The sequence below is a fragment of the Gopherus evgoodei genome, unplaced genomic scaffold, assembly GCF_007399415.2.
Source record: "Gopherus evgoodei ecotype Sinaloan lineage unplaced genomic scaffold, rGopEvg1_v1.p scaffold_41_arrow_ctg1, whole genome shotgun sequence".
Classification (NCBI taxonomy): domain Eukaryota; kingdom Metazoa; phylum Chordata; order Testudines; family Testudinidae; genus Gopherus; species Gopherus evgoodei.
The window spans coordinates 627,671-750,067 of NW_022060062.1; the positions used below are offsets into that span (position 1 = coordinate 627,671).

The 122,397-nt window shown below is 49.8% G+C and overlaps 3 protein-coding genes, 3 non-coding genes and 2 pseudogenes across 6 annotated transcripts in view; 4 read left to right on the forward strand and 4 right to left on the reverse strand.

The window, feature by feature from the left end:
* Nucleotides 1-922, forward strand: part of LOC115642536 — an 18,996-nt gene extending 18,074 nt beyond the window's left edge. Inside the window, 3 exon segments of the mRNA XM_030546162.1 lie at nt 693-780; nt 782-819; nt 822-922. Coding sequence (XP_030402022.1) covers nt 693-780; nt 782-819; nt 822-922 — 227 coding nt within the window.
* Nucleotides 923-21,666: 20,744 nt separating this feature from the next.
* LOC115642552 (gastrula zinc finger protein XlCGF7.1-like) lies at nt 21,667-28,488 on the forward strand. Its single transcript, XM_030546174.1, has 4 exons — nt 21,667-21,694; nt 26,836-26,948; nt 27,313-27,662; nt 27,747-28,488. Exons 3-4 carry the CDS (start codon nt 27,423-27,425, stop codon nt 28,203-28,205), a joined length of 699 nt encoding a protein of 232 aa, XP_030402034.1. The 5' UTR covers nt 21,667-21,694; nt 26,836-26,948; nt 27,313-27,422; the 3' UTR covers nt 28,206-28,488.
* A 2,571-nt stretch (nt 28,489-31,059) lies between these two features.
* On the reverse strand, nt 31,060-44,217 carry LOC115642537 (annotated as a pseudogene).
* A 16,552-nt stretch (nt 44,218-60,769) lies between these two features.
* LOC115642567 lies at nt 60,770-60,957 on the reverse strand. The gene has a single exon (XR_003998208.1). It is a non-coding gene; the product is annotated as a U2 spliceosomal RNA (small nuclear RNA).
* Nucleotides 60,958-69,799: 8,842 nt separating this feature from the next.
* TRNAS-UGA lies at nt 69,800-69,881 on the reverse strand. Its single transcript has one exon. It is a non-coding gene; the product is annotated as a tRNA-Ser (tRNA).
* A 12,208-nt stretch (nt 69,882-82,089) lies between these two features.
* LOC115642538 (bone morphogenetic protein receptor type-1B-like) lies at nt 82,090-107,555 on the reverse strand. Its single transcript, XM_030546163.1, is given in 13 exon segments — nt 82,090-82,215; nt 85,222-85,352; nt 87,005-87,180; nt 88,181-88,478; nt 90,058-90,250; nt 90,584-90,586; nt 90,842-90,963; nt 90,966-90,976; nt 91,776-91,872; nt 96,995-97,103; nt 98,663-98,765; nt 106,201-106,297; nt 107,543-107,555. Coding segments are annotated over 13 exon segments (1,479 nt in total).
* Nucleotides 107,556-118,905: 11,350 nt separating this feature from the next.
* LOC115642566 lies at nt 118,906-119,085 on the forward strand (annotated as a pseudogene).
* Nucleotides 119,086-121,297: 2,212 nt separating this feature from the next.
* LOC115642562 lies at nt 121,298-121,491 on the forward strand. The gene has a single exon (XR_003998205.1). It is a non-coding gene; the product is annotated as a U2 spliceosomal RNA (small nuclear RNA).
* Nucleotides 121,492-122,397: the final 906 nt, after the last annotated feature.

The window sequence follows — 122,397 nt, forward strand, 5'->3', positions numbered from 1 at the left end:
AGCTTGCTGGGAACCCTAAAGATTTCATAGTGGATACTAGCCAAGTCCAATGCATCCAGGGTGTAATTCAGTTTGTTCTGTGATTGAAGGCCGAAAGGTGGACATACACACTGAGTGAGGCATTGGCTTTCTCCGTCCAGTGAAGCTCCCATTACGTTTTTTAAACCAAGCAGGAAGGGTGGGTATAGGACTTGCAGGTTTGGGATTAAATCTCCTCTAGGGTGTGCAAGAATTTCTGTGTTGTGAATGGGATGAACTCAATGAATGACAAATAAGCTTATGCTCAAATAAATTTGTTAGGTGCCACAAGTCCTCCTGTTCTTTTTGTGGATACAGACTAACACGGCTGCTGCTCTGAAACGTGATTGTCACACTATCTTGAAGGAAAGGAAATTGTTAGTACAAAGTTCTCTTTTTTCTTTGATTTGTACGTCAGCACCATTTGTTACCAAGAACCCGTGTTCTGGAATCTGAATTTATCTCATAACTTAGGTGCATTGGAAAGCCTAGAATATAACTAAAGAAATATTGGAAATATGGTTCTTTAATACCAGGGTGCAGTCTTTCCTGTGGGATTTCATTACTGTAATACATAGTGCTGGCTGAATTCAAGAGATTTTTGTCTAATTGATGGATGTCATGGTTGTATATTACTTCTGTTGTGATGTGGTTGCATATTCTTGTCGTTTTAGATGTTCTTGCTCTGGTAGCTGCCATTAAAGGGTTAGCTGTTTCCATACGCAAGGCTCGAATTGCTTTATGGTGTGCCCTGCAGATGACTACCGAAAACCTCCTTAAGCACAGCAGTGAAACAGAAGGAGGGTTGAAAGGAAACAGCACACAAGAAAAAAATAGTGCAGATCCTGAAGACCGGGGAAGCAAAAAAGAAAAACATGAGAAACCAACGCAGATTTCTGAATAACTGCAGGGAAGAAAAAAAGAAAGAAAGTGAATTGACTTGTGCTATGGAGAACTTTTTTGCTAGGTCATCAGAAAAAATAAGAATAACCAGCGGATCAGTGCTGCAATTTTATTATTGTGATTCTGGTGTTGACAAATATTTATTGTAATAATGTTATTGCAGTTTTAATATTGCTGGTATTACAGAGTCTTCTGTGTAAGAGAGAGATTTTATTAATCAGGGGAACTGGGCAATAGATGACCATTTTCTCAACCACTTAGCCAAAGCTCTGTATCAGCTGTGACTCAAGCCATGAGCTGAGAAACCAGTGAGTGGCAAGGCTCATTTTGATTTTTTTCTTCATTTTCAGAAACATTCCATATTTATTTTAATGTTTTGATTAAACGTTCATTTAAAATTCTGTTTTAATAAGATACAGTTGTATCTTTTGCCAAATCTTCCTAGTAATCAGATTTAATGATTTACTCAGGAACTATGTATATTATATATAAATATATACAGAGTATATGGGGGATTTTTGAGGAGTAGGGATGTTTGCAAGATATTTACACAAAGCTAACTATACTAGGTTACCAAAACCCTTTAACTGATTTGTTTTAGCATGAGAAAATTTCATATGTTTAATTGCTATTACTAGTCTTGATTCTGTTGCTTAGACAATCAGAACGGTTACGTATCAATGTGACTGTAGAGTGAGAATTAGAAAAGGATGGACAATTCATACTTTGATCTTATCATCCTACTTATGAATATTTTAATGCTTTATCAATCGTGTCTTAATGTTAGATTGTCTTTCACAATGTACTAATTACCAAGTATGTTCTTAGGTGTTAGTATATTGATTGGTTTTGGAGAGCAGTTCTTGTTTTAAAAAAAAAGAATTATGTGAGGACAGGAAAAAAACATTTAAAGACTTAAAATGAAGATTCTTCTGTTTCATAATATTATGATGTTGAATTTGACACTTTCTTGATAAATATATAATTCTCTTTGCATATACATGTGCTTGCTAAATATTCCAAACAGTCTGTAATTTTGGACCTGTGAATGTTTCTAGAACATCTGTAGTCTTATAGTTCTATTAGTACCAATACAGTATCAATGGTAGTACTATTGTTAATGAGGTGATGAGTCAATCATTTTGTAGAATGAAAAATCACTAATGCCTCATTTTGATCCACTGATTAAACAGAGGAATTATTAGAAGACAGAATCTTGTTAAATTATGCTCCACTTTTTCTAAAGAAAATTTAATCATTAATGGATGGTTTCAGTGGACATTTTAAAGTCTTAGTCTAAAACTAAAAATTGGTACCGAAGAGAATTAGTTTAGTGCTACCTGAGTGCATTTTTTGTGTGTATGTGTGTGTGTGCACAATCTGTTTGCACTAATATCTGAAGGTCAAATGTGTTTTTGTGAAACTATAGTCGGTGGTTTGAAAATGTTTCAGAGTTCACAGTATTTGAGTTGTTGATAGAATTTTAAGTTTTTGAGTTATGATTCTATGTTAACAGGAAATAGAATTTGAAACTCTTGATTTGCATTTTTGTTTACAAAATAATTGGAGTCTTGCAGGATTGTTTTGTAGTATTGGATGTATTGGGCATTGTAGCGGGGTAACCACCCGCTCTGGCCCTGGAGGCTTGGAAAAGCGCTGCAGAGGGCTGGGGCTGAGCAAGGTAAAACCCCAGCTGAGTGGGGGAAGGGGCTGCAGCTGGGGCCACCCCCCAAACTAAGCAACTGGGCCTTATAAGGAGGCCAGGGCAGCCAGCGGGAGCAGCCTCTCTCTGACTGGAGAGGGAGACAGGCCTGGCTGCTGGGGAACTCACCCAGAGGACCTAGAGGGAGGCTGGGCTAGAGAAAGGCCTTAGGAGCTGGGAAGCCCTAGGCCAGTAACTCCTCAGGCTGCAGGGCCTAGTTTTAGGCCCACCTAGGTATTGGGCTTGCCGAGGGGCAGCCAGAGGGAAGGCAGCCAGTCCAGACCCTTTGTTGCCTGTGATGATTGGCTGGTACACTGCAGTCTGCCCCAGGGCACGGGGGCTAAACAGAGACTGGCAGTAGCCATGACTGAGGCGACATGGGGACAGGGAGTGGGGGTTCCCCTGGTATGGGGAAACCCAGTAAGACTGTGGGGTACTGCAGGAGGCAGAGAGTAGTTATTAATGGCTCCCAATCCTGCTGGAAAGGTATAACAAGTGGGATTCTGCAGGGGTCTGTTTTGGGACCGGCTCTGTTCAATATCTTCATCAATGATTTAGATGTTGGCATAGAAAGTACGCTTATTAAGTTTGCAGATGATACCAAACTGGGAGGGATAGCAACTGCTTTGGAGGACAGGGTCAAAATTCAAAATGATCTGGACAAATTGGAGAAATGGTCTGAGATAAACAGGATGAAGTTCAATAAAGATAAATGCAAAGTGCTCCACTTAGGAAGGAACGATCAGTTTGACACATACAGAATGGGAAGAGACTGTCTAGGAAGGAGTATGGCAGAAAAAGATCTAGGGGTCATAGTAGACCACAAGCTTAATATGAGTCAACAGTGTGATACTGTTGCAAAAAAAGCAAACGTGATTCTGGGATGCATTAACAGGTATGTTGTAAACAAGATATGAGAAGTCATTCTTTCACTTTACTCTGCGCTGGTTAGGCCTCAACTGGAGTATTGTGTCCAGTTCTGGGCAGCGCATTTCAAGAAAGATGTGGAGAAATTGGAGAGGGTCCAGAGAAGAGCAACAAGAATGATTAAAGGTCTTGAGAATATGACCTATGAAGGAAGGCTGAAGGAATTGGGTTTGTTTAGTTTGGAAAAGAGAAGACTGAGAGGGGACATGATAGCAGTTTTCAGGTATCTAAAAGGGTGTCATCAGGAGGAGGGAGAAAACTTGTTCACCTTAGCCTCCAATGATAGAAAAAGAAGCAATGGGCTTAAACTGCTGCAAGGGAGATTTAGGTTGGACATTAGGAAAAAGTTTCTAATTGTCAAGATAGTTAAACACTGGAATAGATTGCCTAGGGAAGTTGTGGAATCTCCATCTCTGGAGATATTTAAGAGTAGGTTAGATAAATGTCTGTTAGGGATGGTCTAGATATTATTTGGTCGTGCCGTGAGGGTAGGGGACTGGACTCGATGACCTCTCGAGGTCCCTTCCAGTCCTAGAGTCTATGAGTCTATGAGAACCCTGAGATAAGGGCATCGGGGTCTTGGGAGGGACATGGGGGCCAACGGCAAGAGGATCACTGGCCTCCAGAGGGCGCTCCTGGGTCCAAGAGCTAATTCCCGAGGACGAACAGCAGGAGGCACCGCAGGGGTGAGTATGAGCTGTGCTGCAGGCGTATTAGGTCCTTATTGTTTTGTTTGTATGTAAGTTATTGTGAAGGAATGTGATCTTAATCAGTTCATAATGTAGTTAATGTGCCTTGCAAGGTCTTATTTTTCAAAAATGGTAGGTAACTATGTATGCTCACTTAAGCTTTCGGTTGCAATTTAATAATACATTTAAAGGGTTTAATGTAGCTGCATTTGACTATAGCTACTGTAGCATATGGTATTAGTGTTTCTCTTGCATAATATTTGATGGTCCAGTTATGGACTCTCTAACGTGTAAGGCACCGTAGCTGTTGAGAGTTGCCCCAAGTCAAATGTATTAATGACTGAGTTTAGTTGTGTTGCCCACAAATGCAACATGGCCACATTGAATTCTTTTTGACTTGATCTGCCTGTATTCTTAAAATGTGAACTATCTTAGTATGGGAAGTTTTCTGCCCAGTTCTTGAAATACTTTAACAATTAGCATCATTGACATGTAAAAACAAGACTTCAGGTCTGTTTCTCTTTTGTTCCACACGCTTCCATATTTCAGGGGGAAAGTCCAGTCTTTTCGAAGCTGACCAGTTTGAATTTGGATTTACAGTAGCTTTATGCAGCCATACAGTGTCCCTCATTGACTACTGTTTGACTTGATAATGAAAAGCAATTTCCATAAATATTCCATTCAGTCCTTCACACCTTCAGTGTAATTTCCTTTCTGCTTTGTTAGGGCCTAATCCTAGTCTCATTTAATTGACTTCAGGGGAAGCAGACCTGGGATATTAGGTAGCCGTCTGGATTAAAGTGGATAGTGGTTTATGAGTTTTTCAGTTTGTGAAGCAAACAAACAATATATGGTGTATACATATACTATACATGCTAACCTTACACAGATACGAGATACCACTCACTCTGCCCTAAGGGCTTGAAAGCTGGAAGCCAGGGCTGCCCTGTGGACTGTAGCTGCACCAGAGCTGGGGCCCCCCATTCTGTTGAGAGGCTGGATGTTCGTGACTGGGGGAGGCAAGAGGGATCCTCACTGTGCTGCTACCAGGACAATTAAACCTTTTCCTTCTCTAGGAGGCAGAATACATCCCTCTTCTCCAGCCAGCTGAGCTCTCACCTTCCCCTCCCTCCCATAGGGTCAGCAGAAAAACCAAGGACTTCTGAGTGATGTCCAGTGCTTGGGTCCTAGACACCAGAAGTGACAGCCGGATCCCTCCCCCGGCCCAGGACAGTTTGTGTTAAAAGGTCCCATCATTGCAGTGGACGCAGGCCAAGGATAGTAGTTGGCTCAGTCCGGTGACCTAATGGATGAGGCCACACCACACACACCCACCCCAGGGCAGTCCCATCTGAGAGCCTGAGAACCAGGATCCATGGAGCGACATTTCCCCTCCTGCCCCGACAGGTGGGCTCTGCAGATGATGGTGGAGGGCAGCGGGAGGGAAGGTTGCACTAGTGCTGCCTGGGCTGTATCTGCACCAAGGATAAATGGAGGGGGTCACGCAGCCTGTGCCTGACACTCCACAGTGCTACAATCACTGCGAGGACAAGTCAAATGCTGCACCAAGGCTGGTGAGTTCCCTGTGAATTCCCATGTGAGCACACACTGCCACTGTCCTCCACACATGGTGCACGTGCACACACACACACACAGTGCCACTGTCCTCCACACACACTGTGCACACACACACACTGCCACTGTCCTCTACACACTGCGTGTGAGCACACACGCAGTGCCACTGTCCTCCACACACACCACACACACACAAACACACCGTGCATGCTGTGCACACATAGACTGCAACGAGAGACACAAACTGCAAACTGTGGAGACGGCCGGTTTGTTTCCAGGTTGCTTTTATTTCCACAGCTACTGACGTGTGATGTCTCTGCTTTCCGTGGGCAGAAACGCAGTGGAGGAGAATCTCACATCCCTGAGCTGCCAGGTGACAGTAGCAGGGAAAATGCAGAGCACTGAAATCTTACAACACTCAGCAATCATTTCCCACTGTAGGTTAAGGTGTCCAGGAGGACCCAAGGGAAGGGATTAGGGGGAGAGGAGGGTGGGGTTACCAAGGCACACTATGGGAATGGGGGATTTAGAGACCCTGAGAGGACGGGTGGGTGTGGGTTGCAGGCCCCCACAGTGGCTGAAAAGGGGAACCCAGCAGGTTGGGGGGTAGCAGAGATTGGAGATGAGGAAGCTCACACCCTAGGGATGGACTGGGGCAGGGGGGTGCTGGGAAAGTGGGGCCCAGCAATGGAGAAATGGGCTGGAGGTAATTGGTAGAGGGAGGAGATCAGGGCAGGGCGCTAAGGATGGGGGAGGGGTGCTGAGGATGGGGTGGGAGGAGGAGGAGGTCGGAGGTGGGGTGCTGAGAATGGGAGGAAAGAAGGAGTTCAGGGGAGGGGAGCTGAGGGGGAGGTTGAGAGCGGGGCACTGAGGCCGGGGGTGGAAGGAGGTGGGGGCAGGGCACTGAGGGTGTGGGGGCAGGACGAGGAGGTGGGGACAGGGCACTGGGGATGGGGGAGAGGAAGGAGGATGTTGGGGATGGGGCAATGAGGCTGTTGGAGAGGAGGATGTTGGGGACAGGGCACTGAGGGTGTTGGGGAGAATGGGGTGGGAGGAGGAGGAGGTCAGGGGTGGGGAGCTGAGGGTGTGGGGGAGGAGGAGGAGGTTGGGGGCTGGGCACTGAAGGTGTTGGGGAGGAGGAGGAGGTGGGGACGGGGCGCTGAGGAAGTTGTGGGAGGAGTTGGGGCAGGGCCCTGAGGGTGTGGGAGGAGGAGGAGATCGGGGCGCAGCGCTGAGGATGGGGGAGGAGGAGGAGGTCGGGGGTTGGGCACTGAGGAAGTTGTGGGAGGAGTTGGGGTGGGGCCCTGAGGGTGTGGGAGGAGGAGGAGATCGGGGCGCAGCGCTGAGGATGGGGGAGGAGGAAGAGGTGGGGGCTGGGCACTGAGGGTGGGGCAGGAGGAGGAGATGGGGACAGGGCACTGAGGATGGGGGGAGGAAGGAGGTTGGGCGCGGGGCACTGAGGTTGTGGGAGGAGGAGGAGGTCGGGGCTCAGCGCTGAGGAGGGGGGAGGAGGAGGTAGTAGTGGGTGGGGCACTGAGGGTGTGGGGGAGGAGGAGGAGGTCAGGGCGCAGCACTGAGGATGGAGGAGGAGCTGGGGGCGGGGCAGTGGAGCAGCAGTGCCACCCGCTGGCCCGTCAGGGTAAGGCACAGAGCGTGTCCGCCTGGAGAGGCAGTGACACCTGGTGGCCAGTCAGGGTAAGGCACAGAGCGTATCCGTCTGGAGAGGCAGTGACACGCGGTGACCAGTCAGGGTAAGGCACAGAGCGTGTCCGCCTGGAGAGGCAGTGACACCTGGTGGCTGGTCAGGGTAAGGCACAGAGCGTGTCTGCCTGGAGAGGCAGTGACACCTGGTGGCCAATCAGGGTAAGGCACAGAGCGTATCCGTCTGGAGAGGCAGTGACACCTGGTGGCCAGCCAGGGTAAGGCGCAGAGCGTGTCCGCCTGGAGCGGCAGTGACACCTGGTGGCCAGTCAGGGTAAGGCACAGAGCGTGTCCGCCTGGAGAGGCAGTTCCACCCGCTGGCCGGTCAGGGTAAGGCACAGAGCGTATCCGCCTGGAGATGCAGTGACACCTGGTGGCCAGTCAGGGTAATACACAAAGGGTGTTTCCCAGAGAGAAGTGACAAGCTGTAGTCAGCAGGGGCAGCACCAGCCTCTTCCCCGGGCGGTGGGAGGGGGGGCTGAGGTGGAGTAGACTGAAGAGTGTGGCAGCTGCGCCCCCCGTGTCATCATGAGTTCTGCCACTCTCTGTGGCCCAGCCCCTGCAGCTTCTCAGTGAAGGGTAAGCCCTGCCCCTCTCCTCTGAGGCCCCGCCCCCTGCCCAGGCCACAAGCCGGAGCCGAGAACAGGGGGGGTGCTGCGCTGGCTGGTACCGTGGTGCGGGCAGCCACAGCACTGCCCCGTCTTGTCGTCCTGCTGCTTGGGGCTGTGACTGCTCCTCAGCTTCCAGCTGCTGCCCTTCGACTGCTCACCGGCTGTAAGAGCTGCCTGGGTGGGGGGCTGGGCCGGGTCCCAGTGCCAGCAGAGTCCCCGGGCAACAGCAGCCACGGGCACAAGGGGCTCCCCCAAGCTTGCTAGGCCCCGGTTAGATGCAGGGGGGGTCTCTGCAGGGGGAGGGGATGAGCGGGTGGGGGGTCTGAGGGGTGCTGGCTGGGGGGTTTCTGTGGGGGAGGAGCACTGGTTGGGGGGGTCTGAGGGGCGCTGGTTGGGGAGGTCTCTGCAGGGGAGAGGGGCACTGTCTGGGGGGTCTGAGAGGTGCTGGCTGGGAGGGTTTCTTCGGGGGGAGGGGATGAGCAGGGGGGGTCTGATGTGCTGGATGGGGGGGTCTCTGCGGGGGGAGGGGATTAGCAGTGGGGAAGGGCCCCCAGCTGGGGGGGTCTCTGCACGGAGAGGGGCACTGGCTGGGGGGGTCTGAGGGGCGCTGGCTGGGGGGATTCTGTGGGGGGAGGGGATGAGCGGGGGCTTCTGAGGGGTGCTGGCTGGGGGGTTTCTGTGGGGGGGGAGCACTGGTTGGGGGTCTGAGGGGCACTGTCGGGGGGGTCTCTGCAGGGGGAGGGAATGAGTGGGGGGTTCTGAGGGGTGCTGGCTGGGGGGTTTCTGTGGGGGGAGGAGCACTGGTTGGGGGGGTCTGAGGGGCACTGGCTGGGGGTGGTCTCTGTGGGGGAGAGGGGCACTGGCTGGGGGGGTCTGAGAGGTGCTGGTTGGGGGGTCTCTGCGGGGGGAGGGGATAAGCAGGGGGTGGGCCCCCAGCTGGGGGGGCAGTCTATGCATGGAGAGGGGCGCTGGCTGGGGGGGTCTGAGGGGCGCTGGCTGGGGGGGGTCTCTGCAAGGAGAAGATATGAGTGGGAGGTCTGAGGGGCGCTGGCTGGGGGGGTGTCTCTGCTTGGGGAGGGGATTGGGGTGGGGTCTGAGGAGCATTGGTGGGGAGGGTCTCTGTGGGGAGAGAGGATGAGCGGGGGGGTCTGAGGGGCACTGACTGGGGGGGGTCTCTGCAGCAGGAGGGGATGAGCGGGGCAGGGGCGCTTGATGGAGGGTCTCGGAGGGAGGGGATGAGCGGGGGAAGGGGAGCTGGCTGGGGGGGTCTCTGCTGGGGGAGGGGATGAGCGGAAGGTCTGAGAGGCACTGGCTGGGAGGTCTCTGCGGGGGAAGGGGATGAGCGGTGGGGGAGGGGCCCCGGCTGGGGGGGTCTCTGCGGGGGGAGGCGATGAGCGGGGGGGGTCTGAGGGGCACTGGCTGGGGGGGTCTCTGCTGCAGGAGGGGAGGAGCATGGGAAGGGGAGCTGGCTGCGGGGAGGGGATGAGCGGGGGTTCTGAGAGGTGCTGGCTGGGGGGATCTGTGGAGGGAGAGGATGGGTGGGGAGTCTGAGGCACGCTGGCTGGGGGTGGTCTCTGTAGGGGAAGGGTATGAGTGCGGGGGACTGAGAGGCACTGGCTGAGGGATCTCTGTGGGGGAGAGGATGAGCAGGGGAGGAGGGGCCCCAGTTGGGGGCTCTCTGCGGGGGAGGGGATGAGCGGGAGGAGTCTGAGAGGCCCTGGCTGGGGGGTCTCTGCGGCACAAGGGGATGAGCGGGAGAGGGGAGCTGGCGGGGGAGGTCTCTGCTAGTGGGAGGAGATGAGCAGGGGGGACTGAGAGGCGCTGGCTGGGGGGGTCTCTGTGGGGGGAGGGGATGAGCGGGGGGACTGAGAAGCGCTGGATGGGGATCTCTGCGGGGGGGGGAAGGGATGAGTGGGGGGACAGAGAGACACTGGCTGGGGGAGTCTCTGGGGGGGAAGGGATGAGCGGGGGGACTGAGAGGCGCTGGATGGGGGTCTCTGCGGGGGGAGGGGATGCGTGGGGGGACAGAGAGACACTGGCTGGGGGGGTCTCTGTGGGGGGAGGGGATGAGCGGGGGGACTGAGAGGCGCTGGCTGGGGGGGGTCTCTGTGGGGGGAGGGGATGAGCGGGGGGACTGAGAGGCGCTGGATGGGGGTCTCTGTGGGGGGAGGGGATGAGTGGGGGGACTGAGAGACACTGGCTGGGGGGGTCTCTGCGGGGGAGGGGATGAGCAGGGGAGGAGGGGCCCCAGTTGGGGGCTCTCTGTGGGGGAGGGGATGAGCGGAGGGGTTCTGAAGGGCACTGGCTGGGAGATCTCTGCAGCACAAGGGGATGAGCGGGGGAGGTCTCTGCTAGTGGGAGGAGATGAGCAGGGGGGACTGAGAGGCGCTGGCTGGGAGGGTTCTGTGGGGGGAGGGGATGAGTGTGGGGATCTGAGAGGTACTGGGTGGGGGGGTCTCTTCAGGGGAGGGGATGAGTGGGGGGTCTGAGAGGCGCTGGCTGGGGGGCCTGTGTCGGGGGAAGGGATGAGTGGGGGTTCTGAGAGGTGCTGGCTGGGGGGGGTCTCTGCGGGGGGAGGGGATGAGCGGAGGGACTGAGAGGTGCTGGCTGGGAGTCTCTCCGGGGGGGATTGGGCTGAGCCACGGGGTCTGGGACGGGTAGACCCATTAACCCCCCCCATCCCATGCCCGGCCCAGGCCCTGCTCCCTCTGGAGCAGCCCTGTGGCTGCCCCGGGTTCCCCATCCACTGCTGAGCTGCAGCCTCCAGGTACCGGAGCGAGCCCCAGGGGCTGGGCCGGGGCTGGACTGTGACTCTGCCCCAGTGTCCAGGGGTGGGGGGCCCCGGCATCTCGCAGCACCGGGGTCTGCTGCTTGGGGCTGAGCCATGGGGTGCTCGGAGCTGCTGCCCCAGCCAGAGCCCAGCACCCCTGTGCCTGGCCAGGCTCTGCTCTGGGGCCCCAAGGGGGGACTGGCCCCACTGGGGTCCCAGCATGTGGCTGGGCGGGAGCTGTTGGGGGGGCAGTGAGACTGGGCGGTGGAGTCCCAGTGGGGGGAGACCTGGGCAAACATGTGGATGGAAGAGCCGGTGACCCTCCAAGGAGCGGCGAGAGAAGGAGGGGGCATTGAGATCCCCTCAGACTTACTGCTGCCCCCTCCCATGGGGACCCCATGCAGAGTGATTCCCCCTTTCCTCTCAAATGCCTGAGAAGGTGTCTGTTCTCCTCCCCGATTGTGCCCCATTTCCCTCCACTTCGCCAATGGCCAGTTCAAATGTCAGGTTTGGGGTGTCCCTCCTCCCTGCCCCCACTTTTCCCTGCAGTGATTTGTCCTTGTTTAGAGGGAAATCGTTCCCCTGGTGATTTGTGAACTGGGCAGAGGCTGGGGGAGCCCTGAGACAGGGATACACTGAGCTGGGCTGGGGAGGACCTCTCTCTGCTGGCAACAGGGCATGGAAAGGGAAGGGCAAGCATCCCCCATGGAAACTGGGCAGCCCCAGGTTTCCCAGCGCCAGCTACTTCCCCGCCCTCCCGCTCCCTCCCCACCACCTGCTAGTCACATTCCCAGACCCGACTGCCAGCCCCTCCCCACTGCCAGTGACCTGACTCCAGCCCCCTCCTTTCCCCTGAGAAAGCCACCTCACCCTAGCTCCTTGCCTGCCAGTGGATGTGCGGCGAGGAGAATCCACCCCATTCTGTTGGTGTTTGAATATCACTGTATAATCCCCCCAAATTTCCCCTCCTTTCCCTTGGACTGTTGAATGGTGATAGAAAGTCTCCCCAGATGTTGGTGCTTCTCTCTTGTATTGGCAAATATTTAGTTTGTGCCCCATTTTCTCCTCAGTTCTGAAATTCTGATATCAAATTCTTGAAAGGCTTCCTGCCTTTCTCTCCAGGTGTGTGACTGAGATCAGGGCTCTTATCGTCCTTAGCGTGGCCCAGGCCTTGCCTGAGATCAGGTCCCTCAGTGTGCCGGGCACTGCACAAACCCTGACCGAGTTTGGGGCACTCGTTGTGCCAGGGACTGCACAGACCCCTACAAAGAGTAGCGACCTTGTTGTGGCGGGTGCTGCAGTGACCCTGACTGAGCCTGGGCTGCTGTTGTGCCAGGCTGTGCATCAACATGAAGGGAAACCAGGCTCCCATTGTGCCAGGCGCTGCAGGCACAGCAAACAAAATCAGGGACCTTGTTGTTCCTGGAGCTGCAGGGTGCCGTGGAGACCCCAAGCGAGACCGGGGCCCCGTTCCGCTGGGGACCGCGGAGACCCCGAGCGAGACCGGGGCCCCGTTCTTCCGGGGACCGCGGAGACCCCGAGCGAGACCGGGGCCCCGTTCCGCCGGGTGCTGCGGAGACCCCGAGCGAGACCGGGGCCCCGTTCCGCCGGGTGCTGCGGAGACCCCGAGCGAGACCGGGGCCCCGTTCCGCCGGGTGCCGCGGAGACCCCAAGTGAGACCGGGGCCCCGTTCCACCGGGCGCTGCGGAGACCCCGAGCGAGACCGGGGCCCCGTTCTGCCGGGCGCCGCGGAGACCCAGAGTAAGATCTGGGCCCCGTTCCGCCGGGCGCCGCGGAGACCCAGAGTGAGATCTGGGCCCCATTCCGCCGGGTGCCGTGGAGACCCCGAGTGAGATCTGGGCCCCGTTCCGCCGGGTGCTGTGGAGACCCCAAGTGAGATCTGGGCCCCATTCCGCCGGGCGCCGCGGAGACCCAGAGTGAGATCTGGGCCCTTGTTGTGCCAGGTCAGACTGAGACCTAGACTGAGCTCATGGCTCCCTTGTGCGGGGCATCGCATGACTGCAGCCCAGATTGCTGCCTCCATTGTGCTGGGCACCTCAGAAACTCCGACTAAGATCTGTGTCCCCATTGGGCCTGGCACAGATCATGCCCTACCACTGTACTGGGCACTGCACAGGCCCTGACAGAGATCCTGGCCCCTCATTTTGCCAGATGCTGTAGGGATCCCAAACAGAATCAGGGATCCTGTAATGCCGGGAGTTGCAGAGCCCCCAACTGAGACCAGGCCCCTGTTGTGCAGGGCTCTGCCCAGACTCTGACCAAGATCAGGGTCCCCATTGTGACAGTGCTGCACAGAAACCCCAGGTATGTTTGCACTGCCATTAAACCCCCCCAGCGGGCCCACGGCATCTGCCTCAGGCTCCCAGTGCTCAGGCGAAGGGGCTGGTTAATTGCAGTGTAGATGTCTGGGCTTGGGTTGGAGCCAGGCTGTAGGACCCTGCGAGGTGGGAGGGTGCCAGACCTTGGGCTGCACCCCCAGCCGGAACATCAACACCACAATTAAACAGCCCCACAGCCTGAGCCGTGTGAGCCCAAGTCAGCGGGCACGGGCCAGCCGCCGGGGTCTGACTGCAGTGTCGACATGCCCACAGGGACAGAGAGGCCTTGCCACAAAAAGCTCAAAGGCTAAATAGGCCAATGGTGGGAGGCGACTCTCCATTTTACAGATGGGGAAACTGAAGCTCTGAGAGCTGAAGTAATTTGCTCAAGTTTGCGTGGAGAATTTGGGGAAAAACTAGGAACTGAACCCAGCTTGTTTGAATTCTTGCCTCTCCCCTTAACCTCAAGCCCAGCGTGTGTGTGTACAGCGTTGTTTTGGTCTGTGTTTGCCTTGCATTGGCTTCCAAGAAAGGCTGTGGCATTTCCTTCACTGGAGTTTTCTAAGCCCAGGGTAGAGATACACCAGTCTGGGAATGTCTAGGGATACTTGGTCCTGCCTCAGCACAGGAGGCTGGAGTAGATGCCCCCTCAACATCCCTTCCAGGCCTACACTGAAATCATTCTCTTTCCTGCTGTAGTGTTCTGTGCTGAGCTGTTTTGTACGGTGCCGTTTGGAACTGGGATCGCCCCATGCTGTGCTGCAGAGTTTTAAGGTGCATCGTTTTGCCTCAGCTTGTTTGGTGTCTGTTGTGTTGGTTTGAGTTGTGCTCTTTTGCATTGTGTACTTTTGTCCTAGGGTGTGTTAGTTTGCATTGTGTTGTTTTCTTCTCCTTTGTATGGTGTCATTTTATGCTGTGGAGTGTCGTTTTTTGGTTTCTGTTGTTGTTTTTCTGAATTACCTGACAATATGTTGTGGTAGGGCTTTTTTCTGTACGTTGTGTTTTTATACATATTGTGACAGGGTCAGGCCAGATGGCTACAGGAGGGTGATAGAAAGCAGATATATTAGCCCCAGGTGAAGTTGGTCCCCTTTCCCTGAGTGACGTAACAGGGAAAGTTCCAGAACAATCAGGAGCCTTCTGGAAACAATTAAGGCAGACAGGCTGTGACGTTATTGATATAATCTGGGACCATATAGAACATGGTTGCAACCGAGGTCCTATAGTGGCACCAAATCTTATGTAAAGGGGGTCATATAAGATGTCTAAGACCGGGTTATGGGTTGCTGGTTATGATGCTGCTGTCTACATTGTGACAAAGTTCCTCCTCTACTCCGGTGGGTCCTGCGCTTATTTGCAGATTTGCTCACCTTAGTGATCTTCCCCACAATCTGGGTCAACTCCTCCTGTGTCTGATCGGGAATTGGGCGGTTTGGGGGGAACCTGGGCCCACCCTCTACTCCAAGTTCCAGCCCAGGGCCCTGTGGATTACAGCTGTCTGTAGTGCCTCCTGTAACAGCTGCATGACAGCTACAACTCCCTGGCCTACTTCCCCATGGCCTCCTCCAAACACCTTCTTTCTCCTCACCACAGGACCTTCCCCCTGCTGTCTGGTAACGCTTGTACTCCTTAGTCCTCCAGCTGCGCAGCCTCTCACTCTCAGCTCCTTGTGCCTCTTGCTCCCAGCTCCTCACATGCACTTCCTCTCCTCTGGCTCCTCCCTGACTGGAGTGAGCTCCTTTTTAAACCCAGGTGCCCTGATTAGCCTGCCTTGACTGGCTGCAGGTGTGCTAATCAGCCTGTCTGCCTTAATAGGTTCTATCTAGCAGGTTCCTGATTACTCTAGTGCAGCCCCTGCTCTGGTCACTCAGGGAACAGAAAACTACTCATCCAGTGACTAGTATATTTGCCCTCTACCAGACTTCTGTACTGTACTGGTCTGGGTCTGTCACATATCCCTCCCCCCTGCTCAACACCAAGGGGTTGGGCAGCTTGGGAAGCCAGACAGTGCACACGTGACAAGCCATTGACATTGCCGTGACAGTTCCCTGCTCTGTGTTGCACATGAAACTGGAAAGGTTGGAGGGATAAGAACCACCTGGTCACCCTTGTGTTCTTCTCCTTGTTCCGCTGCATCCATTGAAGAGGGGCATGGTCGGTCACGAGGACAAATCTGCCCCTGAACAAGTAGCGCAATGCTTCCATGGCCCATTTTACGGCGAGGCACTCCCTCTCCACCACTGCATATTTTTGTTCCCTCGGAAGGAGTTTCCTACTGAGGTAGAGAATTGGGAGTTCCTCCTCCCCGACCATCTGTGATAGAACGGCCCCCAACCCTACTTCCGATGCATCTGTCTGCAGGATAAATTCCTTGGTGAAATCAGGGACTATCAGTACAGGGTTACTGCAGAGGGCAGTCCGTAGGTCTGTGAATGCTTCCTCTGCTGCATCAGACCATCTCACGAGATCAGGTCTTCGGGCTTTCACTAGGTCTGTCAGGGGGCTTGCCCTTGTGACAAAATGGGGGGATAAATCATCGGTAATACCCCACCACACCTAGGAATGCCAGGACTTGTTTCTTGCGACACGGTCGGGGCCAGAAACTTGCTTTCTGTCATGGGTACCAACACCATCATCCGATCCTCTGGTTGGAACTGTTGGACTTTTGCCTGGCGATTGTAATGGGTTCTCTGGGCCTCCTGTGCCTTTTCCAAATGTTCCTGTACAATAGGGGTGACCCGGGCTATCCGTTCTTGCATCTGTATTACATGTTCTATTATATTTCTCCCCTCATTGGATTCCTCTTCCCAGATCTCTTTGGCAATGTCTAGTATGCCATGGGGGTGATGCCCGTGTAATAATTCGAAGGGGGAAAACCCAGTTGAGGCCTGAGGTATCTCCCGGATAGCGAACATAAGATAGGATAGCAGGGTGTCACAGTCCTTCCTGTCCCGACTTACCACCTTCTTTATCATAGCCTTGAGGGTTTGGTTAAACCTTTCTACCAATCCATCAGTCTGTGGATGGTAGACTGAAGTTCTCAGGGTATGTATATGGAGCAGCGTACAGAGGTCCTTCATTAGCTTTGACATAAATGGGGTTCCTTGGTCTGTTAATGTCTCCTTTGGTAGCCCCACTTGGGCAAAGATCCCCGCCAACTCTTTGGCTATCATTTTAGAGGCTGTGTTCCACAGGGGGATGGCTTCTAGGTAGCGAGTAGCATAGTGCAAAACAACAAGTATATATTGGTGGCCCCAAGCCGTCTTCTCCAGTGGTCCCACTAGGTCCATGGCTATTCGCTCAAAGGGGACCTCTGTGATGGGAAGGAGTACTAAAGGTGCCCTCAGGTGGGGACAGGGACTGTGCAGTTGACACTCTGGGCAGGACGCACAGTACCTCCGCACTTCATGTATTCCGGGCCAGAAGAACCATCGTAGGACTCGTGCCAGGGTCTTCTCTACCCCCAAGTGCCCCCCAAAAAGATGACTATTAGCAAGACTTCACACAGCATTCTAGTGTTTTTGAGGTACTAGGATCTGCTGTACCTTCTGCCCCTGTACTGGTGCAACCTGGTATAAGAGATTCTTCTTCATTATGAAGTAGGGTCCTGATCCCTGGGTTTTCCCTTCCATTGGGACCCCATCTATTTCAATCACCTCCTTCCTAATGTTGTTGTACCTTGGGTCTTTGGTCTGGTCCCGTCCAAAATTTCCTCTCTTGGGGCTAATCTTCCCAAGATCTAGGGGCCCCATCTCTGTTGCCTCTACTGGTTCAGAAGCGTTAGGGTAGGGGTCAGATTCGGGTGCTTCTCTCTCCTGGGTGGCCTCTTTTTCAGTTGCTTTCGTCCACCTACCTATGAGAGCGACCCTCTGGCTTTGAGTCAGTATTCAGGTTCCCAAGGCTTTAGCTGCCCTCCTTTCCCTTTTTGACTTTCTAACCTGTCTGGAAATGGTAAATAATTCTGGGGATATTTCAGAGAAGACGGGGTTCTCCCCTCAGCCTTCTTTTGGTTAGGCTAAACAAGCCAAGCTCTTTGAGTCTCCTCTCATATGGCAGATTTTCCATTCCTCAGTTCCTCCTAGAAGCCCTTCTCTGCACCTCTTCCACTTTGAATTCATCCTTCTTAAATGTGGGAGACCAGAATGGCCCATGGTATTTCAGATGAGGTCTCATCAGTGCCTTGTATAGCAGTACTAACCCTTCCATGGGTATACCTGAACTATCTTGCCTGACGCATCCTAGGACTGCATTAACCTATTTCACGGCTGCATCACACTGGGGGTCCAGGGCTCTGATAGTTTGGGATGTTCCTTTTCCCATAGTCAGTTCTTTCCCTTTATTGTTTTACCCCTACCTGTGCCCAATGTCACCCTCTTCTTAACTTCTTTGGTTATTTCAGCTCCTATCTCAGGAAGGGGAAGGAGGAGATCACCCGGTGCTGTACCTGAGCCGAAAACTATTCCCCTGGGAGTGAAATTATGCCGTGGTTGAAAAGAAAACCCTCGCGGTGAAATGGGCCTGCAAAGGCCTCCGGTTCTTCCTCCTGGGCACCCCATTCACACTCGTCACGGACCATGCCCCCCACCAGTGGCTAATGCGCATGAAGGATAACAATGCCCGCATCATGCACTGGTACTTGGCCTTGCAGCCCTATGCATTTACCATCCAGCATCAGGCTGGCAAGGACCATGCCAACACAGACTTCCTATCCCGCCTCGAGGAGATGGAAAAGCCTGGCCCCGACAGGCAGGAGCCAGACTTGAGGGGGGGGCATGTAGCGAGGTGGTGTGGCTCCCCTCCTCCTCAGGGAGGGTCAAGCCCCGTCAGACACCTAAGTGGGCGGGGCCACACAGCAGTGATCCCGCCCCTCAGAGGGTTAGGAGGCAACCTGGAAGTATAAAAGCCTGCCGTCAGCACTCAGTTGGAGCCCAGACGCCGTCAGGAGCAGACCTGCCAGAGGGTGCTCATGACTGGGAAGTTGCTGAGGCCCAAGGCCGTTGCCCTGACTGGCCAGAGCTTCCCCGCGCCCGCTACGATGAGGAGCTGCCGGAGCTTCCCCGCGCCCGCTACAACGAGGAGCTGCCGGAGCCGCCCCGTCCCTGCTGTTACCCCGATGAACCCCCAGAGCAGGCCTGGCCGGACTTCCCAGAGGTACTGCCGGATCTACCGCCCAGCCCTAGCCAGGAGGGGCCCATGCTACTAGACTTCCTGTGGGCTGACGCCACAGATCAGGTAGACACAGAGTGGGAGACTGGAAGTAGCCTGGGGGCAGCCGACTCCAGTCAAGCTGCAAGTATACCTGAACCCATGTCAGTGTGTTGCGGTCAGGAACCCCACTGACCATTAGCGGTGATAGCCACTACTAGGGCCCCGGGCTGGAACGCAGTGGAGTGGGTGGGCCTGCGTTCCCCCTGCCACCCGTACCTGGGTGGCAGAATCCCCCTCTCCCCGGCCTAAGGAGGCCATCAAGCCTGAACTATTGGCTGCTCGACCCTGAGCCACGAGGGTTTGAGCCTTTTGTAACTGTGTGTTTGGTGCCCCGTCCGAACCAAGGGCTGGGCCCCCTTTAACTTTGCCACGGCTCGGTCCTGCCCCAAAGGGCCCAAGCTGCATGAACTATTGACTGCTCGACCCTGAGCCACGAGGGTCTGAGCCTGTTGTAACTGTGTGTTTGGTGCCCCGTCCGAACCAAGGGCTGGGCCCCCTTTAACTGTGCCACTGCTCGGTCCTGCCCCAAGGAGCCCGAGCTGCATGAACTATTGACTGCTTGACCCTGAGCCACGAGGGTTGAAGCCTTTATAACTTGGTGTTTGTTGCCCCGCCCTATAGCAGAAGGCTGGGGCCCTGAGCGATTGTGCGGCGTCGCTCAGCCCTGAAGAAAGGGGCTGATGTAGATGATGTGTATCGAGGCCGGTGTGGCTCCCCTCCTCCTCAGGGAGGGTCGAGCCCCGGCTTTGCGCCTTTACAAGGTGCATAAAGCAATGTCAGAGAGGCAAAAATGATTTTAGGGTGAAAGGGCTTGTCAGGTGTTTGCTCCCTAGGGACCATGTCACTGCCCAGGGCTTGCAGTCTTTCAGGAGTGGTGCGCTGGGTTGTATTTAGGAATCTCAAAAGAAAAGGCTAAGATGGCTGGTTCACAATATCCAGTGAAATCTTGCAAACAATTATACAAATAGACTCTGATGCTATTTAAACAACATGGTATTAATACTGATTCAAAACTGAAATTAAAATTATGAGATTAAACATGTGAGAAATGAACTGACACCTAATTTCCATTTCTTAATGCCTGACATTTTGACACTTGCTCCTGCCATCTTGTTTTTAAAGTGATGCACAGCACAGTCACGTTAATTCATGAAAGCACACCAAATACTGACTGCTTTGTGTTGCAGAAGCATCTGATTAAGCAGCTAATTAAAACTGTAAGTAGAAATGCATCAACACAGCTTAGCTCCAGTGCATTTAAATGTGAATGAAAAGTTTCTAAATTAAATACATGGCAGGATGGTAAACGGGGATATTAACCAGAAGTGCCTCTACCCCGTCCTGTTCACTTCTTGTTCCAACCCCCCATGAGTTCTGGCCTCTTGGTCAACTCAGCTCCCAGTCCCACATCAGCTGTGCCCTCTCCCAACCTAACCCATTTCTACTGCAGTTCTTCATCTCCCTCGTCCAGGCAGGGGTTGGAGCTGCAGCCCCTAAGGCACCTGCGTTAATCACTGCCTCACTTACGGGGGCTATTGAGATTTCAGGAAATGATTATCAGAGTTACTGACTCTGGGAGGCGGGAGAGAGGAGAGGCTGAGCATGAGTTTGCTCCTCACACTCCGTAGGGCCGTTTTCAACCCTGTAGCCTCCATGTTACCTCATCCTTTACCCTGACCCATGGGTCTCTGCTCATGTGTCAGTGTCACCTTCTGATCAGAATGCCACTGCCCGCAGCAGAGCTCCCAGACAGGAGCTACATCACGATGGGGTTACAGTACTGAGAGTAAAATACACCACAGGGAGGGTGGAATTAACCTCAAAGGATGCAGTACAGTCCAGGAAATGAAAGAATTCAGGTATTTACTTACTTAAAAGTACGCTTGAAAGGATTGGCTTTTTATTAATAAATTGCAGTAAATGTTGATTTCACTGTATACACACACACACACACACACACACACACACACACACACACAGAGATGAAAACCTATTTTGGTAAAATACAGAAATGCTTCTGGAGAAAGTCAAGTTTGATTTAAGGATATTTACACTGTATATTTTGCATGTGACATTGACAATTTGTGTTTGAACAGTTATAAAAATTTGGCATTGGGAATCTCATTTACTGTCATTAAATAATTGTTGTCTGACCACCCCCATAACTTCCCACAGCTCTGAACACTGAAACTGTAAACATTGAAAAAAAGACTTAAAATAAATATACCTTCTATTGAAAGTAAAAAAAAGAAATTGACAAAATGAATATTGTCAAACCCACTTAACAGCAATCGAAATATGCCAGGGGATGGAAGTTCACAGCTAAGGCCCCCAACCTTAACTCTGCCCTGTGGTGGCACCATGCAATCGTCATAGGGCTATCAATAAGGCATTTTAGTGTATAAAGTCCCAGATTAGATTATACCAATTTGTAAAGACACATGAGCTCTCTCCTTCAGGGTGGGACCTGCACTGGGTTGTTTCTTTTATTAATAATTCCCAGAAGTCAATAGATAAATACAGGCGAGTCTCATCTTACTCTGGGGTTACATTCCGCTGTCAGCGCGTAAAGCGAAAATTGCATATAATCAAAATTACATTGAGTGTAATGGTGGGCGCAATCGCCTGCACTAAGGGACAGTATTTAAATTATTTTGTTCTCTATTTTTGCCAACTTTGCAAAGCTGAGTTCACTCGTTAAATGCACGTAACATGAGACTCGCCTGTAATAGTTTATCAGTTATGAAGTGGCCATTTTGGATGTCTGAGGCATGTCTGTTATTTTGCACTAGAGGCCAGGTCCTTGGAGAGACGGAATCTTGGTTTCATTTTAACTTGTCCATGCTCAGAAGCTTCCGGAGTTTGGTTCAAAGTATTTCCATGTTTCCCTGACCTGTTCTTAAAAGTGCTGCTATAGAAAGTGGGGACGGGCAGGAACTCACGGCAGGATCAGTAGCTGAGTCCCGTAGATATTTATAGCTCATGGGAAGGAGGATGGGGATTGGTGGGTGTCTGGGGATTTAATAATAATCACAAATATCATCGTTCTTAATGAATTTTCATCTTCTAATTCCCGTAACCCACTAATTATCCCTGGCTGCCCCTTAGCTTGTGGAATGGACAAAAGCCCCGTCTGAATTCTCACACATTGCCCTTCTCGTCCTGGAGGCTGCAGGATAACATCCACATTTCTCTCCAGATCAACCCATCCTCCCAGGGGGAAGGAAATGGCTTCAATGGAGCTGGCTCAGGTAAGAGATTACTAGGGAGCTGGTGGTGAGTTCTGCTTGGAGGGAAAGGAGCAGTAAATGCACAGGAGGGTAGGAGCTGCTGGAGCTGGTGGGAGGCAGGAACTATCTAGGGTGGAGAAAGGGAGGGGACCGGATGTGACAAACCTGCTGAGACTTGGTTAATGTAGAATGTGATGGGTTGTCACCCCAGGGTGCAGTCTGGGGGGCTTCTGGGAACTGCTGTGCCCGCTAACCCTCAAGCTGGACTGGCCCTTCTCACACTGCTTTGCTGGAGATTCAGCCAGCCTCTCCAGGCTCTGTTCTCACTCAACACAACAGCAGGTGGCACCATACACCCAACTAAGCTACCTGAGTGCTTTACCTAAGTCACACAAAGACAGAGAGAAGACAACAGCCAATTTCCCAGCTCCCCAACCTTGCAAACCTGCTGTAATATAAATCCAGAATTATACCATCTTATACTGCACAAGGGTCTGTATAAAGTAAGCTCATTAACACAGTTCACCTTCCCCTCAATATGGGACAGATAATGCACAACCAACTTGTGCTAACCAAGCTGAGATTTTCTCTGGACACTTCACTCAAAATACACGGGTTAAGATAAAGCATAAAACAAATTTATTAACTACAGAAAGACAGATTTTAAGTGATTTTAACTGATAACAAACAGATCAAAGCAGATTACTTAGCAAATAACCAAAAACTCAAATTAAGCCTAACAAACTAGATGGATAGAATCTGAATGAGCAATTTCTCACCCTGACTGATGATACAAACACCAAGTTTCCATACACAGGCTAGAAATCCCTTTACCCTGGGACCAGCACTTCCCCCAGTTCAAACTTTGTTCCTCAGGTGTTTCCAGTTCTCTTGTGTGGGGAATGAGGCCAAGAGATGATGTCACACCCCACCTTATGTAGCTTTTCCATATGGCAGGAACCCTTTGTTCCAAACTCACTTCCCAGTCCAGTGTATGGAAAAATACAGGTACCAAAATGGAGTTCAGTGTCATGTGGTCTGGTCACCATAGTATAGTAAAGAGAGTCTTGCACTGTGTCTGCATACTTATAAGTTATGGATACCATTGGAAACAGAGATTGAGGGGTAAGGGAGCCTATCAGAATAAGGCCTCCTTCAGTTGACACTGTCTCAGTGACCTGACAAAATGGTAACTAAGAGAGATATTTTATACATTTCCTTATGGTAATAGGATGGCTATATACTACATCTGCTCCTTTACTCTGATTACAGTAATGTCAATAGCTGCCCCAACCCATATGTGGCCTTTGGGAAGTCCATAATTAAGCATCAAGCATTAATACTCATGATTTACATCACTTACTTATTAATAATTCTAATACATGAATGCGGCCCAACTGCTGAGATACTGCATAGCAACCTAACTGCTAAAGCCCACCCCTGCTTTCAGAATCCTGTGGGTATTGCACCTGTTGGTGATTACGTGTTAGTTTTTCAAAATGTAGGGTCAATATATCTCACCTGGGATTCTCTCCTTATCCTGAGGCCTGTTCAGGTAAATCCCAGACTTCAGCAGAATCACTCCCACAAAGCCCCAACTTAATATAAGGTCCTTGCCTTTAGCAAGCTCAGGATCTCTTTACTTTACCGCAGCCAGCTGACCTATGCTGCACAACTCCACCTGCGTGAATAATTTAGCCGGAGCAAACATAACTTAGGTTGAGTTACTGCCGGGTGTGCACTGGGGGGGGTCGATGGGAGCACATCGGGGTAGAGTCAGGTAGAGTACAGGGGTTGACTGGAGAGCCATCTGCAGTCAATCTGCAGTTGATTTGGCGGGTCTTAACTAGACCCACAAAATTGACCATCAGTGGCTCAATCTCAGAGCGTCGATCCTGGCTATAGTGTAGACGTGCTCTTAAGAGCCCATTTATCTATTGTCGGAGATAAACTCAGTTCTCACTCTTTGGATGGGTGCAGCAAAGCCAGATGCTTTATTTATTCTCAAGCAATTGCAGAGAGGGAGGGAGTGTGCTAGGACACAGGGTTTCCCCAGTCCTAGGCAGGTCTCTCTCCCAGTAAACAATTCCAGCAGCATTTATACTTTTTGCTACATACAATAATAAGCAGCAGCTGAATTTTGTTTATACATAGGCCATCTTGATATCTTATTTCTCTCACTTCTATTTAGACGCCAATCTACATTCCTCATTATCGACACAAGGTCACAACAACTTCTCCCACAGTTCTTTCCCACTCACCTCACACAATCCTTGCTTCTACAAATCTCGCGTTAGTAGGGTTACAGCTAGCCTGACTCTAACAGAAACTGTCATGCATAAAAATCCCCTACAAATCCCTGTCAGTCCTTTCTCTGCTTCCACACCATGTTCACCTCTCCTTGCCCCTCCATGCATGTTCCAAGCTAATATGTAATTTTCTGATGACATTTTATCTCTAGCAAATATAAAATTGCCCACAAGACTTGAGACTAGGTCAAAGATCATAAAATCAGGTTGCGGTCAATAGGAGTGAGAGTTTGGAGAGACTCTTGGTCCCCCGCTCCCCATGTGCAGCAGTCACAAGCTGTCTTCCCTCCAGGCTCCTTGATCTTCAAGCCTGTCCCTCCTGAGGTTATGTGGCCCAGTTCTTGTTTCTTACATTCCCCTTGTCCAGAACGATTAAAGGCTGTTGCTCCTGAATTTTTGTGTTTAATTCCCCAGCCTTCTCCACACACTGGGGGAGTTTAATTCTCCCTCCCATTACACCTGAATCACTAGATTTCCTAATTCCCCAGAATGTGCTTTTCTGATATCACAGCTCTGGGATAGCTAAGCCTCTGACCTGCCTCCATGGTGTACTCAAGGAATGCCTTTCAGGTATCAGGCCTCTAGACAGCACCTCTCTATGGGTAGGGACCCACATGCCCCTCCTTTTTGACCAGGTTTGAGGATTGCAGCTTCTCCTACACTGCGTTCACTGGACTAACCTCCAGTTCCCGTGCTTTACTTACTCTCCAAGGGCTGTGAGCAGTGCGTGTGTGCGGCTGAGATGGGAATTTTGGTGATACTTGTATGATGTTAATACACACCTCGGTTTCCCTCTCTGATTGGTGTTGCTATGATTAGAAAGAGCAGGAGACATGAGGTGTTTTGTCATGTAGCTGTCATGGGGTGATACGAATGAGTTATTAAGGACTGGCTGGGGCCAATCTACATCAATGGAATACCTGACAGAGATAAGAGAATAATTGTCACCTGTCCACAGGAGGCTCTCCCCTAGCTGAGTGAAGCATTTATGGACTGATTATGGTTTTGGGAGCAGGAAGAACTGGGCTCGCAGACGCAGGGAGCTCTATTGGAGAGAAGACAAGTGGACAGGTACAGTGAACGGAAACCAACCTCTTTTCTACAGCAGCTTGGCTCAAGGGCATTGGCCAGTGTGGACTATAATCTCTTCTTTGCTTCTCTGTGCTAATCTAAGGGCTTTCCATTGTGTGTTTCGGTTGACTAATAAACCCTGCTCTGTTTTAAAAGTCTGCCCAGTGTCACAGCACAAACTTGCTCTGTGCATTGAATGACAAACAGTCTCTGAACAGGAGTGTTTTTCAGCTGGGCATGCTGGCAGAACTCACAGGTTGAAATAGCGGTGTTGAAGCCAGAGCCTCAGTCGTAGGTGTTGAAGCTACATGGCCTATCCTTGTGGAAGACTGGGACCCCTTGAGGGTGTAGTGCCCTCAGGGCATTGCCCAGATCCTGTGGATCCATGACAGTGTTATTCTGCCTTATGGGGAAAAGATATAAAGCAAGAAAAGCATGAGAATGCATATTTACCATCAGTCCTCTTGGGAATCCCGCATCATTTCCAAAGTGTATTAAGAACCTTCTTTAAAAGCTTACATCTGGGTTATCAGGTCATGTCATTTTCTAGCCCCAAAAGACCCCCCTCAGTCAGCTCAAACTCAGCTGTTTCTCCCCAAAAAGTCTCTGTCTTCTTCAGTCTCCTGAAAGAGGTAAAATCAGTCACTGCTCCATTCTGTGTGGGGCAAAGCTTCAGAAGATGGAGTTCTGCATAACCAGCCTTGAGATCCAGCCTTAGTGACACCAGATTGCACAGGAAACCCATCCCTTAGCCTCCCTGGTATCATCTGGCCCATCTCAGTCTGTGAAGTATTCATGCTTTCAAGGGCTGGCTCAAAGATACAGATAACAGACATAACTAGGGCCAGTGTTTGCTGGCAACGAAAACAGTCATTCCCAAGCATGAGCAATATATAATCCTTTACAGCCCGAAAGTGCATTGGGGGGAGGGGACAGGAGCCAGCTGTGTGGGGGAGGTGGGGTCCAGACACTAGGCATTGAGAGCCTAGAGCCGGCGGTGTGCTGGGGAGACAGCACATCAACCAGCTGTGTGCAGAGATGAGCAGGGGAGAGGTCCTATTGATGCAGTCGAGAGCAAGTGCAAGCGCCATCTGCTCTGCAGCACAATGAGGGAGCCCAGCGTCCCAAAGGAAGCTCCACCATGTTTCTTCTGAGCCCAGGCTTGTATGCGGAGGGATGAAATTGGCAGCAAGTCTCAAAAGCAGCCAGCCCCCAGCCTCTGCCCTGTGTCTCCAGGCAGAAATCTGGGGTTTGTGACCCTGCATCCCCACCCACCCTCTGTTCAGCTATTCTGGATATGAAGGGTGATTCCAGAAATGAAGAGTAATTTCAGGGGAAAATGCAGTAATAGCAGCAATTTCCAGAAAACACTGGCCCTAGTCATAACATTAAATACAATAGGCTCAAGATCTATACCTGCATTCATCAGATCTGTCGCTCTGCCTTCACATAGTTCATTCTGCTGGTGGGTTCCACCTTTTCCCTCTTCTGTGTCTGTCTTGTCTATTTAGACTGTAAATTCTTCAGGGCATGGGCCATCTACTGTTCTGGGTTTGTACTATACCTAGCACAACAGGGGCCCACGGTTCTTTGGCTCTTAGGCACTAAGGTCATTAATATGATTTATAATAGTCATAACTCTCCTGCCACTATGAGCAAAGGAAGCCGGCCTTGGAATGTTACATCTTAAAAATGAACTGGGGTTAAAACCATGCAATATTCCTTGCTACAAGTATCTCACAAATTCCAAAAGGACCTTCCTTGTTTTCTTTGCCTTCCCAGGATTTCCAATTTCCAAACCTGATGTGATCTCGCAGCTGGAATGAGGGGAACAGCCGTGGGTCTCAGACCTCTATGGCTCCGAAAAAAAGTGCTCCCGAGAACTGTCTGCACAGGTGAGGAATTGGCTAAACCATCTCAAAAACTGTCCATGAATACAGGAAATCTTTGAGATGCCCTACAAAGACTCTCCAAGTTGTGAGCTCTCCAAGTTCAGGATTGTTCCCTGCAGATGTGCAATCATTAGGCAGATGTCATTCATGACTTCCCACCTGTCCTGACGGACGGTTGGCAGCATGTCCCTCCCCAATCTCATTTTCCCTTGAGATTTCTGGTGAGATGCACACCCATCTCTCTCCCCTCTGGGGAAGGGTCTGGGGAAAATTGGCTCCTGATGAGTTTGATCTCTCCTGTACATATTTTGGTTTGTTCATCCTTTTTCCATTCCTCTCTCTGAAATTTCTTTTCTCTCTGGTGCAGGGAGTGACCTATGTCTGGATTCTCTCTGTCTCCCATCAGGTGATGGGATGGTGAGTGAGAACGAGGAGACACCCCAGTAGGAAGATGTTGAACAAGTAGAACCACATGGGATGTTATCAGGAAGTGCCAAAGGGTATGTTTCTGGGAGTTGTGCACTCCCAGAAAAAGCAAAAGCCTGTGAGACTAAGCACAGGCCAGAGGAAAACTTCAGTAGCCACTCAGACCTTATTACCCGTGAGAGCATCAACTTGAAAGAGAGACACTACACATGCCATGAGTGTGGGAAACGCTTCAGTGGGAGCTCAGACCTTCTCACACATCAGAGAATCCACAGGGGAGAGACACCCTACATGTGCTCTGAGTGTGAGAACAGCTTCAATCGGAGCTGATACCTTATCAGACATAGGAGCATCCACACAGGAGAGAGACCCTACACATGCTCCGAGTGTGGGAAACACTTCAGTTATAGCTCAGCCCTCATCACACATCAGAGAATTCACACGGGTGACAAACCGTTGGAGTGTGGGAAACGCTTCATGGATCGTTCAGCCCTCATCACACATAAGATAATCCACACAGGAGAGAGACCCTACATGTGCTCCGAGTGCGGGACAAGCTTCAATAAGAGCTCAAATCTTATCACACATAGGAGAATCCCCACAGGTGAAAAACTATATGGATGCTCTGACTGTGGAAAACACTTCATTGATCATTCAACCCTCATCTCACATCAGATAATCCACACAGGAGAGACGCCCTTCACATGCTCTGAGTGTGGGAAATGCTCCATTCATCGTTCAGCCCTCATCTCACATCAGCGCTCTTCCCTGATTCTTCTGAATGCTGCCCCAGAGGGGCGTTTTCTTCTTTCACTCATGACTGCTGTTCTGTGACAGCTAGAGCAGCTCCCAACACTCAATTGAAGTGGACAAATAAGCAGACTGGTAGCAGAGTCTGTGTGAGGGAAGATCTCAGCGTTTTAAGGGTCTAACTGGCTCCTATGATGTCAGTTGATTGCCTCAAGTGTTCTCTTCAAGTGGGTTCAGAAAAGCAGCAGGAAAGAGGAAGCTCCCTGAGAAGCTGATGTGAATCAGTCCAGGTTCCTGGGGGTGTTTGAGAGGTACATAAGAGGCTCCTCCTCCTCTCTCTCCCTGCAGCTCCTGCTGCTTTCTGTTATTCCCTCTCACCTTTTCTCCTGCCAGTCTATTATGTCTCTTGTGCCCTCCTTCCTCCAGCACAGCACTCCACCTTCTCTGTGCATCTCGAGCAGAGAGAATACATTATGTACCAGACACAATTTTCTATGCTCTGGGTCTTAGTGGCGCCTCCGCACAGTCTGGCACCTGAGGCGGCCACTTCTGTTCACCTCATAGTGAGGCCAGCCCTGTCCTGTGGATACAGAGAACCTAACTCCCATTGAGGTCAGCCAGGGAGGCTGGATGTGCACATTGCAGGAAATAGACTGTCAGGGCAGCATAATTCACTGAAAAACCGTGTCTTGCTAATTGCAACCCAGGCTCTCACTGTGTGGCTCTTTGTCCTGCCTCTGTTGCCTAGAGCCTGAGCAGAGCTTTCTGAGACAGCTGCTGCTGCTGCTGCTCTTGCCAGCCATCGAAGCGCATTTCCCATCGTTGCTCTTCTGGCTACAGATGCTCGACTGCAGCAGCTCTGCGGAGATGCCAGCCTCGCTCTTTAATGTCCATTCTCCCCGTGCTTGCATGGCACTTCATGGAGCATTGAGTAGCCTCAGGAAAACATCCCAGTTGTGGACACAGGCACCAGCAACCGCTTTCCCAAGTGAAAGTCCCCTTCGCAATCCAGGGAGCCTTAGCCTGAGTTGTCTGGAGCACAGGGTTTGGCCCATGGTGACTGCAGACACTGCCCCTGCTGCACAGCTGCATGGTGACGCCTGGGACCCCTCTAGTCCGTCAGAACTCGGCTCTCCCGCATTCTGCTGAGCGGCGGAGATCTGTGGGAACAGAAAACCTTTGTTAGAGATGGAAACTCTCCTCACAGGAACACTCTGTCAGTGGCTGCCAGATGCCTTTCCTGGGAAACCCAAATGCGCAGCCCTTCGGGTTCCCACAGCAGAGATCTCTGCTCATTCACTGGTCACCCGTGGCTGAAGTCTCTGACGAGTGAATGTTGAGGGGACTCTGCAGACAGTCCCTTCTCCAGCACCCATAATGAGAGGAGGTTTGGCCTTGTGATGTGAGGCCAGGGTCTGAGAATCAGGGCTCCTGTGTTCTGTGACTCTGGAAGGGTGCACGCTCTAGTGGGTGGAGCTGGATTGGTTGACACTGAGGGAGCGCAGCTGGTGCTGAAGGACCCTGTTTCAATCCCGCCCAATTCCTGTGGGGTCTACATGCGGCCATGACTTTACTTACCTATCAGTGAAGGTTGTTCAGACTATTCCTGGACACGTCTTACATCTGCTTCTGGCCATCCCTGAGATGTAGGTCCTTCATCTACACAAGGACATGGCACATCAAGGTCAATCCAGCAACTCCCATCTGGTCTTCACCTCCTAATGGATGGTGAGTCTGAGCCTGACCACAGAAAGGGTGGATTTACTGAGCAGACTAGTTTGAAGGGAAGAACAGATTTCTTCCCTGCTCTACAGAGATTCCCATAGGAAAAGTATCTGATGGTGAGGTTGGGGGCAATGGAAGCCTTGTTTCGGACCCATCATGCATATTCCCAAAAGAGTGTGTGCTGGACGGTGTCAAGTTGTACAACAGGATACCTACCCATCGAGTACTGCGCTCTGCATCAGTACACGTACCAGGAGTGCTCATGCACACCACCGACACAAGGAGCCAAGTGTGCATGCACACAAGCACGTAGTAATTGCAGCAGCTGTGTGCCAATAGGACTTGAGTCAACATACATTTGTGATGTAGGCATGACCTTAAGCTTACCAGAACCCCTATTAGCAGATGCTAATCAAGGCTCTTTGATTGTTTTTAAATAGGATTTCTCTCTAATGTTTTTTTATCTGAAGAATAATGTAGGCTTGCTTCTAAAGACCCGTGTAGTCACATATGTGTGGCAACTATTCTGGTATCAGCCTCTCAAGAGGAAGCAAGTAGGTCTGTTTAAGCAGACTGTCTTGGCTAGGGAATACACAATGAAGGCAGGAAACTGTACAACCTGGAAATACCCCAGTCAGAAGGGTGAGACACACGCATCTCCACCTGAGGGAGGAACAGGTGGGCAACTGGAAGCCTGAAGGCAGGCACCCTTGCTGAGATGCAGATGCAGTCACCCTGAACTGTGACAGAAAACTGAAGAGAGAAAACTCCTGTACTGAGCAGTCTAGGAAGATGGGAGAGTCATCTTTGCTTACTTTTAATTTACAGTTTGGGTGATGGGAGTGAGAAACTATATGGCAGAAGTGTCCTGTAGGAAGGAGGAAGTAAAAGGGATTTTATCTAAAATCCTGAGAAATACATGGGCAGTAAAATGCTACCCTTCCATTTAAAGAGGAGGGCCAGATGCCTGCTCAGGGAAGTTTTATGGGTAACCCCAGCAGCTACCAGTCAAACAAGGCTCAACTGCAACTTGAGTGAAGTTTTGGAGTGAGATTTAAGTTCTCTGCACACTGCTCAACAGAATTGTGACAAACAGGGGCTGCATCAGTTTAAGAGAAGGAAATAACTGGAGAAACCCAAATCCCGAACTTTAGACCTTCCAGCACTGTAACAGTTAAATAGTTACTGTATCACATAGGCAAGTGGATACTATTTAGGTGGCATCACTGCGGATGGTGTTAAATGGAGAAATGGCATTCATGTAGGGGAAGCAGAAGTGGGTGGCATCTTGGACAGCAGTGACCATACGATGGTTGAGTTCAGAATCCTGAGGAAAAGGAAGGAAGGAGAGCAGCAGAATATGGACCCTGGACTTCGGAAAAGCAGATTTTTACTCCCTCAGGGAACAGATGGGCAGGATCACCTGGGAAGCTAATATGAGGGGCAAAGGAGTCCAGGAGAGCTGGCTGTATTTTAAAGAAGCCTTATTGAGGTTGCAGGATCAAACCATCCTGATGTGCAGAAAGAATAGCAAATATGGCAGGCGACCAGCTTGGCTTAACAGAGAAAACTTCAGTAAGCTTAACACAAAATGGAAGCTTACATGAAGTGGAAACCTGGACAGATGACTAGAGAGGAATATAAAAATATAGCTCGAGCATGCAGGGGTGTAATCAGAAAGGGCAAAGCCCAATTGGAGTTGCAGTTGGCAGGGGTTGTGAAGGGTAACAAGAAGGGTTTCTACAGGTATGTTAGCAACAAGAAGGTCGGCGAAAGTGTGGGCCCCTTACTGAATGGGGGAGGCAACCTAGTGACCGATGATGTAGAAAAAGCTGAAGTACTCGATGCTTTTTTTGCCTCTGTCTTCACAGACAAGGTCAGGTCCCAGACTCCTGCATTGGACAGCACAGTATGCGGAGGAGGTGAGCAGCCCTCAGTGGTGAAAGAACAGGTTAAGGACTATTTAGAAAAACTGGACATGCCACAGTATTCTTGCCAGCAAGTTAAAGAAGTATGTATTGGATGAATGGACTATAAGGTGGATAGAAAGCTGGCTAGATCGGGCTCAATCGGTAGTGATCAACGGCTCCATGTCTAGTTGGCAGCTGGCAGCAAGCGGAGTGCCCTGGGGGTTGGTCCTGGGGCCGGTTTTGTTCAACATCTTTATTAATGATCTGGATGATGGGATGGATTGCCCCCTCTGCAAGTTTGCAGATAACACTAAGGGAGGGGAGAGGTAGATATGCTGGAGGGTAGGGATAGAGTCCTGAGTGACTTAGACAAATTAAAGGATTGGGCTAAAAGAAATCTGAGGAGGTTCAACAAGGACAAGTGCAAAGTACTGCACTTAGCAAAGAGGAATCCCATGCACTGCTACAAGCTGAGGAGTGACAGCGGCAGTTCTGCAGAAAAGGACCTGGGGATTACAGTGGATGAGAAGCTGGATATGAGTCAACAGTGTGCCCTTGTTGCCAAGAAGGCTAACAGCATATTGGGCTGCATTAGTAGGATCATTGCCAGCAGATCGAGGGAAGTGATTGTTCCCCTCTGTTTGGCACTGGTGAGGCACATATGGAGTACAGTAGAGCTGGGGACGAGAATGGCGATTCAGTTTCACAGAGAATTTAGAAATGTGTGGTTTTCTTTTTGAATTGGAATAAAGTCAGACTTTAAAATCTTAAAATCCTACATGAAATGGTATTATCGTTCTCCATCCAGCTCTCCCCCCTACCCAGTATTGCCAAATCTTGCAATTTTCTCATTAATCTTGCAATATTTGGGGGGGGGGGAGTTGAGGCCTCATGTGATTACATGAGACTATCAGAAAGCAAGTTTCTCGCCTTCCTGACTGCAGTCAAAAAACCTGAAAATGTGATGTAGCAGCACAGAAACCAATGAATAAAAACAGCCCAAAATATATGGGGTTAAAAAAAATCTCATGATTTTAGCCAAACTCATGATTTGTTTGGTGGGGGGGATCTGATTTTTGACACCTTGGGTTTGGCAACAATGCATGCAAACACAATTCAGCTCAAGTGACTGATAAGTCTCCAATTTAGCACTGGATAAGGAAAATGACAGCATGAAGTTAGGAATTGTTTTCTGTTCTATTCTGTGCAATAAAACCTGTCACTGACTTACGCAAAACATAGCCCTTTAAAACTGGTTATACGAGTCAGGATTCACACAGCTCACCTACGTATAAAACAGGTTTTGACCCTAGGGTTGAGGGGAAATTCTCTCTTTAGAGAAGAGAGAAAAAGTGAAGTCTTAACTCCTTAGCCAGCCTACTTGCCTCAGTCACAGAACACAGGAAGAGCCAGGCAGGAGCCTTCTACAGCCCTTACCCATGAAAGGTTGACTGGATCTGCACATTTCTTTAATATTCTGTAATGTGTAGAACTGTAGCCTACAGTGATTTCATCTTATACCTTAGTTACTATTAGTTATCACAAAACAACCATACGATTTATAGTCTCTGCTAGTCCCCCCTACAGCCAGCAGTGGCTCCAGGCACCAGCGCAGCAAGCGCGTGCCTGGGGCGCCAAGCCGTGGGGGTGGCCCTGCTAGTCCCTGCAAGGGTGGTAGGCAGGCTGCCCTTGGCGGCACTACTGCGGTAGGTCCACCAGTCCCGCGGATTTGGCGGCAATTCGGCAGCGGGTACGCCAAAGCTGTGGGACAGATAGACCTCCCGCAGGCAAAGGCGACAAAACACCACGGCAAGATTTGCTGCATCACGCATCTCTCCCTGATAGATTGTGTTGTGCTGTGAAGTACATGTCCTACTTTGTTTACTTCACTTTATCTGCTCATGTCACAATAGGATAAATGGGCTAGTGTCAGAACTCTGATTTACGCTGGCCTAGCTTGCATGGTAAAGATGAAAGTGCTTCTTCACAGGCACAACTGCCTTCAGGGAGGAGACCTGGCAATTCAATATGGGGCACCTGAGCAGCTCTGCAGAGCACTGCTTCAGGCCACTAGCTCAGCCCCGTTTTCTTTTTAACCCCTGGTTCATAAGGTGACAGAAATAATCCTTAGTGACACTGCAAATACATGGCCTATAACTATGCTAACTGCTGTTCACGTTCTTCCCAGGGATTGATTAAATTAATGGAATGTAAAGGCCCACTCTGAACCTTTGCTGAAAACTCCACCCAATTTTTTAAAGTTCAAGTTTAACTTATTCTTTAAAAAACTATTTTATTTTAGCCTCTCAGTGTCCTGGTTTCAGCCCACGTGGAAGATGATGATATTCGGGAAAGCTGCAAGAAAATTGGCTGTTATCACTCTTTCCCCAAACATACCATGAATCTTATAAGGAAGCCTGCTCTCTTGATTTGTCCAGTCTAATTTCCGTAGCAAAAGAGATGCATGTAAGTATCCATTCCAAAGTGAGAACCTAAGAACAGCCAAAGGTCCATCTAGCCCAGTATCCTGTCTTCCAACAGTGGCAAGTACCAGGTGCTTCAGAGGGAATGAACAGAGCAGGGAATCATCTAGTGATCCACCCCCTGAGGCCCATTCCCAGCTTCTGGCAAACAGGCCAGGGACGCCAACCCTGCCCATCTTGGCTAATGGCCATTTATGGACCTGTCATCCGTGAACTTATCTAGTTCCTTCTTGAACCCAGTTATAGTCTTGGCCTTCACAACATCCTCTGGCAAAGAGTTCCACAGGTTGACTGTATGTTGTGTGAAGAAATACTTCCTTTGGTTTGTTTTAAATCTGCTGCTTATTAATTTCATTTGGTGACCCCCTAGCTCTTGTGTTATGAGAAGGAGTAAATTCCACACATTTCATGATTTTATAGACTTCTATAATATCCTCCCCGCCTTAGTGACCTCTTTTCCAAGCTGAAAAGTCTGTTTTATTAAACTCTCCCCATACAGAAGCTATTCCATACCCCCATGTCAAACCCTACTGAGATTTAAAAAATGGGGCAGAAAGAGAAGCTGAGTGGGAGGGAGCAGAATCTAGTGTACTTGGCTGGCATAAGGACACCAGGAATCAATTAGGGTGAGGTGAGCTGAGCCAGGTAAAGGGCCAACATCTCAATGGCTTATTTGAGAGCAAAAAAGGCTAATTTCCCCAGGCTGCTCAGAAGGTTGGGGCCAAGCAAGAGGCAGAGGCAGTGAAAGGGTCTTGGGGAAATTTCTCCTGATTTAGTGCCCACTGCTAGCCATGAACAAGATACGGCAGCCAGTGGCTGGAAATCAATTCCACCAAGGCTCCCCCATTTCTCATTTCTACCTTCTTGTTCAGAATGATACATATTGGTTCAAAGGTGGTCTCCCCAGCAGTCACGTCAATGGGATCTTCCAGTTTGAAGGATCCTTTAGAATCTCGTTTGGGCCTCAGGATGGTCCTAGGAGTGAAGACCAGACATGCACATTAGCCTAGTCCAATGCTGCCCTATCAATCGATCTTATTCAGGAAACAGACTTATGAATCCTAGTTTTTGACCTGCCCTTGCTGTCAACAGCAACTCTAGAGAAAGCGGCATGGGCACTAGAAGGCACATGTCACAAAGCAACTGGTTCTTCAAAGTGACGAGGGATCAAAGATCAGCTTAAACAAACCTGCTCTACTAACTTTCGCTTAAGAGTAACAAGGTTCATGACCAACTTCTGCTGGTGAGAGAAAAGAGCAGCTCTGTATAGCTCAAAAGCTTGTCTCTCCACCACCAGCAGTTGGTCTAATACAATACAGTGACCCTGAGACCCAATACAGCTACACCCCTGCATACACCTTAAGAGTAAGCAGTTGCACCGTGTAGCAATGCGGCGCCTCCTGCTGGTCTCTTTTGGGAATTAGCTCTCCAGCCATTGGAGCACCCTCTGTAGTTCTGTATCCCGCTGCCCGGACACAGTGCCCTGTTATCTGGGGCGCTTCCCCCTGGCAATAACCCCTCACTCTTCGGATCTCCCCTCTCCGGGGAACCCCCACCCACTATCCCCTCTTGCCTCAGTATACAGCTACTGCCAGTCATTGTCAGGCCCTCACGCCCTGGGGCAGACTGCAGTATCAGCCACTCAGCACTGGCAAGGTTGGGTTTGGACCTGCTGCCTTGGCCTACCCCTGGGCTGCCCTCTGCAACCCCCAGGACCTGTTGGCCTTATGCTAGGCTGCAGCCTGGGGCTTTCCAGGCTGGAGCTCCCCAGCTCCTCAGCCTTTCCCCAGTCCTGCTCCACTCAGGTACCCTGCCTCAAGCTCCCCACAGCCAGGCCCTTCTCCCTCTACAAACAGACAGAGACTGCTGAGCTCCTGGCTCATTGCCTCTTATATAGGGCCAGCTGAGGCCTGATTGGCAAATGGCCCAGCTGCAGCTGCTTCCAGCCTAGTAGCCACTTTCCCTGCCACAGCCCTCTCCCAGGGCTGTTTGAAGCCCTTCAGAGCACGAGCAGGGTGACCACTCTACTACACACAGGAACAGGAAAAAGAGGATCATTTCTCTGAAATAATACCTCCTCTTCGCATGAAATGGTACAGTCCAACCGTTTGTCAATGGGTACAGTGAATAGTTTTCAAAGAAAGTTAATACTGATATGATGCATAATAAAACTATTTTCTCATCTCTTTTATAGCAGAGGCTAAATTTGTTAGTCTCGCTCTCATCCCTACGTACATCAGGATCCTGTGAACAGCAGCAAAGTAGGTAGTTAAAAATCAAAGCCACTGACATTATGTACTTCCCTCCTCCCCCTTTTCACCCCCCCCATGAGTTCGAAATTCTTTGTATCAACTCAATCTAAAATCAGCTAATTTTGCTTTCTAGGTTACCAGAGTGGGAGGTTTGGAGCAGAGGCCTCCCAGTAACAGACTGCTAGTCAAACTCAGTTGCAAAAAAGGCAGATAAGGCTGCTATTTGGAATCAGAAATGATCAGGATGGTCTGTGAGGCAGTTAAAACCAGCTAAGTTCCTCTTCGGATGTTTTTAAAAAGCGATGAATAAATGGAGTGCAGTACGTTTTTTGCAGTTTGGACCAGAGGCACATGTTCATGTCAGCTACCAGGAAGAAGGGGCTGCCATTACCTATCCTCTGAGAAGCATCTGCCAGGTTGCAGCAAGTTAGCCCAAAAGGCTGGAGACCAGTAGGAAGACTCCCACATTCATATACTTTAACCCTGCAGGCTGGCAAAGCAGATGGAACTACTAACATGGCAAGATGCACCAGGGCGACTATACTCAGTGACATTTACCATCGTTTCTAACACAGGGATAGACCTTATGTTGCCAAGTTGGGTGCATAGGCACCACTAGTTTGTGGAGGCCCATGTTCGTCTTTCTGAATTAGATTATACGGAAGTTATTGGGTAGATGTTGGATGCATCCAGCGTCAAGGTCCGAGCACCAAATGCAGTAGTACTCACCAGCAGATACATTTTGTTGCATCACAGTGACAGCTTGCAGTACAGCCTCACTTCTGCTTCCTGCAGCCACACTGCCTGTTTCCACATCGGCCGTGGCAGGAACGCTTTTAAGAGAAGAGAGTTCAAGGTAATAACAGTCCTGCTGCTGCTGGGCTGTACCCAGAGAGCCACAGCAGTCAGAGGCTCCTTAGCAGTGCTAGGACTGGACACCATATTGCATACATTGCCATGCCCCTCACTTCACTGCCACTCTAGCCCCAAAAAGAGATGCAAGTGATCATGTGACCCACTGAGCCATCTCCTGGGGTAGATGTTCATTCCCAATATTGGTGTTTCAGCACCATCACAATAACTTTCATCACTTCGCCAGGTCAAATTCAAGCTTGAGACCTCTCCATGTCCCTATTACACATGCCAGCAACAGCCAGTCTCACTCACAGATCTCCGTGCATGAAGCTAGAGTTTCTCCCAGATAAAGCTAATGCACAGCCCAGTTCAGAGGTAGAAGGGCTTTGTGGCACAGTCTGAAATTCTAAGTGTGAAGCACAATCAGCCATTCTCATCCCTGCAATGGAGGTTCTGAAACGGCTCAGTTTTTAAATAAGATTTGAGCCCAGCAGTTCAGAATTACAAACTCCCTTTGATGCTAAGCAGCGGATGCCCCCACCCTTCAGATCAGCTGAGGAGCCTGCATGGAGCTTGCATATATCTCAGAATATAGATTTTACACGAGTGTACCTGTAAAATAGATTTGAGGGAGAAGGCAGTCAGCCCTCATAGGGCTTTGGGGAAATGCAAGCTTAGAATGGCTCATTGGTTCTTACTGACTTAAGTCTTCGGCACATGCAAGCCTCGTCCACACTGACTCTCCCTCAAAAATCTTAGTGGAGAGCAGGCGCCTGAACAAGGTGTCACTACAGGAACCAGCAAGGAAGGGGAAGTTCCCACAAAGTTTAATGCATCTCTCCACCTCCCAAACGCCATTCCTTAGCTGTGTGCATGTCTTTCATTGGTTATCCATCACTGCTCGTGGAGAAAGCTGCATGGTACCAGTGTCATCAATATTTTTGTCTCTTTATCATCTCCCACTCATCTTCCATTCTGTCCCCCTTTCCCATTCTCTGGGGAGTGCTTAGTGTTCCAAACCCATCTTCTCCCCACTGGGTCAGCAGCCCTGTACACACAGAAGCCGACCACTCAGCTTCTTTTGCATCACACCACAGCTGGGATCATCTGCAGGGGGACTTTGCGATCCTAGCCAGTTTCTCTCTGGAACAGCCACATGCACGAGCAGAACGGTTCAGAGAGTTACAAGCGTGTTTGATGCGCAGGAAGTAGAGCTGCCCTGGAGCACTTCCTACTTCTGCCGCTATCTAAAGCGTTCAGGTGGGTGGCAGACAAACCATCCATCCAAAGTACGACTGGCCACAGCTAAATGCCCTCTGGTGCTGCTAGGCTAAGTGGCTTTTGCTTCAGAAAGCCACTGCAAACCCCCCAGTTCAGCTGTGTTTCATTCTGCATGTGCCAGGCAGCATCATGCCACATGGAAGTGGTCCCTAGTCAGAGCTAGTAACCCAAGTTGGAGGTAGAGAAAGGCACCTGGATCATACCCGACAGGCTTTTCTTGAATCCTTCGGCTGCTTTTATTGGCACCCACTCTGCATCTTCCATCTCCCCTCCAGTCTCCCCAGATTCAGACATTTCTGGGGTCTGTGCATGGGGTTTTGCAGTTGTCTGATGGCGAATCTTTGGCTACAGATGGAAATGAGATGGTTTGAGACCACCTAAGGAATGTGTCAGACTTGGGACTACTCCCAAGTCCTGGCAGCATATCACACCCAGCTTATCTGAACAGCCAGAGAACTGCAGGACCAGGGAGATGCCAAGTCATCAGGTTGGCAGGAATTTTTAACCATTCAAAGCAGCAGCTGGTTTAGCTTGTTATCTTTAAACAGTTTGCAGAACTTTGCACTATCCCATGCTACACAACTACGGCAAGTGATCCTAAATCACCACATTATTCCTTCCAATAGCTAGTGGTTAGCATACTGGCAGGCCATAGGTTAGACTTGAGTTCTGGTTTCTTGTTCCCTGGCTCAGCAAATGCTGGCAGAGCTGCAGATGAAGCAGCCTGCTTGAGTGGGTGGGGATAAGGCAAACTGTACCAACATACAAGGTGTGACAGCTTCTTTTAGACAGAAGAGGAGCAACACTACCAACCAGTTCCCAAAGGATTTTAGTTCTTTGTTAAAGAGGAGGATGGGGGGAATCCTTGGCGCCTGCCTAGGGCAGATGATGCATCTACCCCAGTCTTCAGAACAAAGCAGCTCAATAAAGCAACTCAGGTGTAAGAGGGAAGTTTGAAAATTTTGTTAGCCAGTACCTTTATCCACACAGAGCCCTATCAGCCACAGAGAAGTGTGGCAATGAGCGCATGCAGTTGTTTATCTTGGGTGGAATATAATCAAAGGGAGAATCTGGGGACTAAGTGGGCATTTGCTGAATGTGTTGGAGCTTCTATCTGCTGGCAATTTGGTGGAGTATTAATTTCTGTTAGAAAAGAAGATGAATTTCATTGCATCGTAAGTAGCCAAACCTAACAAACCCTACGACCAATAAGCCGCCAGGTGGCTGTGCGCACACCCTTCCCTACCTGTTTGAGGGACTCATTCTCCTGGAGAAGCTTGTGGTTCTTCTCACAAAGTTCCCTCATTTTCTCAAGCTCTTCATCCTGTTCACAAGAAAGAATGAAATCTGTAGGATATTTAGGGTCTGATAGGTAGAAACTGCTTCCAAAGTGCTGCCAACAGATTGTTCAAGTCAGGAGGAGATCTTGTGCAATGCCTAGGAGTGCTCTGCACCTCCACATCCACAGAGGTAGCCTCTCCACCATTCTCCAACAGGAGACTAGACCTTCAGTTTTGAGGTCAGGAGGAATACAAGCCACACTGTTAATTAAGTTCCTCTGTCCCGCCAAACAGGCCAACAGTTTCCTCTTCTCATGTTACAATCTCCCAACTTTTAACACCTTCCTTGCCCTTTAGGGACAATCTCGGAGCTAGGCTAGGAAAGCTCTGCTTCAGTAGCTTGGCCAACTCTCTCTTTCCCTAGCAATTTGCAATACTAATCTACCTGGAACTCAAGCCACTCAAGTAGCAGTTGCTTGTTCTCGGTGAAAGAATCCTCCAGCTTCTCCTCTGCTGCTTCTTTCTGCTGCAGTTGGCTAAGCAGGTACCGAACCTACAGGCAAATTAACAGAGCGTAGGTGAAAAGGCTGCAGACAGTGACAAAACATGCTTTTAGGGGATAAACCCCTACGGCATGCCTGGCAGTCTTGACATTCTCATTGGGCCTGGAGGTTTGGGGGCAGGTGAAGAGATGGGGTAGTGAGCAATCTCTAGTAGGCAGACACGTTGTAGAGACAAGTAAGCTAGTTCTTTGCCATCCACAGCATGAGAGTAGTCTGGGCCCACTTGAAAACACCACCTTGTGTTCAGCTGCAGCAGTTTGTGCCTTTGAATGGAGCTGAATAAAATGGGTCTGTTTTTACTTCAGCAAGACCATTTAGCACCACTAAAACGTTAGCAATGGAGGTCAGAAGAGAGATGGGGGAGACGTCCTAGGGGATAATTACATCAGGTCTCCTGCCAGGGAACAATGAAGCCTCATGAAAATAGGTTGCGTTTGTTTTTGTTTAAGACACATTGCAAATTGATTTTCATGTAACCCTTTTTCTCTTGGCTCTAGGATCATGCCCTTAAGTCTTCTTCATGGGCAGACCTCTAGGGACCTTTCTGCAGAGCAGCTCCAATGCATTTGTTTAACCCCAGGGAAGCCATGCAGTGGTAATCCTGGTGCTCCTCCACCCCTGGCTTTTACCTTTTCCTGAGCTTGCTGATCCTGCATCACCAACTGACTTTAGAGCTCAGCATCTCTCTCTGCAACCTGGTTTCGCTCTTCAAGCAACAGTTTCTGCACATCTGCACAGCTAGCTTTGCTCTGTGCCTGGCTGCTGTGAAGTTTGCTTTCCTCCACTTTGGAGGAAACCAGCTGGAAGACATCAGTGAGGCAACTACTGGGGAGAATGGGTGCCACTCTCCTCAGCCTAGGAGTGGGGCTGGATATCAGCAACAAGCGTGCTGGAGTCAAATTTAAAGCTAGACACCCTTGAAAGCCATTATCAGGTACAGTCCCCCACACTTTACTGTGGAAGCAGACAGAACAGGCAGCACTGACAACAGTTACTAGAATGACTCCATCATTGGCTATTACCTTTGTTTCTGCATTTTGGCATGTCACTGTCTCCCCCAGTCTTCAGATCTCTCCTGACCCCACCTACCTCATTTGTCTCCAGTCTTCTTGGACTTGACATCTACTTCTAACCTGCCTGCAGTTTGTAACTCTCTCCTTGATCCTCTACAAGTCTGGTTTCCTCCTCCTCCACTCCATTTATGCTTCCTTCATGAGTGACCTTTTCTTGGCTGGAGGGATATTTGGGGGAGGGGGTTGGAAGCATTGGGGGGGAAGGGGGGTATCTGGGGGCAGGGTAGAAGGTGATGGGAGGCAGTAGGGGACAGGGGGCATTTGGGGGCAGGGGTACAAGGGGGTGGAGGCACTTGGGGGGCCGGGGGGTGTTTGGGGGCAGGGGTTGGAAGCACTGGGATTCTGGGGGTATTTGGGGGTGAGGGTAGAAGGGGGTGGGAGGCAATGGGGGCCCAGGAGTATTTGGGGAGGTAAAAGGGTGGTGGGAGGCATTGGGGGCTGGAGGGATATTTGGGGGCAGGGGTTGGAGGCATTGGGGGGGCGGAGGTAAAAGGCAGGTGGGGGCACTTGGTGGTCGGGCGTATTTGGGGAGGTAAAAGGGGGGTGGGAGGCATTGGGGGCCGGAGAGATATTTGGGGGCAGGAGTAAAAGGCGGGTGGGGGTACTTGGGGGTCGGGGGTGTTTGGGGAGGTAAAAGGGGGGTGGGAGGCATTGGGGGCCGGAGGGATATTTAGGGGCAGGGGTTGGAGGCAATGGGGGGGCAGGGGTTGGAGGCGTGGCGGGGCACTTGGAGGCCCGGGGGTATTTGGGGAGGTAAAAGGGGGGTGGGAGGCATTGGGGGCCAGAGAGATATTTGGGGATGGGGATAAAAGGCGGATGGGGGCACTTGGGGAGGTAAAAGGGGGTGGGAGGCATTGGGGGCTAGAGGGATATTTGGGGGCAGGGGCTGGAGGCAATGGGGGGGGCGGGGGTAAAAGGCAGGTGGGGGCACTTGGGGGTCAGGGGTGTTTGGGGAGGTAAAAGGGGGGGTGGGAGGCATTGGGGGCTAGAGGGATATTTGGGGGCAGGGGTTGGAGGCAATGGGGGGCAGAGGTAAAAGGCAGGTGGGGGCACTTGGGGGTCAGGGGTTTTTGGGGAGGTAAAAGGGGAGGTGGGAGGCATTGGGGGCCGGAGGGATATTTGGGGGCGGGGGTTGGAGGCAATGGGGGGGGGCGGGGGTAAAAGGCGGGTGGGGGCACTTGGGGGCCGGGGGTATTTGGGGAGGTAAAAGGAGGGCGGGAGGCATTGGGGGCCAGAGGGATATTTGGGGGCGGGGGTAAAAGGCGGGTGGGGTCACTTGGGGGGCGGTGGTATTTGGGGAGGTAAAAGGCGGGTGGGAGGCATTGGGGGCCGGAGGGATGGTTGGAGGCTTTTGGGGGCAGCTGAGTTTACCCGCTCGCGCTCCAGGCCGCACCACGAGCTGCTCAGCACCCACCTCCCGAGCGCCTCGCGGCCACGTGACGCCCCTGGAACACCAGCCGCTCCCGACACAGCCAATGGGCAGCGGAGACAGAGCCCTGGTCAATCGGAGCGCGAGCGCAAAGCTCTGGCCCCTCCCCCACTGCAAACCCCGAGCAGCCGCGCGCGCTCTCACCCGCCTCCTCCCTCCCGTTACTCCGCCCCCAGCCTCGCGCCCTCCTCGTGGGGCGGTGCCAGGGGACCAGGGGGCGGAGCCCCAGCAGCCAGGGGGGGCGGTGTCAGGCAGCCCTGGTCCCGCTGCTCTCCGGGCCCCTCCAGCGGAGGGATCCCGCCTCCCCTGCCCCAGCCCGTCAGGAGCCGGCCTTGGTGGCTGCACATTGCACTGACGCTGCCCCGGTGCCCCCCCCAGCCCCAAGAGGGGCCGGTAGCACCGGGAGAGCCCTGGGGCCGGCGTGGGATGAGCCTGCCCTTTCCCAGCAGTGGGAGATGGGCTGGGTTCCCACCCCGCCCTCAGCTGGCTTCACCATCCAGCTCCGGGCTGCCATGGTAGAGGTGGGGAAACTGAGGCAGGGAGGCACGCTTTGCCCAAGGGCACCCAGCAGGCCAGCCACAGAGCTGAGCCCAGGGCTCCCGAGTCCTACGAGGATGCAGCTTTGGAATCAACGTGGGCACCTGGCCCGTCTGTCACCGGCACAAAGCGCGTGTGCTCGGCGCTGGGTGAATCCCTTGTGGTTTGATGGGGGCCGGGGTCCATTGCAAAGCTTGGCCTGAGCATGCGCAGTTCTGACAGCACTGCCTGCTGTCACGCATGGTGGGGGAGTCTGGCTCTGCACCCCTCTTCCTGGGACTCACAGTGACTCTCAGCCAGCCGGAAGAACAGAAGATTTATTGGACAAGAAGAATGCAGGTTACAGCAGCGCTTGGAGGCACAACCAGGACCCCCCCAATCAAGTCCTTCTGGGGGTTCAGGGTGTTCAGATCCCAGCTTAGGATTCCCTGAATTCCAACCACCCAGCACAAAACCGAAACTAAAATTAACTCCCCTCCAGCCGGTCCCTTCCTTTGTCCCTCCTTTGTCCGGCTTCCCGGGCAAAAGGCGCTGACACCCCTCCCTCCCTACCTGGCTCAGGTTATAGGCCTAGGTCCTGTCTCTCACCTAAAGTCCACCCCAGTCTCCCATCCCCCATACAGACAGTCCCTACTCCATCACACCTGCCCCAGCCGGGCTCACCTGCGTGAGCAGCTTCCTCCTGCCCTCTGGGGACCCAGCAGCCATGGGGCAGGGGCTGACCCGGAAGAGGTTTTTGCAATCCCTGTTCTGCACCCCAAGGAGCTCAACCCCTCTGCCACATAGGTAGGAACTCTAGAGCCGGGCTGTAGCATTGGGGGGGGGTCACAACAGCTCTCCATTATTCTCCACCCACAAGGAACTGAAGCCCAGGTGCTATTTCTATAGCCTAGTGCCTGTGTGGGACGGAGCTGCGGCTTCTCTAAAGAAGTCAAGTCAGAGCCATTTAATAGTTGTGCTGGGATTCCTGTGAGGCCTGGGCCTCTCCCTGCTTCCCCGTTTCCATTGGCCCGCTGGCTCCTCTATGGGTTGCTTCATTTTTTTCCAGACCTCTCTGCTGTTCCTTTAATCACTGGAGCAGGTACATACAAATCTGCCTAAGTACTCAGGGGCTAGTACACTGGAAAATGCCACCATTCAAAAGGGGTTACGCTTTTCCAAGGGGGTTTTACTGCTCCCACAGGGCCGGCTTTAGGCCAATTTGGCCGATTCCGGGGAATCGGGCCCCGCGCCTAAGAGGGCCCCGCCCCTTAGGCACCTTTTAAATTTTTTTTTCACTTACCCTGGTCCCCGGCTGCGGTCTGCTCCGGGGCCTTCCATGGTCCCGCTCCATTGAGCGAAACACCGGCGGGAGTGCGGCACGGCCCCGCTCTCCCAGCTAGAGCTCCAGCCGAGGCGGTGGGGCTTGCTGCGCTCCGGCCGGGGCTCCAGCCGGGAGAGCAGGACAGTGGAGCTTGCCGTGCTCTGGCCGGGGCTCCAGCCGGGAGAGCAGGGCAGCGGGGCTTTGCCGCTCTCCGGCTGGGAGAGCGAGGCCGTGGGGCTTGCCACGCTCCGGCCGGAGTGAGGCTAGCTCCGCTCTCCAGTCTGGAGCTCCAGACAGAGCGTGGCAAGCCCCGCGACCCTGGCTGGAGCTCTGGGCCCTTTAAATAGCCCCCAGAGCCCTGGGGCAATGAGGGGCTCCGGGGGCTATTTAAAGAGGCCCAGGGCTCCAGCTGCCTTTTCCACCCCGGTCCTTTAAATAGCCGCCGGAGCCCCGCCTCCCCCATGCATTCCCCAGCGCTCCCGCCGCTATTTAAAAGGTCCGGGGCGGGGTAGAAGGGAGTTTGGGGGCTATTTAAAGGGCTGGGGTTCCTGCTGCCCCCCCCCGACCTGCCCACACTAGTTCATCCCCCCCTGCCTGCAGCCAGCTCTGCACCCCTTGCCCACAGCCAACCCCTGCCAAACTCCCTGTCCTGTCTCCTGCCACACACCCCTGCAGTCCTGCCCAAAGCCAGCCAGCCCCCCACACACTGCTGCCCGCACCAGCCCTGCACACCCTGCCCAGCCTGCACCCCCTGCCCTGTCTCCAGTCAACCCCTGCTGCACCCCACTCCCTGAAGCCAGCCAGTCCCGCACTCCTCTGTCTTCAGCCCTGCAAACCCCTGCTGCACCCCCCTGCAGCCCTGCCTGAAGCTAGCCCGCCCCACACCCCCTGTCTCCAACCAGCCCCACACCCCTTGCCCTGCCTGCAATCAGACCCTACCTCCACTCAGCCCCTGCCCTGCCTCCAGCCAGCCCCATGTCCACTGCTGCCATGCAGTTTCCAGGGCAGTAACCCTGCACACCTGCTTCAATGAGGGGGGCAGGGAGCAGCTGGGACCAACACATGTGCACACCCCCAGGGAGTGGCGGGGGATCCACACATGTGAAACGGCGGTCATTAATAGCCAATCAACAGCATATATGATGCAAGGTATATAATATATAATTTTATTATTCATATAGTTATGGAAAGTAAATAATACATGACAGAAATGAAAGGCTTTTTTTTCCACTTTTTTTTAAGTCATCCCTGCCAGGGCCCCACCGAAAATGTTCAAATTGGGCCCCGCAGTTCTTAAAGCCGGCCCTGTGCTCCCAAGCTCTCTGCTGCTACTTCCCTTCTGCTGGGGCCTCTCCCCACTATTCTTTTAAACTCCTCTTCTTTAGATACTCCCTGAGCGTTGGTTCATTCTCTGCTTGATTTGGCTTCCTGCTTTCTCCTGCTCTGCAGTTGTCTTCCCAGATGCCTGACTCTTCAATTTTTGTTTCTTCATTTTGTACATATTTTGATTAGCACAGTAACAAATGCAGACTTAAGTAGCCTACAATGTTATCCTAATAAAATAATACCAACGGGATCGTATAACGCCACGTTAATTGCAAATAAAACAGATGATTATTACATGCATACATTCACACAGGTTCTGCAATGATCAGTTATAGTTACCAGCCTTCAGTTGCTCGTGCCAAGTCACTGGCCAGGTGCCCTGGACATGAGATTGGAGCCAAGCTGTTGTTAGATGCGCAGCTGATGCTCCTGGAGGGTGGTTGCAGAACCAGACTCAAAGATCACAGTCCCCTGGTCCTGTTCTTATAGGTCTTTGCCTCGATGTATGTCGATGGAAGTTGCTTCATCATGCTGAATTTGGGATTGGGATAACATTCCTCAGGTTGATCAGCAGATGGTACATTCATGATGGGCATAAGTTATCTTCCAGTCTTCTCTCTCTCCTTGATGCACTTCGGTGGGTTCTGGCCTGCTCGACGGGGGTCAGCCGGTTGTCTCTGCCCAGGGCCGGCTCTAGGTATTTTGCTGTCCCAAGTAAAAAAATGTTGGCTGCCCGCTCCAGCCCTGAACTCCCCTCCTGCCCACCAGTGCCCCCCAACACCCCCTGCTGCCCCAGCACTGGGCTTCCACCCAAACGCGAGATCCGCTACCTGCACACGGCAACAGAGCCCTGGCCCAGCTGCGACTCTGTCCCCATGCGGGTGGAGCTGCTGGGTGGCGTGGAGCGGGAGTACTTCCAGGTGGCGGTGCTGTTGCGGGGTGGCGTGGAGAACACGGCCCCCTCCCTGGGCTTTGCGGTGCTGCTGGCAGCCAAGATGGATCAGTTCGTGCTGACCGCCCTCACCCCCAACATGCTGGCAGCCGAGGACCTGGAGAGCCCCCCGGACCTGCTGCTTTTCAGCCTCACAGTGCCCCGGCCCAGCCGTGGAGAGCAGGAAGGCGAGGATCTCCGGCTGCGGGGCTACCTGCTCAGCACCGATGAGCCCAGCCGGCCGCTCACCTCTCTCACACACTCCGGGAGCTCCTCTCGCTGCTGCCACAGCCCAGGCTTGGCTCCAGGGGACCCCGCTTCCCTCCCTCCCCGGCTCCTCACACACACCCTGGGCCGGGCCACCCAGAGGATTCAGGGGGCCTGGGGCAAAGCAATTTTGGGGGCCCCTTCCATAAAAAAAGTTGCAATACTATAGTAACATGTATTTGGAAATGTAAAAATTAACTAGGGAAATACATTCAAAAATTAACTTATAATAATTTGAAAATACACAAAATACATTATTTAAAAACATTAAATGCTTTACTGGTATGTATACATTTGCAATTACATAATGGGCTGTTGCTGGGTGATGGTGATGGTTGGTGCCAATGGCCTGTCGCTGCTTGGGGGTAGTTGCTGTTACCCAAGGTTGGGTGGGGAGCTGGGCTCTGGGTTGGGGGGTGCCCGGCTCAAAAGGGCTGGGCTCAGGGCTGTGGGGGTGGTGGGGTTGGGAGGTGCCTGGTTCAGAGGGGCTGGGTTCAGAGCTGGTGGTCATGGGTGTGGGGGGTATGGGGTTGGGGGGGTATCCAGCTCAGAGGGGCTGGGCTCGGAGCTGGGGGTTGGGGGGATGGGGATGGGGTCGGGGGGGTGCCTGGCTCAGAGGGACTGGGCTCGGAGCTGGGGGTCAGGGCTGGAGGAGGATGGGGATGGGTTCGGGGGGTGGCTGGATCAGAGGTGCTGGGCTCGGAGGGGATGGGGGGATGGGGGGATGGGGTCGAGGGTGGATGGCTCAGAGGGGCTAGGCTAGGAGCTGTAAGTCAGGGGGTGTCTGGCTCAGAGGGGCTGGGCTTGGAGTGGCGGGTCAGGGGTTGGGGGTCAGGCGTCGGGGGGCAGACAGCTCAGGAGGGCTGCGCTAGGAGCTGGGTTTCAAGAAGTGTCTCGCTCAGAGGGGCTGGGCTTGGAGCTGTAGGTAAGGGGATGTCTGGGTCAGAGGGGCTGGGCACAGAGCTGGGAGTCAGGGGTAAAGGGCAGACGGCTCAGGGGGGCTGGGCTCGGAGCTGGAGGTCAGGAGGTGTCTGGCTCAGAGAGGCTGGGCTCAGAGCTGGGGATCAGGGCTGAGGGGATGGGGTTGGGGTGTTGCACGGCTCAGAGAAGCTGGGCTCAGAGCTAGGGGTCAGGGCTGAGGGGGATGGGTTCAGGGGGACCCAGCTCAGAGCTGCTGTGCTCGGAGCTGGGGGCCAGGGCTCGGGGGGATGCAGATGGAGTCAGGGGTCGCTGGCTCAGAGTGGCTGGGCTCAGAGCTGGAGGTCAGGGCTGGGGGGGATGGGGATGAGTTCGGGGGGGTTCTGGCTCAGAAGAGTTGAGCTTGGAGCTGGGGGTCGGGGGGTGCCCGACTCAGAGGGGCTGGGGGGGATGGGGTTGGGGGGCGGGGGATGGGGTTGGGGGGCGGACGGTTCAGAGGGGCTGGGCTTGGAACTGGGGGGTCAGGGATGGGGGGGATGGGGTTGTCACAGAGTCACCTGGCTATGCTCTGGAACTGCTCCCCACCAAGCCAGGCAGGACTTTGGGGAGCCTCCTCTCCCTTGGAGCAGACTTGTTCAGGGCAAGAAGCTCACATGGCTTCACCTCCTGGGTCTCTTTGGAGCATTCAGCATCCTCTGCACCTCCGGGTGCTTCCCACAGCGAGCCCACCCAGGCGGAGTCCTGAGGAAGCCACAGGGTCCTGCATCCCCACTTTGCAGTCAGACGTGACTCAGCCAGCCAGGAAAACAGAGGTTTATTCGATGACAGGAACAGGGTCTAAAACAGAGCTTGTAGATACAGCGAACCGGATCCCTCGGCTGGGTCCATTCTGGGGGGCAGTGAGCCAGACCCCCACCTCTGCACTTCACTCCCTGTTTCCAGCCAGCTCCAGACTAACCACCCCCTCCAGCCCCTCCTCTCTGCTCAGCCCCTTTCTCGGGCCAGGAGGTCACCTGATCTCTTTGTCTCCAACACCTTCAGCTGGCACCTTTGCAGGGGAGGGGCCCAGGCCATCAGTTGCTAGCAGACAGAGGGTCAGGCATTTAGGGGCACTGGCCCTTTGCTCTGCCAGATACTTAAGAACTGCCTAGGGGACACTGAGCCACCAACACTGTATTGAGAGAAAATATTAAGAACATTTCTATTTCATCACAGGGGTTGGGGGGATGCCTGGCTCAGAGGGGCTGGGCTCAGAGCTGGGGGTCAGGGCTATGGGGGATGGGGTCGAGGGGGTGTCCAGCTCAGAGAGGCTGGGCTCAGAGCTGGGGGACAGGAGGTGCTCAGATCAGAGGGGCTGGGCTCAGAGATGGGGGTCAGGGCTGGGGGAGGATGGGGATGGCTTCGGGGGGTGGCTGGCTCAGAGGGGCTGGGCTCAGAGCTGGGGGTCAGGGGTCGGGGGAATGGGGATGGGGTCTGCCCAGCTCAGAAGGGCTGGGCTCGGAGCCAGGAGCGGTGCCAGGGTTTTTGGCATCCTAGGTGGGGGTCCTGCCACGCTCCTGGTCTTTGGGGCACTTCAACGGCAGGTCCTGGAGCGAGTGCAGGACCCACTGCAGAATTGCTGCCACCGACCCAGAGCACAGAAGGACCGCCGCCACCGAATTGCCACCACTGGCAGCAAAATGCCGCCCTCCCAAATCCTGGTGCCCTAGGCGACCACATAGGTCATCTAAATGGAAGCACCAGCCCTGCTTGGAGCTGGCAGTCAGGGCTGGGGGGATGGGGTCATGGGGTGTCTGGCTCAGAGGCGCTGGGCTCAAGGGTCATGGGGATGGGATCAGGGAGGTGGCTGACTCAGAGGGGCTGGGCTCGGAGCTGGAGGTCTGGGCTGGTGGGGATGGGGATGTGGTCAGGGGGTTGGCTGGCTCAGAGGGGCTGGGCTCGGAACTTGGGTCAGAGGTCAGGGGGATGGGGATGGTGTCGGGGGGTGCCCGGCTCAGAGGGGCTGGACTCCGAACTGGAGTCAGATGTCAGGGGGATGGGGATGGCGTCAGGGGGTGGCCAGTTCAAAAGGGCTGTGCTCGGAGCTGGGGGTCAGGGCTGGGGGGGGATGGGGTGAGGGGGGTGCCCAGCTCAGAGGGTCTGGGCTCGGAGCTGGGGGTCAGGGGGTTTCAGGCTCGGAGGTGCTGGGCTCAGAGCTGAGGGTCAGGGGGCGGGGGGATGGGGATGGGGTCGGGGGGTGCCCAGCTCAGAGGGTCTAGGCTCGGAGCTGGGAGTCAGGGGGTGTCTGGCTCAGAGGTGCTGGGCTCGGAGCTGTGGGTCATGGGGATGGGGATGGGGTCGGGGGGTGCCTGGCTCAGAGAGACTGGGCTCAGAGCTGGGGGTCAGGGTTGTGGGGAAAGGGGTTGGGGCTGGGGGGTACCTGGCTCAGAGGGGTTGGGCTCAGAGCTGGGAGTCAGGGCTGTGAGGGATGAGGATGGGTTCGGAGGGTGCCCGGCTCAGAGGGGCTAGGCTCAGAGTTGGGGGTCAGGGCTGTGGGGAAAGGGGTTGGGGCTGGGAGGCACCCAGCTCAGGCGGGCTGGGCTCAGAATTGGGGGTCTGGGCTGTGGGGGATGGGGTTGGGGGAATGTCCGGTTCAGAGGGGCTGGGCTCAGAGCTGGGGGTCAGGGCTGTGGGGAAAGGGGTTGGAGCTGGGGGGTGCCCGGCTCAGAGGGGTTGGGCTCTGAGCTTGGGGTCAAAGCTGTGGGGGATGGGGTTGGGGGGTACCCGGCTCAGAGGGGCTAGGCTCAGAGCTGGGGGTCAGGGCTGTGGGGGATGAGTTCAGTGGGTGCCCAGCTCAGAGGGGCTGGGCTCAGAGCTGGAGGTCAGGGCTGTGGGGGATGGGGTCGGGGGGTGGCCAGCTTAGAAGGGCTGTGCTCGGAGCTGGGGGTCAGGGCTGGGGGGGATCGGGTCAGGGGGTGCCCGGCTCAGAGGTTCTGGGCTCAGAGCTGGGGGTCAGGGGGTGCCCGGCTCAGAGGCTCTGGGCTCAGAGCTGGGGGTCAGGGGGTGCCTGGCTAGGAGGGGCTTGGCTCGGAACTGGGGGTCAGGGGTCATGGGGATGGGGATGGGGTTGGTGAGTGTCCGGCTCAGAGGGGCTCAGCTCGGAGCTGGGGGTCAGGGGTTGGGTGGATGAGGATGGGGTTGGTGGGTGTCCAGCTCAGAGGGGCTCAGCTTGGAGCTGGGGGTCAGGGGTTGGTCAGATGAGGATGGGGTTGGTGGGTGCCCAGCTCAGAGGGGCTATGCTCAGAGCTGGGGGTCAGGGCTGTGGGGGATGAGGTCATGTAGAACTGAATGCAAAGGGGGAGCAAGCATAGACTCCACAGTTATTATAAAATCTGGTGTGCACATCACCAGCTTTAGTAAGCCTGGCACTATAGGAACCACATAATCTCTGAAGGAAATAGGAGTTTAGGTTTGGACATTGGTTGTAAACTTGCTCTACCAGGAGTTGAAAAGGGAAAATTGCTATTTGTAAGTCACTCCTTTAGGAATTGGAGGTTATAGTGTTTTGATATTTATCAGTTCGGTTTCTTGTGCTGTAGTTGGTTATGACACACTTGTTAGGGAAAATGTTTAAGAAGACACAGTCTAAAGACATCTTTAGAGAGAAACAGGGAACGCTGTCTTTTGTACAAGAACCCACACCCTTTAAAGAAGTACTACAGAGGTTTGGATACAGCCCGTGAACTGACGGGGGGCTGGGAAATGTGTGGACTATTTCAGATTTGGAGGATAGGCTGGCGCGGTTATAATCCTGTACAAGCCCATTCGGCCTAAAAGGGATTCTGCAGCAATCTGGCTTTTGTGGGACGCATGCAGGGATTTAAACTCCCGCTTGGCATCCTGCCAGGAGGAGAATACCTCCCTGCACGAAAAACTCACTCATATGGAAAAAGAGGGAGAAAAATGGAAAGTGATAGCGATTGGGGTGCAAAGCCAGTTAGACCCTCTCTGGGAGGCAATCAGGGAGGGCAAAGAAAGAGAGAAGAGGCTAGAGGAACAGGTCGAGGAAAAGGCAAAAACAGAAAAAGAAAATCAAGTATTGCAGGGCATGGTAAAGAGGTTAACCATAGAACAAAGTAAAACTCTCCCCGCTAATCACAGCCAATGCGAGTCCCTTATCCAGCACCTTAAACAAAGGCTTGGATTCGCAAACCGCCAGATAGCAGCAGTGACAGCAGGAGAGTGGGACTTTGATCCCCAGAGGGACGTCCCTGACTGGAAAGATGCCCCGAGGGAATCTAGCGAGGGCTGGGAAAGAGAGATCCAGAGCAGCAATCCTGAGCCCCAGGGGCCGGTTGCAGCCGTTAACAGAATTACTGTAACAAGAACAGACACAGCTGCAGGGACTAGCACAGCTACTACAACCGTCCCCGTATCAGATGGCAAAAATGCTTGGACCCCTTAACTTGGAAAATTTCTCAAAATGGGCTCTGCGTGTGCTGCAATTGGCAAGCAGAAAAGATTTAACAGTCTCTGAGCTTAAACGCCTCATGGCTACCTGTGCAGCACCCGAATTACAGGGAGTCACTGATCGAGTGATGAGAGACCATGTGGAACAGGCCAGCCGATACTATTCCCAGAACTGCTAGGGAGCTCATTTCTGATACTCTGCTGCCATCTAGCGATGTGAGTGATCATGGCAGCAAACTCCGGGAAAAACGGAACGGCAGGAGCTGATTAGCGTGGCACATCACTTCATCCATGAGGGGACAGAAGGGACTTTAAGAAGGCTAAGGCAGGTAGCAGACTGGCAAGGGATGGAGGATGATGGAAAATCATGGGTGCAAAATTGTGCACGCTGTGCAAAGTCAAAGCTCGTCTCCCTCACTGGCAACCAATGATGCACCATTGACGGTTGGGACCATGGCACAGAATACAGATGGATTTTATTGATAAGTTGCCTAGAAGTAAAGAAGGATTCCAATATTTGTTGGTTATTATAGATTCATTTTCAGGATGGGTGGGAGCATTCCCCACTAGGGATAACAGTGCTAGGACTGCAGCTAAAACTCTTCACCAAAGTGGTGTGCAGATATGGAACCCCTGAGGTTATAGACTCAGATAATGGAAGTACATTTGTGGGGCAAATTTTCACAATGATGTTACAAGTCCTAGGGATCACCCAGAAATTCCACATCCTATACCGACCCCAGTCCTCTGGCCAGGTGGAAAGGATGAAATGCACTATTAAAGAGGCACTGCGAAAAGTAATAAACCATACTGGTAAGGACTGGCCTGAGAAACTACCTCTAATCTTAGCTGCCATTCGCAGTAGTGACAGGCTGAGAACTAAGATCCAGCCACATCAAATTCTTTTTGGACAACCAATGAAGTTAATGATTGATCCTGAACATTTTACTACACGCCCAGAGGATCATCCTACAGCCCCCCAGAATGATTATTTCCAATGGCTAAAACAATTACAAGAGGATAAAACCACATTACAGTACAGGATCAATCAAGCTATTGAGCACATGAATGAAAAAATGCAAAAACAAAGAACCAATGAACCCACTTTATGGGAAGTTGGAGATCGGGTAATGTATTTAAAATTGGGTAAGAAGGATCACACCTTAGAATCTAAATGGGTAGGTCCTTATTGCATAGTGACCGTCTCAGCCCTCTGGTACCGCATTGAGAAAGATGGGAAACTTAAATAGGTACATGTATCCCAGATCAAGCTGTTTTCTTAATAGCATGTGCTTCATCCCTTGTGGGTATCACTGTCACCTACTCAGCCTATAATAGATCACAATCATCATCGTCACCCCGTCCTCCCTGGATACCATACATTCCCACCCTTTAAACCAGGACCCCGAGAGACTCGGACTATAACAGTATGGGTGAAAGAAACCAAATTAGTAGGAAGTACAACAGTACTGTTTTTAAATGGTCCACAACCCATAAAAGTACCCTGTCCTCATTTGCTTAAGATGCAGCCTCCCATAGAGGCACAAGTGGTGCCGTTAATTGTAACCTTACACCTTTCAATAAACTGGACCAGGAATAATTTAACTCTAACTCGGCCAGAACACCATAGCTCCCCTCTATTTGAAGCATGGTTCGAATCCTTACAACCAGAATATCCCTTCCCTAGTCAGCGATGAGGGATAACAGATACCTTGTTAGGAGGTATAGAAGCAGGGACCGGAATTCTAAATTCGGTAGATCTAGAAGCACTGAAAAATAAGGCCAGTATGGTAGAAACATTGCATCATGCTATTGTATAGGGGCAAGAGCACCAGATCGCTGAATTGGTGCAAACTGGGGTAGACACAATGATCTTGCAATGGCAGATGTGGGAACATGTTAACCGGGCATTCTGGGCTCAATATGCCACCACGAGGGACATAACAAACAAAACAGCGTTAGCTTTGTGTGTTCCGAACAACAAATATTAGCTATTATGCTGACAGAGAGGGAAATGGACTGGGTACGAGCTAAAGATATGACAGTCTTAACTCCTCTGCTGACAAAACATAAAAATAACCTTTTCCTTCCTTATGTTTCTGGATGGTACAAGGCCCTGGAATCAAAGGTATACACATCGACTCTCATGGGGCACATCACTATACAAGTAATATGGGTCCAACCCCACAAATATAAAGTTACTCTGTGGCCCTTCATAGCCCTCCCAGTTCTCCAGGGCAAACATCCTTGGGCCCCTTGATTGGTGGGAACATATTTGAATGAACAAGGGGAAATCATAGACCATCGCTTGTGTTCCAGGTGGACTGCACAACAATGGGTATGTCCTACCTTACCAAAATTAGAAGAGCCCTGCTCCTTACAACATAAAAGTTTGGCAACTTGTTACTGGAATGAACTAGATAACAGTACCACAAAAGTGTATTTTGATAGGAAAAGTTGTGTCTATTGGATTAGAGAAGCTTGTATGGCAAGACAAATACATCTCAGAACAGCCAGTAGAACAGTGTATGTGTAATATAACTATGTTAAAAACTCCCACCCTAACCTATTACTTCCCCACTCATGAGGATAAAAGAACTAACACACTGGATACCAGTAATATTCTAGACTTTAACTTCACTTTGGGGGTCAATTGGACAAATCTGTACAAACTAATGCAGGAAAATAAACAAATTAGCCAACTGACTGAAACCACACGGACACAGGTTCAGACATGCAGTTTGGCTATTTTACATCAGGGATCAGAAATATTAAGAGTATCTGCACAAGCAGAACAAATCATGACGCACCATTGGTATGATATTTTAAAGGGATGGTCCCCCTCTTGGTCTTCAACTTTAACAATTATGTTACACTCAATTGTTGTTTTCTTTATTGTGATAAGTTTAATGTTAATTATAATGTGTGGCAGGTGCTGCTGGATGAAAAGGCTGTATTTTAAGCTAAAACCACAAGCTCAAATTGTTCCCCAATATATAGCCTTAAAACAATTACATATAGTGTGACCCATTCAATACCCCTGGATTGAAGGGTCAAAAGCGGGACAATCTAGAACTGATGTAAATGAAATTGTTTTTAGTTATTCACTGTATCATTGTAACTTCTGTTCACCATTTCATTACACTTGCCATTTTGCCTACATTGTAACTTCTGGGCACTATTGTAATTCAAAACCCATTTTAAAATGCTTACTCCATTTTGTGGAAGGCTTGTGCTGCAGCCTTCATTTTTGCGAGCCATGCTGTAATTTTATTAGTTTAGTTTAGATGTGTGAATGAGGTATGTATGGATGATAGAATTAACCTCCAGCGCCAGCCCGTCTTGATGAGATAAAGTTCAAATACCAATGGCTGAAGACCTAGACAATAGCCCTAAACAAAGTAAGAAGCATGCACCCTAAAAAGGAAAGGACAAAAGAAACAACAGAAGGAAGATCAAAGCCAGGTTCAAGGATGAAAGTCACGCCTGCAATTGATGGGTGATCAATCACCAAACCCAGAGGCAGCGTGACACAGCAAGACCTATAGACTTTGAATCCAGACTAAAAGCCTATAAAAAGAAGGGTGAGATGAGAGACTTTGGGTAACGTTCTGCTATCAACATCGAGGGGCATCGGTGTGCGCCCAACAGAGACCTGGCTTCTCCTCATGCTCGGCTTTCCTTGCCAGTTAGCTGCCATGAGCTACGATCCCTCAGCTGTGAACTCAAGCCATGAACTCAAGCTACAATCGGGACTGGTAACTATCCAGCAGCTGCAGAACATTTGGTGTGTGTGTGTGTGTGTGTGTGTGTGTGTGTGTGTGTGTGTGTGTGTGTGTGTGTGTGTGTGTGTGTGTGTGTGTGTGTATTAAAGTATTTGCTAGTAGTTATAGATCACAATAAATGTGGCATCTTTGTCTTGACCCCTAAAACGATCCTATGTAGTTTTGTCTGTACAACATATGTGCAGAATGTTTAAATCAGATTGGAATTTGAGTTATGTTCCTTTGCTCTGAAATAAAAAATCCCCTGATGGATGTGTCTTGTCCAAATGATTTGCCAATGCAAAGGTGAGAATATATGCCAAAAGCTATGATAGCCTTGCTGTAAACTCCAATTCATTACAGTGGAATTCATCTCCTATATTGAAAAAATGTTACTGAGTGAGCGCTAAAGGCTTGTGCTCTATGTTCTTCCTCCCCTGCCCCAGAAGCTTATTCTCTGTTCTTTGTACCAAGGGCTCAGAAAATGGATGTTTAACAGCAAAAATGATCCTACTGAAGTTTTGCATCAAAACTTATCCCTTGTGATCTCAGCTGTATAATGAGAGGAAGAAAGTTCAAAACTGAAAAAATACAAACTGCATTAGAACTGACAGAAGTGACTGAGTGTAGGCTGCCACTCAGCCCTGAATGACCTATTTATATATTCCAGTAGTGTCCACAGGCCCCAGCTGAATGTGGAACCCCATTGTGCTAGGTACTGGACATACACATAGTTAAGACAGAGTCTCTGACCTTGAACTTACAGTTTAAATAGACAAGACAAACGCAGGGTACAAGGGGACAGTGGCAGAGTGAGGGGAAAGTGACTTACCCAAGGCCCCACAGCAGAACAGTGCTAGAACCGAGCTTTCATGGCTCCCAGGCCCGTGCCTCTCCATGCTGCCTCAGAGCTTCTCCGTCCTCTGCAAGGACCTGCGGACAGTACAGGAGGTTTGATATCACGTTTGATGTCGGCAGCCAGGCACAAGAAGATGCCCAAGAACTAAGGGCATGTCTACACTCGCCATTTAAAGTGGAAAAAGTCCTGTTTCTGTGCAAAAGCAGTGGGAGCATCTACACTTGCCAATGACTTTTTGCGGTGAAACTCCAGAAGTTTCACCGCAAAGCGAAAGCCACCTCGCTGAGGGACATCCAACTCTGACCGGTGATGCTTTTGTGGTGATGTGCACGTGAAGACACCTTCTTCCTGTTTACAGAGCTTTAGCTTCCAGAGGTGACCACTCTGCCCAGCAGCTCTGCTCCTCTGACATCAGGTAAACAGACACCTGCCCTTCCCTCTGTGAAGACCTGGGAACTTTGAAAGAACCCTGTATTCTTGGCAAGTGCTCACTTATCTGCAGCAAAGGAGCCCCTGCTTGGAGCAACGCTGAGCTACTGGAGCTAATGAGTGTTTGGGGAGAGGAGGCTGTGCAGGGACCTAGAATGTCCAGAGATCACCACTACCCCCTTCCCACAAGGCCCATGGTGAAAATGGAGAGAGTTGTACTGTGGGAGAGTTCCCCTCAGGGCCACGGAAGTGCTGCAAATGTAAACACTCTCTGTGGCCTGTGGAAGTGAGGACACAAACCAGTGCTTTTCTTTCATGGGTCACTCTCACTCATTGAAACTGAACTCTGCAAGAGCAGACATCGCTCAAGTGTCACCCTGAATTTCCTAGCTTTCATCTGTTTCAGTCAACCCCTTGAATGGGATGTTGGCTGAGTGAATTTACATTTAAATGCAAACTACCTTGGTCCCAGTGTGAATGCAAAATCAGCTTTTATAGTGACAGCTGTCAAGATTCCTTCCACACTCTGAACTCTAGGGTACAGCTGTGGGGATTGCATGAGAACCTCTAAGCTTAATTACCAGCTTAGATCTGGTTTTGCTGCCACCACTCAAATTATTTATGAGTCATTTGGAAACTCTGTCTACCTTCCCCCCAGACTATCTCCCTCCCAGTAGCCTTGAGAGACTTCTCCAAACAAGTTCCTGGTGAACACCGATCCAAACCCCTGGATCTTAAAACAAGGAGACATTAACCATTCCCCCTCCTTTTCCCCCACCAATTCCTGGTGAGTGCAGATCCAACCCCCTTGGATTTTAAAACAAGGAAAAATTAATTAGGTTTTTAAAAAATAAGGCTTTGAATTAAAGAAAGGTAAAAATCATCTCTGTAAAATCAGGATGGAAAATAACTTTACAGGGTAATCAGATTCATAGAGCCCAGAAGAACCCCCTCCAGCCTTAAGTTCAAAGTTACAGCAAACAGAGATAAATCTTCTTTGCAAAAGGCACATTTACAAGTTGAGGAAACAAAGATAAAACTAAGCCGCCTTGCCTGACTGTTACTTACAAGTTTGAAATATGAGAGACTGGTTCAGAAAGATTTGGAGAGCATGGATTGATGTCTGGTCCCTCTTAGCCCCAAGAGCGAACCACCCCAAAAACAAAGAGCACAAACAAAAGCCTTCCACCCCACCAAGATTTGAAAGTATCTTGTGCCCTTATTGGTCCATTGGGTCAGGTGTCAGCCAGGTTACCTGAACTTCTTAACCTTTTACAGATAAAAGGATTTTGGTGCCTCTGGCCAGGAGGGATTTTATAGTATTTTACACAGGAGGGCTGTTACCCTTCCCTTTATAGTTAAGCCAACACCACAAGAGCTTTAGCTCACAGTGGCACCTGGGACCTTGTGGGGGTCCACACACTGTGGGATTTGACAGCCTAAAGGAGAATGGAGGAATGTTTGGAGAGCTGCAGGGGGACATGAGTCAGCCCCCCCCAGGGGGCAGGGAGGGAATGCAATGTTGAAAAAAGTGGGGCCCACGATGATAGGAGGCATACCAGCATTGCTAGTGTTCCACTGAACTCAAAGCCATAAAAGGGGCTAATCCTGCAGGTGCTCAGTGCATCTCCCCTCCACTCCTTGCACTTAAACGGTGCCTAGCCATTGTATTAGCCCTCTGCAACAGGGGTGAATTTCCCTCTACAGCAGCTGCCAACGCGTGCCAGCATTAGCAGCATGACAGAGCAACACCTCGACCATGACCACAGGTTTCTCCGGCACATCACCTTGTCAGGTTGCAACAGAGTGGTAGCTGTGATGGTTTTTGACTCCCCTTTTCAATGGCTGGCCTTGAGCTGCAGCCCCCACTTTTTTTCGCAGTCAGACGTGACTCTCGGCCAACCAGTAAAACAGAGGTTTATTAGATGACAGGGACACAGTCTAAAATAGAGTTTGTGGGTACAGAGAACGGGACCCCACAGCCAGGCCCATTCTGGGGCCCAGCGAGCCAGATCCCCATGTCTGGTACCCTCACTTCCTGTCCCCAGCAAGCTCCAAACTGAAACCCCCTCCAGCCCCTCCTTTCTGGCCTTTGTCTCTGTCCTGGGCCAGGAGGTCATCTGATCTCTTTGCTCATCTTTAGCCATCTCCTTGCAAGGGGCGAAGGACCCGGACCATTTGTTGCTAGGAGACAGATTGTTGGCCATTTATGCACACTGGAGACTTAAGAAATGTATAGGGGAAACTGAGGCACCCACACAGTATTCAGAGGAAACATTAAGAACGGTCCCACTTCATCATAGACAGACCAGTGAATAAAGAACTCAGGTCTGGGATAACAGAAGCTGCAGGTTGGGGGTGTGGGGCACTGGCAGAGCAGTGAATGGGGAGCTCAGGGTTCAGATCACGGAGGCTGTGGGGTCAGGAGAGAGGGGCACCAGCAGAGCAGTGACTGGCTAACTCAGGGTTCGGGTCATGGGGGCTGTGGGCTGGGAGTGAGGGGTACTGGCAGAGTGGTGACTTGGGAGTTCAGAGTAGGGCAAACAGGGGCTGCAGGTTGGGAGTGAGGAGCACCAGCAGAGCAGTGGCTAGGAAGCTTGGGGCTGGGAAAACAGGGGCTGCTGGACAGGACAGCCAGTTTTTGTGCACAGTGTTCAGAGCTGCTCTGTATCTGCCCTTTCTCTGCACCATCCCTGCTCCTAGAGTGCACCTGGCCCTGGACTGAACTGTGGTGGGTTTTTTGGTATAAAAGCACACCTGTACCACAGAAGAACTCTGTGCAGCTCCAGTTTATCTTCTGTACATCCCTGTTCCCAGTCCAAACACTGTCCTTGGACATTCCCAACGTGGGCAGACAAGGGGGATGAGGGAATCTCTTTCATTGGACAAAGTTAAGTGGTGAGAGAGAGAAATTTTCAAGCCCCACAGAGACCTACAAGTAATTCAGTTCTGTGCAGCTCTAAAGCTTCTCTCCCACCTACTTTTTCTGTTTTTGAACCAGTCTGCTTTCCCCAGGAAGATTCACCACACCCAAAGATACTGCAATACCAGGATGATGCACAGAGTGGATAGAGAAAGCCCCTAATCCATCTCCCCACTCCACAGATCTATTTGATATAAGGCTTTCAATGGGAACATACCAGATATCAAACTAATACAAAAAGATTTAAAAGTTTATTAGAGAATATTTAAATAAAGATGATACAGAGAGTTTGAAGCGTCAGTTATTGGTCATCGGGGGTAACATACAGAGTATAGGGGGACGCTGGTATTTGGATATTGGTTAGCACATAATATATACAGTCTGCAATGTCCCCAGTGTGGGGTGTACGGTGGGTGGGATCAAGGTACAGTAAGGAAGCAGTGAGGGTACATCGCTCATACAGTGGGTTACATTCAGTCATGGGTATAAGTGGGCTGGGTAATGGGGACAGGATGACCCTCACAGGGTGGAATCCAGTACGGTGGGTTCAGGGCTCAGGGGATATAGTTCAATGGGGGGGGTTATAGGTCTCCTCCCCCCTGTGGGTGCACGAAGCCACGCCGGCTCACTCCTGGTAATGGTGGTCACCGGTGATGTGCTCCTTGTAAATGTCCCTAGACCATCGAATAGTGTCCGAGACCATCAAACATCTCATGAGCCGCGCATAGTGACAGCCCACCCCACAGGCCCTAAGTACACGTTCATTACAGGGGTCCCAGGCACCCAGCGCCCCGACGATCAAGGTGTTGGTGTAAACCTTGTAGCCCTTTGTCCACAGAGTGTCAGCCAAGGGGGTGTATTTTTCGAGTTTATGGGCTCGGGCTTCCCGGAAGGCCGGGGTCCTGTTCTTGAAAGGGATCGTCACGTCGACGAGGATGATCTTTTTCCGCTCCTCATCCGTGATGACGATGTCCAGGCGCAGCCAGCTGTTGGTATCGGGGATGGTGCGGTTGACTGCGATCTCACCCAGGTGTGGGGTGATGGCCTTCACCAGTCGGTCTTGGACGGCGTTGTGGCACAGCTGCCAGGCTCTGGCGTGGGGCTTGCAGCTGCACAGGATGTGGGGCAAGGTCTTCATGGCGTACCTGCACTTCCTGCAGTGCTTGTCACGGTTCCTGTGGTGGATGGCTCCATTGAGCGGGACGCTGTTCAGTTGGGCGCGGTGTATGAACCGCCAGTCAGCGAAACGGGTGAAGCTGCCCACGGGGAGAAAGTGGTTGCTGGAGTCCCACTTGCTGGTCACCTCGAAGGCCTTGCCCTGGTCGGGTTTTCTCCTCAGGGTGTCCATGTACAGCACGCGGACGGCGGCCTTCAGTGACCTCTCCAGGACGCCTCTGGCTCCAGGGCTGACAATGGTGTTGCCCTCCATCTCGATCCGGCACCAGGACTCCCAGCTCCTGTCGCTCCTCGCTCCATACCCAGAGACAGCCCAGTCGCTTTCCCAGCCACCGCATGGCATTGCAGGCGCGGGACCACAGCGAGGCAATGTTGCCCCCGTCCCAGGCGAATTCGCCATCCAGGGAGCCGCTCAGGAAAGTGGCTACATCTGCGCTGGAGGGAGGCCTGCCAATTCGCTTCTCGATGACAGTGCGTAGGGCGGCCGCTGCGACGTTCTTTACCATGGCATCCAGGCACGTCAGGAGGCAGAAGGCATGCATGACGACCGTGATGTTCCAGAGGTCACCCATGCGGGGGATGTTGGCACCACCGTGTCTGTGGGCAATGTATATGAGCTTGTTGCTGGCTCTCTGGGGCAGGGACAGCCACTTTTTGACCTGCTGCTGGATGGTGTTGTCTGCCTTGTTGAGGGGTACCTTTGCCATGGCGGAAACTCTCAAGATGAAGGCTATGCGGGGGATCAAGAAAGTGTTGAGGGCGTTAATCTTCTGCCAACGTGCTGAAGATGTGGTGGTGGGGGATGGACCTGGAAGCGTTGGACAGGTCAAGCCACGCTATCGCGGACTGCTTCCGCGCCCTCTTGGTCATCTGGAGGACGGTCTGGAGCAGGAAGTTGTGCTCGTAGAACCCCTCTGACGGCATGAAGCCCTTCTGGGCCGGGCTGATGGCTCCCCCAGCCTTTGCCCACTCCGTGATCCTGGCTGCCAGGCAGCTGGCGTACAGTTTGTACATCGTGGAACAGAGGGAGACGGGTCTCCAGTTGCTGGGGTTGTCTCGCTAGCTCTTTTTGTGGATCAGGACAGTCATGGCCTTCTTCCAGGAGGTGGGAGACCTGCCAAAGCGCCGGCATAAGTTACAGATGCCAGAGAGCACAAGGCAGCCAGGGTCTCGCTTTCTGAGCAGGCTGTAGGGGATGCCGTCCTTTCCGGGTGCAGTCTTCTTTGTTCTGGAAAGCCTGGCTATCACCTCTTTGGGCGTGAAGTCGGCCTCTAGGTCGCCTGTATTGGTGACATGGGGAAGGGGGCGGAGGCAGTCCGGGCGCTTCACGTCGTTCCTGGGCATGCTGCCAAACACTCGAAGAAAGTAGCTGTAGAGGCGCTAGGGTGGGATCATGCAGTAGGATGGGGGGCCATCGAGGACATCTCTTACAGCCTTGAGGCGGTTCGTTCTGTACAGCTTCTGGATCTTGGAGGCTGCTGCCGGGTTGTAGCGATGGTTGGTGTTCCTTCTTCCAGTTCCTCTGGAGGTGGTGGCATGATTCAGGACGGGCTGTCTGAAGGCAGGCCGGGTAGTCACTTGGTTTGATGCCCTCTTTGAAGCAGCCTCTGTAGATAGCTCGCGGGTGAGCCTGTTGATGAGCGAGTCAAAGTCCTCAAAGGAAGCTGCCGCTTGGAGCTCCTCAATCCAGGTGGCCTGCCAAGGTGTGGCTGGCCTATCCGGCTGCTGTTCCTCGGGTTCTTTGACCGGTGTGGGCAGTGGGTTTGCCGTGTGATCAACAGGTTGTCTCACTTGCGGCTCAGGGGACCTTTCGGCTGGTTCCTGAGGCAGAGTCACCGGTAGGGTAGCACCATTGTTGGTTGTTGGTGGGACTTGGTTTGGGTTGGTGGGTGTGGAGGTGACGCCTGGTCTTTCGTGCATGGTTGTCATCTGGTGGGTACCTGTAGGAGCACGTGACCTTCTGGTGGTGGGGATCAGCCTGGCGTCTTTTGGGGCTGTGTCGGTCCGTCCGATGATGGGGGACTGGTGGTGCGGTCTGGTCGTGGCGGTGGATCCTGAGACAGTAGCAGTGTGTGGAGTGGTCTAGGGAGTGGTTCCTGCTCCCCCAGCGGGTGTGGTTCGTAGTGCGGGTGGGGGAGTTGCGTTGGCTCCCCTTGTGGCTGGTGTTCGTGGGGTGGTCCGAGGGCCAGCGGCAAATTTTCGGGCAGCCATGTGTGGTGGAGCACTGACCCTTCTTGAGATGGGGTCATGCTGGTTGGGCCTTGAGGAAGCACTGAGACGCCTCAGCTCGGATAGCTTCCGAGCGACCTGCGAGGCTGTGACAGGACCCCTGCTGGAAGGGGATTGGCTGGCGTCTCCTTCTGCAGCAGGCTTCGTCCTGGCAGCGGGGCCCTGGTTCACTAGCTCAGGGACTGGGGTAGGTTTCTGGGCAGCGGCTGGTGGGGTCGTACTGTTCCCTTGCAGGGTAGGAGCAGCGGGCCAGGACATAGGATGGTGGAGGGTCGGAGCCGGAGCTGCTGTTGTGTGGACTTTCTTGCAGCTGGCCTGGTGCTCCTTGCAACTCTTCTGGGACTCGAAGGGCAGGCTGCAGAGGGCACAGCTGAAGGCGGTGGACTTGTTGTGGCACCTTCTCAGATGCGTGGTGACCCCTCCGAGGAGAGGGAAGTGTCGGGGCTGCCAACAGATGGGACAGATGAGTGCATCCACGGCAAGGGGGTACTTAAAGTAGACAGTGTCTGAGGCTGAGTAGTCATCTCGTGGGGTGTCCCGCTGGAGGTCAGCGGGGTTGCCCCTCGGTGGCGGGGGCTGTTGGAGTGCAGAAGGTGTGTCCGGTGACTGCAGGAGAACGGCAGAGCCATCTCGAATCAGCTGGAGCTGCTGGAGTGCTGCGAGCATGTCCGGTGACTGCGGAAGAACGGGAGAGCCATCTTATAGTGGCTGGAGCTGTGGGAGCACAGGGGGTGTGTCCGGTGACTACATGAGGACAGGAGAGCCATCTTGTAGTGGCTGGAGCTGTTGGAGCGCAGGGGGGGGGGGGTGTCCAGCGACCACAGGAGGACAAGAGAGACATCTCTTGGCAGCTGGAGCATCTGGTGATCGGCGGGCAGGTCTCCCGTGAACTGAAGCAGCTTGTCCACAGGGGGGCAGTCTCTCAGTGGCTGCAGTTGCTGGTGGGTGGTGGGGGACCCCCCTGTGGCTGAAGTGTAGGGGAGCTCGGTGCCTGGGGCAGCTCCTGTCTGGTGAGGCTGACTCTTGGCGGCTGCAGCCACTGGGGGGCGACGGGGGAGTCCCTCTGCAGCCGGGGTGTAGCAGGGGCATTTCTCTGCCTCTGGGATGGCTGGCACGTGGCGGGGCAGTCCCCCGGTGCTGGGTCTCGCCTCCTGAAGTGCATTAAGGAGCTCCCCAGGCTCCGCGAGCAGCGGCGGCTGGGGCATGGGGTTCGCGTCCCCCGGCGGCCCGAGCAGCCAGGGCACCCCTCGGAGCTCCCCCAGACGCTCCAACAGCGGCAGCGGAGGAGTCCCCCGGCAGCCCGAGCAGCGGCGGCGGAGACATGCTGCAGGGCCTCCCGGGCCCCTCGGGCAGCGGCACCCAGGGTGCGGGGTAAGGATCCCCCGGCAGCCCGAGCAGCGGCAGCTGGAGCATGCCACGGGGCTCGCCAGGCTGCCCGGGCAGCGGCAACCGGGGCGCAGGGCAGGGGTCTCCCGGCGACGCCGGCAGCAACTGCCAGAGCACATGGCGGGGCCCCCCAGGCCATGCGAACAGCTGGGCCGCGGGGCAGGGATCACCCAGCAGCTCAGACCACACCGGCCCGAGTGGATGGCGAGGCTCCCCAGGCCGAACAACCTGCCAGGGCGTGGAGCAGGGATCCCCGGGCGACTAGGGCAGCAGCGGCCGGAGCACGCGGCAGGGCTCGCCAGGGAGCACGCGGCAGCGGCATGGGACAGGGATCTCCCGCAGGTATGGGTGATAGTAGCAGGGCCGCGGGGGGGTCCCCCGTGGGAGCAGGTGTTGGGGCTCAGTGGGGCACTCATCCATCGCCAAGAGAAGCAGCTGGGCAGCGGGGCTTCTTTCAGGCAGCTGGGACGCTGAGGAACAAGTTTCAGGCTGCATCAGCGGCTGGGCAGCTGTAGGTCTCTCCGGCTGTAGGGCCGTGGGTGCGTCGTCGTTCTGTGGCTGCTGGTGGTCGGGAGGCGATTCCTCCCGCGGGAGGAGCGTGGTGGTGCAGGCTCGTTGTAACTGCTGGCCATCGGGGAGGTTCCTTCGGTGCCGGGAGCCCGGTGGAACAGACTCCCGGTGGCTGTAGCTGCGGGCGAGCAGCTTGGGGTTCCTCAGGGCTGGAGCACTGCAGGGCCGTCTTCCATTGGCTGGAGAGCGGGGCGCAAGCCCTTCTCCGTGGTAATGTTCTGGCAGGCTGGTCTCGTGGTGTGGGAGCCACGTGTAGCGGCATCTCGGGGGAGATCCTTCTTGGTCTTCTTCTGCCCCCTGGATTTACCAGCCTGCCGTATCCGTGGGACCACAAGGGCAGCACTTGGGAGCCTCTGGCGAGTAACCACCGGGATCCTGTGTCGGGCGGTACGGTGTACCGGGGAAGAGATCGGTGCCTTGGCCTGCGTTTTAGGAGCAACAGGGTGCAACCCTGACCACCATTACACTTTTTTACGAGTAGTAAGTACAGTGTATATAAGTGTAGCAAATAGGGTTAAATCGAGATTTAAAAGTTTATTAGAGAATATTTAAATAAAGATGATACAGAGAGTTTGAAGCGTCTGTTATTGGTCATCGGGGCTAACATACAGAGTATAGGGGGACGCTGGTATTTGGATATTGGTTAGCACATAATATATACAGTCTGTAATGTCCTCAATGCGGGATGTACGGTGAGTGGGATCAAGGTAAAGTAAGGTAAGGGGCCGGGTAATGGGGACAGAATGACCCTCACATGGTGGAATCCAATTCAGTGGGTTCAGGGCTCAGGGGTTATAGTTCGGTAGGGGGGGGTTATAGGTCTCCCCCCCATGGGTGAACAAAGCCACGCCGGCTCACTTCTGGGATTGGCGGTGGCTTTGTGGTACTCGTCCCTTTACAGTATGAGGGAGGCTGTCATACTGTAAAGGGAAGAGTAACACCCTCCTGTGTACAATACTATAAAATCCCTCCTGGCCAGAGACATCAAAAACCTTTTACCTGTAAAGGGTTAAGGAGCTCAGGTAAACTGGCTGACACCTGACCCAAAGGACCAATAAGGGGACAAGATACTTTCAAATCTTATGGGGGGGAGGCTTTTGTGTGTGTGTGGGGGGGGGGGTGTTCGCTCTTGGGACTAAAAGGGACCGGACATCAATGCATGCTCTCCAAATCTTTCTGAACCAGTCTCTCATATTTCATAGTATAATTCCCAAATCTGGACCTTAGCGTCCAAAATAGGGGTACTAGCATGAATTCTCCTAAGCTTAATTACCAGCTTAGATCTGATAGGCTGCCACCAATCAGGATTCTGAGTACCTGATAAACTCTGGTCTCCCCAAACCTTCCCTGGGGACCCCAAGACCCAAATTCCTTGAGTCTCACAACAAAGGTAAATAAACCATTCCCTCCCCACTCTTTACCTCCTCCCAGATCTTTCCCGCCCTGGGTACACTAGGAGATCACCGTGATTCAATTCCTTGAATCACCACACAGAGAGGAATGATACCTTACCCCAGAGGCAATCCAGATTCAAGCTCCGTGAATCTAAAACAAAGGGATTCCACCCTTCCCCCCCCTTCTCTTTCCCTGTTAAGTACAGACTCAATTCCCTAGAGCCTCAACAAGGGGGAAAAAATCAGGCAGGTCTTAAAAGCAAAACTTTTAATAAAAATAAAGGAAAAATAAATGGTCTATCTCTGCAATTTAGATGGTAAAAAGTACAGGGTTTTTCAGCTTATAGACAATAAAAAGAAAGCTTTCTCCAGCAGAAATACAATTTAAAATAGTTTCACCCAAATACACATTAAAACTCTACCAGCCAGATACACAGTTGCAAATACAGAAAAACAATGAAAAAGACTAAACTGTATTTCTACTTTTGTACTTACAAAATTGGAACAGGAGATTAGAGAGCCTGTAGGTACGTGTGGTCAATCTCAGAGCCTAGAGAGAACAAAGCAAAACCCAAAAACTACAAACAAAGGCTTCCCTCCACCTAGATTTGAAAGTATCTTGTTTCCTGATTGGTCCTCTGGTCAGGTGTTTGGGTCCCTGTTTGTTAACCCTTTACAGGTAAAAGAGACATTAACCTTAACTATCTGTTTATGACAGGGGGAGGCTTTTGTGTGTGTGGGGGGGGGTGGGGGTGTTCGCTCTTGGGACTAAAAGGGACAGGACATCAATCCATGCTCTCCAAATGTTTCTGAACCAGTCTCGCACATTTCAAACTTGTAAGTAACAGCCAGGCAAGGCATATTAGTTTATCTTTGTTTTCTCAACTTGTGAACATTCCTTTGCTAGAGGGAAGTTTATTTCTGTTTTGTTGTAACTTTGAACCTAAGGCTAGAGGGGGTTCCTCTGGACTCTTTGAATCGGATTACCCTGTAAAGTTATTTTCCATCCTGATTTCACAGAGATGATTTTTACATTTTCTTTCTTATAAAGTTCTTTTAAGAACCTGACTGATTTTTCCACTGTCCAAAGACTCAGAGGTTTGGGTCTTTGTTCATTTTTGTAACCAATTTGTGAGAATATTATTATCTAGCCTCCCCAGGAAAGGGGGTGTAAGGGTTTGGGGGGATATTTTGGGGGAAGAGGCACTCCAAGTGGTTCTTTCCATGTTTCTTGTTAAATCACTTGGTGGTTTTAGCATACCAGGTTTTGACCTAAGCTGGTAGAAATAGGCTTGGGGGCTTTCATGTGGGTCCCCACATCAGTACCCTCGAGTTCAGAGTGGGGAAGGAACCCTGACAGCGGATGAGACTCTCTGGGCGCAAGAAGTAGAGTTCCCAGCAAGATTTGAGACTTAATTCTATGGAGCCAAGTGCAGGACTTTGACAGGGAGGCTCAGGTATGGAGAACTGGGGGGCAGCAGATGGAGTGGCTGTCTAGGTGCAGAGATTTAGTGACCCTGAGGTGCAGGAGGGAGGAAGAGGACAAGGAATTGGCAGTGGCCGTGGAGAAGAAGAGGAGGGGTGGAGCCTCTCAGCAAGCCTGGCTAGCTCAGTCAGGAGAGCATCAGGCTCTTAATGGGAGGGGCCAGGGTTTGAGCTGCTGTCCAGGGACTCAGCTTTTCAGTTGCCTTGTGTGCCAGGAGCCAAATGACTCCTGGTGGTGCCTAGAGCCACTTGTGGGCCAGGGAGGCTGAGCCCTGTGGCACCTGCTTTGTGCAGGGCTTCTGGTTGCTCAGACACAGGGAAGGCTTCTGCACTGCGGCGCTGACTTTCCGAGTTCCCGGGGGTTGCTTGGCCCCTGCTCCACCTCAGGCCCTGCCCCCAAACCTCCACCCTGTCCAGTCTCTTCCCCACACCCTATTTCTTCATCTCCCCATGCCTTTCACACACCTGCTCACTGGCAGGCAGGAGGCGGTGCAGGGGAAGAGGAGGAGCTTGTCAGCCAAGCCTGCTAGCAGGTGGCAGGTGCAGGGGCAGAGCTGGCTGCCAGGCACCTGTTTTTTTTTTCCTGTTGGTTCTGCAGCCTCATAGCACCCATGGAGTCGCTGAGTCGGCTCCTTTAACACACTAGAGAGAGGAGCAGAACCAGGGCTATGGCTAATCTGTGGGGCGCTAGGTGAGCAGCAGAGGCTTCAGGGACTGAGAGTTTCCCTGACACTTCAGGGACACAGTGTGAGGTGGTGTCCCAGGCATCTCTAGGAAAGGAGCAGAGCAGGATTTGCTTGGGGTGGGGAGAGATTTGAGAGTGTCTCAGGGGGCTGTACAGAGGTATTGCCTGGGTGAGGGACTGGCTAAAACACAGACCTCGTTGTGAGCAGGATTTGAACCTGCAGAAAGGAACCTTATTGGATTTCAAGTCCAACACCTTAACCACTTGGTCATCACAGCTCTAAGCACAATAATGCTTCAGTACCACAGAAACTGGTAAAGAATCCAATGTCCAGGCGTGACGTCATCTGAAATCCAGATTTCCCACAGCAAACCTGGCTCCCAAAGCATCTGGGGGATTTGGGGTTTGTTCTCTTTGCCTAGCCATGTGCCATCGCACAGACAGCACTTTGAAAAGTCTCCCCTCCAACAGAGCGGGAATGGGAAATGATTCTGAACTGAAAGCTTGATGTGAATGAGGATGTTGGGACCACCGGGCCAGGGACTGGCCTTTGCTAGAGAAACCAGTGACACACAGAGCCAGGGTAAGGAAAACGTTTCCTGGAGTCAATAGGTGGAATAGCAGAAGTATTGTGCAGAGAAATGTCTCACGAGAGGAGTCAGCGCATTGGTGGTTTGGTAGCAGAATTCACAGATACAATGTGGAAAGTCTGTGGGTCGTGAATGAAGGGCACTGGCAGGAGGGTGACAGGGGAGCTCAGGGCTGGGATTTCAGGTGCTTCAGGTCAGGAATGAGGGGCCCTAGCAGAGCAGTGATGGGGGAGCTCAGGACTGGTTTAATAGAGGCTTCGGATTGGGAGTGAGGGGAACCAGCAGAGCGGTGAGTGAGGACCCTCCGGCTGGGATAACAGGGGCTGCGGGTCGGGAGTGAGGGGCACTGGCAGAGCGGTGAAGCAGGAACCCAGCACTGGGATAACAGGGGCTGTGGGTTGGGAGTGAGGGGCACCAGCCGAGCAGTGATTGGGAAGCTCAGGGGTGGGATAGTAGGGGCTGTGGGTCAGGAGTGAGGGGCACCGGCAGTGCAGTGAGTGGGGAGCTCATCAGGGAACCCAGGGGGCTGCGAGTCAGGAGTGAGGGGCACCAGCAGAGCAGTGAGTCTGGAGGTCAGGACTGGGATAGCAGGGGCTGCGGGTTGGGAGTGAGGGTCACCAGCAGAGAGGTGACTGGGAAGCCCAGGGATGGGATAGCAGGAGCTGTGGGGTGGGAGTGGGGGGCAGTGGCAGAGCAGTGAGTGGGGAGGTCAGCAAGGATCCCAGGAGGCTGTGGGTCAGGAGTGAGGGGCACCAGCAGACCTCAGAGTCTGGAGGTCAGGACTGGGATAGCAGGGGCTGTGGGTTGGGAGTGAGGGTCACCAGCAGAGAAGTGACTGGGAAGCCCAGGGGTGGGATAGCAGGGTCTGTGGGGTGGGAGTAAGGGGCAGTGGCAGAGCAGTGAGTGGGGAGCCCAAGGCTGGGAATCAGGGGTTGCGGGTCGGGAGTGAGGTGCACCGGCAGTGCAGTGACTGGGGAGCTCAGCAGGGAGCCCAGGGGGCAGCGGGTTGGGAGTGAGGGCACCACTAGAGCTGGGGGGGGACCCAGGAGGCAGCGGTTCGGGAGTGTTGGGCACCAGCACAGCTGTGAGTCTGGAGGTCATGACTGGGATAGCAGGGGCTGCGGGTCGGGAGTGAGGGGCACCGGAAGTGCAGTGACTGGGGAGCTCAGCAGGGAGCCCAAGAGGCTGTGGGTTGGGAGTGAGGGGCACCAGCAGAGCAGTGACTGGGAAGACGAGGTGTGGGACAGCAGGGGCTGTGGGGTGGGAGTAAGGGGTAGTGGCAGAGCAGTGAGTGGGGAGTCCAAGGCTGGGAATCAGGGGTTGCGGGTCGGGAGGGACACCTGCAGTGCAGTGACTGGGGAGCTCACGAGGAGCCCAGGGAGCAGTCGGTTGGGAGTGAGGGGCACCACTAGAGCTGAGGGGGACCCAGGGGGCTGCAGTTTGGGAGTGTGGGGCAGCAGCACAGCTGTGAGTCTGGAGGTCAAGACTGGGATAGCAGGGGCTGTGGGTCGGGAGTGATGGGCACCAGCGGAGCAGTGACTGGAAAGCCCAGGGCTAGGACAGCAGGGGCTGCGGGTCAGAAGTGAGTGGCACCAGCAGAGAGGTGACTGGGAAGCCCAGGGGTGGGATAGAAGGGGCTGAGGTGTGGGAGTGAGGGGCAGTGGCAGAGCAGTAGGTGGGGAGCCCAAGGCTGGGAATCAGGGGTTGCGGGTTGGGAGTGAGGGGCACCTGCAGTGCAGTGAGTGGGGAGCTCAGCGGGGAGCCCAGGGGGCAGTGGGTTGGGAGTGAGGGGCACCACTAGACCTGTGAGGGACCCAGGGAGCTGCGGTTCCGGAGTGTGGGGCACCAGCACAGCTGTGAGTCTGGAGGTCAGGACTGGGATAGCAGGGGCTGTGGGTCAGGAGTGAGGGGCAGCAGCAGAGCAGGGACTGGGAAGCCCAGGGGTGGGATAGCAGGGGCTGTGGGGCGGGAGTAAGGGGCAGTGGCGGAGCAGTGAGTGGGGAGCCCAAGGCTGGGAATCAGGGGTTGTGGGTCGGGAGGGGCACCTGCAGTGCAGTGACTGGAGAGCTCAGCGGGGAGCCCAGGGGGCAGCGGGTTGGGAATGTGGGGCACCAGCAGAGCTGTATGTCTGGAGGTCAGGACTGGGATAGCAGGGGCTGCGGGTCGGGAGTGAGGGGCACCAGCAGAGCAGTGACTGGGAAGCCCAGGGGTGGGATAGCAGAGGCTGTGGGGTGGGTGTGAGAGGCAGTGGCAGAGCAGTGAGTGGGGAGCCTAGGACTGGGAATCAGGAGTTGTGGGTCAGGAGTGAGGGGCACCAGCAGAGCAGTGACTGGAAAGCTCAGGGGTGGGATAGCAAGAGCTGTGGGTCAGGAGTGAGGGGCACCAGCAGAGCAGTGACTGGGTAGCCCAGGAGTGGGATAGCAGGGGCTGTTGGGCGGGAGTAAGGGGGCAGTGTCAGAGCAGTGAGTGGGGAGCCCAAGGCTGGGAATCAGGAGTTGCGGGTCGGGAGGGGCACCGGCAGTGCAGTGACTGGGGAGCTCAGCGGGGAACCCAGGGGGCAGTGGGTTGGAAGTGAGGGGCACCACTAGAGCTGGGGGGGACCCAAGGGGCTGCAGTTCGGGAGTGAAGGGCACCAGCACAGCAGTGACTGGGAAGCCTAGGGGTGGGATAGCAGGGGCTGTGGGGTGGGAGTGAGGGGCAGTGGCACAGCAGTGAGTGGGGAGCTCAGTGGGGAGCCCAGGGGGCTGCGGGTCGGGAGTGAGGGGCACAAGCAGAGCTGTGAGTCTGGAGGTCAGAACTGGGATAGCAGGGGCTGCGCGTCGGGAGTGAGGGGCACCAGCAGAACTGTGAGTCTGGAAATCAGGACTGGGATAGCAGGGGCTGCGGGTAGGGAGTGAGGGACACCAGCAGAGCTGTGAGTCTGGAGATCAGGACTGGGATAGCAGGGGCTGCGGGTCGGGAGTGAGGGGCACCGGCAGTGCAGTGAGTGGGGTGCCCAGGACTGGGAATCAGGAGTTGTGGGTCAGGAGTGAGAGGCACCAGCAGAGTGGTGACTGGGGAGTCCAAGAATGGGATAGAAAGGGCTGCAGGTCAGGAGTGAGGGGCACTGGCAGAGCTGCAACTAGGTACCTCAGGGCAGGGACAGCAGGGGCTGCGGGTCGGGAGTGAGGGGCACTGGCAGATCAATGACTGGGGAGCTGTGAGGAAGTGGGAATGTTGCTGTATTATGGTAATTCTGAGTGAGGAATACTGACCTGGGAAGGTGGCAGGGGAGTTTCGCTGGGACTGGCTGTACTGGGGAAGGGAGGGCATCTGAGCATGTAACCTGAGACCCCAGGCAGGGGGTTGGAGGGGATTTTGGGGGGCCTGCCCTGGGGAAGGGAGGACATCTGAGACCCTAGGCGGAGGGTTGGAGGGGATTTTGGGGGGGCCTGAACTGGGGAAGGGAGGACATCTGAGCATGTAACCTGAGACCCCAGGCGGAGGGTTGGAGGGGAGTTTGGGGGGCCTGTCCTGGGGAAGGGAGGACACCTGAGCATGTAACCTGAGACCCCAGGTGGAGGGTTGGAGGGGAGTTTGGGGGGCCTGCCCTGGGGAAGGGAGTACACCTGAGCATGTAATCTGAGACCCCAGGCGGAGGGTTGGAGGGGAGTTTGGAGTGCCTGCACTGGGGAAGGGAGGACATCTGAGCATGTAACCTGAGACTCCAGGCTGGGGGTTGGAGGGGAGTTTGAGTGGCCTGCATTTGGGAAGGGAGGACACCTGAGCATGTAACCTGAGACCCCAGGCGGGGGGTTGGAGGGGAATTTGGGGTGTGTGTCATAAACAGATAGTTAAGGGTTAATAGAACAGGAGTACTTCATGTCTGTTTTGCCTGTAAAGGGTTAACAAGTTCAGTAAGCCTGGCTGTCACCTGACCAGAGGACCAATCAGGGGGCAGGATACTTTCAAATCTTGATGGAGGGAAGTTTTTGTGTGTGCTGTTAGTGTTTGATGGTTGTTTACTCTAGGGGCTCAGAGGGACCAGATGTGCAACCGGGTTTCTCTCCAATCTCTCCAATACAGGCTCTTATATGTTCAGAATAGTGAGTTCTAGGTAGATAAGGCGGATTAGGCCTATGTTTGTTTCCTTTATTGCAACTGTGTATTTTGCTGGAAGGATTGTATCTGTTTGCTGCAACTTGTATTTGTGCTGGGGGGAGGATTCTCTCTGGTATCTATAAGCTGAAAGTCCCTGTAACATTTTCCATCTTGATTTTACAGAGATAATTTTTACTTTTTTTTCTTTCTTGAATTGAAAGCTTTTCCTTTTTAAGAACCTGAATGTTTTTTTTATTCTTGTGTGAGACCCAGGGGACAGGGTCTGGACTCATCAGGGAATTGGTGGGAGGAAGGAGAGAAGGGGGGAGGAAAAGCCCAATTTCTCTCTGTGTTAAAATCACTGTCTCTCTCTCAGGGAGAGTCTGGGAGAGGGAGAGAAGGTGGGGGAAGATGAATTTCCTCTCTGTTTTAAGATTCAAGGAGTTTGAATCACAGTGATCTCCCAGTGTAACCCAGGGAGGGGAAAATGGGAGTAAGAAAGGGGGGGGGATGGTTTATTTCCCTTTGTTGTGAGACCCAAGGGGTTTTGGGTCTTGGGGGCCCCAGGGAAGGGCTTCGGGGCCAGAAAGTGTCCCAAAACACTATATTTTTGGGTGATGGCAGCTCTACCATTTCTAAGCTAGTAATTAAGCTTAGAGGGGTTCATGCAGGAAGCCCATCTTTTGGACGCTAAGGTTCAGAGTGGGGAATCATACCTTGACAGGCATGCATTGGGGAAGGGAGGACACCAGGAGGGGGTTTGGAGGCCAGGTAACACCTCTGCCCGGGACACTTGACAAAGGACACAAAGGTTGGGGGAGGAGCCAGGGGGAGGCTGGAGGAGAAGCTGGAGGGAGTTTCTGTTTGGAGCTGACTGGGAAATGGAGAGCGGCCCCGACGGGGCCTGGGCTCCCCAATGGGGCTGTGACCTCCCTGCGTCCCCAGATGGACTGAACTAAAGGGGGTCCTGTTATCTGTACCGGCAAGACCTGTTTTGGACTGTGTTCCTGTCATCTAAATAAACCTTCTGTGTCACTGGCTGGCTGAGAGTCCCGATGAATCGCAGGAAGCCGGGGGTGCTGGACCCTGACTCCCCTACACTCCGTGACAAGCCGTGTCCTTACAAACCCGGATGTGCTGTTCCTTTGGGAGAGTGCTGAGCGGCACAGGCTGGGCAGTGCACTGGGCGTGGGGACCTTGCGCTTGTAACTAGAGGCTGGGGGCATCAGAGAGCGGCTCCATAGCCAGATTCCCTCATGCTAAGAGCAGTGAGGTGCCCCTAGGACCCCACAGAGAGGGGGAGGAGGAAAAGAGAGAGAGATGGGATTGCAGAGTGTGTGTGTGTGAGAGAAAGAGCGAGAGAAAGAGATGGGCTTACAGAGTGTGTGTGTGTGTGAGAGAGAGAGAGAGAGAGAGCGACAGAGAGAGATGGGGTTACAGTGTGTGTGTGTGTGAGAGAGAGAGAGAGAGAGAGAGAGAGAGAGAGAGAGAGAGATGGGGTTATAGTGTGTTTGTGTGTGTGTGTGTGAGAGAGAGAGAGATGGGGTTATAGTGTGTGTGTGTGCATGAGGGAGGGAGATGGGGTTACAGTGTGTGTGCGTGTGTGTGTGTGTGTGAGAGAGAGAGAGAGATGGGGTTATAGTGTGTTTGTGTGTGTGTGTGAGAGAGAGAGAGATGGGGTTATAGTGTGTTTGTGTGTGTGTGTGAGAGAGAGAGAGAGAGAGAGAGAGAGGGAGGGAGATGGGGTTACAGTGTGTGTGTGTGTACGTGCGCGCGTGCAGGTACTAGTCCCTGGTGGAACTCAATGACCCTGCTCTCGATGGGTAGCACAACACTCTCCCATTTGTCTCCAGTGAGTGTGGGCTGTGTACACATGCAGCGGCGTGGGTGGGGGGTGGTAATCAGTGTGAGTGGCTCAGTTATTGCTGTGCCCCAGCTGCTGGCGTGTGCCTATTTCTCAGCTTTTTGGTGGGTTTTGGTTTTGGCTCTGGGTCTGTGCAGGGCTTGGCCCAGCTCGGTGACCAGGTGCCTCAAGCGATAACAGCCATTACGGGAGCCTGGCCTGTGCGGTCTCAGGGGTGGGGGAAAGCAGCAGCCTCACCGGGAACCGAGGTGCTGGCACAGGGAAGCAGCGAGCAGGGGCGAGGAACAAGCCGGCTGCTCCCCGTCGTGCAGGGAGCACGTGGGGAAAGTGAGTTGGCCTGGTGGTGGTGGTGCAGACAGGCCCCCAGCAAGGGCAGACCGGCTAAACAGGGCCCATGAAGCCGGGCCCCGGGTCCCCTTCCAGACCGCCAGGCCCTGGTAATTTGTACGTGATCCCACCTCCCTCATCGGCCCCGGGTGCAGACACACTGTGCACGGGAATAAAGCAGCGTCTCTGTCGGGGAGCCAGGCCCCGCCCCTGCCTCCTGGACCAGTCCATGTCCCGCACCACCCGGCGGTCTGCACAGCGCGGCATTTGGGACCAGCGTTCCCATTGGCTGGGGCCACGACAGTGGGAGGATACAGCAGGAAGCAGCTCACGTGCAGCGGCTGCTCCAGCATCCAGAGTACAGAAGAGGCCAGAGAGACGAGTGGCTGCCGGGCCCCCAGGAGCACCTGGCCCGCTCCCTACTCAGGCTCGGTGCTACAGGCCCCCCGGCATTCGGCAAGGTCAACGGGCAGGACGAGGGAGGGCCTACAACTTCCCTGCTTTGGGGGGGTGCATCTCTGGCCTAGATTAGGCCGAGCAGGAACGCTGTGGCATAGGCTGGCTTTCTGCTGGCCGCACACAGGGGGGGCAAGGATTGAAAAAGCTGGAGTCCGGCGGGGCTGGAGTGCAGCCGCGTCACCCTTGGATTAGTTACAGTCGCACAGAAACAGACCCAGACGGAGGTATCTAACTCGGGGGTCTCAGACTGGGGGTTGGGACCCCCCCCGTTATTACATGGGGATGGGGGGATGTACTGTTAATTTAGAAGGGGCGATGGGTGGGATGGGCTCATACTCAGAGGCTTGCTAAGTGACAGGGCTCACCTGTACTAAAGGGCCTCCCACAGTGCTGTCTGGTATGTCCCTTGATCTCGTGCCATGCACCCGCTTCATCGCGGAGACCTGGCTGGGCTGGAACACTGGCCTGTTACCACTAACTAGACAGTAGTTGTTTAATGTTGGGCTTTTCCTTCTCCACTAATTAACACTTCTGCCTGCTCTGAATTATTAGTGATAATTCTCCCACTACCCTTTTCAAAAACTCCTTCTCCGTGTTGACCTTTACTCTGCTGGCAGATTTCTCCTTGTCTCTCTTTACTTCCCTTATCAACTTTCTTCCATTTTTTTCATAGCTGCTTACACCAATCCACCCTTCTTCCTCGATTGTGGTTTGTTTGCATTTTTTATAGCAACATGTATCTATCTCACGGGTCTGGATGTTAGTCTATAGTCTATCTCCACATTACAGTTCCTCTTTAAAATGTATTTTAGTACTGGCCTCCCTGAATAGCTTTTAACCATTGATTTCTCCTTGGTTAATTTTCCTGACCCATTGAAATTATGCCAGAGCTTTTCATTTCCTCCTTGGTGAGAGCTATAGTTGTGGGGGAAGGGATAGCTCAGTGGTTTGAGCACTGGCCTGCTAAACCCAAGGTTGTGAGCTCAGTTCTTGAGGGGGCCATTCAGGTAATAGGGGTAAAAATCTGTCTGGGGATTGGTCCTTCTTTGAGCAGGGGGTTGTACTGGATGATCTCCTGCGGTCCCTTCCAACCATGATATTCTATGATTAACAGCAAGTCTATCAGATCCCAAACCCATGGTTTTTGGGGCTCCATACTGGGAGAAGGGGAGCAGAGAGCCTTGTCCTTACAGTTTCTTCCTAAGAGTCTCAGAAGCTTCCAATAGGGTTTATCTGCACTGGAGAGGGGATGGCCCAAGATGCCCATCTCATTCTGAGCCTCATGTCTTGGTAGTGTCAGGGTCAGCTGGCTGTGCACAATGAACCATGGCTTACCTTGTGCTATGGAGGCAGCAGTTCTGACAGTCAGAAAACGGGGGAGGGGCGGTGCAGTGGACAGGCTGCCTGCCAATGCTGAAGTCCAGTCTAGCCCGTTAACACTTCTGCAAACTTATTGTGTATATGGCACAAATTATGATGCATGGGACTGTGAGGTCAATTACTGATGTCCTGAACTTACAATACAGTCCATGCAGTCCAAGTGATTTTCCCACAACCCCGATAAAGTTTTTTAATTTGACAGGTTCCATAAGGCACATTCGTCTCTGAAAAGTCTTTACATTGGCAACTTTCCTTCAGAAGAAACTGTTTTGTTTATGCTAGAGAAGGGACAACACTTGAGCTTCTCCATGAAGTCTTTTCGTTCGTAAGCTGCTGACTTCCACTGGCGCAGGATGAAGCCCTCTGCTAAAACTGAAAGTGACATTGCAGTAGTTTGAAGAAGGCCCTGGACCATTTTGCGTGTGGTTTGAGGGCAAAATTTGGCCCAGCATCTCCTCGTATTCTTCTTTCCCATCCTCCCACATAGCACTGTCACTGTTACTTGTCAATCTGCGCATTTTCATAAATATTGTATTTCATTTAGTGCTTTATCATCCACAATATTTTCCTCTTAATTCACATATGAGAGTTATTCTAACTCCCAACTGAATATATCTATGTCTATAACATATAAACCTGAACATCTTAACATAACAAATATTATGACTTGCCAACCGGCATCTTAGAATCCCTTCCTTTCAGGAACAAAAAAATTAAAATCCTTGGGAACTCATTGGGACAATCAGCGAATGGCTGGCGCGAGGCCTCTCTCCCTTGCTACATACTGAGAGCATCTGGTTCAGGGCGCTTGGAGGAGTCTATCTGAAAGCTGATGCACAGCGAGGTTGCACTGTGCCTGCCAATCACCAGAACAATGGCAGCTGAGCAGCTCTAAGATAAGTCTGGAAAAAATAAATAAAAAAAAATGGAATATTTTAACATAAATGAGATGCACATTTCCTTCCATTGGGGAAAAATGGACAAGAAAAACCACCTGGGATACCATCTGCAGGAGAACTAGCAAGGTCTGGGCCTCACAGTTTGGAGTGGGTCATTGCAGGGTCGTTGTTAGGGAGAACCCTCCCTGCAGCACGTTCATCTCTATACTGCTGGGGATTACTGCTGGAGACTCACACAGCTATGACTGGTGGAACTTGTGAAGATTACCTCTAGCACCTTCGCTGTCCTCAAAATGGAGATTAACATATTTCCCCTCTTTGGGCATTTCTTATTCATGACCTAATTCTGCTGTCTGTTACTGCAGCAAAAGCTGATTTAACTCCACTGCATTCATCAGAGTTACTGAGGAATTAGAGAAGTGGCAGAGACCAGGATCTGTCCCTCGGTTATTATTCAACCTGACAAATTTCTCTCTATTCATCTGAGCGAGGACCTCAGGATTAAAATAATTTGCAGAGGCACAGTATATGAGGAATTGTTCAATCGCTGGTTCATTTCCTTTCCCATTTCCGTCTACTGTCGTTAATTACTTTGGGGTTTTGCATTTTTAACCACTATTATCTAATCACCAATGATGACGCCACAAAAGGGGTAATTTATAGTACAGTTGTCTAGACTCAGTGCACACAGGAGAAGAAAGAGAAAGGGTTTGTGCGATTCTTTCCACTTTAGAAAACAAACATTTCAGTAACGAAAAGCACAGAACCCCACTGCATTAGAAGGCCAGATCCTGCTCTCAGATAACCATATGCATCATCCACTGAAGCTCATGGAAACTTACCTTAGAAAATGCTTAACCAATACTGAAACTCTTTTGTTCAAACGTCTTGAACTTTGCACATTTTTATCAGCTTTAAAATATGAAGTCATAATTTTTCAACCTATAAATAACTGAGGCAAGTGATGAAGCTGAACTCAAATGACGTTTACCTGGGTGATACAACTAAATCAGTTTTGTCCAAAAAGGGAAACACAATTCCTTTCCTTATGAAAGCACTATGACTTACAAGTCCTCAGGTGGAAGACTCCATGACTGAGCAATGCCACCCAGAGATCCAGAGGTTAGTGCAAAGGCTGTTTAAAGTAACAAGAATGCTAAAGTTTCACACCAAGATTTAAAAAAACCCATGAGCCTAACATTAGGCTCTAAATCCATAGTTAGGTGTTCAAAATCAGTGGCCTGTTCCAAAAGGGCTGAGTGCTCTTGGAAATCGGGCCTCTTGTTCCTGCATCTAAACGCAGATTTAGAGAATGAACTTTGGTCTCAGATTTTTGAAAGCGTTCAGCTCAAATTTTTGTTAATTTTCTCCCAAATACCTTCTATTAAACATAACTGGAGAAGAAAAACATATTGTGGGAAATGTTTTCCTAAAGTTAGAAATGTCACACCTTGTATGCATTTCAGAAAAAGAATTCTCTATGCATTTCTAGGTTTTAAAAAAAAAGTGATAGGACCTGATAATGGTCAGAATAAAGAAATAATTCAAACAGTGTTTCAAAAGGGACTCTGAGAACTAATGTTTCTTTGTGCAGTAACCATGGAATTTTTCTTCATAAACAGTAACACTTCATAATGGACGAAAGCTTGGACCAGATTGCCCACCCCTCACCTCTTCCACTGACTGCAGCGGGAGGTTTAGGTTGAAAGAGAAACGCAGCACTGGGTCCAATTCTGCCTAAATAAATCCAAACCGCATGATCAACTAACTGTCAGCAGTTCCCTCCTTTCAGTCCTTATCAACAGGAAGTTAAGAAGTCTCACTACATTTAAAAAAGTAACAACAAATAATCCCCCAGAATAAACGGGATATTTTTTTTCCTAAAAGCGTTAATGCTTCTTTCACATGCTGAAGGGGAACTCTCACTCGTGTTGTGTATAAGTGTCTCCTATGCAACATTTTCATATGTGGTTCACAGCAGCTTCACTCACCAGTGGTTTCTCTGGTAAATGAAAGGCTGTTAAGATGAACTAAACTCGTTCTTGACTGAACCTGTTCCTTTCACATCAAAATTCTTTACTTTTCAGTAAAAAAGGCTAGAAAAAGTGTGCTTTGGCTTATCCTAGAAACTAACAAAACCAGAAATCCAAAGGGTGTATGAAAAACCACAAGGCCCACAGAACTGCCATTGCTACATGGCTTCTGTTTTTCTCCAATTCAGTAAGTTCTGCCTGTGACAGGCCACCGGCAGAAAGTCAAGAAAGTAGTACCTTTACATAGGGAAGCTTTCTAACCAGGGTACATCTACACCGAGAGAACAGAACACACGAGACTGTGAAAAGTAGTCTCTATACGAAGGTAGCTTTTAAGACAGTTTCTTTTAACTTCAGAGCCGCTCCTCAATATTTTTGTTTTCTGGTGGCATGCAAATCTTTTTATAAATCAAAAAAAAGTCACTTTACTTTCATCTTCAGGCACAGTTTCCTCTGATTTTTTAATGTAACAATATAGGTCTTTACTTCTCACGATAAGTTTCATTCATAAAAATTTAAAACAGTGTCTTCTTTTAAACAATCAAAAATAAAATAAAATAAAAATAATGGGCTTTCACAGAAAACAAAATGCATAATCTCGAACCAGTTACTGAAATGGTAGTTCCCCATGCAAACAGGGAGCAGACGAGACTTTTCTGATCTTGTGTGTCAAAGGCCGCTGATTTTGCAAAGGCTCCTCTCCTCAAAAGATATTAGTTAAATCCACAGTTGCTCTGAAGCATGACTGTGTTCAGGATCCATGTTAGTGAATGCTTCTGATTCCTCTTCGTGTCCTCTGACCATAAGGGAAAGTCGTTTTGGATGGGCTTTCGCCAGAGATGTCTTTTGTTGAATCAGATTGTAATGTCCCGTGACTCCATCATTTTGGCAAGTGTTTTCTTTACTCGCAGGGCTGTGAGCCGAGAAGCAGGGTCGTGAGCCCAACACTCTGTCATGAGTTTTTCCATTTGTCTCAGGCACTGTGGAAAGAAAAGATTAAAAAGGCTCATACTTGGGTCAGCTGGAATGTAAGACTGCTGTCCCGAAAAACTGCAGTGTATTCTAAAGGTGATGCCAGCTGCTATGCCACAAAGAAAGGTACACGCTGGATGGGATGGGACATTTTCTGTATATTGACTGCAGTTCTCAGCAGGTCATTCAATTTGAACATTTATAACAAACGGGGCTCCACATTTGGTTCAAAAATACAACAACAGAAAAGCACTTTTCCCATCTCCCTTCCCTGGATGCTAAGGAAAACCTCTCTGATAACTTCCCCTTAATGTGGGCTGCATGACCCTTGTGCAGCAGGGCTTTGGGTCTGGAATGCAACACGGACGATAGGGTAGAATTCACTCTTTCAGCCTGCAAAGTGACCCCAGGCTTCAGCACAGCCTGAGCATGGCAGCTTTTCCAGCTGCTGTCCCACTGAGTCGTCTTACAGGACTTCTCACTCACCCGACTCTATTCTATGTTACCCTTATCCCCATAGTATGAGACGATCTGGTCTATGTCTGCTGTCTGCCACAACGATTCCTTCTTTCGTGCCGGCCCACTGGGGGACAGTCACTGCTCCTGACATGGGAAAGGAGGTACAGAGTATGTGATGCACAGCTCTTCTGCCTATTCTTTGCTCCGTCACAGAGGGCCCTCGCAGGCCATCTGCACTGGGGTGAATCCTGGGATTTAAAGCACTGCAAGTCCCTGTTGCTATATTTGAAAAAAAATGGTTTTGGAAAAAACCCTTCCTGATGTTTGCATAAGGCCAGGAAGGCTTTAGCGGCCTGAGAGGGGCCCTAGATAGGAGTGTCCTGTAACCAGAGCCACCCCCTGGATAGGGTGAATCGGGGTGATGTCTGGGCCCTGCACACCCCTAGGGATGGCCCTTCTCATCACCACTCCTTGATACCACCTCCATGAACCCTCCTTCATTAATGGCAAGAACAGCGAAACAGCACAGGTCAGAAAGGTGGGTGCAGAGCATAAAAGCGCAGCAGCATTTACTAAATAACCAATGAAGCCAGATTCTTTTCTGAAAGTGTCTTAGATAAAAATGGGTTGGGAACCCATGTGGTCGCATGCACTAATTTACTAGGTTTGCTACCTGGCAGTGTAGTCCCCATCTTGGAGCTGGTGATGCCAACTGCTCGGAGAAGAGTAGCTAACTCAGCAAGCCTGCCCAGCACCTGATGGGTGGTAGCAGCCAGACTAGATTCTTTATTTCTCTGCGCTAAATCCTTTCTAACCAGCCCCACTATAACACAACTTCCCATTTGCCTGACTCCCAAGATGAAGTCCCCGTTAGGCTTTGGTCAGCAGCAGTGCGAGACAGGTGGTTCCTTCACTGTTAAACAAGTACTCAAATTTCCAGGGATGGGGGTGGGGGGGGGTGTTAACCCACACCCCACTTCTCTGACCGCTTACAACTCTTGCAGCTGAGATCTTTGATCCAACTGCCAAACGCTCAACCGAACGCTGCTATTCCCAAACCACACCTGTCTGCTACAATAACAGTACTACACTATCCCCTTCCACAAGATGAGTGACCTCCGCAGAGCGTCATTGTCAGTCGGCAAGTTTGTCTGAGGTACATCCATTATTGCTCTACTGAGCAGAAACGCCATTTTGATTCATTAGAAATTCTCAGAGGACTGAGTTCAGATCCTCCCCTCCCCTCAAACCCAGCATCCCTAAAGGAAAAACACCAGTATGCTTGGGAATGCCGTTTCCTAGAGCCCATTCTTAGGGGAAACATACACATGTGCAGGCAAAGAGATGCATCGATACCTAGAGCCCTGCAAATCCACCAGTAGCCGCTTTCGATCCGCGGACCATTTCTGCAGATAGCAGCGCAGCTGTGGCTACAAATCTGCACAGGGCTCAGACAGTCAGAGCTGGCAGGCAGCTGTGAGGAACTGTGGCAGGGACACCGGGGCTGCTTGGGCCTCAGGCCCAGGGTAAGTGGAGGCTCCTCACAGCTGCCAGCTCAGAGCTGCTGCTTGGCCATGGTAAGAGCTGGGCAGGCAGCAGTGAGGAGCCACAGCGGATCCTCCACCTGCCCTGGCCGGGGGCCCCCGAGCAGCCCCAGTGCAGCTCCACAGGTCTCCTCCCTCCCCTCGACCACGCTGGCGTTGAACCCAGGCAGGGAGCTGCAGTGGACTCTCCTCCTGCCCATGGTGCGGGGGGGGGCCACCAAGAGCAGCCCCCAGCTGTGTCTCCACCTGCCGACTCCATGCAGACACCTCACAGCTGCCAGCGCACCCCCCCTGAATTTTTGCGGATGGCAGATCGGATGCGGATACAATACAATCTCCTTTTTAAAAGGTACAGTGTAAAGGCAAGTGGACCCCAACGTAGCCCGTTAGCTGTATTTCTAAATAAGTGCACTAGGTGAGGGTTTTGGCTGTGATTCCTGGACGCTGTGGTATTGTGTACAGATGGTAAAATGAAACTTACTGGAATCATGCCCTCAGGACTGCAAGCCTGGGATTGCCCCCATCGCAACAGAACCAGGGCTCTCAGAAAAAGGGCCACTGACAATCGTAACCTGATTTAAAACAAACAGTCGTCCCCAGTACACTGCACAGCGGGTAATTTTGCAAGTAGGTTGAGCTTCTGGCCAGCCAGTCTTTAACAACAGTAATTCTGACAAGGGAAAGGGAAAACATGCATAAGAGCAGAGCTGAAACATACAGTCTGCGTGCTTTCACGATGTGATTCCGGTCGGTAGGAAAAACATAACACATCTTTCTGAAAAGACTTCAGGCCAGCTCCTCAGGGAATCAGAGCATCTACCTCAGTGGCCCTTCCGTTCTGGGGCAACATGGCAGGTGCTAAAATCGAATATAACCATCTCACTGATCCTAACAGGCACAGTGCTATGTTTGAAAATCCCACGTGTCTATTCTGGGTGAAATCACAACAGTTTTGAAGACAGATAAATGGCAATGTAATAAAACTTGCTTTATTTTAAAAGGATTTCTTACCTCGTCACTTCTCCATCTACTGGGTAATGCGGGACGAAGCTTCTTTCTACACACGATCTCCCACATGTCCTTGCAGGAGGGGTCGGTGGGCAGAAGATCATGGTATGGAAGCTGGTATTTGTCAACTATTCCTGAAAGAAACATTTTCCAGATGCATCATAACTGCAGGATAAAAATCCCAGGGGACTAAGGATGTCTGGACTATATCAACTACACGCTTTTGGACTCTACCAGTCACACTTACCTCTGTCTTGCCCAGCATAGACACTAAGGATACGTCCACACTACCCACCAGATCAGCAGGTAGCAATCAATCTATCGGGGATCGATTTATCGCATCTCGTCCAGACGTGATAAATCGATCCCCGAACGTGCTCCCGTCAACTCCGGAACTCCACCAGAGCGAGCAGCAGAAGCGGAGTCAACAGGGGAGCCGTGGCCATCAATCCTTACGGGAGGTAAGTCAATCTAAGATACGTCAACTTCAGCTACGCTTTTCTCGTAGCTAAAGTTGCATATCTTAGATCAATCCCCTCCCTCCCCCAGTGTAGACCAGGCTTAAAGAGTATTAGCCATGTGAGCTATTCTATTTTGCTTTGGAGAGGGGGTCATCTTTTTGAAGAAAATGAAGTATGCATCTGACAAAGTGGGTATTCAACCATGAAAGCATATGCGCCAATACATTTGTTAGTCTATAAGGTGCCGCAGAACTCTTTGTTGCTTTTCTGGGTTTGCGGCCTGTAATAATACCATTTGGGATCCAGATCTCACAATCTGAGCATGAGCGGATTTTGGACCTGATCCTTCAATGTGATACACATGGGTGGATTCATGGGCCTACAGAGAGCCTCAATGACTTCATATGGCATCCAACTGTAATATCGGGGCCTCATTCTGTACCTGGATAGCAGATGTCCAAGGAAAATTCAGGATGATGTTGGAATGGTGATGACTGAATAGGTGCCTCTCTTCCCTCTTACTAATTCCTGCATCCTGGCTGCATTTCTGCCTGCCATGGAAGCAACTTGTGTTTTTTTAAAGATAACAGAGAGAGAACAACAGTCAACTGCCTAATAGTTGTCTGTTTAAATCATTTGTCAACTGTAACACCTATGCAAAATCACCTCATTTTTTTTTCTGCTCAAATATCAGAGTGTTCCTACTCCAGCAGAAATGTTTACCACTCTGAGGCTATGTCTACACTACCACGGTAAGTTGAAATACACTACGCAACTCCAGCTACGTGACTAATGTAGCTGGAGTCGACGTACGTTAGGTGGAGTTACCGCGGGGTCTACACCATGGGGTGGGGGTGGGGGGCGACAGGAGAAAATCTCCCATCGACTTACTTTACTTTTCTCATCAGGGTTACGGTATAGGGGTCGCCTAGAGAGAGATCTGCAGTTGATCTGGTCGGTCTTTACTAGACCAACTAAACTGACCGCTGGTGGATTGATCTCAGAGAGTCAATCCTGGCTGCAGTGTAGACCTTCCCTGAAAAAGCCCACAAATTAGCTCCATGTTCCCACCACAGGGATGAATCATTGCATCTTTAAATAGGCTACTTAAACATAGTGTAAATCTTTGTTGTTAAACTAAGACTGAAGATGACAAGCCCTCAGTGCAAGGAAGCAGAAATGAATAGGCTCAGGACTGCCAAGGTGTCTACCCAGCTTAGTTTATTGCAACAAAATCTACTACCCAGAAAGAAAGGACGGAACTTGAAGCTTCAGATTATAAATGGAGTCACGTCCCACTTACCAACAATATGTTTGCCATTTACCTTCTGACACACATCTCCTTGCTACCTCCCAAAGGATGAGTCCAAAACTGTACATATCAGCCATGAGATATGACTGGAAGCGATTCCTATTCAACCTTTTATCCAGCACCTCAGGAGCCATATAGCGCTTTGTGCCTACCAGTTTTTTAGGTGGTACGTCCACCCCATTTTTATCACTAAAAGGAAAAGAAAAAGAAGAATCAAACATACAAAAAGTAATCTGAAAAAAAATCACCTCAGAAAACCCAACTGGATGTGGAGAAAAAACAAATTCAAACAAAAATCATTCTTGAACAAGGTCAAAAATAATGCATAATCTTAATGGAACAGTTCTTCTAGAGAAAGGTACAGACTGTGACCAGCCCCCAACTTCTTAAAAGGCTTACTTGCCTCAGGTGGTATTAAGCATTCAAATGCAGAACCACAACAGAGAGAAGACTCAATAGGGACCCTGGCAACCTTTTGGAAAATTTGTTTAGCATTAGACTTAACGCTAATGCAGGCGATACCAATCAAATCTTCATTAAATGTTGTTTTCTTAACATGTTGTTTTCAGCATACAGTAATATTCATTGGTTGTCTATTAAGGACAACTTACTGAAAATGGAATTTGTGTGCAAATACTATTAGAACTACCATTTAAATACAAAACCGCTGTTTATAAACATGCAATATATAATATACAGGTCTGTCGCATCTTACACTGGGGTTACGTTCCGCACTCAGAGCATAAAGCGAAAATCGCGTCTAGTCAAAATTACATTGAGTATAATGGCGGGCGGAATCGCCCGCACTACAAGTACGATATTAAAATTGTTATTTTTCTCTTTTTTTTGTTTTTGCCAACCGCATAAAACTGAAACTGTGCAAGTTAAATGCGCGTAAGATGTCACAGACTTGTACCTGCCCCTAGTACAGTATAAGGGTGTATCATATATATTACACCCCACAAACAATAAAGAGTCCTGTGGCACCTTATACACTAACAAACGTATTGGAGCATGAGCTTTCGTGGTGAATACCCACTTCGTCGGATGCATGTCAATGATACAAAAAGATACCGTGGTATCTCTCCGATCCCTTTCAATTAAAAAACACCCATTTTATTGCTGACATTAACAAGCCTGGGGGCAGGAAAGAATTCACCCACAAAGAAATGCACCTCATTTTACTCACCTAAACCATTTAACTGCCAAGCCTAGGTCTGCTATACAGCAGGTTCCATCCTTTTTCACTAGGATGTTCTTACTTTTCAGATCCCGGTGGGCAATAGCTGGCTTGACTTGAGTCCCGAAGATCTCCATGTGCAAGTGGCACAAGCCGCTAGCAGAAGAATAGGCCAGGTTTAGCATGGCTTTTGTATCCAAGGGAGTGGTTTTCAGATAATCATACAGGGAGCCATGCTCATGGTAGTCTGTGATAAGATACAGTTCGGTCAAAGTCCCCGTACATTTAATGTCCGCAGCAATGAACCCTATGGGGAGGGAGGAAATGTTTTCAGATTAATATTTTTTGGGGCTTTTGAACACCACACACGACTCTACATTCTCTCTCATCCACTTGTGAGTTTCAGCTACAAAGTTCAACTTCTTTATTCTATCTATATTGTATTCAGTTAGTAAGGATATGAACCATGCCTGCATCAGCACATATTAAAAATGTGGATTATACTGCATGAAAAAAGTGTGCAACAATTACTCTGAGTGATTCCAAAGCTATATTAAGACCAGTTCAAGCTAAAGGTTATCACTGGTTTCTGTCTAATCCCCAGGTTAAAGGTTAAATTGTGATCGAGGGGGACAGGGACTTCACCAAAAAAACAAAACAAAACACCCTCTCTGTCCTTTGCTTGTTCAAGGGAAGAGTCGAAGGAACCACTCAGTTAAGCAAGGTTGTCTTATCTCAGAAAAGATATACTGGCATTAGGAAAAGTTCAGAGAAGGGCAATTAAAATTATTAGGAGGTTGGAACGGGTCCCACATGAGGAGAAATTAAAGAGGCTAGGATTTTTCAGCATGGAAAAGAGGAGACTAAGGGGGATGTAACAGAGATATATAAAATTATGAGTGATGTGGAGGAAGTAGATAAGGAAAAGTTATTTACTTATTCCCATAATACAAGAGCTAGGGATCACCAAAATGAAATTAATGGGTGGCAGGTTTAAAACAAATAAAAGGAAGATGATCTTCATGCAGCACACAGTCCACCTGTGGAACTCCTTGCCTGAGGAGATTGTGAAGGCTAGGACTATAACAGGGTTTAAAAGAGAACTGGATAAATTCATGGAGGTTAAGTCCATTAATGGCTGTTAGCCAGGATGGGTAAGGAATGGGGTCCCTAGCCTCTGTTTGTCAGAGGGTGGAGATGGATGGCAGGAGAGAGATCATTTGATCATTACCTGTTAGGTTCACTCCCTCTGGGCCACCTGGCATTGGCCACTGTCAGCAGACAGGATACTGGGATGGATAGACCTTTGGTCTGACCCAGTACGGCCGTTCTTATGTTCCTATGTCTGCTCAGTTCTTGGTCACTCTAGGGACATAATTGTGTGGGGAAGGATCACACAAACATCCAGCAGCCACAAGGGAGACATACCTCCTGACGGCTCTCCCTAGCATAGCGTGGCTCCACATCACCCCCTACAGAGAGCTCTGTACAACGTGCATAACTGAGTTTTAAACAAATACCCTGAGAATGCCTTCAGTGTCTCTTCTTTTTCAGTTCCACATGGTGTCATTGTTAAATGTCAGTTCAGTGGCCTGGAGTTTGCTTTCTAAAAAAAGAACCCCAGACACCGGTGGGAAAAACAGGTGTATGGTTGTTGGGGATTACAACCTCCCAAAGCCAGTTACTCCCTATCTGCATGGAGACCCTTAAAACGATTTGCTTTTTGATATCTGCCCCATGGAGAGAAGCATATTGTGGTTAATGGCAAAGCATGGCAGGTGACAAAATGCATGAAGAAAAAGACATCAGCAAGTACAAAGTTATTAGCAAGAATAACTAAGAAACTTAAAACGGCATAATTTCTATCTTTTATTTCACTCACTCACCCAAAATGTTTTCATGCCTCAACAGGACAGTCTCGTAGATTTTAGTCTCTTTCAACCAGCTGGCCTCCTCAGTGGCGAAGAACACTTTTACAGCTACCTTTTCTTCACGCCACTTTCCCATCCAAACTTCTCCATAGCGACCTTTACCGGTCTGTTTCACCATCTCAATCTGCCTTGCTATAGTAATTTCGATCTGTTAAATCCCAAGAAATGTCGTTTAAATATACTCCACAACATGGGTTTCATCTCTCTTTGTCCATCTCCTTCTCTCATGCTAAAACATAGGAACCCTTGCACAAAGCTGGAATGCATGGGCCACAAGTCAGATATTAGGAATGGCAATATACAGAAACATGTAGGAGAACACTTCAACCCCCCTGGACACACAATAGCAGATTTAAAGGTAGCCATCCTGCAGCAAAAAAAACTTCAGGACAAGACTTCAAAGAGAAACCTCTGAGCTTCAGTTCAGTTGCAAATTTGACTCCATCAGCTCAGGATTAAACAAAGACTGTGAATGGCTAACCAACTACAAAAGCAGTTTCTCCTCCCTTGGTATTCACACCTCAACTGCTAGAAGAGGGCCTCATCCTCCCTGATTAAAATAACCTCATTATCTCTAGATGGATTCTTGCCTGCATATTTATACCCGCCTCTGGAAATTTCCATTACATGCGTCTGACAAAGTGAGTATCCACACACGAAAGCTTATGCTCCAATACTTTTTAGTCTATAAGGTGCCACAGGACTCTCTGTGTGTATCTAAATTACATTCCTTTCTTACCATAGGGAAACTAGACCCACTTCCTGTGCTCTGAGACCATTGAGTCGAGTCTTTCAGGGTTTCCCCTTGAGCAAAGTAAGTCTCATCCTGTTCAACTCCAATGCAGTAATGAGGTCTGGTGCTTGCCTTTTGTGCCTACGATTTTAGCGAAAATTAAATTAGTTGACAGTGCAATGAGGAACAGATGCTACACAGAAAACGCTACTCACATTTAATTTTTAGTCATTCAGAAGTCCCCAGCAATTACCCAAAGTACGAGCTAGTCTCATCAATGACTATTTTCTGATCTATTCGCAACATTAGAACGCTTTCGGTCTATGAAAGGGGATGACTATCATCTGCTGGGGAATCCAGCATAATTTTGCATCGCCAAGTACCAACTTTAAACCCCTAATTCAGAGAATAGTCCTAAAAACAGAGATGTAGTAAATCCCTCGCCTTTTAGTTATGAATGTTGTGGGTTTTTTATGACCAAACAAAGGTATTGTTATGAATTTACCTGTGCTTTCTGAATCTCCCTGCCTCTTTGGGTAGAGTTTGTGAATTTGTGTCAACCTTGTGTACACTGGGTTAAAAGGGTTGTGAGCTTTATTTACTATAGCGTGTCTTTGCACTATTGTTTTCTTTAATTTTCAGTGTATACTACTCTGTGTTGTTTCCCACTGGAAAGCTTTTTAGGACATACTTTCTATGAAGGATGCTATACAAAAGACCAACTATTTTATGGGACATTATATTGATGAGTTTGTGATTTTAACATTAACAAAATATACAATTTTTCCCTATAATAAAAACAATGTGTTTTTAATTGTTCCCCAATTCCCTCCCTGTTAATTTTTTTTTAATTTTACAGTTCATAAGCCGGGGTGGGGGAGGGGAAAGTGATGTTAGGAAGAAATCTGAAGCAGACAAAGTTGAAATACTTCCCACTTACCTGAAGTACCAGAATATGATGAGAAGTACCAGGAGTATATTGCAAACGATCACTGAGATCACCAAGGCCCTATGACCAATGTCTCCTTCAACACAATCTGATTTAAAAAAATCAAAAAAAGCTTTGTACAATGGCTGTGTTTTTGTCTTAGAAGCCAACGCTGCTCTCTCACACCTGAGATGTCTTTCCCATTAGGTTGGGTGTAACATGCATTCTGCCTTCCTGGGGTTAGTTTCCCATGTAAAAAGACACACAAGAATTTATAACTATATTAAGCAAGAAAATTGTTCCCTTTCTTTTCTACTGCAGCATTGCGTAATGCAGCACTTGATTTCAGACCCATTTGAGGTGTTCCTTCTTTAGCTCTCATTGAACAGGGCAAACACAGCACATGGAACAGCAATCGAGGGCCTGACTGACCCTGCAGTCTTTACTCAGTCAAAGCTCTCACTGGTAACTCTAGTGCTTGTGACTGAGTTTGTAAGGGAGTATTTAGCCCTTCATGACCAATCCACTAACCCCCACCGCCTCAAACCTGGGATTTACACTCCTGTATCTTACGTATCTTGTCAGCTGGGACACAGACTTTGTCCTGTTTGATGACTCTTTATCTTAACTAGCTTTTATTAATTTCAGAAAGCCGAGAGTCTTAACAAAAGCAATTCCTATACCCAACTGTATCTACCCCAGCACAGAAGACATATAAGGGATGTCAAATCCCTGCTAGGGCATACAGCTAAAGTCCCTAACGTTATATTTACATCAGTGTAAGGATGTCTCTCTCTCTCACAGCACTTTAGCAGGAAAAATTATTTGTTTTTTATTCTTGCAATTGTGGGAAAATGTATCACTGCAGATGAGCCATTCTTTAAAACCGCTTCAAAATGCAACATTACCAAGCAACACGTAAGATTTGTGATTATATAAAAATAACTGAAAAGTTTGAATTAATCCTTGCACGCTATACCCATTTTCTGCTCTAAAATTTAGCTGTCATCTCCAAATTTGTAGACGCATTTCAAACACACGTGTTGGACCATCGTGCATATTCTCATGCTGAAAACTGAAGAAATCCTGCACCATCTTCTTTTAAAACTGCAGAGTCTCAAAACTGTGAAACTTTAGCACATTCCCCACCTCCAGCCTGGTGTTCACTCTTAGGCAGATAAAGATGAGATTTTCTCAAGTCCTCACAATCTGATTGTCTTGCATCTTCCACACAAATGCTGAACACACAGTAAACTGTGACAATTCTAGCCTTATTGACTCACCCTGGAATAACACTATTATGTTTCAGATTTACGAGGGCAGGAGTCAGCAACCTTTCAGAAATGGTGTGCCGAGTCTTTATTTATTCACTCTAATTTAGGGTTTGCGTGCCAGTAATACATTTGAACGTTTTTAGAAGATCTTTCTATAAGTCTATAATATATAACTAAACTATTGTTGTATGTAAAGTAAATAAGGTGTTTATAATCTTTAAGAAGCTTCATTTAAAATTAAATTAAAATGCAGAGCCCCCTGGACCAGTGGCCAGGACCCGGGCAGTGTGAATATCAGCTTGTGTTTCGCCTTCGGCACATGTGCCATAGGTTGCCTACCCCTGTACTAGGGTAATGAGACAAAGAGGATCCTAGGGGAATCTTGGCTTACTGTCATGCACTTTTCTTTTAAAGATCCACTTCCCTCTCCCACCTTTGCTTCCAACTCTTTCCTTCCCTCTCCTTCCCATCATGAGCAGAGATGACCTACCATTATCTGCCTTGTGAGCACATTGGTCATGTTTTAACCTGACATTACCTGGTCCTGGAGCATTAACAATGTAAACATTCAAGCAATGGCCATCGCCTTTGAAAGGAGACACCAACACAGGGCATATCAGGAAAAAAACCTAGAGCACATCATTCTCATTGGAGCAGCAGATTTCTACCTGAACTGTCACTCTGTGTGTGCCAGGAGCTGAAATTGAGAGCCCGCTGGGGAGTCCAGTTCTCTCTGTGAAAGAGGTGGCAGCTCAGGGGGCCAAGCTTCTATTTCATGGTTTGTTAGCAGTCTGGGTCTGCCGGTCATTTCCCTCTAAAGATGTGGCTTGGAACAGTTGAAGCTGTCACTGTCTATTGGCTCAGGAGAGGTTAAACAGAGTCTGCAGACTATAGGGGGAGAATTCTTCATACTCTGGAGACTAGGAAAATACATTTGCAGCATAGCCCTTGTAGGGTACAAAGTACAAAGTAGCGTCTCTCTGTCTTTTTGGTCATATGGGGCCAACGAAGCTGGCATCTGCCACAAGGTGCGGGATGTATCAGCTAGCATTCTGATCAATGGTAGGGCAAGCCTAGATAGGTCCGAGGGGGCCAGGATATCCACTACCGGATCTACATCTACCTTGATCTCCTCCACTTGGATCGCCAGGCTCTGAGCGTCACGCTTAAGTAGCTGCTGAAGCACCTGGTTGTCCTCTAGGGCTGGTGCCACTGACGTTGCCACAAGTGCCTCATCTGGCGAGGAAGAGGAGATGACCACCTGCAAAGGACCTTCCTCTGTACCCTCAGCCTCTGCAGGGCTCTGCAGCACACAGTACTCTGGTTATGTGGCTGGTGCAGATGTAGGATGCGGCACCGTGGCCGGTACCAGGGTCAACGCCAAACGACGAGGCGTGCTGGGCGGTGCCTGTGGCATCGGAAACATGGTCCCTGTCGGTGCTAGTATCTGATTAGGCGATGCCGGAGACCGACACAGACCTGGAGCACAGACCATGCACATGTCCCAGGGACTGACGGTAGGCCCAGGGAGTCCAGAACAGCCACTGGGACGGCAGTTGCCACTATTGCTGCCACTATGCCGGGTAAGGTCATTAGCTTGCCTGAGAAGCCGAACTCCTGTTCCTCCATCTACTGGAGCGGTAGGATTCCGCCTTTGAGTCCGAGGTCTCCAAATAGGAGGACCGAGGGGGAACAGTAACCACTGTCACCGGGGAGTGGTGTCATGAGGCCAGGGAGTGCTCTCTCTGTGCCGGTGCTGCCGGAGCGGCACAAGGTGGGAACTGGGGCAACATCCTGGCCTGCTTGCCCCTTGATTGAATTGGGGGTAGGGCCGTGTCTAGCAGCTCTTTCCACAGGCGTGGGGAGGCCGGCCCTGGGAGGCTTAATAAGTCAGAGGCCACCTCGAACGCCTCCGGCGTCAATTTGGGATGCACATTCTCACTGAGGTCCGGGGATCTAGACCGGTCCGGACTCGACAGCACCCCCACCGGAGCAGCAGTCAACGGGACCTTGGGAGGGTCCGGTTGTGGCTCGGCTTGTCCCACCGCAGTCGTGGATGCCGCTGGCCTTTTAAGGTCCTGGTGGGGTGATTGGTCCGTCACCGGCCTCTTCTTTTTCACAGGCACTGGAGATGGTGATCGGTGCCACACGGAGGCCGATTTTCTATGTCCCGATTCTCTCCGATGCTGGGACTTAGAGATCTTAGACTGGGCCTCCTGTTTCGTTAGCGGTGCCAGAGCACTGTGCACCAAGGATGAGGTGCTGGGGGCCGGATTGGCAGGCTTAGGGTCCGAGTGTGGCTGTAAAGCCGCCTCCATCAGGAGCACTCTGAGTCTCTGCTCTCTGTCCTTAAGAGTCCTGGGACTAAATCCCCTGCAGATACCGCACCGGTCTCTTTGGTGGCTCTCCCCGAGGCACCTCAAGCAGGATGAGTGCAGGTCACTCTTCGGCATAAACTTCACGCAGTCCATGCAGAGTTTAAACTCTGGGGACCCGGGCATGCCCTAGTGGGGCGACGAATATGTTGGGGGGGAAGCCCCCAACAACTATTAACTATCTAGAACTAACACTAACTCTAAACTATGAGAGAGGAAACAACTATATACACTTAAACGAGACACTGCTAGGCTTGCTGCAAGAGCAAGTGAAGTTCCAGCTAGCTGTCACCGGCGGTAAGAAGGTGGAGGGTCGGCGGGCCCCTATATAGGGCACCATGGAGGCTATGCCAATGTCTATAAATGTCGTGCTTACCCAGGAACTGCTGTATTTAAAAAAAAACAAATATTGTACAACTTCTAACCCAAACTGGACATGCTTTTGTGCAGAGTGTTACTGTATTATTTGTTCTATAGCTCTGAAACACAGAGGTCATGGCGACGCCTAGACCTTATTCTCAGAGGGCCAGAATATCAGCGGCTATAAATCGTCATTAGTTCCATTGGCTTCAGTGGCACTACACTGATTTATAGCAGCTGAAGATCTGGTCCCAAGCGTCATTCAGAAACTGTTGTATAGCTACAAACTACAATCTTTTGAGACGACTGAGGGCATTTGTGACGAAGTGGGAATGTTCTTGCTGTATTATGGGAATGCTGAGTGAGGAGTATTGACCTGGGAATGTTGCAAGGGTGTTTTGCTGGGACTGGCTGCATTGGGGAAGGGAGGACACCTGAACATGTAACATGAGAACCCAGGAGGGGGCTTGGAGGCCAGGTGACACCTCTTCCCAGGAACCTGGACAAAGGACACAAAGGCTGGGGGAGGAGTTGGGGAGAGGCTGAGTGAGAGGCTGGAGGGAGTTTCAGTTTGGAGCTGGCTGGGAAATGGAGAGGGGCGCCCGACAGGGCTTGGGCTTCCCACCGGGGCTGTGATCTCCCTGGGGCCCCAGATGGACCTAACTAAAGGGGGTCCTGTTGTCTGTACCGGCAAGACCTGTTTTGGACTGCGTTCCTGTTGTCTAAATAAACCTTCTGTGTTACTGGCTGGCTGAGTGTCCCGGTGAATCGCAGGAAGTGGGGGGTGCAGAGCCTGGTCTCCCCACATACTCTGTGACACCATTCATGATTGTTATTCTATATTTGTATGGCATGAGCACCCAGAGGCCTCGGAAAGTCACCTCCGCTGCCCCGCTAAGCACTGTACAAAGTAAGAGATAGTCCCTGCCCCAGCCCAAGCTAGACTGTGAGCTCTTTGGAGCAGAAACCAATCTTTTACTACGCCCAGTGCCTAGGGCAATGGGTCTCTGATCCTTGACTGATGCCTGTAGGCATGATGGGAATACAAACAGAGGTAAACACCAGCAACAACCAAGACGATACTGTTTCTGAATATTACCAGAACAGCTACACGATACAAAAAAAAGTTGTTTTTCCATGCAGGTCGTCTAATTTTCTTTTCTTTTCTAGGAGAAGCACATGGACCTACTGATTTAAGGCTATATTTTCTTCTTCCTCTTACCGCTATTTCTCAGAGGTGGCAGCGCTGGGTGAAGGTTTTCATTGCAGAAATCTTTGTCTCTGCAGCACGCAATAGAAAGAGTTCTTCTCTCATGTATTATGAGCATATCCTGCAACAGAGAAAGTCACAGAGAACTGTGAGAGCAACTTGGTTCTTTTAAACAGACACTGTTGTTTGGGCGCTGGAGAAGGAGACAGACCTGACATGGGAAACAGCATCACACCTCCCAGAGCAAAGCAGACAGAATTTTGCCCCAAGGCCAAGATTTCCAGAAACAGATGCCTAACGTCAGGCGTGAATTCAGAGACTTTAGGATGTTCAGCATTTTGGAAAATCTGGCTACTTATTTAGTAAGCAGTTAGAAGCCTCATTTTAGACTCCTATTTTTGAAAATCTTGGCTTTAGTGCATGATTCCCTTCATGTAGGGGCATCCTCAGATGGCTTAAAGCCAACATAGTCAACTCTGTCATCTATTCCCCCCAGCAAAATAGATTTGTGAAGGGCATGAAGAGGGAGCAGGAGGGGACAGAACACAGTGCACTATACTTTGGAGATATTTACTGGAATAATGGATCCTAGGAGTTTATTACAAGCAGGTGCAAATAAGAGCAACCCTTAGCCTGCTCTAACTTGAACCAATAGCTGGTTGTCCCCCTGGACAGGCACAGATATAGGTGTGGGAGCTGAAAGATTACTTAAGGATACATCTACACTGCAAAAAAACAAACAAAGAAAATGCGGCAGCCCAGTCTCAGAGCCCAGGTCGACTGACTTGGGCTCACACTAGAGCACTGCAGATGTTTCTGCTTGGGCTGAAGCCTATGCTCTGAAACCCAGCAAGGGGTAGAGTGTCAAAGCCTGGACTCCAGCCTGAGCAGGAGTGTCTACACTGCTATTCTTACCATGTACCCTTATTCAAAAGCCGGTAGCAAGAGCCCAAGTCAGTTGACCCAGGCTCTGAGGATCGCTGCCATGGGCGTGGTCTTTTATCGTTTTATTTTGCAGTGTAGAGGTACTCAGAGTCATCTTCATTCCACCGGCTGTTCTGCCTCTACCGTCATGCTGAGGTCTGCACGGAACAGCTGGGGACTTAACCCCGAGTGATTTCTCTGTGTTAAACATGGAAGCCCAAAAGAGAATTGCTACATAGGGTGAGAAGCTGGTGGCAGTACCTGAAATGGACACACATTTCTCTCCCTGGAACAAGAAAACCTTCATAAAGGTGGATCCCCAAATGTACCAGGTGGACTGTCTACACCTACAGGACTTACGTTACACATCAGTGATACGCAACAACTCCGCATGTGAAAACAGCAACTTTTTTATGGCTACGCAGCACACAGCAGTTTGGGAAAGGAAGGGAAGAATGTCTTACCTAATTCAAGCTGCAGGGGGAATTTAGAGATTCAGAATGGAATTACCAGAGTGGTAGTTTCACCAGAAGAGCAGGGGCTAACATTAGTGAACTAGCAATATGGTGTGCCTGAAGAAGTAGCAAGAGTTTTGGGGAGCAGACTCCATTTCCTCAGCATTCCGTGCAGAGAGCACATTCCCCACATGACCAAAATTCAAAGCAGCAGATGTGTGCATTCATCCTGATCACACTGTTGCTGGATGAAAACTATCACAATAGCCAGACCAAACCTTGATCATAACTGTTTTCTTACCCGGCATTGGATGTCTAAGCCTTCAAAGTGTAGGCATCCTGAGGCAATTGTATGTCCTCCAGAGTCTTCATCTTCTACTGTGGTGAAACAGTAGCCATCAGTCCTGAAGATTGGAAAGAGCAAAGCAGAGTTAGTTTTTTTTTAAAATGAGAGATTTGCTATTGGACATGCAGTGCCCCACAAACAAACCGTTGATAAATCAACACACTTTGAACAGCAATGTAACAAAATGCCTATAACTAAACAATTATCACGTTTAAAATCTTATTTATTTAGGCAGTGTTATTTCAACGTACAAAACAAACAAATGCTTATCCTAGGCTCCTGGCACGCATACACTGCTGGATTTAATTTTAACTAAGACAGACGTCAAACACAAACTGATCACTTTTCTTCATAAAGAAGCCAGGCCACAAAGCTGACATTGTCACACAAACCCCTAACCCCCGTAATTAAAAATCTTCACCCAAGGCCCGTCCCCTTTGTACAAATGTCTATCCCAGTGGCTCTGAATCCATGGCCTGCAGGCCGCTTGCGCCCAATCAGCGCACAGCTGCGGCCCGTGTGATATCCTCAGGGCCATAGAGATAGAGTAATATATTGTGTGGATATGGCCCACATAACGCATGGAGAGTTGCATATGCAGCCCACAGTGGTAAACAGGTTGGGAACCATTGGTCTCTCCTAATCGATGGGTCTCCAGTGATGCAAAGCCTATCTTAGGAAAAGCATCAATGCTAAAGCAGGCCCACTTGTGTGTGCACACACTGTACAGAAGCAGACCTGAAGAGGCCACCGTCACTGAGCTAATGACCATGAAACACTATTAAGAGTGATAGTGGTCCTCCTTACTTTAACCATATTGCAAACTGCAACACTGTTGCGTCCAAATTCTTGACTTATCAATATCCTTCATAACTGCTTACCTGGGTTATAAGCCTAAAGTGATCCATTATACTTCCGTTTACAAGAACATGTACAACAGAGGACAAGTGTACTAACAGATGGCGAGATGGTGCTGGTGACAAATGTCCTTCCCTAATGAAGGTCAAATGCATGAATGTTATCAGGGAAACAAAAAGAGCGCCTGCATCCGAGTGAAAATCTTCTCTGCTCATTTCTCATCACTTTCTGGGGACTCAACACCCTATCAACATGAATGAAAATTGTCCTGATCATAAGAAATAAAACAAATAATAAAAAAGAAATAGCCCCTTATCCTCAAACAATCAAGTCCTAGAGCAATATAAAGTTTTATTAACCTCATATTTTCTTTTGAATATTTATGTTTATTAGATATTTTCTTAACAAAAGAACAAATGAACAAGGACAATAAAAGAGAAACAGACAGAGGAAGTAACTAAATGGTTTTACAAGACTTATATAAACTGGAATTTCAGATAATTATTTTTTTTACTTGAAAGAAAGGAAAACCCAACAAAACAAACAAACAAAACCACAAATGCCAATAAAGACGTTGTAGGGAAAGAGGAACATCCTGTTACACACTGAAGGCATAAACACAATTTGGAAATATTAGCTGTGGCACAGAAGGACGCCGGATAGGAAAACACCAAACATTTGCTGTGGCACGTTTTTAAATTAACTGTGTGAAATCTAGTCAGAGTAAGGTTGTTTCACAGTTATTTTCAACAACAGGACAAGGTACTAACTTCTGGATTTGAATAGTAACCAGTTGCACACTACAGATCACTTTCTCACAAAAGCACACAATTTACTTTTATACTACTTAGATGTGGTGCATGAGTAAAGTAAGGAAGACAACAACCCTTTTGGGTAACAACTCCCATGACTTCATTACTCAGTCTCAGGATAGGAATGACAGGATTGCCAAGAAAAGAGACTGAAAAGAATCCATTAGCGTACAATATTATATTATACTACATTTTCTTTGTTTACATGGTGCCTTAGATTCAAAGCAATGAGTAAATGTAACTCAGGGACACAGTAACGAAACAGTGAACTGCAATCAACTGAAAAAGAAAAGAAGTCAACAATTGATGTTCTCTAATAAAGTCAATATACACAAGGAGGAGAAAGAAAAGAATCATATCATTAGAAAAGGTGCTATGAAGAAGGGAAAGAGAAGACTCAGGAAGTTTTGGCATTCCACTGACTTTCAACACGACATAGACTCATAAATCAGTTTTGAAAATGGGACATAGGCTCCTAAGTCACTTAAGTGCTTGTGAAAATTTTACTTCTGGTGTAAAATGACAAAGCAAGTTAGATCATGGAAAGCAGAGGGGGAGAGAGCTCAAAAACTTTGAGGGATAGAGGAAATGATTCTTTTCAGAGACAGCAATAGAAGAATGTCGCACAATCTTCAGCCCATGATACAATGAATGAAGAATGTGGAACGAAATTAAAAGGGGAACGTTTTATATAGGAAAAATGAGATTTGAGAGGGAGAATTTTCAGTGTAAAAGTTACCTTCACCCCTTGGAAAGCCACCCAGAGATCTGGGCAAGAGAATAGAAGAGAGAGTGTCTCCTAGAACCCCTGGAAGAGCTCTGTTGTGCTGGTGGGGAACAGATCCTCAAAGGGTGACTATAACACACTCTACATACAGAGGAGTGCATAGCACACTCCAGTTGCACTGTTCAGCCGTGTCAGAAACTAAAATCTTTCCATCATTAAAAACAATCTGAACAAGCATGCAGCACATCTATTATGCTGTAGTTCACTGCATATTACATGTAAGCATGCGTGTATAAGACAGAATGATGAATACGGGGGTCCCCTATATACACTGGGGTTGTGTTCTTGAAAAGGACGGTGGACACCGAAACGACGTATACCGGTGAATTTTTCCCCATAAGAAATAATGGAATAAGAGCTGGATGTGTTCACAACTTCACCACACTCGCCTATGACAACGCTCTTTTCACCTGAACAGTGTTACCTTTTTACACTGATGGCTTATACAGCACACATTTTACACACAAAAACATTGAACAAAAGAATGTAGATTCCCGCTAACACTGTTCAAACACACAGAACATTTTAACACAGTAAATACAGTACAGTGATACAGGATACAACAATGCCAATTTTGCTAAACTTAGCTAGGGGTGGCGGCTGGGTATTCTTGGGCTGGCTTTTCGGTTGCAGAAGTCTTAAAAAAGGATTTTGTCGATGTCTGCTCTCCTTCATGACCCTTTGAATGATAGATCTCCCTGTAGCAGGCCACTGTATCACAGAGCCCTGGAGACTTTGGCAGACCGTAAAATGAAAAGGATCACCCCTCTGTATGATTTCCGTCATCTCACCCAGCAATCTAAAGAAATGGGAGAGATACTTTGTCATTAGACTCCTGGCTTCCTGCCCTATGTCACCCTCATCATCGTCCTTGCTTTCTTCAGATATCCGTTGTTGGTCCAGCTCAATCAGTTCCTCATTTGTCAGTTGCTCAGCGTGAAACTCCAACAACTCCTGTAAATCATCTTCCTCCACCTCCTCAAAGTCAATATCCTTCCCCAACTTGACAATTCCTTGCTCGAAAGCAGAAATGGCATCAAACTCTATGAAGCTGTGGACAGCATCTAGCACTGCACAGCGCAAAACACCATTCATACATTGCGAAGTGACTTCTTCCCATGACGGATCAATGTTTTCCACGCTGTTCATGATGTTGTAGGACTTCCAGAGCTCCTCTACACTGGGCTTTCCTTCACCTGCCGACTCCTTAATCAGCATGGAGAATGTCCTCCGTAGGTAATAAGCCTTGAAAGTGGCCAGCACACCCTGGTCCATAGGCTGCAGCAACAATGAGGTGTTGTGCGGCAAAAATAGGACATTGACCTTTGGGCAGAGGTCTTCATAGTCCAGTTCATGGACACTTGTGTTATCCAGCAGAAAGAGAATCTTTAAGGCCAAATTTTCTTTCTGACAATAAGCCTTAAATTCAGGGATGGCATGGTCTACAAACCACTCATGGAAAATACTGCATGTCATCCAGGCCTTTCTGTTCGACTTCCAAATTACAGGGAGATGAGACTTGACGTAGCCCCTCATTACTCTTGGGTTTTCATTGTGGTCGACAAGCAGTATCAGCCTACTCATCACTGGCAATTAGGGTTTGGACTTTCTGCCTTTCCCCAGACCTGCTCCACTTAGGTATTTTTGTCTCTAGCTCCCTGCAACCAGGCCCTTCTCCCTCTACAAGCAGAGGAAGACTGTTTCCTCTGCCCCTGGCTTCTCTGCCTTTATATGGCCAGCTGAGTCTGTTTGGGGAATGGCTCCAGCTGCAGCCACTTCCCTCAATCAGCCCAGCCTAAAAACTGCTTTCTCCAGCCACAGCCCCCTCCAAGGGCTGTTTCTAACCCTTCAGGGCAGGAGCGGAGATCCCCCCCCGCTACAAGGAGAAACATCGTTTATAGAGAAGCAGAATGAAAGTTCCTGCTTGTTTTAAGGCACTGCAATGTGCAAACATCAATTCAGACTACAGTGAAGGATGAAAATGGTTAAAGGTTCTATGGTGTGAGGATCCCAAAGTAAAAGGAGTTCCAGTTTAGCAGGGTAGGCTCGGCCAAGTCTTTTGAGAACTGACTACAATACAGTCAGCTGACTGGTGACCTCACAATCTCTCTCAGTGCTATCCCCTTCATCTTGGTATCCTTCCATCCAGAGCTGAAGAAAAGCTCTGTGTAGCTTAAAAGCCTATCTCTTTCACCAATGGCAGTTGGTCCAGTAGGAGATTTTACCTCACCCACCTCGTCTCTCTAATTTCGCTCACTCACTCCTTCCCACCTTCAGTAGCTGGGCACCCTTCACAATACAGAGGTCCCTTTGCATTTCTCTGCCTTAATTCTGAATTATGTTCAGAAGATTTTAGAAAGAAAAAAAATATTAAAAAGTAACTGGACTCTGCAAATATAAGGAAAATCGGGGTCACTTGGAGCTCAGACATAGATTCTACAATGATGGGAGGTGTACAAATATTAAATCGTTATCCTTGAAAAGAGTCCTTGTACATTATATTTGGTAAGAGGCCCCTTTGAATTATATCTTTACTTTATTGCTGATAAATCATAAGGTATCTTTACAAAGAAATATAGTATAAGAAGTATGGTACAAACTTCCATTTTCTAGCTACTGGCTTAGCAATTTCTTCTTTTATGCCGCTGCTCAGTGTGAAATGAACAAAGATTACTGTGTTCAGATGACATAGGAAAGGGCAACTGGTGGGGGAAAATGAAAGCGTTTCAGGGGTCGAAGGGTTGTGCTGGGCTGGAGGGAGAATAAGGTTTTGTGAGGTAAACTCCAGTTTAAACTAAACATCTGACACCTTAATTAAAACTGGAAATAAAGCTCCAGAGAGGTGTGACTCCAGTAAGGATGATTTTGCGACAGGTGTTTAACAACGGGAGACTCGGGTTAACAGAACATAAATTTAACATTAATTTCCCCTCTCGTTCGGGCTGACATGACATCGTATTCTGGTATTTCACTTTTTTTTTAACTGTTTGTAAGTGGTTACTTTAAGTACACATAGCTGAAAACAGCTAGAGGTTATGATGTAAAACTAAAGGGATGTTTTAAAAGTGTGACATCGAAGGACTCTGAATAAATCCTGATGTTTCTCTGTGGGACTTGTGCTCCTGGCTACACTGAAAACGTCCATCGGCACAGCTGTGTCTCTCCAAGGTGTGAAAATATCACATCCTGAGAGATATAGTTCTGATGACCTAACCCCTGGTGGAGACAGTGCTAGGTCAACAGAAGGAACGATTCGTCCATCGACTTAGCAATCACCTCTCGCAGATGAGGTAGATTAACTACAGGGCCAGGAGAACCTCACTTCCTATTGCTGTAGTGAGAGTCTAGACTGCAGCACTGCAACTGCAGCACTTTAAATGTAGCTATCGCCGTAGGCTGGTCTACACTAGAAAATTACACAAGTTTAACTATGTTGCTCAGGAGTGTAATAAATTCACACCTCTGAGCTGTGTTGTTAAGCCGACCCAAGTCTCCGCATAGACAGCACTAGGTCGATGGAAGAAATCTCCTGTTGATCTAGCCGCTGCCTCTCAGGGAAGTTGGTTACCTATAGTGACAGGAGGACCTAGGTAGTGCCTATTCTGAGATGTGACAGTGGCACATCTGCTGCCACTGTAGTGCTTTAAGTATAGACAAACCCTCAGAAACTTCACATTACACTGCTAATGAGGTGTTAGTTTGGTGGCAGGATCTGCTTCTAGCTCCTGGGGATGCTTCCACCAGCTAACTGAATGTTTCCGAAGCGGACACCTTTGTGTTTTCTTATTTTCTAATCAGCTGCAACTTTTTAGTTACTGCTTCACAAGTGCTCTGCTGTGAAAGCTGGTATGTGTAAAAACAATGGCTCTCCTTAGACATGACCAGGAAATGACTGATTCCCACAGCAGAGAACCTGCAAACTCATAGTCATGTGTGGAGTTTTAAACCTTAAAAACAAAAGACCACGCAATAGCGGTTAACTGCTGCTCCTAGACAGAGCGCTAGGACTTGGAAGAAGAGTGGAAAGTGGGACAGAAAAATACTATCCAAGGCTTTTATCAAAGCTTTGGCACTTTTAAATCTGACAAGTCTTGAAATTGCAGGCTGTGCAGGATAGCGTTGAACTGAGAAGCAACTGGTTTGTTTTTTTTTAAAACCCTCCAAATCTCTATCAATATCTTGAACAATCTTGGAGATTCCTTTCATCCTGTTCTTTTATAACACTTTGCCTTGAAAAGTAGTCCAGTAGTATTAAAATATCAGACTCCCTGTAACCTCCACAGATTGAACTGCATACCCAGCTGGAATGTCCGGTCACAGTAATATATCTGTGTCCCAGTTCTAGAGTTCTTGCATATCTAATACTCCACTGGACTCTGATGAAAGCCTAAAAGCTGTAGGGACTTAACATTAAATAGCAAAATCTTCAGTATTCCACATTCCTTACAGAAGCAGAACTCAGAGTTCCTCACATACGGGGAAAAGAGAACAACAGAGTTGAGATTCACCACACCAATCTGACAGCAGCATTTTCCCCTCATGTTGCTACAAGAGAGGCTAACCACATATACATCCTGGGTTAGATTGTGCCATTATTTACCCGCTAACCACCACTAACTCTCCAAAGAGGCAAAGCATTACACTACTGCAGGAGAAGCACAATTTCTTTAACGCTGGTCCTTATGCACAGGGGAAGAGCAATTTGTGCCATCCATCCATAAGCTATGGCTTGTTCTTTTTGATAACCTATTTGTAGTTCAACTCTGTTTCATATGCAAATTATTAAGACAAGTATTGGCCTAAATGTTCAACCTTGAATGCATCAAGTTAAGCCCCTAAAAATCTGTATTTAGGCACCTAAATAAAAATGGTCTGATTTATAGAGCACCCACCACACATTTCATTTGATACAGATTGTACTAAAGGTGCCTAAAGCGATTTAGATGCCGAACTTGATGCACCCAAGTTTTAAAAGGTTGATTATTGTGCATAACCTTCCCCCACAGAATATCTGAAATAGTAGTTGTCCCATCAACCTGCAGGTACTGTTGACCGAGTCCGCTCTACAGTGGCGATTACAGCGACACCACATTGGCTTCTGGGTAGGAGCAGGTACCGTACTCTCACCATTGGCTACAAAAGAAAGAAAAAATGTAAGTTTCCAGGTGGGAGGGGGACGTGCAAGACTCTGAACTAGTCTCATTTTTTTTTTTTTACTCTCAAAACTTTCAGACAGTTCTTTGTTTTGTGCTGGATATTAAAGCACAGTTTTAAGTTGAAAGGTGACTCTAAATATGTAATTGTGGGGTTTTACGTTTATTGCGCCTCAATGTTTCCATATCAAATTTTCTAATTGTATAAATTTTCTAGCAGCCATCCACACAACCTCAAGTGGGAGCTGAAAATAGGGTGACCAGACAACAAATGTGAAAAATTGGGACAGGAGGTGGGGGGTAATAGGAGCCTATACAAGAAAAAGACCCAAAAATCAGCACTGTCCCTATAAAACCAGAACATCTGGTCACCCTAGCTGAGAATCAAATGGTCCCCCTCCCTCCGCTTTCGATGCATCATTACCAGTACCAGATTCTGTAAAACAAATTCTGTACTTGGTTACACCTTTGCAAACGTGGCTTCATACTTAACCCTCAGTTGTACCTGTGCAGCCCCACTACCTTCAATTTAAAAAAAAACAAACTGTTAAAAACAACTTATTTTTGTCACCAAAAGCAAGGAACTATTACTTTAAATATACATAGTGTAGTCTACTAAGCAAGGAAGTGCCAGGTTTTATGTAGTAACTACAGAGTAGGAATGTACTTTAGGATGAACAATTGCAAGCCTTATGGAGGTTATTAATCCCTTCTCAAACCAGCAAGCATGAGGTGATTTAGGGCTCTGTCTTTTTTGGGGGAGGCAGGGGGTTCAAAGAATTCTCTGCCTCAGCATGTTAATGGCAAGAATGTGATCAGGATAGAATGGGATGGCAGAGGCTGAAGGAGTAAAAGGCTAGAGGGACAGGAACCATAGGGCTGTTTCCCCCTATTAGGCCCAGTCTCCTCATGGGACTCACAGGGTGCTTTTGGGTTTCAGACTGGGTCACTCTCTACACCTGGATAAACTCTGCACACAGAGCTTAGCTTTTCCATCTCAAGGAAACCTGTCCAGATAACAGCTACAAAGGCTGTACAAGCTTTAGTGTTCTCCTCATTCATTGAGTGACACAAATAAACACAGTCTTCAGCAAACTATGAAAAAAGGTTCTGAGCTCATAAGCTTTGATAAAAGTGTGACCTGATGGTGAAATGCCTGAGAACCACTGATCTACAGAGAAAACTTGGATTTGAGGAGATCATAGCCCTCCCATTCCAATTTCACCTCCATGGACCATGGCAGAAAATATCAAACTATCCCTATCAGGAAAAACATTTGAATACAACCAGCAATGTAATGCATGTGAAAGAGAAAGAAAAGCCCATGGAATGTACAGTCAAAGACCCATGGAATATACATGAATGGCCTGGGCCCTCATCCCACTCAACCCCATGAGAGCTCTGAGTACTCAGCACTCCTGAAAGCCAAACCAAAAACTCATTGTGAAGTATTTGCATTTGGTGCACAATACACTTGGCTTCCCCAGAGTCACAGAGCTGCTGCTTCTTTTTTTTTTTTAATCTTAGCAAAATCAGAAATTAAAACCAATTTATGCAAGGAATTCACTGCATCTGATGTATTCTCTACTTTCCCGTAGCGATGATTAATATTATTTTCTTTTTTAAATAAATTATATTTACATTATGATCTGCTTCTACATCTCTAAAAAGGGTTACATATGTATTTATCAGATTTTTAAATCCAGCCTATATGCAACAAATTAACATTAATAGATGTTCTCTTTGTGGCTCACCGGAACACAGATTTTTAAACTAAGTCCTCATTCAACAAGCCTTCACAAAGCATGTTTTCTGACTATATCACACTGTTCCTTGTGGATAAGGACTGAACTTTTAAAATGTTCCAGTCAAATATTTTCAGACATCTGGCTCATGGGGCAGGAAATCTAAATAAAAATATTATTAGTATAGAATCATAGAAGATTAGGGTTGGAAGGGACCTCAGGAGGTCATCTAGTCCAACCCCCTGCTCAAAGCAGGACCCATCCCCAGACAGATTTTTAAACTAGTTCCCTAAATGGCCCCCTGGGTTTAGCAGGCCAATGCTCAGACCACTGAGCTATCCCTCCCATACAACTGATAAATCATCATAGCTCCTCTTCCCTATTCCAATTAAAAAGTGATCCAGGACCATCTCACTTGGATTCAGGAGAAAATACTAAGTACAAAAATCAAAATAGCAACTGGATTTTTTCGCCAAAAAGCAGTCTATATCTGCATATTAAAATATAATTACGGCACGGATGAGCCAAGCTTACAAAACACTGCGCTGACATAATACACAAGTGCCACTGCCCTTCCAACTAATTGTGTTTTAGCTGTTCATGGCTAGAAGTAAAATTCAGTATCAGTTCAGACTGTGCCGCAGAGTAACAAGGCCTTTTTGAAATAGATTTATATTTGAGACATTTCTTTTTCAGTTCCATGACATGAGTTGTGTCATCTCCCCTCTCTTAAGGACATATTTTCAAATGAATCCCAAGCCAGCTGCGAAATTCAGGCATGCAGAATTTAAATACACGCTACCGTAGTTGACACAAATTGTGTCCTCTGTGCAGGCAAGTGATTATACACATACACTTGACATTACAAATGTACGGGACTTTTATGATATTTGGCTCTCTGATTAATCCATCCTGAATCTCTCCACAAGCCCCAAGCCCCTGTTCGCCAGCACTCACTGCCTCTTCCCTTGGTGCCAGAGGCTACAGTTACACTACAGAGCTTATGGGGACGCAGCTGCACCAATGCAGCTGTGCCTCTGTAGCGTTGCTAGAGCAGACATTCTCGGCTGACAGGAGAGAGAGCTCTCTCGTCGACTTAATTACTCCAGGCCACGCACATGGTGGTAGCTATGTTGGCAGGAGAAGCACTGTCCACACTGGCACTTAGCTCGTTTAACTTATGTCACACTGGGAGTGGCTTTCTCACACCCCTAGCAACATAACTTATCCTGACCTAAGCTGTACCCAGCGAGGGTTGGGTGGGTGCATCAGTTCATCCCGCCAGAAAACACCAACACACTGTGCTGAGTTATTTGATGGGAAAGTGACACCCGATGCCCAAAAGTCTCATGGACTTCAGTGATGCGCTGAAATTTCCATATTTTGCCGAATGAGCTGCTCAACCATTTGCAAGAATTTTAACTCCTCTGAGGCAAATGCCACCCTGCCAAGTCACCAGGCCAACCAGCAAGACAGTGTTTTATGTAACTGAATAACTAACAGTATAAATTAGTGTACTGGTTAGCTGCCAAAATAGGGAGTAAATTGAACTGCCTGAAGCTCCTGTGGGGCTAACCACACACATGCTGAACAAGGATGCTGCTTTTGACATGCAATAAAAGTCTCATTCTTTTACCTCCTACTATAACCATCCTCTGAACTGACTTTGTGGAAACACCAAGCAAGGAAAAGAATCTGTAAGTAGTTAGTGAGTGCTGAGGTACAAAACAAATCTCTGGCTGAAAAGATGGGTGAATTCAAGAGCAAGTGGCACTGACTTACTCCATTTGACAGAAAGCACAGTTTGCATTTGTATCCCCAAACTTTAAAAAGAATTGAGGAAAAATAAAATGTCAGACACAACCTCACTCAGGTTCCATATTGGGCAGTTTTAACGCGGTACTTTTAACCAAGATACAGAACTGAATTTTGAAGCTTCACCTTAACTTAGCAAGATTTACTCAATTACTACACAGAGTTTTAAGAAGTAAGATGGCGTCTATGCTTCATAAACAGTTTCCCCAATATAAACTGGAGATTGGTCCAAATCACTCAGTTAAGAACCATATTCCAAGCTAGTTGTCATCAGGGAAGGTGGGACCTTGAGCTGAACTTCACCATAGTTCAGGGTGTTGGGATCCACAGTTTTATTTGGGCTCGATGCACAGAGCAGACTCATGAAGTTAATTTTCTCCTACTGATTATTACCTTCCTACCACACATTCAATCTTTGAGAGCAAATTGACTCTACAAAGGTACTACTGCTGTTTCTTCTGGCCATTTGTTTTTACTGTATCATGTCCTATTAGGAAGCCAGAGTAAGATTTCCTAAAGCACCAAAAAAAAAATACTCTCAAACAAACCACATGTCCAGTACTGAAGGATTGTAGGTGCATCACAGAACGCTGAACTGTTTCATACAGTGGTCTCCAAAGTGGGGTGCACAAGAGGATCCTTTGGGGTGTGTGGCAGGAGGAGCGCCATACTGACAGCTAAAATGCTGTACTTTCCCAGACTGCACTGTGGTTTGGAGAGTCTTAAGCTGCGATTCTCCACACTAAACTTTTCCTTTCATAATAAAATTGAACAGTTACCTTTTATCTTTCAGCTCACCACCCTGATGAAAAATTCCACCACGATTTCAACAGCTTCCACCCCACCACGAACCACTGACCATGTAGTGGAACTGAAACAGCAATCACAAGTTCAGAAAGGTGTCTAAGGTACTACTTTCCTCTGTGTGATGGGTCAATTGCGATAGCTTGTTCATGAAGACTTGGCTCTGAAAGGCAACCAATCAAGCAATTTTACACTAAGATCTATCTGAAGGATGAAAACTCTCTTGGGAAAATTCCCATAGAATCTCTGCAGTGGACAGGATTTATGTCTGAGCTCCCTTCTCTAATGTTGTAGTCATCCAGACCAACATATTACATATTTGTATATATTTAACCTATTTGCCTAAAAGTTTTATCCCTGGGTTTGGGACAATATTACTTTCTCATGCACTGGGAAGTAAAGGGGGCTGAAATGTTTTTATTAGATGCTTGGGCAGCCTTCAAATTCTGGCATTTGCTAACTTTTAAGTATTTGACTTCATAACATGAATGTTCTTTTAACAGAGAAGGGTTTTGTAATTTAATAGTATACAGCAAAAAGAGTATGAAGAAAATGGAATTAAACACAGAAAATATTATAACCACATTTTAAAAACTGCACTTTATACAAACATTGCATAATTCTTTATCAGCCTAACCTTACACACTGATTTGTGGATTTCACTTTATCTGCTAACACAATTAAAAGCAAAACATGATTCTATTAAATAAAAAACAAAGCAAAAAACCAACACGAGACAAGAGGGTGGTTTAAATACGCAGCATGAAGAGGTATTCAAACACAATTCAGTCTGCAAGGCATCAATTCAGTGAAATCATGTCCTGGCTACAGAGCCCATTTCAAAAATTAATTGGTGGTGATGTTCCTCGACTTTCTACTGTGAATGCTTGCTGGCCTTATGTTTAGGACAAAACCCTGCTTTTTTTCCATATTATGTTCTGGTCTGGGATGTATCTCGGGGGGGGGGGCAGGATTGGAGAAGAGGAGGAGGGGAGGTGTTTGGGGGCGGGGTAGAAGAGGGGGGTGAGAGGTATTTGGGGGGACGGGGTAGATGAGGGAGGAGGTATTTGGGGGTGGAAGGCATTTGGGGCGGGGGGTGGAAGATAGTGTGTGGGAGGTAGAAGAGGGGGGGCTGGACGCATTTGGGGAGGGAGCGGGGGGCAGAAGAGGGGGTGTGGGAGGTAGAAGAGGGGGGGCTGGATGCATTTGGGGAGAGGACAGGGGACGGAAGAGGGGGTGTGGGAGGTAGAAGGGGGGGCTGTACGCATTTGGGGAAAGAGGGCGGGGGCGGAAGAGGGGGTGTGGGAGGTAGAATGGAGGGCTGGACGCATTTGGGGAGGGGGCAGGGGGTATTAAACGGGGGAAGGTGTTTGGGGAGGGGGGCGGGAGGTGGAAGAGGGGGTGTGGGAGGTAGAAGGGGGGCTGGACGCATTTGGGGAGGGGGCAGAAGGTATTCGGGGTGGAGGGTATTAGACGGGGGGAAGTGTTTGGGGAGGAGGCGGAGGGTCGAGGAGGGGGAGTGGGAGGTAGAATGGGGGTCTGGACGTATTTGGGGAAAGGGGCGAGGTATTCGGGGTATTAGACGGGGTGGGAGGTGTTTGGGGAGGGGGCGGGGGGTGGAGGAGGGGTTGTGGGAGGTGGGGGGGCTGGACGCTTTTGGGGAAAGGGGGCGGGAGTATTCGGTGGTGGGGGTATTAGATGGGGTGGGAGGTGTTTGGGGAGGGGGTGGAGGAGGGATTGTGGGAGGTAGAAACGGGGGCTGCATGCATTTGGGGAGGGGGCAGGGGGTGTTCGGGTGTGGGGTGTATTAGACGGGGTGGGAGGTGTTTGGGGAGGGGGTGTGGGAGATAGAATGGGGGGACTGGACATAGTTGGGGAAAGGGGGCGGGAGTATTCAGGGGTGAGGGTATTAGACGGGGTGGGAGGTGTTTGGGGAGGGGGCGGGGGGTGGAGGAGGCGTTGTGGGAGGTAGAAAGGGGGGCTGGACGCATTTGGGGAGGGGGCAGGGGGTGTTCGGGGGTGGGGGGTATTAGACGGGGTGGGAGGTGTTTGGGAAGGGGCGGGGGTGGAGGAGGGGTTGTGGGAGGTAGATGGGGGGCTGGATGCATTTGGGGAGGGGGCAGGGGGTGTTCGGGGGTGGAGAGTATTAGACGGTGTGGGAGGTGTTTGGGGAGGAGGCGGGGGGTGGAGGAGGGGTTGTGGGAGGTAGATGGGGGGCTGGACGCATTTGGGGAGGGGGCAGAAGGTGTTCGGGTGTGGGGGGTATTAGATGGGGTGGAAGGTGTTTGGGGAGGGGGCGGGGAGTGGAGGAGGGGTTGTGGGAGGTAGAAAGGGGCGCTGGACGCATTTGGGGAGGGGGCAGGGGGTGTTCGGGTGCGGGGGGTATTAGACGGGGTGGGAGGTGTTTGGGGAGGGGGAGGGGGGTGGAGGAGGGGTTGTGGGAGGTAGATGGGGGGCTTGACGCTTTTGGGGAGGGGGCAGGGGGTGTTCAGGGGTGGGGGGTATTAGACGGGGTGGGAGGTGTTTGGGGAGGGGGCGGGTGGTGGAGGAGGGGTTGTGGGAGGTAGATGGGGGGGCTGGACGCTTTTGGGGAGGGGGCAGGGGGTGTTCGAGGGTGAGGGGGTGTTTGGGGGCCGGGGGGGAGTTTGGGCAGCTCCGGCCCCCGCCGCCGCCTTTACCCGCTCGCGCTCCGGGCTGCGCCACGTGCTGCTCAGGAGCCTCTTCGGGGCCGCGGACGCCCCCCTCCCACCGGGAAGCTCCGCCCCTCCCAACACAGCCAATAGGAAGAGGAAACAGAGCCCTGAGCAATCGGAGCGCAAGAAAAAAGGTCCGCCGCCCCCCATGTGCGAGGGTGGCGGCTGCCTGCAGTGACTAGATCCCCCCAGCAGGATGCAGTGAAGGGGGCTACAGTCACCAACCCCCCCCCCAGGGTGCAGCAGGGACTAGACCCCACCCCCGGGTGTAGCGGGGTGGGGGGCTGCAGTGACTAGAAGTCCCCGCCCCCGGCTGCAGCAGGGACCAGACCCTCCCAGGGTGCAGCGGGGAGGGGGCTGCAGTACCAGACCCCCACAGGGATGCAGCGGGGAGGGGGCTGCAGTCACCAGACACCCCCCCCCAGGGTGTAGCAGGGGAGGGGGCTGCAGTCACCAGACCCCCCTCAGAATGCAGCAGGGGGGTGCAGACACACAGGAGCTGGTGGCACTTTGCACAGTCACTGCTGTGATGAGTTGGCGAGTCTCAGCCTTGAGGGCCAGGTGCTCCTGCTGTCACCCACCTCCTAGCCCCCCAGCTTGTCTAGGGGGTACCTCCCTTTACCCCTCCTGGGAGCTGCAGAGCCAGTGACAGTGGTTGGGGGGGGGCATGCTAACAAACTAACCCCTCGCACCAGTCTCAGTCAATCCTTCCTGGGGACTTTATTCTGGTGAGGGGGACCCTGATTTCCAGCCTTCCCTGGGGGATCATCCTCGAATGGGCTCTCTTCTGCGGAGCCCCAAGACCCTCCCACTCATCTCCTCTACCCCTGTCCAGGGGTTCCAGCAATACAACCTTTATTAAAATAAAATAATAAACAGGGTTTACTCTAAATAATCTAAATCTATCCAAATTTAGAATTAAATCCAAAATCCTCTTAAATATCCCATCAGAAACCAAAACCTAGACAAAAAAAAATTGAAACCAAAAACAATGCTTAATTTAAACCCAAACATTAAGGAAAACTTGGTTTTTAAAAATAAAAACATACAAATGCCATAAATTAATAATTTCAACATTTTATCAGAAAAGTGTGCAACAGCAGGATGATAAATGAACATACAATAAATACACCCTCCTAGAAAGGAATTGAATATTGGCCAAATCTGTATAAAGCATGCAGAACGGTGTCAAAATTGGTATTGCTCCACTCCAACTAAAAAGAACCAAAAAAAACCCCAATAAATCAAAACGGTCACAGCCTGAAACAAACCTAACACAGAAGCAATATTAAACCTATGCCAAGACTGGAACAAACGATGTAAATTTCTAATTCTAACATCTTGTTTCTCCCAGGAGGAAAGTGTTTTTCACCCCAGTAACCAGGCTGTCACTGCAGCTTTTCTTCCACTAAATAAGATTTTTACCAAATATAAATTGCCCTCAAATTTCTCTAAGAGAAATTGAAATTGTATCTTTGCACTAACATCCCAAGTGTGCAAGTCCGTTCTCTCAGAGCAGCCCCACACCCCACGCTCCTTGAGCCCAGGGCAGAAGGGATGTTCTGCGGTTACAATCCCAACTGGTTTGTGCATTTGTAACCCTGGGGCCTGAAGCTGATGAGAGAAAGGGAAGTGAGCGATCCTGGAGCTTTCCAATACCACCTGCTGGGAGCACAGGGAATTGACTGAGCGATATCCTGGCTAATTTTCACCTTATTCTCTGCCAGCAGGCTCCACTGGAGAGCTCGGGGGTGACCTGACCATGGCAACATCCTATTTGCATATTAAAAGCCAGCATTTTGGGGCCATTGGGGTGAAATGTGAGTACGTTTTGGGGTTGGGACCCACATGAGAAGGGATGTGGACAAATTGGAGAGAGTCCAGTGTAGTTCTCCTGGTTATATGAATGAAGGACGGTAGAACAGTACTTGGCATGGCATGATTGAGGGCCTCACCCTAATCTATATGACACTCGCTAGGCAAGGGACATGGGTTTCCATAATGAGAATGAGGCTGAATATGGGTATTAGATAGATAGATGGGGGGATTATAGCCCTAGATGTTGGTTTTATGTTTTTTCTGTTTTTAAAACAGAGCTGATTTTCAGTCTGTTAGGAGTGTTGTTCTGTGCTCCTGAACTCAAATCAGTGATGTTTGGTTCTAAGCGTCAGACACTGAGGAGTTAAAATCCATCTGCATTTTATATAATAACCTGGTATATGGATTGTGCCAGCTTTTTCCCAGACCCAAAGATCAGAGGCCTAGCAAATAGTGATTAGCTAAGAGAAAGCTGGTGTAAACAGGTCAGCTTGTTTTGCTAAAATAAGCCTGGTCAGCAAATTGCTAGGTGTTGGAGCTAAGAACTAAATAATTGTGTCTTATTCAGAGTTGCAAATTGAACAAAGGATCCCTGTTCCTATTGCATCAGTCTCTTCTGTAGGGAACGTTCTTCCCACAGATCCAACCTTGAGTTTATGAAAATTGGCACATGTCAGTATAAGATATGGCAGCCTCTCACCTCCCTTCCCAGGGACCAATGCCTGCCTTAAGACATAAACGGGTTAATCTTTATTGCCATATACTTTCACTGTTTCTTTGCTTTAACCCTTAGGAATGTACCCACTGGACAATCAAAGGAGTTGCTCTATTCCTATGGACCCCAAATCAGAATTCAACATAGATATTTTATACTAATAACATTTCATCAAAGTATTAAATGTTAACTTGCTAACTTGAGACCATGGGTGGAAGCAGTATGTATCCTGTTAACCATTGGCTAATGTGCTATCTTGGCTTGCAGCAAAACCTATCCCGGGGTGTGGAACTGCCTACCCCATCACTTTCCCCCACCCATGGAAAATCTGTATATTATATTGTAATCAATTGATTGACAGTGTCTCTGAGCCTAATAAACCAGGTGACACTCCGTCAGTGCTGTGTGTAATAAATTCCTATGTTTGACCTCTACACGGTGTGGATTTATGTCCTCCAGACATACTTTGGGTGGCTGACTCTGCCCTCACTTATACACTGATAGTTGTAAAGATGTAGTGCTGAGTGCCTGGCAGTGAAGTCAGCTGTGAAACATCATGGTGGGATGAGGCATTCAGCCACTTCTTTCCACTCAGGCTTCAAGATAATTTAGCAGATTAACTTCTGGACTCTGAGAGTAGAGCTGTGGGTGGGGTGGGGTGTTGGATGACTTTTGGGGTCCATGCACCACCTGTCCAACTAGCATTTTTTACCTCACTCCATAACACCACACATGGAGCAGACTTTTATCTATCAGTACCAAAACATACTATGACAAGAGACCTAATGCTCAAATTTAGTGCCAGTAACTAATAACTCTAATAGATTCAAAAACAACTTTGTGGACAGCAGGAATGAAAGCAACATTTACACACTGGGAACAAGCATCCATTTCTCCTTCTCTGGGGCTTTGGGTTTTTGACCTCATAACCTTAATAGTGAGTACTTTTCAGGGAAGGGCAAAGCTCTCACCCCCTCAAATGTCAGGTACAGTTATTCTGTCCTTGAGTCAAAATAAACTGGAAAATACACTTGATTACTCCTGTCCCAATAACAAAGAGCCTGGGGATCCCACAGCAGGTGAAATGTCTGTTTGGACAAGCACTCCCATCATGCAATCTGGAGTGGGTGTAACCATGCAAATAACATCAGCCCCAAAAGGCCTTTACAACAGATGGCAGGGTAGAGTTCATTCTGACTCTGCTTACACTATATATTGTGGCAACGATTAAAAAACAGTGAACGTTAAATCTCACCAAATGAGGGTCAATACATCCTCATCATTGTATCCACTTGTGCTACTCCACACCTGATCTTAGCTATCATATGAACAACATACCCTCCTAGCTCAGTGGCTGTACATTGACCTGTTAAACTTTTACCCTCAGTTGGGGTTATTGCAGATTATGTATTCCTTCTGCCACCTGATCTTAAACTGAATTTTGCACCCCCTTGATAATCTGTATGTTATTCCCTGATCACCAGAAAGTTTTATGCCTAAATTCTGTACCATACTTGTTTTTTTGATCATCTTGATAAAATGTTGATATTTGTTGGAGATCCCAGCTCGTGTTTCTTTGCAAAGTGTGTGCATTTGCTCTGGGTTTTAGCCTGCTAACACAGAAGGGAGCTGAGTGCCCTCTAGTTTCCTGGTCAAGCTCTGTCCTCCATGTGCCTGGGCGGCAGTGGGACTGTCTCAGGAGAGCAGCTTCGTGCCTCCATCCCACTCTCTGTCCAGCTGGGGAACGAGCAGGGGCAGCCCTGAGAAAAGACTCCTTTGAGCAGCGGGGGCCACTGGGGACTCTTATTTCCATACCCACAGTGCATTGCATGCAGCAAAGCGAGTCGCTGGTCAAGGGGCTGGTTTTGCTCCCAATGTCCCTCGTTCCGATGATCAAACTCGGGATTTAAACCAGTTCAATTAAATTTCCTCTAAAAGCGAGAGGTTTAGTGGGCTGTCAGTGTAGTCACCCTGAATGAGCAGAAGGCGCGTGTGCCCTGGCAGTGCCTCTGCAGTTTGCTCTGGTTGCTCTTCAGATTGTATAATTTTTTTTACTCCTTTCTTCTTCCCTCCTTTTTTAAGCCAACAATTTCCTTGGAAAACATCATTTATGAGCTTCTACCCAATTTTGTGAGGCTGTTACCTCTTGTTGTGGAAAGAAAGAATGGTGGTTGGACTTTTCTTACTTGAACAGAGCAGTGGTGTGTCTTCTTGGCTAGCTGCTGCCTGTTTGGGGAGTCAGTGGCTGTGAGGCAACCCTTACAGATGATGGCAGGGGGAGAGCTCTCTCTTCTGCAGCGATGCTGCAATTTTTTGTTGTGCCCCTCCTTCATCCTCCCCTCCCCCGCATATAAGGCATGCAGGCTTGGTGGCCTGCTGAGGTGGGTCAAGCCCAGGTTTATTTTGGCAGATGCCTGGTTGAGAATCAGTGCTGTATCGTATCCCTCCTCAGTCATCTCTTGTCTAAACTGACCAATGTCTGTAGTCTCATCTCATACTTTAGAAGCCTGCTATTTCCCCCTTTCTGTTGTAAAAACTGACTATTTATTTCTACCCTTTGTTTCCTATTTGCTAACCAGTTCCTGATCCATGAGAGGGCTTGAGCTGTCTGGCTTAGCTCGTGACTGCGAGTGCTGACCTCAGGGCAGACAATTAAGAAGTAGGGCACAATCCCCAAATTGGTTGTGTGTTTTAGACTTAGATTTCCCCAAGTATCAGACTATGTGCTTTTTATGTCTTTTTAAACCAAACTTGCTATTTTGGGGTAATTTATGCATTATGTAGAGGATGCATATTTCCACCTTTTCATGTTCTCTGTATGTATAAATATCTCCTGTCTCTGAGTTCCATTCTGTGCATCCAGAGAAGTGAGCTGTAGCCCACGAAAGCTCATGCTGAAATAAATTTGTTAGTCTCTAAAGTGCCACAATACTCCTGTTCTTTTTGTGGATACAGACTAACACAGCTGCTGCTCTGAAACCTGACATTATGTAGAGGATTAGCTTGAGTCAAAATGTTACATCTGTTCTTAGCACTTTAATAACTGAGCCTTCCTCTAACTGAGGACTATTTATTGAACTGATTTTTGGACTAGGGAGATGAAATGGCAGCTTGCTCCATCCACTGCACGCATCTCCCTGTTATTGCAGTAATGACCTCCAGGAACGCTGGACCTCCCTATGGGGAGATATGATGGTTGAAGAGCAGCCAAGAAATGTGGTGGTGTCTGTGTTACCATTCGGTCTGTACTAAGAGTAGGGTTTTGAGTCATTTGTATCTCTTTGGTTAGTTATTAGTAACATCTTATTAGGCCTCTGAGTTGAAAGGCTGCTCTTGCACATTTTACCGTCTCATTGTTTGTAGGTCAAACAGCTGCTTTCTTAGTCTATTCTGTGTAGGTTCTTAAACCGCTCTCCTTAGTATACCTTGCAGAATGGAGTGCACGGTTTGGATCATTTGTTCCCTCATTTCCCTACAGAAGAGAAATTTGCCATCCCTTTCCCCTTTGGAAAATGCCACTGTTTTAACTTAGGAAACAGCCTCTGTAAACTTTTTGTCCAGATGAGGGATAGTTCATAGGCGCAGAAGAGGAGGAAAGTCGTGGCCCTTTGAGTCACATTCCTAGCATTTAAGGCCAGAAGGAGCTTATCACCTCAGAGGGACTGTGGTGCACCAGTGCCTGAGGCCCTACCATGGCAAGGAATTGATTTGATGCCATTGACTGCATGTTTGAGGTAGTTTTGTGGGCAGGAGCAGACAAGAGCATTGGGGTTGCGGTATAGCACTTGCATAGGCTTGCTTTGCCCTGTTTTGCTGTATGAGTTTGTCATAAGCAGATAGCTAAGGGTTAATGTTCTTTTACCTGTAAAGGGTTAACACAGGGAACCAAACACCTGACCAGAGGACCAATCAGGAAACAAGACTTTTTCAAATCTGGGTGGAGGGAAGTTTTGGGTGTGAGTTCTTTGTTCTTTGTCTTGGTTCGGTGACCCTCTCGGCTCTGCGAGTGATCTTTCTATCTCCAGGCTTTCTAATCTTCTGTTTCCAAGTTGTAAGTACAAGGATAGTAAGACAATAGGTTTATATATATTTTTTTTTGTATTTACATGTGTGTAGTTGCTGGAATGTTTTAAATTGTATTCTTTTTTGATAAGGCTGTTTATTCATTTTTTTCCTTTAAGCAATTGACCCTGTATATTGTCACCCTGATACAGAGCCTATTTTTAATGTCCTTTTTCTTTCTTTTTATATAAAGCTTTCTTTTTAAGACCTGTTGGAGTTTTTCTTTAGTGGGGACTCCAGGGAATTGAGTCTGCAGCTCACCAGGGAACTGGTGGGAGGAAGAAGTCAGGGGGAAAAATCTCTTTGTGTTAGTTTTACTAAGCCTGACTTTGCATACCCTCTGGGTGAGGGGGAGAAAGATTAGATCTCTTGGTACTTGTGTTTCAAGGAATGGAAGCAGGGAATCTCCTAGGGTCATCCAGGGAGGGGAGCCTGGGAGGAAGTAACAAGGGAACAAGGGGAGGGGGTTATTTCCCTTTGTTGTAAGACTCAAGGCATCTGAGTCTGGGGGTCCCCCAGGGAAGGTTTTGGGGAGACCACAGTGAGTTAGGCACTGTATAATTCCTAGCTGGTGGCAGCAATTACCAGGTCCAAGCTGGTAACTAAGCTTGGAGGTTTTTCATGCTAACACCCATATTTTGGACGCTAAGGTCCAGATCTGGGAAAAAATGTTATGACAGAGTTAACAGTGAGAGATTGCTAGTCACAGGTCAGTGGGTGGGTTTGTGCACATTAGGAGTGTAAAGAGAACCGTCTTTGAACAGAATTGTGTGTTAAGGGGCCTTGCTTTGAATTCTTCCACTGGAGTCATTTTGGGGAAGTGAGCCTCACTTAGAGTTACCTAGTTAGGGTGTCCGTTGCGTGTCTGGGAGCTCATCATGGTGAGGTCGAAAGCGGTGGGGGCAGGGACCACAGTGGGGGCAGGGGTGCATGTACATCATAGAGTCTTAGTAGAGTCTTAGCATTGCTTCTTGGCCTTCTGGTTAAGAGGAGTGAAAACATTGTGTAAGGAACTGTAACTCCCCCCCCCCGCTGGACTATACCCTCAAAGCCCTGAACCAACAGAACCAAACTCCACCATGTGAGGGTCATTCTGTACCCAGCCTGCTTATTTATACTTACAATTAACTATAGCTCCTTGTATGTATGAGTGATGTACCCCCACTACTGCTTGACTGTATCCTGATCTCACCCACCGAACACCCCACATTGGGGACGTTGCAGTCCATATATGTTATGTGCTGTACAATACCAAAATACCAACATCCCCATATACTCTGTATGTTCCCCCCAATGACTGAGAACTGACACTTCAAACTCTTTGTATCATTTATTTTTAAACACTCTCTAATAAACTTTTAAATCTGTATTTGTTCTTATCAGTTGAATATCTGATATGTCCTTAATTTAAGGACTGTATATTCCATTGGTTTTCCAAACAGGGGGCTGGACTAGGAGCTTGCTCTGTCCACCCCATACATTAACCTCATATTGCAGTGTCTCCAAGATTGGTGCATCTCCTTTTGGGGAGACTGTTTTGGTTAGAAAAGCAGAAAGACTTTTACTCTGGTGATATTTCTTGAAAGCAGTTTTTTTTCCAAGTCATTGAAATGTCCAGAGTTTTGGTTTCTTTATGAGAAAATATTGTTATGTCTTGGGAGCTTTTTGTGAGTTGGTAGAGTTGAGGTTCTTTGTTGCCCCATCTGAAAAAAAAAAGATATATTGGAAGTGGAAAGATTCAGAAAAAAGAGCAACAAGAACGCTGAGGGGCTATAGAACAGCTTCTGTAGAGGAAGAGATTAATGAGATTGGGACTTCTCAGCTGGGAAAAGAGACGACTAAAAGGGGATACAAGGGAGGTCTATAAAACCATGACTAGTGTGGAGAAAATAAGAAGGAAGTGTTCATTCTTCCTTCTCATACCACAAGAGCTAGGGGTCACCAAATGAAATTACTAGGCAGCAGGTTTAAAACAAAGAAAAGGAAGTATTTCTTCACACAACGCACCGTCAACCTGTGGAACTCTTTGCCAGAGAATGTTGTGAAGGCCAAGACTGTAACAAGGCTCAAGCAAAAAATGAAAATTCAAGTATCAGAGGAGTAGCCGTGTGAGTCTGGATCTGTCAAAGCAGCAAAGAGTCCTGTGGCACCTTATAGACTAAGAGACGTATTGGAGCATGAGCTTTCATGGGTGAATACCCAAATGCATCTGATGATGTCTGTTATTCTATAAGGTGCCACAGGACTCTTTAAGGCTTTAAAAAAAAAACTAATTGTGTTGAAGCAGCTGCCAGTGGGCACAGCAAACGCAGCAAGGGCTACAAGCAGGGAAAAGGAGAACAAAGGAGTCAGGCAGCTCCTCTCAGACCAGACTAGCCTACAGGAGTGAAATGATGCTAGAATAACCTGAAGAAAAGAGCAGTCCTAA

Bases quoted from the DNA above. Each gene is read 5' to 3' on its own strand.
- LOC115642552 (XM_030546174.1), top strand. From the start codon at position 27,423: ATGTTATCAGGAAGTGCCAAAGGGTATGTTTCTGGGAGTTGTGCACTC. The intron at 27,663-27,746 runs ATGTGCTCTGAG...GAGAGACCCTAC, and splicing joins ACAGGGGAGAGACACCCTAC to ACATGCTCCGAGTGTGGGAA.